Source organism: Catharus ustulatus, chromosome 1, assembly GCF_009819885.2.
Source record: "Catharus ustulatus isolate bCatUst1 chromosome 1, bCatUst1.pri.v2, whole genome shotgun sequence".
In the NCBI taxonomy this organism is placed as follows: Eukaryota; Metazoa; Chordata; class Aves; order Passeriformes; family Turdidae; genus Catharus; species Catharus ustulatus.
The window spans coordinates 143492016-143625872 of NC_046221.1; the positions used below are offsets into that span (position 1 = coordinate 143492016).

Genomic DNA, 133857 nt, shown 5'->3' on the forward strand with positions numbered 1-133857 from the left:
ATAAACCCTATAACTGCTGCCAAACATTTAAGGACACAAAGGGAAGAAGTTAACGTGGGTTAATGAAGTGAAAATCATGCTTGACCAACCTGACACCTTTCCACAATGAGTGGTTCTATAGGCAGGAGGATAGCAATGGATGCTGTTTTTCTTGACTTCATTAGGGTGGTAAACTTGTTGGACACAAGTCAGTAATGTGCCTTTGCACCAAAAGATGTCAGCAGCATCATGTTCTACCTCAGGAAAAGAACCAACAACAGACTGCCAGAGGTGGCTGTGCTGCTCTACCCAGCCCTCATGAGGCACATCGTGAGCACCGGCCTTCCCTGCTAAGGGGAAAATGAACTTATAGGTGTGAGTTCAGTGAAAGGACACTTACAGAAACATAAATATGTGATTTTGGGGGTTGTCTTGTGTAGGCCAGGGTTGGACTTGATATCTTTTTGTGTCCCTTCCAGCTCAGGATATTCTATGATCCTATGACTAAGGGACCAAAGCATCTGTCGTACAAGGAGAGGCTGAGAGAGCTTGTGCTGTTTAGGCTGTAGAAGAGAAGGCTCTGAAGGATCTTGTAAATATAATTTAATATCCTATGAGGGGGAATAAAATGGGATAGCCAGAATCTTGAGTGGTGTGTAGCGAAAGGACAAGAAGCAGCAGGAACAAACAGAAATAAAGAAATTCTATTGAAACTTAGAAAAAAGTATAGGGTTGTTGCTACGTTATTGGTTGGTTGGTTCCTTTTTTTACTGTAAATGTGGTTCAACATTTTTAAGAAACCTGTTCTGATAGGGATATTTTAGATTCTTAATGTTTGGAAACTATCAAAACCTGTCTGGACACAGTCTTGGGCACTCTGGTCTAGCTGACCATAGCTTTAAACAGACATTAGAGGATCTCCAGAGATCCATTCCAACCTTCAACTACTCCTTGGTTCTGTGGTTCTTGTTTATAAGTCTATGTCCCTGTTTTTGCAAATGAAAATTTTAAATCCTTCAGCCCATCTTAATCTTGGAAATGTAAAGGATTTCTAATACTCTCACAAAATTAAAATTCATGGTCATCTGAGAGTAACTAGTGAAAAAAACGTAAAGTAAATGTTCTCATCAGCACTTCTAACTGGGATATTATACTTCTCTTCTTTAAATACATATCTGGAAATGTGAGATCCTGGATACCCTGGAAGCAGTATAAGCAGTATTTCTTTAAGAACATATGATGGCAACTTATGTTAAACCCTCATAGCTGAACTAAAAGCAGTTAAAGAAAGGAAATTCTCCTGTATATAATTTATATTTGATTTTTTAAAACATATTGCTTTTAGCTGTAGGGCTTTCTTTCCCACAGTGTGGACCAGGCATATATCTGTGCTACAGGGAGATGTGCACAACAGGATAGCTCGGTGGGAATGTGCCTGCAGTGGGGTGGCGGGACCAGGAGCAGCGGTAGGAACAGCAGCAGGGCCAGGAGCAGCAGGAGCAGCTTTAGAACCAGGAGCAGAAGCAGAACCCGGAGCAGGTGCAGAACAGCAGCAAGGCCAGGAGCAGGTGCAGGTGCAGAACCAGGAGCAGGAGTGGAGCAGAAGCAGGAGCAGCTTTAGAACCAGGAGCAGGTGCAGAAGCAGGGCCAGGAGCAACAGCAGGCACAGCAGCAGCAGCAAACACAGCATCAGCAGCAAACACAGCAGCAGCAGCAGGAGTCGCAACAGCAGCAGCAACACAGCAGCAGGAGCAGCAGCAGCAGCAAACACAGTAGCAGCAGAAGAAGGCACAGGCACAGTAGCAGCAGAAGGCACAGTCACAGCAGCAGGCACAGGCACAGCAGCAGCAGCAGGAGTCTCAGCAGCAGCAGAAGGCACAGACACAGCAGCAGCAGCAGGAGTCTCAGCAGCAGCAGAAGGCACAGTCACAGCAGCAGGCACAGGCAGAGTCACAGCAGGAGCAGAAGGCACAGGCACAGCAGCAGGCACAGGCACAGGCACAGTCACAGCAGGAGCAGAAGGCACAGTCACAGCAGCAGGCACAGGCACAGTCACAGCAGCAGGCCAGGCAACAGTCACAGCAGCAGAAGGCACAGTCACAGCAGGAGCAGAAGGCACAGGCACAGCAGCAGCGCAGGATGCTCGGGCTCTCCCGTGGCCTCGGGGCGGCACTCGCGCTCCGCCGCCGGGCGCTCCCGGGATTTGCGCCTCTGCTGTTCCCACCCTCAGGGCCATTTCCCATCAGAAAGTAATCCTGTTATCAAATCTGCCTGTTTCTTAGAACTATCCCCGGAAAACGAATGGAAAACAAAAGAGCTGAGCAATATCTATGCAGCAACTCTTATGGCTTGGCTCTGGCCGAGATGTGAAGTGCCAAGAGAACAGCTTCCATAGTAACTCAGGAATTCTAATTCTGCATAAGAATATTAAAATAAACACACATGCACCACACAAATATTACTGTTAGTGATTTTGTTCAGAGATAATAGGAAGATTCAGTCTTCTTTTTATTAAAAATGCTATTACTCTAATCCACAGGGAATGGGGCGGGGAGGGGGGAATTGTCACATTATTATGTGTTTTAGTTTCCTGTAAAAAATTCCTTAGATAAGGTTTCTTAGATTTTCTTTTTTACCTTTTATATTTGTATATGTATGTATCTTTGTATGTGCGTATGTATTCTATTCATATAAAATCCCAATCTGGTAAAATTTCTTTGAGAATTTTTCTGGATTTAATGGATCTGACTCTTCTGTGTCAGAGTGGTTTTGTAAATGAGACACTGTTTTTTTACTAAAAGGTATGGCAGCAAAACCACTCATGTCTATTTAAGATGTAGATATGTTTTCTTCAATCAAATAATCCTTTATTTTCCAGGTAATGTTCAACATGAGGGAAGTAGAAATTATGCTTTATTTGTGCATGAACTGAATCTGAATCCACAAAAATTCTGAATTCCAAACCCCTTTGACATGTGCAACTGCTGTCTTTATCATACGTTCATAATGTGATGAACAAGGAAAAACGTGTTCTTTCCTCATTATTACTTGCACAGGAAGGGCTTTTTAACATGAATTTAGGCAAAATGAAGTACTTCAAATTCTTTATCAATAGATAGATTTTAATTTAAAATATCGAAAATCTTTCTGCCTGCAGAGGATGCCTTTTATCCACAAATTTGATTACTCTCAAAGAAGCAGTGGTCGAATTTTGATCAAGTGCCTTATTTTCAAAAAGTGTTTATTTTGATTATTTGATCTTGTTCCTTTGAGCAGATGTTTTTGAAGGTTTGTGTGGGTTCTTAGTGAAAATTAATTTGTTAAACTTCTAATGCAAAACTGTTAAGCTGTTAGCAAGAAGTCATACCTGAACACAGTACCTGTTAGATAATAATGTTCTATTATACCCCACTGAACCCCACAGGCTGTTAGAGTTTGCAGATGGGATGAAGATGAAGACTCCTTTGAGTAAGCATGAAAGACTAGCAGTAATCTTCCTCCAGAGTGCTGAGAGTCCTGATGTCTTCCTGTGGAAAATAACAGCAAATCAGTGTAGTGAACCTGGATGGCAGCTGATCCAGAAAAGTGTATGATGATGTATTTAGAAAAGCAGGTCTGGTAACTGAAAACTAACTGGACAGGACTATATCTAATAGTGGGGCATCTCAAGAGCAAATCAGAGCTATTTAGAGCCCAAGGCTTCAAAAACCACAAACCAGAAGCTTTAGGTAACCTTGATGATATTCCACGATAAGAAAGGTTGGTAAATTATGTTTCCTCAGCAAGCTCCCATAAGTGCATGAATCACTGTATGCAGAAGAGTTAATCATTGTATCTTCATTAATGTAGATGATAACATTATTAAAATTTAATACATTTCTAATTAAGAGCCTTGTATGGCAGATGAATGCAGCACTATTTTTTCATAAGACTTGAGGCTAAGGAAGAAGAAATCCCAGGCAAGCAGGACAAATTCTAAAGATTTTTTATTCCTACCTGAATAAAAAATGGCTGTAAGGAGCATACTGAATGGGAATCTGCTTGTTCAAACTGAAAAAAATAATAGTAAAATATTGATCTTTTCAAACAACTCTTTCAGACATAGAATTCTATTGCATTAATAAAAAACTGGCTTATTACTCTTGAAACAAAAGAGTAGCAATTAAACAAATGATAAAAATTAAAATCAGGAGAACAGAGGCATGGTCAGACAAAGGGATATTCGGGAAATCCTAGGAGGTGATGTGCTCAAAATAGTCACCATCTCTTGAAGGCCATAAGAGAGAATGCTGTGGAAAAGACATTTATTCAAAAGGAATAATTTCCACACCTCTTGAAGGCAATATTTGACACCTGTGACAGGAGGGGCTCCAACACAGCTCTTTGCTGCTGCTCTACCTGCATCATTCCCCTCTCACATATTATGCTCCACAGAAGTCCCTAAACAGTTTGTGGCCTTCTGCAGGGATGGAGATGAAGCCTGTTTTCCTGTCTCAGTTTTCTTTAGGACTTGCCAGGCTTTCTTCGGGTAAGAGCTCTCCTCCTCACATGGACTGTAGCTCCGTAGTTTCTAAGGGAAGTGATGATAATAAGCTGAAGAACGTGCTGGGCATAGTTTTCATGTTAACAAGGATGAAAATGTTCTGCTCAGAGTTTTGGAATGTTTCTGCCCTCCTTCTTCTCTGGGGTGGCTTTTTTTTCGAAGTGTCCTTATCCAGAAGGGTCTGGACAGACCAGAAAGAAATGAAGTGCTGCTATTCTCTTGGCAGCACTTGTTACAGGCAGGAGGGCAAACAAGAGTTAGTCAAAGCACTCTGAGTGCTGTGTTGGCCTCCAGTTTACATAACAAAGCAAAACATCTCCTTTTCTATTTCTAATCAGTTTTATGATACAGAGAAATCTGCATAAAGTTTAATGCAAATTTCACCATTCACATTGCAGAGCTCTGTTCAACAAAATACTCCATACTTCCTCAAATCTTTATACAATTTGAGCCATCTCTGGCTTGATTTAAATATTTACCTCTTGATGGTTCAGCTTTATTTATATTATTAATACATCTTTGAGCTAATATATCTTTTCTATTGTTTTAGTTAAAGTCTTGGTATCTTCCAAAATTATAAACATTTTTGTTGTGCAATGTCTGAATATTTCCACTTATTTTGTACAGAGAGCCTGAAATAAAGGACAGGGTAAGAGAACTTTATGACCAGATAGCAAGTCACAGAAAATGCAGGCGAGCAAACACCATGAGTCATAGCTGAAGATTTCATGAAGAAACTGAAGATTTTGAAAGTGTTAAATTCTTCAAATTTCACAGCCTCTTGAACATGTAGCATTAATCTTAAGTAAAGATCACAGCTTTTCTAAATATTGCAGCAGACTAGCTGATATCCAGAAGAGCACAATTTTGTGTGTTGTGCGAAGAGAAGAGAACAGAGCACTTTCAGGGTGGCCAAAATCCTCCTTCACAGCGTGCCCAGCAGTGATGCTCAAACTGCAGTCTGCTTAAGCTGGCCTGGTTGCTTTGGTAAGTCCTGACCTTCCCAGATCCCCAGATCTCATGGATGAGAGGGTTAGAGGTTCAGTTATGGAAAGTATTCTGTCTGTGACACTTCAATGACACTTCAATGTTCTCTTCACAGACATGGATGGATGAACTCCCAGTTTATTGCTGTCTGCGGCAGATGGCAGCATGACCACAGCTTTTGGCTTTTTCTCATTGAGGTATTTCTGCCATTGACCTTTTAATTCGTTTTTGCCTTGGGGAAAAATTCCTTTCTCTTTTTAAGTTCATGACAAAAAAGTGTTATGTAGATATGGCATTCTCTGACAATTCTCCAGCTGGAGCTGAACATGTGTCTCTCCCTCAAAGGCTCAGGATCTCCAAAGGGCTCCCAAAAGAAGTAGCAGAAAGCAGCAGAATGGCTGCACCACTAGTTATGTGATGTTGCTATTTCTTAACATCAAGAAGAGATTTTCTTCTCTTGTCACTATTTTTTTATCAGAATAATCTCATCTCATCAAAGTGATCTATACACAGATGTCTAGTGAGCAAGAAGAGCTAAAGAACAGTGCTTGGGAAGAAAGCCAAACATTAAAATCTTCTTGATGGGAAAGCCACTTTCCCTCATACATCTCCCTCTACCAACAGAGCTCTCTCTGGCTGCTTTCCAGCACAGACTGGTGGGTAGAACACTGTGGACTCAACACTCACCTTAGTGTCTGGTTCTTGAGAGGAGGATCAACACTGCAATGCCACACAGCTGTGACAAGTTATACTAATTCCTACTTGTTGAGCCAGCAAACCTGCAGCATCACCTCATGTCTTCAAGCACAGTGCTGCAGGCTGAGGGAGCCATGGTTTGCACTGGCTCTGCTAAGGCATGTGCTCAAGAACAGCATGTTCAGCCAAGGCACCCTTAAAAACAGGCTTATAGTTTAAATGGATTTGAATTGAATCTTACCAAAGAGGCAGAAGGGTATCATCAGAGTCCTGTAACACGGGAGCATTTAAAAACTACAGTTTTTGTGAAATGAAGCATCTGTTTCTGTTCTAGGCTGCCATTAAACTCTGCAAAAAATATTACTAGCTATCAGTTGACACAAATTTTGAGATAGAAAAAGGGAAACACTAAATGAGTTCCTTATTAAAAGTAGTTTCATTATTTTCTTTTTATATGCTGTTTTTGCATTTCTAATCAAAGATTGGAAGTCGCTGGTTTCTTCAACACTCTTGCCAAATACATCCTTTTAGACAGTCAATGACCTGGAAATATTTGCACATAACCTCAGATAAAATTTCAAGAAAGCAAAGAAACAAACTAAATGTTAAGCTGCCAACAAAACCAGCACAGATAATTTCCTTTACTACCTCCTTATGAAGGTAGGTTTATGGTTTTTTCCAGGGCGGGAGAAAAAAATTTTGTCTTGTCTAAAGTCTTAATCTGTTCAGGACCTTTTCATTACTTCTCTAATCTGAGTGTTAGCAGTTCCTTCAGCTTGGCACTATTTGTCATGTCAAGCATCTGACAGTATGGAGATTTTTGAAATTAAAACTTCAGCTGTGCTCATTTGAAATATGACTAAAATAATCTGACACTATTCTCTATAGCATCATATGTTAGCTCAACATGCCTTTTTTTTCTAATTCTACAAACTTTTTGATATATATTTCTGTTTCTTTGATCCTAAGTAAGAGACCATGCACATCAGGACCAATCCTGAAAACTCTCCCAGGCTGGCACAACTCCACCAGCCAGAAGTTTATGAATCACTTTTCATCTGATGGGTGCCAATTTTTTTTTGTAGGCTGCCTTCAGCATTTCCCACGAGAACTCAACAAATTGAAAAATAGTTTTCAGGCATATTGCAAAATAAACACATACAGAAAGAAGAATTTTGCTTGCAAAATTGGGACCTCAGGTCTATCAACTTTGCCAGCCTATTTCGACCTGCATGGTTATGGGCAAAGTACAGATTTGGGGACTTTTGCTGGAGTGCCAATGAATGCAAATCTCTGCTTACCAAATCTGGTGCTGAGAAAAGAGCACACACACACACACACACACAAAAAAAAATAAATTCTTCATAAAACCCCACTATGTTCCCAGTCTGTATTTTCCTTCCTTCTGCTCTTAACTTATGTTAAGTCCATGAAGATCCATCCAGTGAGATGATGAGCCACTGTCCCTCACAGGTACCTGCATCAGTCTGAGCTGCTCACAGGAGCCACAGTGTCCATACCCCCTTCAGCACAGAATATCTCCTGCTCCAAGAGTGCATCTCTGATCCCCAGGAGTTGCACTTGTCCTTCTAGAATATTTTTGAATAGCAGGACCTGAGGGCTTCTGGGTTGTGCTAAAGTTTTGATCATGGGTGGGTTTTACCGCTGTTGACGACACTTCTTTCAGAGCCAGCTGGAAGAAGCTGTGAACATCACAGTGCAGTTCATGGTCTCCTCACACGTCACTACATCCCTCAAAACCTGCAACTTATGTTCACTAGCATGCCAACAGTAAATTCAGATTAAATTAGTATGTCCTGAAAAATAAAATGGTAACTTTGGACAAAATGTTGTGAAAACAGCACTGAATTGTTACCAGCTCTGTTATTTATGTCATACTCTTGTGCTGCTTCACACTGCCAAATATTTCTCATCAAAAGAATCCTTTTAAATTTTTATTTATATAAACTAGCCATTTACGTTTGGAGGGTTTACATTTGCCAATTAACAGACATCAATCTTACCTCAATTCTGGTTAGCAATTTACAATCATGTATCTTTGAATCATTAAATGAAATAAAAAACTCAGGGTAGAAATAGTGTTTTCTTCCTTTTTTGTTTTTTTCAAAACAAAAAACAGGCACAAAAATGAAAAACCTGGCAATTTCTTTAAAAAGCTAAGAAACAATTATGAAGCTCTCAGCCTTCTAAGCTGCAATTTGCATAATTGGCATAGAAATGGCTTTGAATATGTAAGGCATTGAGTCCAAGCTGATAAATTCTAATGCTGTTGAGAAGTTCATGTTTGCACACATGCTTTCTATCTCTCCCATGATCCTGAGATCCAGGATTGGTTAAAACAATACTCTTGGAAAAATGTGGAGATTTTCAGAAAGTCAAGGGCTTATTAAGCTTATGCTAGGTTTTGAGTTGTTATTGTCCACCCACTAATGAAAAACCACCCTTACAATTACTCTTTTTCATGAAGTCAGGAAAAACTACTTATTCCCCAATAAGGCAACAGGTTTACCTAAAAGCTCCAAATAGGAGAAGTAAAGGAGAGTTCATCTGTAAGCCAACTTTTAAAAACAAAATAGTATCTTTGTGTTCACATTTACAAAGAAAATGCTGCCGTATTTATCCAGGTGTCTAATCTTATGCTAATTGTCTATATACATCATATGCTTGCCTGTATGGCACCTAAGCTGGAACAACTCTACACATACAGTTGAGCATAGCCTTTGAGATCTCCTCCTATCCTCTTAGGATCTGTGTCCTGTGCAACTGCCATTTCTTAGTTCAATGCATACACCATATCATGTCTTATTGCTGCTGTTAAACAGTTGCAAAAATATAAGTGAAGCACATATTTTAGATGTGCTTTGCTCTGAAGGTCTAAAGTTAAATAGCATCTACCCATGGAGAGACTTCACTAACAGTGACTGTGAGCCTGTGCTATCAGATTACATCTGTTAGCTTCCAAGAGGGTAAAGTATAGGATTCTTGCTGCTTTAAGACCATACTGTTCTTCAATTTGGGATGAACATTTTGGAATTTGTCTGGTTTTACCTTTATCTGCATCTGACTAAGTGCCAGTCTGTCTTGGGTTACAGTACAGGGTGTGATAAAAGGTATCTGTTCTATCACCATCTGTTGAGGGTGGGGGCCGTGATGCTTATCTCCATGGGAGATGTTCTGCCAATGGGCCATCCACTGAAACCAGGTAGGGCATTGTTCTTTATCTTTTCACACCCCATCCTTCCTCCAGCCAGTCATTTTCTGCTAATGGCCCATTGAGTCCCACTGGGTGACTGATAAAATTACTGCATCCCATTGGAAGTTGCTCCAGCCAGGGGGAAGAGCCCAACATTTCACACCAAGATAAAACAGAGGTTTTGGGACACTAAGGCAGCCCCTTTCTCCACTGGACTCCAGAGGGAAGCTGGATTTTCTCCACATCACCACTGGACCTCTGGAAGGAAACTGCATCTTCTGCAGGAGCACTGCTCCAACTGAATCACATCTGTCACTGCAAGAGGATGCAACCACCATTTAATGGGACTGCTACCAACACCCTGCCTGACGGGGTGTCAGGTTGTACTCTGACTTTGTCAGGGCTTGGGGCCTGTTTCTTTGTAGTATTGTATTTCTATTTTAATTTCTCTAGTAAAGAACTGTTATTCCTAATTCCTATATCTTTGCCTGAGAGCCGTTTGATTTCAAAATTATAGTAATTTGGAGGGAGGGGGTTTACATTCACCATTTCAAAGAAAGTCTCCTGCCTTTCTTAGCAGACACCTGTCCTCCAAACTAGGACACAGTCTCCAAAAAATGGGCTAATATTTTAAGACACCAGAGGAGTCTGTATCTTTACAGATTTGTGTCTGGTCAAACCCATGGTAACTCTACTAAAGTTTCTACGTGCCTTCTGGGAGCTCCCCAACAAGATGAACACAGTGGTGTCGGATAGCTTCACCTCAGCAAGATCTACAAATTCAGCTTCAAGATCTAACAAAGCACCTGCACTTAGATGTCAGCCTCCAGTTCCACTCAGTTCCTCCTCAGTTCCAGTCTGAAGATTAATGCAACATAGCAGTACACTACAGGGTATGCATTTATTTCTGAGGTGCTGTCATTTATAAACCGCTAAACACAGATGCATTTCCATCCATTTCAGTTTCAGTGAATGCACATGGATCTCAAGGAGCATGGCTGAGGACAAGGGTGGTGACAATTGTTGAGGAGCATGCACGGTGCCCACTGCTCTGTGTGCAGTCAGTGCCAGCTGCAGGCTGAGCTCTGTGACAGCCCCAGGCAAGAGGCCATGAATTGCTGACCCTTTACACAGCAAATGTCATGAGCATTTCAGGGACCAGACACTCAGAAACAGTAGGAGCCAATGACAACCCAGCCTTTTGTGGAGGTGAGGGTTTGAAAACTCAGGGATGCCTTTGTTCAAGGTCCCTTCTGAGAGGCACCCACTCAAGCTGTTAGTTTGTTATTTACAGTAATTTCACGACTATAAGGGTGCACCTTTTTGACTAAAATTTTCTCCCGAACCCAGAAGTGCGCCTTATAGTCCGGTGCGCCTTATCTGATGAACAAAGTTCGGAAATTTGTGAACCTGGAAGTGAGAGCTGCGAGCCACAGGGGAGCCAGCAGGGCCATGGCTGCCAGGTGGAGGCGGGGCTGTGCCCTGGCAGGCATAGCCGGCCCCGTGCAGGCGGGGAGGAGCCCTGGCAGGCATAGCCCAGCTGCATGGAAGTGGGGAGGAGCCCCAGCAGCCTTGCCCCGGCCCCGGGGAGGGGGCAAGGAGGGGCGGGCGGCAGAGCCTGGCCCCGGGGAGGGGGCACGCAGGGACAGCAGGCAGAGTCCAAACTCGTGCAGGCGGGGAGGAGCCCTGGCAGGCTTGTCCCGGCCTCGTTGAGGGGACATGGAGGGGTGGCAGGCATAGCCTGGCCCCAGTGAGGCGGCACAGAGCAGCAGCAGGCATGCCCCGGCCCGGCCGGGTACAGGTGGGCCCGGGGCCCGTGGCTACCAGGTTGAGGCGGGGCCTCAGCCAGCAACCGCGCGGGGGGAGCTGGGGGCGGAACCTCGCTGCAAAAAAAAAATGTACATCTTATAGTCTGGTGCACCTTATATGATCTACAAAGTTGGGAATTTTGCCGACTCCCGGGGGGTGCGCCTTATAGTCCGGTGCGCCTTATCGTCGTGAAATTACTGTACCTTCTTTCTGACCATTTGCACACCTAGTCCTTCAGGATGTTACAGAACAAGCTGTATTTCTTAAAAAGACATCTATGCATCAGTGGGGAAGGACATTGGAAAATTCTTTTAACCTTAAAAAAATAGTGTTTCATCCCTTGCCATGATTAATGCTTAGTTTCATACCATACAGTGCACGCTAAATGATATAACTTTCCTAATAACTTTTATAATTAATTGTTTTGATAAATTTTCTAATTATTTGCTTTAAATAATCATAAGTAGTGCAAATATCCACTCTGTCACATCCCATTGTAGCCAGCATTTAGCAAGGTTTGTGATAAACTGCTATTGTGGTAACATAGTTTAGGAAAATTTAATGAAACTCCAAGTTTTACTAAAGCAACCTTGTAATCAATCTTGATATGCTTCAATGATCTCAGACCTAGAAGGACATTAACAAAGCATTGGGAGAGAGTTATATTGCTGAAATTGGGCACAAGAAATGCAGAATTTATGGACCACAAAGACATTTTCAGAGCCCTGAGATAAAAAACATTTTAGCAATTGTCCTGAAACCCAAACTGCATGGACTAATTAGTATGAGAAGTGAGAAATCAATAACCAATAGAAGACAGAATACTACTTACTGAAGCAAATTAGGTAATTTATAGGAAATGAACATTAATTTTTTTGCTAATAAATAATTAAAAGTTTTGAAAGTGTATGTGTATGTTAGGTAGAGCTATCCCCATGCACCCAAAGTGTTCAATAAAATAATGCTGACTTTCTAACCTATTAAACTGGTTGGAGAGGTTATTCTAATGATCTAGATATCTTTAAGGTTCCTTCCAACCCAAACCATTTTATGATACCATGATATTGCAATAAAGAAATTAAAATGGGCATGAAGTTCTCCATCTCCTCTGTCTACCCAGCACAACAATAGCAGCATTCAGGTTAAAACCACACTAATATTTTTCAATTCTAGTATGGTAAAAAATCTCTACTTTTCTAAGACGTGGATTTGGAGGCTTTACAGAGAATATATCTGCTCTTTCTTCTTGCATCACACCTAAAAGAATGAAGCTGACAAGCGAAATAATAAGAATTAATATACTTATCTAGAATGCGTGTGCTACCTACTTTCTGTCTCAGAATAACATCTGGATTTTCTTCAGAGTTCCTGGCTGTGTAACTTGGAAATACATGCCAAAACATATCCAAGTCAGCTGCATATTGCAAAACATCTGCAGCTTAGGGCTTGTGGGAATCCCTTGAATTATGGCAGACAGAGCATCAGGGAGCAGGAAGGGAGAGGAAGAAAGAGTAGGCTAAACCCCCAAATCCTTGTGCTGCACTGTTAGCATGAAAGAAAAAAATAAAACCAAAATTAGAGTAAAAATTAAGATATATTGCCTCATTCAATTAATCATCATTGCAGAATAGCAGTCACATACAGAAGAAACACAATTTTGTTCATCTCATTACAGGTCTTTAAAATGATGTCATTCTGCATTCACACAGATTTGTCATTGCTACTTATAAAATTAAGACTGAAAAATATTTCTTCCACATCTTTCTTCCTGTTGCCAAGTTTCTTCAAGCTACCACCTTGTCATTAACTGTCATGGCTTTAGTACAAAATCAAATATACCTTTAGGGGATAAAGACCTTTTACCTTCCCTGCTAAGATCACTGACTGCCTTTATCAACAGTCCCAAGAGAACTGATCGAAGACTTTGATTTTAAACAATCTCATTGAACTGGATTTAAACGGATTTGAATTTATAAATTCATTATGAGCCAAAAAAAATGGGCAGAAAACCCATTATCTAAAGTATCTTAGCAGAGCAACAAACACAACATCCTTTTCCATAAAAGCCTTAAAGAGAAGCTCTAACAAGCCAAACCAATAGTTTCATATTCTGTCTCCAACAGTGGCAATGGGCAGTACTGTGTAATTCCTGAGCCACTATCTGGTGTCCATTAATATCATATTCCCTCAGCATCTGCAATCACTGCATCAGGGATGGTCATTACATTTACCTATACACTTACCTACTCCTGTATTAGATTATAGCTGTGAGAGGTTACATACTTGGTTATTCCTCTGATCATCTGTTTATAGACCTTTAGTCCTTGAGTTTCTCTTTAACTCTCTCTAGAGACAGAATATCTGACCACAAAATAAATTACTAGGATCAGCCTTAGAGTTAAAAATCACAGGCCTAGCCAAGAGAATATGCAGATTAGAAGACGTTTATGGTGGAAAAACTGTGCTGCAGGATAACAAGGAATGTGAGGCCAAAAGGAGAGCACCAAACCGTGACAGAGAAATCCTGTGGCTGCACTCTATGTCCCTGAGACTTTTCATGTACCTACCACAAGACAATTAAATAAAAGACTGAAACAATTCTGGAGTAAATATCAGGAGCCACCTTGCAGTTGTGGCCTTTAGATTTTGTAGATGGCAACCAAGTCCACTCAGAAATAGAAAGCAAACATGAAGTCTCAATGCAGTTTCTGACCAAAAAAAATAAAAACGAAAGAGAATTTCAGGGAAGAAAATTAAAACCAAACAACTCTAAATAAACCCCCAAGACTTATCATTCTCATAAAGCCCCCTAAAGTCTGAAGGGAAGCTAAGAAACAGTTGCAAGCCAAGACATCTTCTAACTGTTTCTGTTTGCTTTCATCAGCTGAATTTCTATTTTGAAATGTCATAGGGGTAGAACAAACCAGCCTCATTTTCAGTGTTTATTCATTTGTGGTCTACGAACTGTTAGTTAGTTTCATCAGTATTGCCCAATTAAAATCAAGTGTTACATGAGTGTCACTGAAACTCAATTTGAAAGCAAGGAGGCTGGGAGCATTTTTGCAGCTGGCACGACCACAGATACATTACTGGCCCTTTAAGTTAGTATACAGCTTCACTGGGGTTGAAGACATATGTTTATTAGACATAAACAGAACTAGTTTGCATAAAAGAAAAAAAATCACTTGAAGTCTGGAAGGGTTTGGCAATGGACTAAAGGCTGGGCTCACTTTGGACTCTCTCTCTAGTTACACTTTTCTTAAAGTTTTTCACTTCTGAGAGGAACTGCACTTCAAATACTGGACTGCTTTTCTCCCAGATGTCCTGCAGATCAGGCTGCTCTAATACTTCCTAAAGTTAATGTCCTTTCCTCAGGCCTGGACAGAGGCTTCCCATAAAAGAAACCATGCCAGGTTCAGCACAGAGCTTTCGGTAAAGAACTAAACAAAAAGATGACAGTGGTTTCTGGGTTACACTTTCAGAAGGGTACATTTTGTTCTTCTTGGTGTCAGTCCAAAATAACTTCAGTCTAGAGCTTACTGGAATTCATGCTGGCTTACACCATTGGACATGAAAGTGTGGTGTCAAAAGACAAATACATTTTGTTGGTGAAGAGAGGGAGTTTGAATTGAAAAAACTCTCATACTCTCTGATAAGTGGTAGCATCAGCCTTCAGTAACATCACCCACTTAAAAATGTATGGCACTCGTGCCAGAAATATCTGGTTATTTTTGTTCTATATTCTATTTCATCTGCACTGAAATTTGATTTTAATCTGTCTGGGAATGATCTGTCTTCTCATTTTATAAGGTTCAGGATTTTAGCAATATTTTCGTTTGAAAAAGTTAACATGGCATTTAATTAATTTTTGGTTTGTATTTAGCTAATATCAATGAAAATCCACTTTTTTCTGCTCTGCAGTGTTCTGTAACTCATACTGATAAATGGAGACATCATGTAATCCCTATAACTATTCACTATTCTTTTGCTGATATCTTTATATTGAGTATACAGGTGTAAGAGAACAATTTCCTTATACTGACATTTGTATTATGGAAGGCTTACATTGCCATGATGTAAAATGCAACATTGCTTTTTTTTTCCTCCTGGAATAAACAAAGAGACATATAACAATTATTTCTCACTAACAAGAGCAGCTGAGATGCAATAAAGACCACTTAGCCACAAAATAATTTCTTTAAAGATGCACCTGGGGTTGGTTTTATTTTTTACATTTCTTTTCTTTTTCTGTTTGGTTTGGTTTGGTTTTAATTTGGAGACAGATATTAGGAGGCCAGGATAAGGTAAATCACACTGAGAACAGAGAGATCCTAAGTACACAGTGCAATAGGTAATTGTATTTTCTGGGAGACATGAATAAGATACAAAATAGTGTATGCTTCTGAAAAAGCAAATTCTACTCCTCATAGCAACATAACAGCTTTTTATAACTAATGACTACAGCATATAAAGTTCTGTGTCCTCCTAATTTGAATCTTTTGTGATTTAAAATAAATTTCCAAAAGTGAATCATTAAACTAGGGCATAAAAGCCATGTGAACACAAAAGTTCCACTGCTCTGAAGCTTTCTGCTGTTTGAGAGAAACAGATTCAAAAACCTGTAACACCTATGAAAGGGAGGGGGGGAAAGTGGTAACTTAGTTGCTTACCAGAAAAGAACTAAGATCTTTGTAAATCTGATCAAATTTAAAGAAATTAGAGGCACAGTGAGCACAGGCTGTTTTTACACTATCCAGCTTTGAAAACCTCATCTTCTTCACTTTATCGAGAAAGTGTCTGAAGATAACTCCAAGTCAGCACTGTTTCAAGAAAGTATTTGGAGTAGCTGATCTCCCAAGATCATAGGTTCATCAAATCATGGAAAAGACCCATAAGGATCACTGAGTCCAATCCCTGCTCTTCACAAGAGTACCTAGAACTAGACCATATTACTAAGAGCATTGTCCAGACACTCCTTGAAGTCCTGACAGGCTTGGTGCCATGGCCTCTTCCCTGAGGAGCCTGTGACCAAACACTCTTTTGGTGCAGAGCCTTTTCCTCGTGCCCAAGGAACCATCCTTTTCAACCTCCAGAGTATGATCCTGCAAAACACATAACCCCAGTGCTATGAACACACTGACAGTATCCACCGTGCAAAGGCAGCATGTCTAGGACAAAGGAGGAACTACAGAGGGCTACCCAGGGACAACTTTTTCCATTCAACACTCGCAAGAAACTCTAAATGCTAAGGTGACTGGGACAGGAGAAATCACCTAATAGTCTTTTCAAACACAACAGTTGTATGGAAAACTCTCATATTTTTTTACTCCAGTGCAGGAAAATCTGCATCCCCCACCTTCTGCAATTTTTCTATGCGCATGAAATTCAAAAAGAGTATGCTACTTGAATTAAAAAGGACCAAAAATATTTTACTCAGGAGCTTGTGACACCATTTTATTGTATTTTGTAGCATTCTTTTCATGACATGCCTAATACAATATTTGTAACCGCTACTGAAAGGCTTGTACAAGGGCATTAACTGCACTTACAGCCAAATTTGATAACCAATAAGCAAACAGCTACAGTTCTTATTGTCTTTTTATTTTTTTTTTCAAGTGAGCATTTTATGTCCAAAATAGCATCCAAGGATTAGAACAATCTTACTGTCTGTAACATTATTATGTTCTAGGTAAATATGAACATACAGTGAAAACCTCACAGTTGAGTGGAAGTCCACAAGCAGTTTGATGAAACATTCATATGTGTCTAACTACTGCACATTTCGGTAGTAACATTTGTCATAGCTAAATACAGATATATTTGTGCTTACAGATGCTTTATTTCCCTAGTTTATTTGAAAAGCATATAACCCATAAAACTAAAACTGGTATTTGTGGGATTTTTCTCAAGTATATGTCGAAAAGAGGTCTGTGAAGGTCTGGGGTCTGTTTTGCTGTTTTATTTTTTTGCGTAGGTCGTATGCAAGTTTTAGGCTTAAAAATGAAATAATTTCTCTTAAGTGACAGGTTAAAAAACAGGCATTTTAGTGTAGGCTTTCCCTAGCAGGTATCCAAAAATCACCTTGAATGCTAGATTACCAAATTACATATCCTGTGCCATTTTAATGTCCTACACAGAAAATTGTCTTCACCTCCCCCCTCAAAAAACATCCCAAAGCAAACAACAGCTGCAGAATAAATTTGTTAAGCTTCCTCAAATAATCAGAAATACTGGAGAATTGGTGTTTTCTATACTTTTAAATGGTTGACTTCACATGACTTTTATTTTGTTTCTCCCTTATTCACGAAGAAAAATTATTTTTCTTATCTGACTGCATCAGGACTAATTGAAAGAAAACACTGCATTACATTGGGAAAAAAAAATAAAACCAAAAAAACCCAGCGAAATCCAAACTACACATACTGTCTTAGATACCAAGAACTTTACAGGCAATTTCTCTCCTGACACTCAAAACTTCTATCATCATCATGCCTCTTCTTAAAAAAAAACATTAAACTTCTTTTTCTGAGACAAAATACATGGGGGCTGAGACAGAAGTACTGAATAGCAGAAAGAATTCATGGATTACTAGTCTGGCAAGTATACTTCAGAGCTGACACTCCATTGTGAGGGTCAGTGCAAGGTAGCTCTTGCAAATGAGTGTGTTTTGCAAATGAGGAAAAAAAAATCCAGTTGGTAACTATTGAGGAACATGAGAAGATAGTTAAAACATAGAAAAAGTAAACATTTACTGGATTATTTAAAGTATATTACTAGAAGCAACGGGACATATCTTTAAACATGTATAAAGTATTTTTATACATAAAAATGCATAAATGTACAGTAAATATGTTCATTTATATGAAGACAGAGTAATATGTACACATGGAGTCTGTTGTGCTTTGGGGAGTCTAAGCAGTGAATCCTGCAGCACGTTGTCTTTGAGCAGTTTCATTGGACAACTGTGTCGACGTAGCAGGTGTGAGAACAATGCACATTAACACTAAGTAGGTAATTCATATCCATTTACTCTTGAAATGTACAAATATAGGAAACAAAGGCCATAAATGCAATTGTACCTACACCTCCAAGACTTCCTTTTTTTCTTACTTATTTAAATATGCACAAGTCCACCTACTGGTGTTGCGTAGGTTTCTTTCCTGGTCAACATGTTGACCAGGCACCCAGAACAATATCTCTGATGCACTTCAGGACCCCTTCCACTGATCCAACTGAGTGCACTCCTGACCTTGAAGTCTTCAGGTCAAAAATAAGAGGGAAAAAATAAAATAAAGAAAAATATATAAATAAAACAAACAAGCTTGTGGGCTTTATTTTCACAAGTTATTTGCCACCAATACTGTCAAAGCAGCTGAACTGTAGTGCATCCATGGGCAGGAGCATATAGCAGCTTTTGTGCACTTCGCAAAAAAATACATTAAGGAAAATCAAGTCTTTACTGGCTTGTTTTATCTGTTGCTAAAAAGATGCTGTGCTGCTTCTGAGCCCTTTCCATCAAATTCTTTTTCTTCTTCTTTTTGTCCTTCGTTTTTGCTGGCCTTCTCCCTAAAAAAAAAAAAAAAGAAAAACAAATAATAGCAATGAGTCAAGTAAAGAATCCAGAAGTGATAAAAAAACCCCAACAAAAACAACTCAGTGGTACAGAAATTATCAATAGGGACTGCAATGGTAATGCCGGCTAGAGACCTTCAAACATCAGTGAAAACAGAAGTTTTCAGTGTGTTACAGAAGGAAGCAGGATCCCCGACTTTCATCACTTGTCCACAGGCACAATTTTTCTGGTATGAGTAACCATGTTGATGCAGGTTTCATTTTTGGCAGGGTGAGTTACACGAGCAACATTATGCAAGGACCCAAGGCCCAGAGCCAAATGAGTATTCAGGCTCCTTACCCACTGGAAGCTGGATATCAGCCTTAGACCCTTGTGTAAATTTGCTTGAGTGAGTAATCCTATTTAGGTCACGTCCAATACATCTGTGATTTCAATGAGAAATTTGGCATTACAGCCCAAGAACTTGGTTGGATGCCATCCTACATGCTTTGGCAGAAACAGTCCCACCTCTGCAAAGAACTGTTGATATTGCTTATTGGTAAATTGTGCCTAATTCTCACAGTATATAGTTGTGTACAAACAAAAATTTTATGACATGTTTCTGCTATTGAAAGTTTACTGAAAAATAAGCAAAATTGGGAAATTAGGATCAATTCAGAAAAATTGTTTACAAGTTTTTTGAATGAGAATGTTTTTCTTGTTTAGCTCTAATAATAAATCAGTGCCCTTTGGTTATCTCTTCAAAGACAGCATGGACAGAAAGTGTCAGATACAAAGGCCCTCATTGAGCAGTGCATTACCTTTTAAGTATATGCTTAAATCCTATCAAGTCTAGTAGGATTTAAGGAGACGACCAAATGTTGTCGGATGTGAGAATGGTCTGGATTTTCTTGGCAGTATCATATACTAAATATGTGATCAACGGTAAAAAAATAAGGTTATTAAATTCTAGAAGCACCAACTTTATAAAGTTTCAGGAGCACTTAAGGAACTTAAGAACACAGTGAAAAGAAATTTGATGAGCAGATTACATAAAAATGTGAAAATGCATTTTTCATCTACATTGTCAGTACATTATTAATTGGGAAAAATATTTGTCAGTCTGGTTTTGTCTTATTTCCATATTGTTTATTAATTTAAAAGGCCCAAACCAGTGCAAAGAGTTTTTCTCTATTTGATAATAGTACTGAATAAATCTGATTACAAAATTATTAAAATTTATGATTCGCTAAAAATATATACATACGTCAGGTTACACATTTATAATACACTGCCTAGGCTTCCATTCTCTAGGAACTGTTGGAGTGCTTGTATCTAAAATAGGACATGAAGGTAATGAGCACATGAGTTTAGTCCATATTAAAAATCATAAGGGTCCTTGGAGTTTACTTCTGCTTCTCATTAAAGTCTGGCATTAAAGTTACTATGGCATTTTGCCATTTTTAAATCTAGTTAATCCTACACAATAAATCCTCAGTCCTAGCAAGCATTAATCAAAGCAGCTTTTAAGTTAAAACTCTTTAGTAACAGTAATGATGAGGCACGCCTAATGAGGTCACAGGGAAGGAAAACTTGACACAAAGTGGCATTACAATAAGGTGGTTTGAATTATAGAAATTTCAATATAATTTTTTTATTAAATGCTACTGGTTGGTATATTTTAATGCATCGGAACTTGCATAAATGTATTGTTCAACACTGTATTCTAACTTGCACTTTCAATATTCTATTCTATTTTTTTTTACCCAAATCTTTGAAATGTATTTTAAGGAGGAGTAGATGAGGGGAAATAATATGAGAAAAGTAACCAATTCTGCTGGTCAACTGATTCTCACAAGACCAGAAGAATCAACAGGAGCTTTAGTGGAAATTGATACCCAGTTTTCTCAGTGATCTTATATTCTGGGGTTTTTAACTAAACAGACCAAGCAGTAAAAGAAACATAAACTTCAGTCGGTGTCTCATCTAGTTTCTCTATGACCTCCTCCAGAGAACTAGATTAATTCCTTGCTACAAGTTTAAGGTAATGAAAGATGCTATGATTTTTCTTCTAAAAAACTGTGAGTTGCACTGATAAAATGACACACAACACAGTTGGTATTTCTAAGCCTTAGAAAGTAGCTCCTGCAACACAAACATCAAATCATATTGCCAGCACACTCCCCACATGGCATCCTTGAAATAGAAATTAATGGGGCTGGAGTTCAATGATTTGATGTCACTGTGTAATAAGCACATTTCAAAGATTCTGCTGCTCTGCAGCCAGCAATTGTCTCCATACCTGCTTTTTTTACTCCAAGAGACACCAAAGGCAAATTGCCTTCTTCCAAATGTGCTGTGGACTACCAACCCATGCAGAGGCAGCATACCTGAGCCACTGATAAATGATAGTTTGTCTTTCTGTTAGGAGCACTTTGGCTGCTCACTATATCTCAAATTGCCCTGTTGTACAGATTACATTTCATTATTTTCAGGACAATATTAAACCACAGAGAGAAAATCCAGATGATTTGGTAATGCTGAGTCCCAAATCCCAAATGTGTCATTTTAACCAGAAAACTGAATATAAAAGGGATTTCTTGGGTAGCCATCAGTTCCCATATTGTTAATAGAACACAACAGAGATTAGAGATTAGCAAGAAAAAATTGATTATGAAGACCAGAGTTCAAACAAAGTATGCTGCTGAAGTCCCCATGCATAAGAACTTTTATTAAATGCAGATTTCAATTGCAGTGCTTATTTTACCACCAGAAGCACAGTGAACAGAAGTATCTTCTGAATATCTTGCTACAGACATCTTTTGAAAAACGTGATTTTTGTGATATGCAGAGTAGGTCCTCTGAGAGGATCTGAGAGCCAAGCTATCCCCTTTCCCTTACTGGAGGGCAGTGGGATGAGGACAGCCGACAGAGGAGCCTGTTCCCTGGGGCCAGGATAGCAGCAGCTCCCTCTGCTCTGTGTCATGGTCAGGGGTGGAGAACCCCCTGTGCAGGTTGTGTGCCCAATCCTCTCCACACCTTGCCGTGCTCACTTCTTGCTCCTTAGAGCAAGAGCCCTGACCCCAAGTTCATCTCTCCATAGGAAGCAGCAGGGCTCTGTCATGCTTGGCTCTGTTGTGCAGTTGAAAAGGAGTGGATTTATTTTAGTAGCACTGTATTACCTGTGGCACAAAAAAGGTACAATAATTTCACGACTATAAGGCACACCGGATTATAAGGCACATTTCTGGGTGTCGGCAAATTTCTGAACTTTGTCCATATATAAGGCGCACCGAAGTATAAGGCGCACTTTTTTTTTGCAGCGAGGAACTGCTCCGCGCTCAACAAAGTAACGAATCACGCGATTGCAGGGTTCACTGGCAGGTGCTCAATTTGCAAGCATTTTTTATGGATCAGCGTAGATTTTAAACACATACCCAGGTGCCCTCTCCGTGCCGCAGGCCTTGGCGCTCCTGCCCACCCCCGGCGCCAGCTGGCATGGCTCGGCTCGCAGCTCGGCTCGCGGCGCGGCTCATGGCTCGTCTCCCACGGCCAGCACAGCTCGCGGCTCAGCTCCTGCGGCTCGACTCGCGGCTCACACTTCTGGGTTGGCAAATTTCCGAACTTTGTCCATATATAAGGCACACCAGATTATAAGGCATGCTTCCGGGTTTCGATTAAAATTTTAGTCAAAAGGGTGCACCTTATAGTCGTGAAATTACTGTAATTCATGACTGAAGCAATTGAGGAGGGTGAGTGAAAGGACTCTGTCTCTTTAGAGGGGTTTTATCACCATCAAAACCTGGTTATAACATTATCGTACAGAACAGAAAGTGACAACACAAGAGAACTGGAGAGGGATTTCTTACCAAGAAGGGCATGTAGTGATAGGGCAAGAAGAAATAGCTTTAAACTGAAGGAGGGTTGGTTAGGATTAGATATCTGGAAGAAATTCTTTACAGTGAGGGTGGTGAGGCACTGGAACAGGTTGCCCAGAGAAGTTGTGCCTGCCACACCCCTGGAAGTGTTCAAGGCCAAGGATGGATGAGGCTTTCAGCAACCCTGTCTAGTGGAAGGTGTCCCTGCCCATGGCAGGAGGTTTGGAAGTAGATGATCTTTAAGGTCCCTTCCAACCCAAACCATTCTGTGGTTATATGAATATCTGAGATATTAAGTCTGATCCAACTGCCTAAAAAACCTCCTGACCAGAAGCAGTATCCAAGCAAGCAAACAAATCATTGCAACTGCCTAGGATCCACAGCCAGCACTGACTTTTTAAAGTGGTATTACATCCCTCCTTATGGAAGGATGCTCATCTGCTTGTCATCTGGCAGATAGCAATGCACCTTGTTTCTGCTTTCCAGGTTATAGGTCTCCAGATCAGGCTTCATCTTCAATCTTTGTTTTATGATTGCTGTCTTTATTTTTTTTAAGATTTTCATGTTATCAGCAAGCGGAGCAAATACAAATAATTCATGCAAAGAGTAGGACATCTGAGCACTGTTCAGGTTACCGTATTCTTATATTTATTTTGACTGTGTTTTCCCTTGCATATTAACTAGCTAACTAGCTTTTCTTTGGAAAGTATTTCTTATCTCTGACTGTCTAGAAACAGGCTCCTCAATTTCTGTTATCAAAGTCAACTCTGAATATGATTTACATAAATTGTTTAATTCGCTGTAGTGTTTATGTATACACTGAAATGTATAGGGCCAAGAAAGATGTGAAGTGTAGCTGAATTCAGTGTTGAATTACCTACCAAAAAAAGCCTTGAAAGCCCAATCTATCATTGTGTATCTCACATTTCTGCACAGGTAATTTTTGCAGAAGCAATATTGGTAAAGCCATTAATTTAAACTCTTTAAACCAATTTTTAAAAATTCAGTTTTGCAGTCTCATTTATAAATTACCAATGAGTTAAGTCTTTATTTTCTAAGTAACTTATCCCAATGGGTGGTGTCTTTACAGTATTATTCATCAAACTTTTGTTTGGACCACTTAGTTCTGGTAGGTAGCTGGACAACTAATATGCTATGCAATGAAATATTATCCTTAGCTAACCATGTACCACATCTTTTAATGGCAAAATATAGTTAATGGCCCAATAACATATAGGTTATAATGAAATTATAACACGAATTCCTGAAAAAACATTATTTATGCTAATATACCCAGCAATTGTCTGTACACCAAAGAGTAGCAGCTAGCAAAAAAACCCCGAAAACAACTTTAAGTTGGATCTTACTTGGTTATTTCTCTTCATTTTATGTTGCTTTTGTACCATTTTATCAATGTTCCGCTACAACTTAGGCACTTGTGCTCAGTTTTCTGGTTTGTCTCATACCCCAAGCTGAAAGATGCTTGGAAATATTGCATATTGCTTCTGGATGGACCCACCTGGTCAGTTGGGCATACACATTACCTGGTTCAGAAGGAGACTTTATCAGCTTCCGACAGCTGCAAAGGCAGCTTTCTCCAGACAGCATTTGGGCAGCAGATTCCTAACACCCAGGGCAGTCCTGAGTTAAAAGACAGCAAATGCATTCACAAGGACTCCCACCCACATTTCTTAAGATTCTTGACTCAGCCAGACAGCAGCAGTTCAGTGTCTGCATTGTCCTTCATCTGATGTATAAACACTGCTGGACTTACTGCTGTCCTACCAAATCCTGCCCATTGGGAGTTCCAGCAAATTACAGTATACAGCCACACGAGGGCAGCAGATTTACAACATTTAATAAAAGGGAAAAACAAAAAACAACCATCTGCAGTTTTATTTCACTGTGTCATTTCAGCTGTCTTGCACATAAATCATCATATTAGAGCTATCAGAATGCTTAATACTCCCTTATTTAAAACATTTATCTCTTCTATTGGTGATTACTGAGTAATGGGATTTACATGTGTGCCTGTTTCCCTTTGTGAATTTTCATACACAGAACTTTCACTGGTAGCAGCAAAGGCACAGGGGAGTCCTAAGATAACAGCAGACCCTGCTAAACACACTTTTCAGTATTTTCTTCCCTTTCACCTGTCCTTTTAGGAACTAAATGCTGCACATTCATACATCACGCTCCTACAGCCACAGTTCTACCACAGACCTCGTGTGGCAGCATTTCATCCATCTGGGAAGCTAGAGAAGTTATCAAGTCATATCACTGAAGGATGGCAACCTCAGGGAACTAATGACAGCAGTGGAAAGATGATAGATACTCGATGATTAACCAGTCAATGAGATCAGCTCAAGAGAAAGATGGCAAGTCACAGAATCATAGAATAGACTCATTAAGGTTGGAAACATCATCTAAGATCACCCAATGTTTGCCACTAAACCCTGTCACAATCATAGAATCATAGAAAACCATTTAGGTTGGAAAAGACCTCTAAGATTGAGTCCAATCAATCACCAGCTTATCAACCAGACCATGACATTAAGTGCCATGTCCAGTCTTTTATTGCACTCTTCCAGGAATGGTGACTCCAACTCCCTCCCTGGTTTAAAAATCCCTTCTGTGAATAAATTCTTTCTGATGTCCAGCCTGAACCTTCCCTGGCATAGCTTGAGGTGATGTCTTCTCATCCCATCATCTCCCTTTGCTGCCTGGGAGAAGGGCCCAACCCCTACCTGGCTACAGCCTCCTTTCTGGTGATTGCAGAGAGCAATAAGATCTGCCCTGATCCTCCCCTTCTCCAGGGGAAACATCCCCAGCTGCCTCAGCCATTCCTCAGGTCAGCTTCTGGAGGAGCCCCCTCTGGCAGCACACTGGTCATGCACAGACCCACAAATGCCTCATCACTTACTTTGCTTTTGCACCACACATCAAGCTACAGATAAACACCGACTGCAAAAATCCAAAAATCAAGCAAAGAATTCAGCCCAGAAATTTTTCCCAGAAATAATTTATTGCCCAGGGCTTTCAGTTAAACATTCTGGATACTGAAACTGCCAGAGAAATGCATAAATTGCTAAGAAATCTTATAAACACACACTCAGTGGAAAAAATAATTCCTCACTGCTACAGAGTCATCCTCCTCCTAAAGCATGTTTTACAAACCAACACTGACAAGTGGCCCACAAGAAGGGGACACACAGCACTTTAATAACTTTGCAAACCACAATACATGGGACATGTCTACCAATGTCACCCACTACTGAATTCATGACAGTTTTTCTAAACTATTTTGCAGTTGTTGATTTTTTTAATGTCATAACCTTTAGGCTGAAATTGGCTGTGATCAATATTTGCTTTAGGAGGAATATGATTTGTAGGACATCAGTCAAAGTTAAATATCTTTTTGGACAGGGTGTGAAAGACATTTGGTCTTGGATGGTGACACTGGAAAATAAAAAAGGAGGAGATGCAACAGAAAGGGTCAAGTGTCAGAAACCACTTCCTCATTTTCCTGGGTGAATTTTTGGTGTCATTTGACAAAGTCTTGAGAACACATATTTGCCTCCAAGACACCAGAAGGGGTGAAATGATCACACAGAGTCCATCAGCTGCCCGCAATAGCATTTCAAATCCCCAAAGACCAGATTGTGTAAAGGTGGGTTAATAAACATTAGCAAAGCACTGAAACATGGCAACAATGGATATCACAAAAAGTAAGGAATTCTTTAATCATTCTTTCTTCATTTGCAAGGGTTAAATAATGTTCAACAAATTACATCTTAGAACAATTACTGAGTAAGAATAGAGAAAAATCCATACCAAAATTATAGTCATCATCAAAACAGAAAAATAAAAAGCAAATGAAGGCACTTCTTTCTACAGTTTTGAAATGCCTGAGTTTGTAAGCTTATTGGTCTTCTTTTATTCTTTTTGGTGTAATACCGGTAGCTAATGGTGTAAATATATATTCCCAGCCCAATAAAATAATAGACTAAAAAGTCTGCAAACACAGAGTTTGTTTCATGCGCATTCTTGTCTATTTGATGTTAACTTTCCTAATGAAATCAGAAAAAATTCTGTCTTCAGTAAATCTTGCAATTACTACACAAAACATTACAAAAGCACTCAGTGCAAAGCTGATCTGAGTGACATCTTACTCAGTTCCTGACATCCAGAATCCTGAAAGTCTATTTTCAACTTAATAATGTCACAACTTCAGGTAAATTATTATATCTATCCCAACCACCACTTAGTGTTGTAGACTTGATGTTTGCATACACTAGACATAAGCTACTGAGATGAAAGCTGGTTTAAAAGATTCAAAGACTAATTCTTCAAGTAAAAGAAGTATCCAAATATCTCAAGTTTCTGAATCTAAATCCTGCTAGGTTTTTGTTTTGACACATCCATTAAGAAATAAAAAGTATTAGTACTTAGGACAAGAATAAGCAAAGTGAGGTATTTTTTTCCTCCCAAAATGCCCGTCTATTTTTCATCTGGCCTGAATACAAACTAACTAAGCAATACTATAATCTGATGTTCTTTCCTTCTGGACAATATAGTGTCATCAGACATTGTCACCTGTTTAAGAAATACTGATTCCTACACAAAGAATGGAACTTACATGTCACAGCCTATTGAAAGTTCAGTAGTTTTCCCCTCAATTTTAGGGCAAATTAACTGGGAAAAGAGTCATCTTTCACAGCTGAAATGCAATGAATTTCCCACAGCGCAGTTTTTCACCATATACAGCAGGTGGCAGTGAGATACGAACTGAAAACTGCCTTGCACTTCCAACATTTCCAGGAATATTATTTCTTATTTGTAGAAGTACATATTCATGAAAGAATATGGAAAGTGAAAGACTGAAAATTCACAAACATACTTAGAAAAGAAATCGAGGGTAAGCACTCTCGGGGAAGAGGAAAAGAAGTAAACTCAAGAGGACATGGAAACTCAATAAACGAGAGCCCTACATTTAACTGAATATACAGATGTTCAAAGGTTGGGTCCCACTGTCCTCTCAGTCACAGTTGTGGGAAAACAGGTGAGTCTCCACTGCAGCCAAAATGTTTCTCTAATGTAAATTTAGCTCAGAATTCAAACAATATGAATATCAGTTGCCTGCAGGTTACTCACTATCCTTACAGTCATCAACAACATGTCAGATCAGATACTTTGCAAGCAGAGCCAAGCACAATATTTACAATGAAAGGTTTGGAACTTGTTTCTTTTCCTTCCTTTTGCAGAGAAATATAAAGCAAATTTGAAAATAATAAAAAAATGATACACTGTCAAGAGTAAGGAAACATGTGTAAATGTATTCTAACTCTACAGGCAACAGTTTCACTAAAACTAATTGGCTTGACCTTCTCTGGGTTTGACTGGATTCTAATCTGACTTTAAACTCCCTCTGCTCTGTATTTCAAAATCGATTATTTATTTTTCTTTTTCCTGTTTCCAAGTGAATTTAATTAATTTTACTTTTATGACATCATAATGGGGGGAAAAAATAATTCTGTTGAAACAACATTTATTTGTGGCATGCCTAAGGTTTAATTTCATACTAGAAATTGCATTTTATTCAATTAAGGGTTTTTTTACAGAGAGGAAGATTATACTGAGAAGCTAATTTTGTTATAGATATATTTTCTTCTGTGGAACACTATTTAGTCATGAAGAGTGGGTCCTTTTTTAATTCCCTTCAAGGATTCAGGTCAAGAACTGAGGAATAAATTTGTTCCAGGATATTTTTCTTTTATTTTAATTTCTTTCATTTTATATAACTGAACAGCACAAAAAATTATTTTTATTATCCTTCACACCTCTCTTTAAGTATTGCATAGTGAATCCTATGGATGTTCAGGAAGAAAAGAGGCTAAATTAAACACCTGACAACAAAGTACACTCCAGCAGGAAGACTCCTAAATAATAACTGAAAGTGAACATGAATGTATCATTTCTAATACGACATAAAGTTATTGCCTCCTTCTTCTGCTGTAGTGAAGAGTACACCAGGTGAGCTGCTGCCCCTGCACTGCTCACTGACACTCACTGGATTTTGGGGTCAAGAGAACATTTAGTGAGATCTCTTACACAAACACGAGAAATAAAACAGTAGTTTCACATGCTGTTGAGAAGAAATTTGTCCAATCTAAATCAGAGGACAAGAGGAGATGGAGGTCCAACACTTTGGTAATTGTTCCACCAGTTAATTGTTCCACCACCAGAATTTCTGTCCAATTCCTAACTTGAATTTTATTATGCAGGTATTTTTTCTCATTATTCCTTTCTGTCCTAGATCAGACTGTAAATAAGTATTTGTTCATCGTCTGAGAAGCTAAATATATATGTATGATTTTGTGTATCTTTCTTTAAAGTTTATTTTGTAGTCCTTGTATAATTCTTTTTCACTTGCACCTGCAGTTTCCAACTGAACTCTTTGGTTTTCCAAAATCTTCTGTAAAGTACAGGTCTCAGTCTGGATGTCAGAATTCTGAAATTGATTTGTTTTGCTTCTTCCTTATTACCAAAGTTATACAGAAAGGAATTGCATTTGGAATTTTTCTGTATATATTGTAATGGACTCAAATTATTTCTTTTGAGAAACAATGTTTTTTGGATGCCATTCTTCATCCTGCAGGTGTGTTTTCCTAGCTCTTAACACTTTGATCCTCCAGAATAACTTCACATTTAACTACATGAAAAGTAACTGTGATTGCTCTACAAAATACATTTTTCTTTGGGTCTACTGTACAGTGTATGATAGGGTGTACTCTACTATAGTATAGTTTACCATTATCCTCAGATTATTTCTTTTTCTAAAAGATGTTTACATAACTGACTAAAACAATAAGTAATGCTTACGAATACGTCTAGAGGCCATCACCACTTTTTCCTAGACATCCAGCCCCCAAATGCTTTAATTTTATTTTGTGATAAAGGAAATTCAATAGGTCTATTAATGTCCCAATTCTGAACACATTCAGGTATGGTAGGTAGACCTGGATATGACTCCTGTGATGCTTCTGTTAGCTTAATTTCTATGGCTGCAAATATTAATCCAAAAGGAACAAACTTTGCAGAAGCTTTCCATACATCACTGTACAGGTTTAGTCTCACAAAAAGAAATTCTACTTTTAAATTAATCATGTTTTGTTAAACTCTTCTCATGGTATGACAAAACCAGACAAAGAAAACCAAAACAACCCAGGCTGGACTTAACCATATACCTGTAACATCTTTCACATCAGAAGCTGCAATAAACTGTTGTGGGTTGGCGAGGTTTAGAAATTTTTCCCATTATTATGTTAAACTAGCCGGGATGGTTCTCCTATTAGCCGTTAAGAGCTGGAGACAAAGGACTAGCTGAAGCAATGATGGCCCATTAGGGAAAGGTGGAGTCCTGCTTTTGTTTTCGGCAAGTAAGAGGACACTGGGGGTAGGAGAACTGGTACAGCTCGCCGGCCGAACTGGAGGAGAGAGGTTCCGTTTCTCCTGTTGGGATCAGGCTTCTTGGATTTGGACTGCTAAAGCTTCCTGCCTTCCTCTGAACAACTGGGAACTGGGACGCCCACGGTGAGCAGAATTTCCTTCCTCACCCTTTTTCTTCCACCTGGGGCGGTGAGGCCACCTGGCCCCCTCCCCTGCCCCTGCAGCAGCCGCGACTGAGAAGCCACCCGCCCTGGTCCATCGGAGAGCCATCGGTGACTGAAAAAGGGACTGGGACTGAATTCCATTCTGTTCTGTCACTGTTTTTTTCTTTCGTATAGCTGATGCTGTTTTTGTTTGTCTTATAAATATTTCAGTAAAGAACTGTTATTCCCAACCTATACCTTTTTTGTGCCTGCGAGTTCCTGAATTCCCCTTTCCTGGTAATACTGTCCCTTTAAACCTGGACATAAACAAAATGGGATCTCTCGGGGTGGTGCCACAAAGCCCAAGTCTGTTATTTATCTTCACTTTTGAAATGTGTGTCTAGAAAAAGCCATTAGAAACATAACTTGAGTGTATTTTCAGAATGAAACCATATTACCATAGTTACAGGGAATGTCCCTTTTCTGAATCCAGCTGCAGATGCTGGGGAAACTTTTGTCTGAGCTCTTCCTCAGTGCCCACCAACCCAGCAACTACTACTCACAGCTTTGCAAGCAGAAGAGGCTGTAATAAAATTGTCAGCCCATGGAAGCAAAGTGTAGTGCCTGCAGGAAGGCTCAGTTTCACCCGTGTTGCTGGAGGCTGGATGGATGTACATGTGTGTGTCCCTTTTCTGGACAGCTGTGCATTCCTATGTCCCTTCTCTGGACAGATGTGCACTCCCATGTCCCTTCCTTTGGCACAGCTGCAGGAACACCTACAGCAGGGCAGTGCTGGCCTCATGTACAGCAAGCACCCAGAACTGATCAAAGGCTTATCTGAACATTTTGTCACTAAACTGAAATAAGCCTGTGACAACAAATTTATCCACAGGACCTATTCACATGCTTAAATATGCTAAATAACAAATATGCATTTCAATCCTAAGTGCATCAGTGTTTAAACACATGCATGGATTTTTTACATTCAGCACTGACCTGAAGAACACAACTAAAACAATGTTTTTTTTTTCCCTTCCAGAGATAAGCAACTGATTTGCTAAGGGAATCAATGAATGATCTGCAGCATCTGTTACAGCAGCCTAGCACTGTAGATGCTCTCAGCACCACAGCAGGCTGTCTTTCCCATCAGATTTCCCTCATATACACAGCAGCTGGAGACACACTTGGCATCACATGGTATAAGAAACAATATAACATCGTGTCCAATAACACATGTGGAGTGGACAAATAGCTTCTCTTAATCTGAGATGTATCTGCAAGAAAGACAGTACTATAACCTCTACCATCAGTTTAAACAACTGAATCAAAACTGAATTTAAAAAGTGAAGTTTTCCTTGCATAAAATATTTTAAAGTATATATTCAGTGAAAATTCAATTGAAAGTTGAAGGAAAATGTGTGGATACTTCCTCAAGAAGAAAAGGAAAAAGAATACGTGAAATAAACACAGCATGTAGCTTAAAGGCTACTTGCCATAAAAGGCTTTTCCTGACTGGAAGTTACAGTACAGATGTGCTTAAAAAACAGATGTACATCAAAGACTGTTGATTAGAAGCACAGAGAGAAGTAATTATCAGTTTCATTTTTTTAAAAAAAGAAATTCTTTATTCTAATACCAATAAAACCCTAGTATGTACAGAATGATTCTGTGGGTTTAATTAACCATATGAAAAATATAAATGCATTTGCTATTCCAGCTCCACATCATCAGATTCTTATGGCTACTTTGGGTGAGCTTATAATGTCTGTGAGATCTTGCTTTTATTATATTGTGACAGTACTAAAGCTTCTTCAGCTTAAAGACCGAAACTGTTCAAGATCTCTTTTTTTCCTTAGAAATGCCTGATGCTAATAATTCTTTGTGCACCAGAGGTACTGGGCTGGCAGTCAGAGACTGGAATACAGTACAGCAGCACAAACTACAATCCTTGCTAAACTGGTGGCCAGGTGCAAGAGCTACACCTTCAAAAAAATCAGTAACCTGGTGTGGTGGGTAGCATCCCTGCCCATTGCAGGAGGGCTGGAACTAGAGCATCATTAAGGTCCCTCCCAATCCAAACCTTTTATATGTAAATATACAGAGCCAGAGCACAGGTTTGAACACTGTCCTGAAACACTAGCAGGTTTCCTGGCATGTTTCTTGTGCCAACTGTCTTCCAAGAATGTTACCTTCCTGCTTGTCTGTTCTTTGCAAACATTAAGAGATGATGAAACATTTACCTGAACTCTTGAGACTTCACTAACTTCAAATTTACAGATGTTTTTCAAGCTGAACAATTTTTACAGATTAGATGCATGAGTGATAAACACCTGGACTGGAATACATGGTCCTAAAAACCAGACATGCAAGTTGTGGTTTAACCCAACAGGCAGCTAAACACTGCACAGCCGTTTGCTCACTCCTCCTCAGTGGGATGGGGGAGGAGAACTGGAAAAGAGATAACGTTCATGGGTTGTGATAAAAACTATTTCATAGGACAGAAAAAGAAGGGGAAATAACAGTAACAACAACAGCACCCGTGATGATGATAGAATACAGAAAACAAGTGATGCACAGTGCAATTGCCCACCAGTCCCTGAGAAGTAGCTGCTAGCCTCCAGCCAATTCCTCCCAGTTTTCTTGTTCAGCACAATGCCATTTGGTCTGGAATATCCCTTTGTTCAGATAGGGTGAGCTGTCCTGGCTGTGTCCCCTTCCAGCTTTTGTGCCCCCTCCAACTCCTTGCTGGCAGGGCAGCATGAGAAGCTGAGAAGTCCTCGCCTTAGTGTAAGCACTGTTCAGTAACAACCAACACATAAGTGTGCTATCAGCATTATTCTCATCCTAAATCTGAGCACTCTACCAGCGACTAGGAAGAAAATTAATACAAATATGTGACTTTGGCTACATATTTGGACTGGCTGATATAGTTTTAAGTGCTGGAAGGAACTATTAATTTGGACCAAACTCAGCTAAGTGATTATCAGCTTCTCACATTGAGGTATGACTGATCTCTACCAAATGCTAATTATTTCATCATGTCAGCAAATACTCATTTCTTGGTCAGCACATTCATCACAATCTATTCCATATGTTGACTTAAACTGTCCTGTAAGATTAATAGTAGATGACAACTGGATCATTTTGGGTGTGACATACTTATCAAATCTCAGTTGTTTATTTTCTCTACTGAGACAATTAAACCACTATTACAGCCAGTTTCCTTCTCCTGAACTCAGACTGGAAGCATTTTCTTCTTCTCATTTACCAACTTCACAAAAATCCTTTCAAAATCCTGTCTAAATTTATTCTCCTTCCAGTTATGTATAATATCTCCTAATTTCCTTCTGTGTAGCCAAATAATTACTGCCCAAATCCAACTAGTTATTCTTCTTTAAACTTCTTTCCACACATACAGGCTTTGAACATGTGATTTCTGGTGTTGCTCATTTCTGTGTAAATAAACTTTGGGTAATAGCTCTTTCCTTGAACCTAATTTCAACAGGAAATGTAAAGCACTAATACACAGTTGAAAAGTAATGTTTGAACTACAGAATAAGCATTTCTCACTGGTTTGTCTGTCAATTACAAGCAATTTAAATCTGCACAATTATCTGGATTGTTAGTTAGAAATCGTCAGTGTTAAAGTTTTTGTTTTTACCAGAACTAAGGCAACATCCTAGGTAAAAGTGTAGATTAAATCTCTTATCTCTATGAGGAACATTCATAAATTGCATTAATCATTATTCATATGTAATTAACTAAACCAAAAAATCCGCCACCCGCAATATGAGAATGACATCTAGGAAAAAAAAGTTTTAAAATGTACATTAGAATGAAATATAAACATCATACCTCAGTTACAGATTTTCATTAATACACAGTTAATTTTTCAGAGGAAAATATCTTAGATGTTTGAACATTTCTAGAATACTGAAAAAATGTGACCATTTTAAACTACAGATCTGCCCAACAGACAAAACACACAGTAACATTTAAGAGTGATTAGTAAGGTAATAGCAACAAATCAATTATTCATTGTCAGGAAATGTGTCTATTTAGATTAAGTGATCATAATATTATTTGTTTCCAACAAATACAATTCTCTGATCTTTAAACAATACATTATTTTGAAATACCTCTGATTTTATAAATTAGATCTGATTCTATAAATTAGATGACTGATTTATTTTTGAATATCTGGATAAACATACAAGTGAAATTTTTGTGAATCAAGACTTTCCAAGCCAAGTCTCAACTGTGAGGGATTTTTTATGATTAAGTATGAATTCCTGGAAAACATGGTTTATCATAGAAAAATTGGCAAAACTTTCACAGTATTTGCCCTAACAGGCGCCACTGTAATGGGCTGCAGATCTATGAATAGGCCAAGTACAGAAGCTAAAACTAACACTGAACAATACAATATGTTACTAAGTGGGAAGACAGGGTTTTCTTTTTTTAAATTATAATAGATGGGATTGATTTCATCCATAATTTACATAATGAACAACTTAACTAGCCTCATCTCATCATTTCTCAAAAACATTGTTTTGATAAATGATTCTCTTCTGAAATTTCATCTGGCAATGAAATTTTGGTCATCTTTGAAGAACTGATTTATTCTCTTCTTATGCTCAAGAATTACTACTTGGAAACATAATTGAGCTTTCAAACAACACACCAGATATAAGTTACTATCGCTAGCAGAATTTTGCTCATTCCATGCTGGCCATAAGTCTTGAACAATCACTGAAACTCAAATTTCACAAATCCTTAAAAGCCTATGTGCGTAATGTTATGGGCAGCAAGAGTCAGCTGGTGGCATCAGAATACAAAAACACGAAAGTGGCTGCTCTGGGTCAACCAAGGACCCACCAAAACCACTACTGCAGCAGTAGCCCAAAACTAACATGTCAGTAATAGCATAAAAGTAGGACAAAGACATGTACTCCCTTTCACAAGAAGCTTCCCTAACACACATGAGGCTTGGCATGTCCATGGCCATATGGAGGCACTCACTGCAGAAGGGATTGGAAACAGGAGAACATTTGCTGTTCTGCTGGAGAACATTTGTCCTGGTCAAAGCCTTGCAAGTGAAAGCCTCAGCCTGACCTTCCACCACTCAGGAACTTCTTTGCCACTTCATGATACTAACCCTGCAAGTCAGGCTTGGACCATGTAACTGGGACATCTGACTTAAAATTTTTCGACTGATAATAAATCAGGACAAACTCTTTTGCACAAAAGGGACAGCTGACTTTATATGAAACTCAAAAGTGTGAAATCTAGGCTTATTTCAAAAGCACAAGACATGGATTGAACATGTAAGTCTCACATGTATTTCCTGAGACATGAGAGATCCTAAACAACAAGGGAAAATGTGAACAGCTGTATGAGATTACACTGTAGGGAGTAAAAGAAAGAATGGAGGCACAGTTCACCATAACAGAGTTTTCAAGCTTATTATCTTATGCCCTGTATGCCAGGTCAATTCCTGACATGATAAGTCATTAATCTACTTCTTTTGTAATGCCAACTCATAGCATCATGTGGCCATCAAGATGATGCCACTTAAAACTGGTAGTTTCATAGTGTCTCATGAAAATGTGTGCATCACTCCATCCCTAATTTAAATGCATTACAAATCAGGCACATAGTGCCTGCATTTCAGTTATCTGAAGTTTATTATTATAAAAAATACTTCCATTTTTTGCATATGGTTTTCAAGCACCACAGTTCAGAAAGACTGGCCTGGGATAGTAGTTACAAAGCATAAAAGCATGTGAGGACATTAATTTCTGATAAAATGAATGGTTAAGACTCCTGTTATGACTACATCAGACAACACACTAGACTTCTATCACCTTCGGGAAAGAAAACAGAAAATTATTTTCACTTTGATTAAATGGAGTCAGAAAAGAAAAAGGCATCTGTTAATATTCTGTTCTGAGGCAAGCTTATTTAGAGAACTATTGTGTTAATGCAAATGGTAACAGCTTGTTGCAGATGTGCAGTAGAATATAATGCAGCCAAATCCTCTGGGCTTTTTGAAGTAAGAAACCATACACAGAAGACGTTGGTGTGCTTAATAACCATCATAAAAGAGAACGTTCAGAAGAGTGCCCCTTGCCTCAACACTGCAAATGTTCAGTTGTAAATGATATTTTGAGGAGGTTAAGGCATAGATTGACTCAGAAATCAAAGTCCAAGTGGTTAAGGGATTTCAGGATTCTGTATTGATATTTCAAGGCAGACCGAATCTTTTTACATTCTAGTCACTTATTATATTGATTTTAATTATTATAGTAGCAGAGAGACAAAGTCACTATAAAATGGGGAAATATTTTAGGATAGTAAGAAAGAGACACAAATGGTGCTAATGTCTCAGTTTTAAGAAAAGAGCATCCACAGTATAGCAAAGAACTACATTTTACTTTCAGTTACATCAAGTAAACTGCAGATATTTTCCTGACATTATATGTCTCACATAAGTTCTCACTGATTTTTTCCATAGTGCTTAGAAATTTTCTCTACAATCACCCTCAATGTTCCAGTGAGGTGTACAGCTCCCCATCAGTCATCTAGTCATATAAATTACCTTTCCCTGGTAAAGCAACAAACTAAAAATCTCAGGTGGACTAAAATATCAGGTTCTCTAAATTACATAGCACAAAAGCACATGTTATATCACTTTTTTTTAATAATGGAGAACCATGTAATTAAGAATAAAGCCATAAACTTTTAGCCCTGGTAATATGCTTGCTTTTTAAGACAATTAGTATAACAATTTGGATTAATTTACCACCACTTCAAATTTGAAATCAAATTATGCATAGCAGAGAATGGTTGAAGTTGAAAAGGACTTCGAGTTTAGAAAGAGAGGTCATCTGGTCCAACCTGCTCAAGCAGGAACCTTGCAGAGCCATTTGCCCCAGACTATGTTTAACTGACTTTGGAACATCTCCAAGGTGGAAGGCTCCACAAATTCTTTGAGCAACCAGTGCCAGCACTTGGTTGCCTCGCAGTGAAAAATGTTTCCTGATATTCAGAAGGAACCTCCTGTATTCATTTCATGCCCATTGCCTTGTTTCCACTCTGTTTTCAGGCATTTAAACACATTAGTAAGAGCCCCCTGAGTCCTCTCTCTATGCTGAACAGCTTTGCCTCTCTCTCAGCTCACCCTCACTTACAGCAGAAACACTCCAGTCCCTTCAATCATCTTCACTCAACCCTGCCTTGAGCTCTCTCCACTATGTCCATGTCTCTTGTGCTGGGGAGCCCAGAGGTGGACACACTACTCCAGCTGTGGCCTCACCACAGCTGGGTAGAGGGGAAGGATCTCCCTCATCCCATTGGCAACACTTCCAATACAGCAAAGGACACCATTAACCTTCTAGGCTGTAAAGGCTGTAAAGCCAGCACTTTGTTGGCTCAAATACATAAATATATTGAGATTTCTTATTTAAAGGTTAGATAAAAATATCCCATTCACTTGGAGTACCTGTTATACAAAATATAATATATACTCAGATTACCTAAATACAAAGAGGTATCATCACCAAACATCAAAATTATTGGGCAGACTGATAAAAATTATCACTCTAGATTAATTACATCAATTAATTTATTTTACACAGATTGAAAGGGCTTGCAAAATTGAAAGAGTGAATTATAGCATTAATGAGTAAAAAGACATACATAGTAGAAACCCCTGTTCATTGGAGGAAAATAAAGTACAAGCATAGGAAGCAGAATAAACCAGAAGAGTGAGGAGGAATAAAGCTAAACAGAGAGAAATGCATCAAAAATGAAGGAAGAAGAAAGCATGCAAGGGTTCAGAAATAGTTTTGGAAAGTGCCAGAAGTCTGGTCGTCACTAGACACAAGCAATACCATGACAGAAGAAATTTTGACATGTTGATATTTTGGTGAATTTATATTTAGTGATGTTTCTTGTAATCATTCAGTAAATAAAGTAATTAATAATTTAATATAATGCTTTTAAAATTAAATATTGTAATTATTTTTTGGAGGGCAGAAAACTCACACCATTATGCATGTCTGCTAAGCTCAGCAACTTCAAAAAGGGAGGTTTTGGTGAAGCTACAACAACTTCATGAATACTTGAAATTGTGATTTTCTATATGCACTGTGGTGGCACCTGTGTAAGAGTACATGTGTCTTTGAACAAGCATCCTGAGTGGAGAGTCACTCCATCAAACAAGAATATCAAATCTTGTCTCAGTACAGGATTGAAAAAATGCACATGATTTGAATGGAATATTATGAAATACTACGAATATTCTTTTTCCTCAAGGATCTTAAGAAAACATATCAAATTTTTTGTGGTTATGTTAGAGAGCTAAATTTTTTTAAAAATACCCAGAAGTAGAAATGCCCCAACAAAAATGCACAGTGTGAGCAATAGCTATGTCTCCTCTCCAACTGTATTATTCCATTGAAAATCATTTATTTTAGTAACCAAGAATTGGAGTTCTAGGGTTATTTAGTAGCCACATCTTGACATTTAGAAAAATAGCTGTATATCAAGTATCACAATTTTACACAGTGCAATAACAGCATAATCACACAAAACAAAACACAATCCATTAACCACAATCTGAATATTTTCATATATTTCTGCAATTCCTACTTTTAGCCAGTACTGGAAGCTCCAAAATCCTGGAAGAAAATTTGTTCTTATGGCATGATTTTGGAAGATTTTACATTCCTTTTTAATGGTAAGATAAATTAAATAATGATCAAGAACTTTTTGCAATGATATGGAAAGCTAAATATTCTTGAGGTCATGGCTAGGATTCTAGGACTGCATTCAAAGACATACTGTGCTACCATTATTCCAAACTAATATGTAATTCACAGGTAGCTACAACACAAAAATCTCTATCCTTCCATTCCATCCCTTGATTTAAGCCTTGAAAAAATAGGGCATTAAATACTCAAAAATAAATAGTGTATATTTTCACTGATATCAAGAAATTCCAAGAATAGTGCAACAACATTTTTAGTGCCAAACTCTTTCAAACTCCCATTTCTAAACCAGTAAGGGAGAGCTCCTTGCGGGGTGTTCAGCACATCTGACCACTAAGTTATTTGTCTCGTTTGGGCTGATATGGACAACTGTAACATAGTCAGAAGTATTTCATAAATTAGGACACTGCTTCTGAGGAAAACAAGAAAACATGATTTTATGGGGCTATTTTATAATCTAGCATTTTATAATCTTGAAGTTTAGTGTGGAGAAGTATAAGACTACAAAACGCTCCCAGCACGCCCTGCAGGACTGTTTCTCTGGGCAGAAAACACTAACTTTATGATGAACACTTTCCCAAGGCCCTGAGGGACTTAGAACAGTGAGTCCATCAAGAAGTCAGTAAGGCATTTTTATAAAAGCTGAAGGAAACTTTGAACACACTCATCCCTCTGAAAGAATACTCTGCAGCAGCCAAAGCTCAAAAGTGCTCAGCACTCCGTAGGGCATGATAATAACAAAACTGTTATGGAACAAGTTTTTGAAAGCCTGAACAACAGTAGTTGTGTATTAAAAGAAACACCAATAGTGAAAGATTAAAATTATTCTAGCTGCAAGCATCTTCTGGAGTTAGGAAATACCAGCAAGCCTGGAAGAACACAAACACTTTTAGTTCTGTGCATGTACAACCCACACGTTTTATTATTAATATTATATCAAAACAGATGCAATTGTCCCAATCTTTCTAATATGGGGGTGTTAGCTTTTTGGGATAACACAGCAAGCTTGAAGCATAAATGAAAACATGATATATACCAAACTTAATCAGTAAAAATCTAAGCACACACAAAATCTAAGTGCCTATATCTTAGCTAAATGTGTTGAGTGGCAGAAAAATAAAAGCAGAATGATAAATGTTGGCTCTTGAGGTACAGTCACTCAGACAAAAATGTTTTTACATTTTAACATTATATACACAGTTAGATACTCCATTTCCTGGTATTTTTCCATCAAAATAAAGCTAGACTGTAATAAACACCATATGAAACAAGCAATATTTAGATTTGATTTTTATCATCATTATTTTTATAAATTTGGCACAAAAACACTCCAAAACTTTCAAACTAGGCAAATTACCTCTTGCATTTATCATCAGAAGTGTAAGATCACCATAAGTACTATTTAGCTCCTTTTTAACAGAAAAATGTGTTTGCTAGCAAAGATGAGATTATGGAGCTGGTCTAGTATTAACTTCTGCCAAGCATAAACAATGCTTCTCTGAGTTACTACTGACTCATATGGTTAATGGCAGTAACTATTATCACTTCATTTTCTGTAAAATGGCTGAGGTTTGACCCTTGTGACAACTCATGCCTGTTAAACAATCAGCAAGTGCTTGCTTTCCAGATCTCATACCTGAGGTAGCAGGGTGACATCACTACCCTTCAAGAGCCCTTTAAAATGAGTTTGTCTCATTTTAACTTGTGCTTAGCTGAGCACCATATTCATGGGAACACTGCTGTAATAGGACAACTTCAATCAACTCAGCTTTGAAGAGCACAAGCAGCACATTTTAGAAGAAAGCTATGTTTTACTAGCAGAGTGTAAATATAACTGAAGTATTTTTATCTGAAGCAGGAAATTGCTGTGCTTAATACAGGATTTGGAAAGTCTGACTATATCACAACTGGGTTTAGTGCAATCTCTTTTTGGACACACAATTATACCTATTCAAGACAAATGAAACTGCTGACAGGAACCAAGGAAGTGAATTACCAGCTATTATTTTGCTCAGTCACAATGCATTGCATTAGCTCATTTTTTAGAGCTTAATAGAGAATATGAATTTCTAATCTTCTCAAATTAGCATGCCAGATAGTGCATTGAAGTGTTCCTTCACTAATAACACTTGATGTTTTGCTGCTGACTAGGTTTTACGTAAATATCATGAAAACCAAATGTTTTCACAAAGAAATACATCAGAGTTTTCACATGAATACCTAAGTGAGACAGTGTTTCAGCAAAAACTGAAACTCTAAACCAGCACTTCTAAACATGTTTCTTTTAGGGCTGGATGTCAGGTAAAATTTTGACAACTACATTGAGTCAAAAATCATAAGCCGGTCAAAAGTAAAATTTAAAACCACTGGATTTTAATGGAATAATTAATTTCCAGTGCTTTTCATTTAATTTCTGGTGTTGAAACATTCAAAGTGTCCATTTTCTCTAACTTTTGCCTGCAGCTATAAAGACTGGAAAAACAGCTAAAACATTAGAAGTGTTATTATGTGGTGGTTCCAGCAGCTGAGCTTTAAGAAATCAGGAAACTGCTGACAAAAATTACTCAAGAAAGCAATACAGGGAACTATCATTAATCTCCTCATTACTACTTTATTCTCTAAATCATTTTAGGAAGTAATAAGGTAAAACCTTTTTATAACAATTCCTGCAAGTGATACATGGTAACTTTCACAGTTCAAAGAGTTCTGCTGAAGGAAGCACCTGAGCTTCCTCACAGGGTCCACAAGGAACAAATATTTTACAGATTTCAGGGTATTTGCACCTTTTCTTTGGCAGCTGAAGTATTGCCACACTGACAGAATTGGAGTTTCAATCTCAAAAAAACCCCTGTCTTTCCAAAATCAGGAGTTTTTGGTTGAGGAAGAAGAAAAAAGTTTGCACATGACACTCTTCTCAGAAGGCTTCTGCTACTCTTTTGTCTGTTATTGTATTAGAACAAGACAATTTTAAAAATCACTGTAAGTGGTACAAAAGGTAAACACACCAATTCAATTGCTATTGAGCTGACAGGAAGCCTCTACCAATTCTAGAGAATTTAAACAATAACTGTGCAAATTTTTGGTTCACATAGAAAAATAAAACTCCTGTCAATAGATCCATGCCCTTCTTTAATAACCATAAATGATGATGCAGAGATGCTGACTTGAGAAACTGTCTAAAAAAGAATAATAATTTTTAAGTGGTTGTTTTGAAGCATGTTGCTCCCAGTTTTGAAGTGCACGCACTGGTGCAGTTATAACTCAAGTCCAGTAATACATTTAAGCTTTTATTCTATACTCAGTTGAGGAAAGTGAATCACTTTTTGTGGGTTTTTTATTATTTCTTCTAGGACAACCTTCGCTGAATTGCTCAATGAAGAAGGACATAAGTTATATTTTGGCTCCAGTCACTTTTAAATTCTGAGATCCCATTACTTCATGGAACAAGCAACAATTACAAAACAGATAGATTTGCTTCTCATTTAATCCAACCAAGCAATTAAACTTTTCTGGCTTTCATGGGAATTCTGATTTTTGGCAATAACCCTCAAGAAGTTCACACTCATCAATGCTATAAGAGATTAATAGCAACTCATCTATAAAACACCACCAACCTATTCCAGATCAGCATCTCACCCAAAGAACTAGGAGGTGAATGCTTTATAAACTCGAGTCACAGTTTGAGATATTGTAAATCTATGACACTGTAATAAAAGGGGGAGAAAGTTCCCCTCCAAAGAAATTTAATTACTTTTATCTCTCTGAAAAAAAAAAAATTCAGATGATTGGAAGAAAACGAAAAGTAAAATATTATTATTTCACAACATACTCCACCCAAAAAAACATTATTCTGGAAAAGACGTATGAATCAACTTTTTTTTTAGGACTTGAAATTTGAAGAACAATTACTTATTTAATTAAAAAAAACTCCAGTTGAAAGAACTATTCAGCATGTTATAAGACCTCTCAAAACACTATGCTGTTTTTTGGGTCATCTCTGTTTCTGAGTTCTGCAGAAATAATAAATCCTCTTCTCTTTTTTCCTTGCCACAGCTGCAAGAAAAAAATGAACTTTATCTCCCAGGATTTTTCCATTTATATGTCATGGACTCATGATCCACTGGCGTCCCCTGTTCTCAAAAGAGGAATTATTACAGCCTACGTTCAAGCTGGCACTGGATTGCAGACACGATTAACAGAGTCTGGGGGCAGAATAATCATGTACTGAGTGCTGGGAATTACAGCTGATGGCATCTATTCATCCCACAAAGAACATATACAGAATCATTTCCAGTGACTATTAAAAATTGATTCTGACCTTACATCAAATGTCAGTAATTTGTATTATCACACTGACACAATCTGCAATGATCTTGAAACAACTTCCTTTTTCTTCACACTCACCTCCCTTTATTTTACCACAGTACTTTCTTTTAGCTGGAAACCTCCCACCAGTTGTTCCAGTTGCCTAACAAGAGCAATGACCTGAAGCCTGACACAGGACTTGCTCAGTAGGTTTTTTTTCATCTGTCAAGTTTTTATGGCCCAGAAATTTTTTCAGCCATCAGTTATCAAATACAAAGTCTTTTTTCCTGTTGTAAATACACTCTAAGAGTCCTCCTCATATATCACTCTTAGTGCAATATGGCAGAGTTGCAAACTGATTTTTAGTGCCTCTCCCCTGCACAACGTTTTGCAATGCTTAACATTATCTCCCATATTTGACCAAATTGTGATTTTTCTTTGCAAACCCTAACAGAAGTTTTTCCTCTTGTTCAGATGTTATAAGGAACAGATGGTAAATGAGGAGGTAACAAAATAATCTGGTCCATAAATTCAGAGCAAAAATAAAAGCCGGAATTTAACCATCTTTTCGGTAGTTTATAACTAACTTTGTTTTAGAAACCCTTTAAACATTTGTCATGTCAAGTAGTAGATAAATGTAGCAACTTTGTCAGTATTGAAGAAACTATAGTAGTATAGATGCAATCTAGCTTCAGGGCAGCCATGTTAGATGTGATCAAAGCTGCTTGGCACTTGCCTGTAGTCAACAGCTAAGGTTTCATTGTGCAACTTTAAAAGCAATGAATTAAAAGAGTTTGACATTTTTTATGGTATTCTTTCTACAGTGCTGAACTTTTTGTATAAGTACAGTTGGCAACGCACCCAAAATGTCTACATTTGTATCTGAGAGAGAAGTAGAATAATTTAAGAGTTGGCTGCCATTTTCATCAGGAGTTACTCTAACAAGTGCCATGGTGTTAACATGGGATATTGATGTCATTGGAAATCCCTGTGCTCTTTATGTTCCATGACAGCTCAAGCAGCTATGTTGGAGTTGCAAGTCATGCCCCTTGTTTAAACTAAAGTTTGTAATACATCTGACATGAGGTAAAGCACCTGCTTTGGTGTCCTACTTCTGCTGCTCTTTGCAACTAAATACCACTGACTTGGTACCAGGTTTGCAGAAGTGATCACACTTATGTTCATGATCAGCTATGAATGCCAAGGAATGCTCACAGGAAACCAATAAAAGGCTTAAAATAGATAAATATATCAACAGCCAAGATAATACAGTTGTGTAAGTAGAATAGTCTTAAAACATCATCGAAAAGCTTGTTATTGTGTCTGCAATATTTCTACACAGTAAAAGATGTGCACAACATAAGACTGAAGTGTCAGACTTGAAGGTACTGTGCAAGACTGTATAAACTCAGCCCCATTTGAACCCAACAGCCTTCTGCCTGGTTCACACCTCATAAAGAAACACAAACTGATAGATTCTCATATTAAATGGCAAAGATGATGTAAGACACTAACTCAGTGGACGACACTTTAAAACAGACTTTTGGGACCCCTTCAAAACCTAAACAATGCTAGTTTAGACCACAAAATAAATATGTCTAAGATAGAGGATTTCTTTCTCAAAAGCGCCCTGTATTGTGTTCATAATAATTAGTACTACTTCTGTGTTTGGTGCAGAATGTTTATACTGACAAAGGGAAAATATTGAGATATCTCCCTGGTATTGCATTGCTCTTTACATGTTACTACTCATTTTAGGCTAATTTATTCTTAAGACTGTGCTCAGAAAATTATTTACACCTACTTATTTTTAATGGGTGCAATACCATGTAATATCAATGCAGAATGGGGATGTTCTGTCCATCATGAGAAATTCTTGCTTTCTCTCACTCTTCTCCTATGCTCAGGTTCCCACTCCTTTACCAAACACTATCTGCAGAATCTGAATCCAAACACTATCTGAAGAATTTTTTTTTAGTTCTTCAGAATGAACCAGGAATTCAAAGTGTTCAAGAGGAAGATAATCTCTGAGGTATAAAGCAAAATGTACTACAGGACTCAGTTGTGCCCAAACTTTCCAATCTGAAATAAAATTATCTTACATTATTTCAGAAAGCTCTAAAAGACAACAACAACAAAAAGACAAAACCAAGCAACAATTAAAAAAAAAAATAGTAGATCTGTTCTTCCATTCCCCTTCTACTACTGCCTTTCTTCTGCTGTGCAGGAGAGGTAAAGATGCAGGCATATCTAGGAGCTTTCTGTGAAGGACTTTCACTGTACAGCCCTAAAAATCAGGGCAGTTGACTCCAGCTTAGTTCTAGCACTCGTGGTCACCCAAGTGAGAGCAGCTGGGGAGATTGTTCCTTCACATATTCCCTCTTGGTACTCCCCCTTCACTCCTCTAGCTGTCTGCTGCAAGTTAATTAAATTAAATCTGGCCTGCAGCAAAGTACTGGAAGCTGCTGCATTTATGCATCAAGCAGTGTGCCCTTCCAGTTATTGTGAGCCTCTCTGTAATAATTAGACAGGAATAAATCCCACAAGAGAATGAGTCCCCCAAGTTAGCATTCTTGATCTATGCACCCGCAGAGCAAATCAGAGTTCTCCACCCCAAACACAGTACCTCACGACCTGAAAACATTATATCTGCACAGCACCATGCCAGATCTAATAAATCGTGTGTCTCAGCAGGGACCATTAGCTCCTGCACAACATTATGCTGACACTTTTAAACTCTCCATTTTTTAAGCTACTTTATGCAGCATTGGCTTAGGAGTCTCTGAACTACACATCACTGTAGAATTGCACACTCTTTGTCTGATTATAAAAGGCAAGGGAAACCATTCAGTGAATCAGCATGTGTGAACAGGCTTTACCTTCTCCCATTGGCTACAAAGCCATTAATTATGAACCATATGTCTGTACCTCCATGATGTTTTCTGCCTAAAGAACCAAAGCTGAAGAAGCATTCCCTCTATTTCTGGGATGTTTTCCTCTCTCCTTCTCTTTCCTGAATTCTTTACCCTCCACATTGGTGTTCTCTGGCTGTAGGATATGAAGTGAACAACTTCTACTGAATTCACCTGAAGCTGGGAGGCTCCTGTCTTAGGCTGCCTCAGGTTGCTACAAACTGTCAAGCAAGCAGGACACAGAGCATTCAAAATGATTCTCCAGAATAACAAAGCTTTTATCAAGGGTAGAGATGAGACATCACAATTACAGCAATGTAATGAGTTTCTACCCTGACAGTCAAGCAGCTGCCATTAGCTTGTGCACACTGCTGGTACTGCAAGTGGGAGGGTGATCTATACTTAGATAATTTGCATTGGTACTGGACAAGGAGTACTGCTCCTGATGGGCACAAATGATCATTGATAGCAGTGACACCAAGACTGGAGGAAACCTGGGATGCTGTGATCACACACTGGTGGAGTTTGTAGTCCTGAGCAATGTGGGTCAGGCAAAGAGAGAAGCTGGGACCCTGAATTTTAGGAAAGCAGAATTCCAGCTGGTCAAGGAATTGGTCAATAGGATCCCCCAGTCCTATTTCTATTAGTCAATAGAAACCCTTGATTTCCCCCCAGGAAACTACCCTCTGGGACAAGGGGGTAGAAAAGAACTGGTAGAACTTTAAGGACACTTTCCGTAGAGCACAAGAGCTCACAATTCCCAGGTGTAAGAAATCAGAAAAGGAAGGCAAGAGAGCAGCATGGCTGAGTCAAGACCTACTGGTAAGAGTAAAGGGCAAGAAGGAAATGCAGAGGCAATGGAAGCAGGGCCAGGTGTTCTGGGAGGAATTTAGGCACTCTGCCTGGTTTTGTGGAGATGCAGTCAGGATGGCCAAGGTACAGCTGGACTTAAACTTGGCATGGGACGCAAAGAATAACAGGAAGAGCTTCTACAGGTGCATCAGCCAGAAAAGGAAGGTCAAAGAAAGTGTAACCCCTGATGAGCAAAACTGATGAAACTGGTAACAACAGATGAGGCAACAGCTTTTTTGCCTCAGCCTTTACCAGCAACCTCTCTTCCTACACCACTTGAGCAAATGGACTGGAAGACAAGGAGAATGAAATTCATCCAACTGTAACAGAAGATCAGGTTCATGACTGCTCAAAGATGTAGCTGATATAGTTGCTAAGTCCCTCTCCATGATGCCTGAAAAATCATGGCAGTCAGGTGAAATACCAGGTGACTGAAAAAAGGGACTTACTATACCCACTTTTAAAAAGCGCAGGAGGCAGAACTCGGGGAAATACAGACCTGTCAGCTTTACCTTTGTGCCTGAAGATACCATGGAACAGTCAGGATGTGGCCCTTGTACCAATGCTGTGTATACAAATATTATCTGTACAACCTAATTGGTTTATTACTTAAGGAGAGACTTCTGTGCAAAGAAAGCCTTATTGAACCTTTAAAAACAGAGAAAGGCTGATTGCTCTCTAGTCATGCCACACCTGAGGCAGGTGGCTCTCCATATCTACCATACCCAGGCTTGTGGTTTGGCAGAGGGTATGCAGAGAACTGTGCCTAACTGATTGATCCTGAGGGAGGAACATACAATCTCAGGCAGGTGAACTTTTTCTGGTTTCTCTACTGTGACTGAAATGGCTGACAACATAATGTACAAAAACAGCTCTTTGGTCAAGAATTACAAATGAGTATGTATATGGCTTTCCCTCCTACAAGTGGATTGTGGTTTCAGAATGAGCAAGAGACAAAAGCCAACAGGAGTTACTTCACAAGGGTATGCACAATAAAATCCATCAAGTACCTTTCATGGACAAATTCAATCTGTGCACTTGGATCAGGCACAGCTCTTTTCAGTATTTGTATTTCCTTGTGGATTAGCAGCTGGCTCTTCTTCAGTACTTTTAAACAACCCTGAATTGTATAATTACCATGGGACCATCCTAACTCGTACTCTGGTAATTTACGAGGATTTACACTCTGGTACACTCAGTTATTCATTAAAAACAGATAACTCCCATAGGAGACACTGCATCACTCAATACTCATGCTACTTCTGAAATATGGTGTACTTAAAGAAACACACATGTTAAAAGTATTTATCTGGTGTAAGATATAATAATGGCAATAGATGAATAAATTGTGCATATAACCTTTTAATGATTGGGAAAACTTTGTTAATGTTGTCCAAGAAATAGTTCCTATTACTTTAATTAGAAAGGAGGATTGAAGGAGTATTTTCATAAGGAAGGGAAAAATTCACTTGAGTTGGCTTTTCTGCACTGCTAGTAATTCCCTTGAAAGCCTTTAAAAATAAGTTGAAAATGAATCCTGTCAATATGATAAAACAATACATAAATTTCCAAAGGCTGAATCATCCTGATAAAGTAGGTACAGTTAAAACCTTTTGCTCAGTATATGTAGCCCATTACAAGATATGCTTTGGTCAGTGGTACTGAAGAGGAAAACTAAAACAGAAATCAAATTACCACAATGCTTTTCTACAAAAGTGTTTTGCTAATGTCATTAAAGCTACCGTCTACAGGTCACTTTAGACAGATTTAATTTCTATTTTATGCATTTTTAAATTCTGCTCCATTCAAAGAGACTGAAGTCCCTTAAAAGCTTTAAAATGTAATCCATCAGTTAGAAAAGCAAACCAAAACCACACTTCACTACAACAGCTCTCTGAGGAAGTTTAGGTTAGTTATGTCTATCTAAGCTAAGCTACAGGTTTCAATATAAATAATGCATTATTGCACCACATTCACACAAACTCACAAATTTTAATAATTACAGTTGTAACCCATAGTAACATTTATCCAGACAAAAATGGCAAAAAAGTTTTGTAGGAACACAGTGAAATAGTAGCAAGCTGCCTCAACTACCTCCAAGAACAACCATCCTATTTTCAAGGAAAATACAAACCAAACACTGAACAATTACCTAAATTGCCTGAATCTCAGAAGGGTTATTTTCAATAAGTGTTGATATTTTTTCAGAGCACCTAATTTTTTAACTGCTTATGTTAACTGACCTGATTCCAAACACGCAGAAAAAGGAGAAAAAGGACGAAAATCAGTCAGCAGCTATATCTTGTTCACAGAGCTTTAAGAGCCACCTCAACCCCTCCAAGGAATGTGATGCAATCTAGCAGCAGGAAAGAGGAGGCATTCCTGCAAAATCTGCAGGAATGGATATTATTTGGTTTCAGAATTGAACATGACTGCTACTCAAACTGATGTTCAAGTTTACGTGGCTTATAAAAACTATTTCTAACTACTTTTCAAATATGAGTCCAATTGGATTGCATTTTCTCTTTAGAAAATAACTAAGGAATGGATTGCTACCAACAATAAAAAGAAAAATAACAGCAATGGTTTAAAAGTCAGAGTAAGTTTATACTTAAACTCATTTTAATGAATATGAATCAAATGCATGTGTAATACAGCTATTTGCTCTCTTAACCCAAAAAAATGCAAAGAAATATCCATGTAATTTTTTGTTTCTAAGAAGGAAGATTATAGAAAACATGATACTTTAATGCAGAAAAGAAAAATCCGTTTCTTGCTTGATTTGAGTTACTTTATAGTATGCAGTCACCTGAGAGGTACACTGCCTAACTTTTACCTGCAAATCTAAAAAGCATCAGGTATGGAAGTGCTCCAGTACAAACGCATGCATGCGTGTACATCTAACTGTCAAGGAATACAAATGTCATGAAAACATTACGACAAATTTATTTCTGTATTTTCCCCTTTGAAGCAAATACAGACAACAATTTGTAAATCATCATCTCTGAAATAAGCATATAAAGAGGAACAGAACTAAGACCAAAAAAGGGAGACTCTTTAATGTCTGAGGATTGTGAGAGTGATGGCTAATCCTGGTTTTCTCACAATTGACCTGATTTAAGCAGGAGGTTGGATTAAATGACCTTCTGTGTTCCTTTCCAACCTGAAAATACTTGTGATTTCATTTTCACTTTTTTTATTGTTACCAAACAGAGATGAAAACATTTCTGCTCTTCTTAGAAGCTGGTACAAACTTAATTGACTATTGATGATAACTACAGCTCCTGCCTATGAGCCTTAATTAAAATACATAGTCTAGTTGCAGGCACTCACACTGAAATGAGAAATGAGCACCATTATGTGTTTCATTTTCTTCAGGGTCTAGATTACCTTTACAATTAGTTTTCACTCTCTGCAGTCCCTTCTGAATGTGATCAGCTGAAGGGTAGAACAAGACCCATATTTTAATACTTGCAGCACAACCTTCTCTGTACAAAGTAGATGTTGACAATCCAGACAAGCAGAATCTGCAGCTGACAAAGGCCTGTTTCCTGAACAAATGTACTAACAAGCATGCCAGGCTCTGATGGTTCAGCCACACTGTAAAACAGTTCTTGTTTCCTGGAAAGCCTCCAAAATACATCAGACTACTGTTTTGTGCTTTCTTGCTCCCACTTATTAGGTCCTTCACAAAATACGCAGAACGGCCATCAACTAAAATACTCACAAAAAAATTTCTCATTACCATTGCTTTCCCACCTGGCACTGTGCAATTAAGTGTTTTGGTGGAGTTTATTTTTTGTAAACTGATGCTGAAACAGGTCAAAATGCTCAAAAGACTGTGATCAACTGCCTGATCACAGAGATCATTCATTGAGTTCTGGTATTATACTTATTTTGACTGTTTTTTATTTCACACTTAGGAAGAAAAGATTCATTGTAGCTGAAAGGAACCCCATGAAATTCAACAATGTGCAAAGTCCTCCATCTGGGAAGGAAATACTCCATTAAAAATTTGGGCTGGATATGGACTGTCGGGGGAACAGCTCTCCTGGGAAGGTCCTGACGAAACTTGAGCTAAATGTGTGCCAACTTTGTACCACAGCAGCAGTGATCACTGCCTTCAATCTGCTGACCTGTTAAAACAACGTGACAGCAGATTAAGGGAAGTGATCATCTCCCTTTGTATGACATCCATCACACCACATCTAGAATACCATGTGCAGCTTTGGGTCCCCCAGTTCAAGAAAAGAAAAATACTGATAGACTTTGGCCCAGCATCACCAGCATGGTCAGGAGCTGAAGTGTTTACCCTGTGAAGAGAAACTGAAGGAACTGGGTTTGTTGAGCCTGGAAAAAAGAAGGCTCTGGTGACCTAGAAGGATTTGGGGGTGCTGCTGTATGAGAGGCTGGACATGGGCCAGCAGTGTGCATTTGCAGAAGTATTAGTTTGGCATAGAGTAATAATCAAGTTTCAGACAGCTTGAAGAACTGCAGTCTGAGGGACACTAAAATAGCAGAGGGCTGCTTTGCCTGCTTATGTAACACTTAACATGAAAAATTAAATCTACCTGCAGGTTCCTGGAGTGTACAAGCAAAGAGGAGCAATTACTGAGGGAAATATGAGAAATGTACAAATAAGATGTACAAATAAATATTTATAGTAAATATACGGGAAAACATGAAGAGAGCAAGATTTATCAGTCTGTTGTACATTTCTGACTGCTGATTTCCCCACTGGTTTTCTGAATTCTGTTTTCTCTCTTCTTGAAGGAGGAGAAAACTCATTATCAGGAAGAGACCAGCATGGGTAGAAGGTGACCTGAACAATCCAAACCTCTTTTGTCTCCTCTCCAAGCCTCCTAAGACTAACCTCTCAAAGTAGAATTCACATTACTGTCAAGCCACAGGGTAACTTACATAACATTAACAGATATACAAGTATGACATTTCCATACAGTAATAACAGTTAAATCAATAACCACTGAAACTAAGAAAATATCTCTAAGTAACAAATATGAAATCAATGTTATTCTTTTGTTGCTGGCTTCAGTAGGAAAGAAGTTAAATCATCTTTCACTAGTATTCCAGCTTATATCTCTACAACTCTGCAGATACTGAGAAAGTGATAAAGAAACAGGAGCTGGGTAACACCTCAAAAATATGAAACTGAAATAGTAGGAAAACAGAAAGTAACTCCCCTTCTACTGCAAATGCACAAAAATCTGTTTTGGATGTTTCCCTGTAGTGTGGACCATGAATAGCAACTTTAAAATATACAGAAGTAGAAAGCACATGACAAAAGCACTTTATTTGACCTTATTCTACCAAAAATATCCTTACTTCCTGTGCTCAGCTTAATCCATCACAATCTTCAATCATCTTAGCTGTATAATCCAATACTTATTCTCCACATTTGTGTGAGTTCATGTACTGAGAATATTAGGATGAAAGGATTTTTTAACAGCTTCTCAACTAATATTTACAGGGGATTATGGTTTTTCAGTCTCCCAGAAGTGCTAACCTTACAATTTTTTTCTCTTATTTCCTCAGTTTAAAAGTTCAGTTACAAAATTCCTAACATTAGGAAAACACCATATTTTTAAAGACACAGAATCTCTTCCTTTGCAGCCAGAACCTGTAACCTGTGTCTGTGCCTCCCACTATGTCACAGAGATCAAACAGGCAATAAAACATTTTGAGTGTCTAATGGGGCAACCTGCTAACTAAAAGATGATAAAGAAACAGGGTCATAGACCAGCCCTGTATGTAGTATAAATTAAAACATATTACAAAGCAGGAGCTGTGTAAAGGGCAGCCTCTGTGGTTTCCTCACCTGCAGAGATTACCAGGTCTGGGGAAGACTTACCCCAGGCACTTAAAATACCACTAACACTTTCTCAGGAGCTTCTTAGGAGAGAGAAAGGAGTTTATCCTCTGGGAGGTGTTTTCCATGATGGCCCAGAAACAGTATTAAACACTGTATTCAGTGTGGAGAATTCAAACCCGCAGTTTTGTACACATTTATTTTTATCTCTGAAAAGAGATGCAGGGAATTCCACACCATGGGAGGACAGGACTGTAATCTTTAGGATTTACTAGAGCCCATGAAAGAGTACTGCATTAAAGTACTACACTAAATTCATATTTGCAGCAACAACTTTCCTGATATGTGGTGGAAAAAAAAGCAAAGATTTGATCAGGGATCTTAATATAGAGACAATATGGACACTAGGCAATAAATATACTCACTCTCAGAAAAGCAACTGTGTCTTTGAAAAGACAAATTTGAGATGCAAATCTTTAAGCAGTGACCTGAATTGCTGGACAAGAAAATTTGAAACAACCTAAGCAAATATGACATAAAAAGATATGAATGTTTGATAGCTCCAAACTAACATAGTTACATGAGTATGATACAGTATTCTTGAATAATATGGCTCACTTAGACACACTTCTCAAATTATTTACAACAATTTGAATAATTTGTATCATAACTAAATTACAGTAAATTCACGAATACAAGCCGCACTGAGTATAAGCCGCATGGCCGGGTGTTGGTAAGCATTTCGTTTTTTGTCCATAAATAAGCCACACCTGAGTATAAGCCGCTCTGTGTTCGCAGCGAGGACCCGCGTGCAACAAAGTTGCCAAATAGTAACAGAACCGCGGCAGGGCAGGGTTTACTGGCTCGGCTCGGGCCATGAGGGCTCGGGGCTGCAGACAGGGCTGGGTGGGCCAGCTCGGCGCTGCCGCTCGGCGGGGATGCTCGGGGCCGGCCGCCGCCACCGCTGGGCTCGGTCACCCCGGCCCGGCACTGCCCCACGGCAGCAGGGGGGGGCACAGAGCCCGCCGGCACCTGCGGCGGCCATGGGAGCCGGGGATGAAGCCTGCCTGCTCCTGCGGCGGCAGCACGCGGGGACGGGAGCACCCCAAGCCACGGGGCCAAGCGGAGAGAGCTGTCCCTGCTTTCCCCGAGCCGCGGGGCCAAGCGGAGAGAGCTGTCCCTGCTTTCCCCGAGCCATGGGGCCAAGCAGAGAGAGCTGCCCCTGCTTTCCTCAAGCCTTGGGGCCAAGTGGAGAGAGCTGCCCCTGCTTTCCCTGAGCCGCGGGGCCAAGCGGAGAGAGCTGTCCCTGCTTCCCCCGAGCTGCGGGGCCAAGCAGGAGGGAGCTGCCCCGCCTTCCCCACCCCCTGTGCTGCCTGCACCGAGCAGCTCCACCTGCCGTGCAACAGAGTATCAATTTGTAACAACTGCGTAAATGCAGGGTTTTACTGGCAGGAGCTCGACTTTGCAGTTTGCACCGACTTGGTTTGCACTCCCAGGGTTGAAAATGTCAGAAAATTATTCACATATTGGCCGCACCTGAATATTAGCCACTTTCACGGTATGAGAGCAAAATTTTGGTCAAAACAGTGCGGCTTGTATTCGTGAAATTACTGTATCATGACTAAACCCACATTTCTCCTTGCTAGGAGTTTGGATAGAAGCTGGATGCTGCATCCACAAAATAGCTCCCTTTATACACACTGAGTACCTAAATGACTAAGTTTGTACCACATGAAGCTGAATTGCAAAAATCCTGCAATTTTCTCAAATTTTCCACTATAAGCTAAACTGCCTGCATTTGAAGGCAAATGAGAACAAAGAAAGAAAAAAAAACACTGATTGGAGATTTAGTAGAACTTGACACAGGCCCCTTTTACTTCCTTTCATTTTAGCAGTAAAATACTTCCTCAGTTGATCTGATTACTAACCCCATTTGGGCTTCAGAGTCTATTAGGAGTAACTGGATCACTCAGCAGGCTGCAAGCACTAAGTGTAACTGCCTTGATGTAGAGGCAGCTGACTAACAAAGATACCATGACACACATACCATGGCAGCCCAAATCCGCCTTCATTTTTGCCTTTTCCTCTTGTTTCCTATAGAGATTCATTTTGTATGCTCCATTCCTGAGTGCCTTTGAGAAGTTTATTAGGTTGCAGATCGAGTGTGCTGTACAGGGCACCCCCCTACCACTGTGACTATGCCCTAGGTGTGCATCCATGTGTGCATGAATACAGGGACTGGGACAGGGAAGGCAAAGTACATCATGGACTGTCAACCTGGATAACAGAGAATCAACTTCATATACTCATCCAGAATGTCTTGCAACCCTAGAGACAAAAATGGTGCTTACAGAGATTTAACCCATATCCATAAGATAAAACTGTGTATAACATACATACACACTGGTAGGAAGAATGATCAAGCCAAGACAGACTTCTTCAACAATCCAAGAATACAAAGCAACTTAAATAAGTACCTTTTCTAAGGCTTTACCTTTTCTAAGTTGTTTCAGGTTTATCTTATTCATCATGTTAAAGTTTTCTTCAGGATTCTTTTCCCTGTATTCTTTTTTATTTGTCTGATTTCACAGTTGACCTAGCCAGCAGTAGGAGGTTGGACTAGAGATCTCTCAAAGTCCATTCTTTATTTAACACTGTGATTCCAGAAGGAATGGCATCTTTATCACCTGCTGATCACCCACCTCTCCTACAAATTTTGAAACCTGTTTAAGTGGTCAGGATACATACCTGAGAGGTTAAACTTTTCAACTTAAAAGATAACAGAAACTCTCTACCAGTGGAGTGTCAGTTTGGGGCCTAAAAACCAGCATTAGCATCGCTGCTTCAGTCTTGCAACACCATGATAAAGAAATTTGATTTTGTTTACTTGAGGGAATTACAATAGGCATTTTCATGCTGAAAATCTTGATATCTATCACTGTTCTATTTGTATCGTATCTATCATAGTCTGGTCTCACTCTACAATATTCAAAAGAAATAACATGTTCCAGCTAATAGTTCCAGCCAACAATGTGTAATTAACTTCTTTTAGTTTAAATACCCATCACACAAACACTGTGTGTGCCACCTGCATTATCTTTGCTGCCATGTGCAGAACAAGTTGTTCTTCCACCATCAGCATCAATTCCATGCTGAAGCCCAAACTGCAACCTGTTACAGTTCTTCCAAGAGGCTCCTCTTGGAAAAACCCTCAGTACCACACCAGGAAAAACCCAATTTCACAGACTGATCACTGCCATGCTGGGTGTTTCCCTGGAGTGTCACTATACAGACTAGAACTGATGTAGTATTGCTGCTTTTCAGTCTTGGCTGATGGAACAGAGACAAAATTTGGCCTTCAGCTCATAAAGATTATGCAGGCATGGGCTACACTCACCTCCTGGACAATGCCTCATGGCCATTTTACACCGTCTGGACTCTGCAATGGTTGGACATGGTATTGTGTCTTTTGCTGGCTTCTTCACTATTTGTCTTGTTCTCGTTTCCAGGCCCCACTTAAATCCACATGTTTTGTTATTTCTGCTGCAAGTTCCCCACTCACTCCATTGACCCACTTCACAGCCTTCTGATAAAGCAAAATAAAACACAAGTGAGCAATTCTTCTGGTTTTAGTTTTTTTTTTTTCTTTTTTCTTTTTCTTTTAATTGGAACACACTGTACACTGTTAGAAAGCAACACTCGACATTTTTACTATTAGCAGGTAAAAGCTAGAAACAAAATTAAAATCTCTTACAGAACCTGAATCTTTTTAGCCAGCATCAAACCAACCGAAAAGAAATCAGAATATCTAATGGTATGTTTGATATGTTATGACAGTCCCAAATATCGAAAAATTCTCCTAAAATAATTACTTCTTAAATAAATGACTTCTCCTAAAATAAATGACTTCTATTGTCTATCTAATATATAGATCCTATTTAGTTGTTACCTGGGTTTGAAAACTTCAGAAGTTCATATTTCTGTCATGAAAGGCAAACAATACTCTTGAAAGAAAGAGTATTTTCTGACATAAGTCTTGAAATCGTATGTATTTTGAGTTGTAAATCTTCAAACAATTCTGAGTTGCAAATCCTCATACAAGAAGATTTTACAGTTAAGAGAACAGAACTTCTTGATGCACAACAGAGTGGCATTACCAATGAAGCAGCATTTTAAAGTTTTGAAAAATTTAGTGGCATTGTCTGTAAAGAAATCAATAATAATTCATTGCTGAATATTTCCTGATAAGAAACACTGAACATCATCATGAATTAGTGCCATATTTGAATATGGCCATCTGGCAAAAGAGCTACCTCAGCAGCCCTGCTGTGCTAGAAGACTCACCCACACATTCCATAAGTTCTTCCAAGGCTGCAAATCCAGCGGGACATCCTCGGAAGCAGCGGCCTCGGTGCAAGTAAAAGCCAGTTTTGCACTTGGTACAAAAGTCTCTGCTAAAGCAGGAGTCGCAGTTTTCTATTCTGCATCCTAAATCAAAAGGGTCATAAGGAACAATGAGACAGCAAAGTTAGGGTAAGACTGAAAATGAAGGGACTTATGAAGCAATAAAATAGCAAAGCCAGAAATGCTATAATAGTGTGTCATCCTGAAATCCATCTCGAAATTAGAGGTAACGGTGTTTACCACATTTTCCTCTATGTCCTTCTAATCCTATTTTTTAAAATCAAACTGTAGATAAAACAAACCCCTAGTTTAATATATTTGAGTTAACAACATCCTTTTGGAGGAAGAATGTTCAGTATAAATTATTTTCATGTGTAAGTAATTTCAATGCAACAAACTATTTTGGGAAGTGTGCATGTATTATACGTACTGTCTTCAGTTTATAATTTATCACTGAAAGAAGGATACATTTTTTTTCTATGAGTTGACCCTATAAATAGCTGAGTGGATGCTTTCATGTAGCTTATCTGATGTCCATGTCTACATATATGCATGTGGAAAGCCTCAATGTTTCTGAATTTTACTCCTCTCTATTATTGAGAAACTTAAACCACAAAAAATAACCATTCTTAAACAACTAGGAGACATCCACCATAACCAATAGATAGGAAAAAAAAAAAGGCAAAACCTCAAAAAAAAACCAAACCAAACAACTATTGCCTTTCTGAAATACTGTATTTATCTGAAAATTTAAGAGGAATATCACCAGCAATAGATTACAGAGTCAGGTGTAGGCTCAACAGAAATATCCTATTCTATACTAAAACATGTCAACTTGGAAATTAACATTAATCAATGATCATATGTGTACCATATACACCCACAAAAAATACTAGGAAAAAATATATCAAAGATTAAAAAGAATAAGCCATTATATTTGGAAGAGGACATAATGATCATTTTATAATTAATTTTTTAAAAATCTAATTCTTCAGCTAACAAAATTAAATAAGCTACATTAACTGTATCCTCTCTTCAGCCATCTGAAGCTACAGCAAGAAGGATTTTTTATTCATTTCATCAACAATATAATAATAATTTTGGTCATTCTGTCACTCATTTATTCTTAATTCTTTTATAACGGGAAAAAAAAGCACAAACCATAGGGTCACTATTCTGAAATAGCAATTAGTATCTCCAATCAACACTTCAAATTTAGCCAATCTTTATGAAACAGATTTTAATATTAATTGTTGAACTTCAGCAGGCCAAAACGGGGCATCCCACAATATTTAAACAGTGTGTGTATGATTGTGCAAAATTCTTGGTTAGCAATTAAGAAAATATGAGGCTTTTTAGATCACATTTCTCATGGCATTGGACAACAAATAAGGTAGATGGAATGGAAAGAAAAATGTATATTTCATGTGGTGGTGACTTTTGCTTGGTGAAAAGGAATGTGAGCATCAGTTTGAAGCCTTGCCCTGACAAAGAGAACATCTGCTGGCTCTGCTTGGACACAACCACACATAACCTGAATGCTACCAGCTCCTGAGTCTCGCATTTTTCAAAGGGGCTTTTAAAAGTTCATACAAACAGCACAAATTTGGTTTCTTGCTCACACTTCAATTTATAGCAACTTCCTTAGAATAATGATTTCCACAAGGGTTGAACCAGTCCCTACAGAACAGGATCCTGGTCAATGTCTACAGAGTGACCCTACAAAGTCTCTTTCTGAGATTGATGAATTGCAAGACAAAACTAGGTGAGCTGCTCTGGAGATACTTAATTGCTAATCTGGTTTTTCACATTCAAGGAGTACTGCAAGTATTTTATTAAAAGCAATGTTTGAGTCAAACAGCCTATGTGTTTAAATATGTAGAAAAAACATTTGCCTCTTGCCCACCCACCTGAGACACTGGAAAAGACATCAAGGTTTTTACAAATCATGTAGTCCCAATGATAAGATGCAGAACAGAACATTAAAAGAAAAATCAGCATCTTGCAATCCTCCCTCACATCCAAGTGACACAACATTTTAAAACAACATTTTAACTATTGCTTTCAAAAAACATGTTGGGAGTAACATGCTAAAAGCTTTTCTGTTTGTGTGGAAGAGGGTCTAAAGGAAAACTTTCAACAGAAATTCCCCTCTGATATGATACAGACACTCTTGGCAGATGGAAGCCAGCCTCACTTTACATTGGGGATCCCCTCCATAGAACTATCACTATTTAATGTAAGTACCTATGTGAATAACCCATATTTAAACATTAAATGAACTAATAAATCCTATTTCAGTTCTGATCATATTTCAAAATTCCCATCTAGTTCATATTTTCTGCTTTACCTGCAATGCTAGTTTCCTTGTGTGTCACAGCAGAGTCCTTGAGATAATTATCTTTTAGAAGCTTTAGTAGGTGAAGGTTGGGTGGAGTGAAGGTTGAATGAAGGCTGGGTGGAGATTTCCACCAAGACAGTTTATTTTCATTTTTTCCTATGAAAATAAACTACTCCAAACATGTTATTTAATCTATAATCTAAGATAAACTAGGAGACACAACAGTCTGACTCTTCTATAATTTCTCCAATGCCCAGGCTGTCCCCATGACCATGAGACTCACTCCTTCCAACTCCTGCTCTCATCCCTCTGCTGCTCAGTAGAACAGCATTGGTGCTACAGATTTAACTTCACACTGCCATCCCACAGTGCCCAATGGCTCTGCACTGATCTGTCATTGACCAGCAACACCTTCTGTGCTATTTCCCTCCAGAATTTTTCGGTAATTGAACCCACTGACTGCTACAATTGCAATTACAACAGTCTCCAAGAGTCATATGCTCTACTATACTACATAAGTATAGTTCATGCAATCATATCAATGAAGTCTTGCTATTTTGTAACACTGTTAAAAATTCATTAACTTTCTTAATGCATTGAACTAACTACATGTGTTTAATAAATGCTCAATTTGTTTAAAAGTTTCTCCTTATCTTGTTTTTACTGTAGGTGAATAGAAGGGGAAATTACTGTGTTGGGCCCAACTAGGAGAAAGAGGAAGAACCTAAACAAATAAGTAGTCAACCAAAGCTGAAGGGAGCTGTATTTTCTAATATCAGAGTGGTTTCTCCTCCTAAAATTATAAACGTTGCTTTGGCCATGGACTAAGTTGAAAGGTTCAAGGTAGGCTTGATCCATTAATCAGTCCAATCACCAAACTGGCAGGTTTCATCTTACTCTTTAAATTCAGTTCTGTTTTTCCTCATGAAATTATCAGTTCAGTTCAAAGTCATTAATTATTAAAAATTTATTGGAAAATTTACAAACCATAGCTTGGGCATTCTTCTGCAGAAGAGATTCAACACCTTCCAAGTTCATGTCCAAAAGGACTGCATTCTCATCTGCAGTGTTCGAGGTGGAAATCATATCCAGCAGGAAACACTAAATGATTTCTAGAGACAAGCAGTCTCGAATTTCATGATTCACTGTAACTAGAAAAACAGTCTAGAACCATTTGGCAAATTCTAGGCACACATACTGCTTACATGTAGAAAAGAAAATTTGTCTTGAAATCCAAAATTTCCATCATTTTAGAGCTGCTGCACTTGGCTGTGGTATTTATTGTGTTACATTTGGCACTGACCATGTTTGGATTTTAAAATCAAGACATTTTCCACAAAAATATGTTATATAGCCTCTCTAACAAAAATGGGAATGTGTTCTAGTAAAAAAATGTGAAAAAGTTTTTGTGCCTATGAAGATATTATTAGGGCAGAAATTATTTCAGTTTATGTAATTCAAGCCCTATAACTCCCATAAGGATTTTAATATTGCCAAAATTTTTATTATTTTAGCTGAGATATTACTCTCTGAGCAATGGAATCTATAAGCATACCTAAGAAGAACAAGTAGGAAGAACCCTATTCAATTTTTAAGGATATTTATTTCAACTCAGCTTCAATCATCAAAATATCTGCTTGTCCACAATGCTTCATATGTGCAAACCAAGATCACCAAACCAAGAAAAAAACGAGAAGTGATGTATAAATGCACCAGTTAGCAGTTATACTAACATAAAAATATACAATACAAAAATCATCAGACGGGAACCAGGACACATAAATGCATCACTATTCTCACAGGAGGAGACTGTCAAAAGGCATGAGGCTGAGATAAACATCAAGTGCTCAACACATCCAGCGTGGGTTAGACACAACTTGCATTTATGCTTTCCAAAATCAATCCTGTAATTCAGGGGAAAAGGCCACTTTCATATGTGATGAAACAAAATAAACAAACAAAAACATTAAATTAACCCTCCACCTTCTTCATTTAAGTTTTCCATTTTTTTCTCTTCAAGAAAGTAAAGAATACTGCCAATACAGGCTGCTTTGCCTTTTTCACAAGCACAGTACAGTCTAACACAAATAAATTACAGTAATTTCACGAATACAAGCCGCACCATTTTGACTAAAATTTTGCTCCCACACTGGAAATGCAGCTTACACTCAGGAGCGGCAAATATGTGAATAATTTTCTGACATTTACAACCCCGGAAGTGCCAGCCAGGGTGTCGAGCCGAGCACTTGCCAGTAAAACCCAGGATTTCGCGATTGTTACAAATTGGTTACTGTGTTGCATGGCCGGTGGGGCCAGCTCAGCGCCGGCAGCGCGGGGCGAGGGAGGGAGGCAGGGGAGTTCCCTACTTCAGGCGGGGGAGAGGCAGGGAGCTCTGTACTGACATCCCCATGGCTCGGGGAAGAGGCGGGGGCTCTGTGCTGCCATCCCCGCGGCCCGTGGGGTACGCGGGGATGCTCCTTCCCCTCCTGCCTTCGCCGCTGTGGGAGTGGGGGAGCTCCGTCCCTGCCCGCCGTGCCGGCGGGCTCCGTCCCTGCCTGCCACCATGGGGCAGCGCCGGGCCGGGGTGAGCGAGCCCGGTGCCAGCGGCAGCCAGCCCCAAGCAGCCCCACCGAGTTGGGCCCCCTGGCCCCGTCGGCAGCCCTGAGTGGGCCGAGCCTGTACAGCCCAAGCTGAGCCGGTAAACCCCGCCATGCCGCGGTTCTGTTACTATTTGGCAACTTTGTTGCATGCGGGTCCTCGCTGCGAACGACAGAGTGGCTTATACTCGGGTGCGGCTTATTTATGGACAAAGAACGAAATGTTTGCCAACACCCGGAGATGCAGTTTATAGTCCGTGCGGCTTGTGATCGTGAAATTACTGTAATCTATTTCCTAAACCTACAAATATATTCAAAAACATTTTTACATGGAGAAGTATTTACAGCCCAGTTTTGAAAGATTTCAAGTAGGGAAGTTGTTGAATTCACAAATATGTTATAAAACTTCAGGCCAAGATTCTAAATTACTTTACAGAATGGATGCATAAACCATATAATGTCTCATTTAATTTTTTATCAAAACTTAACCACCTGGTAGAGATTAGGCGGCACTCTGCAACATTACACAGCAGTTGGGAATATTATATCCATGGAGCCCACGCAGGGAATGGGGAGAAAGAGGTGGGATAGCTTGGGACAGGTCCAAGCATGGCTATAAGTGCTCCTCATCCAGCCCAGACTGCCACTGAGCGACCTCATGTGAGTCTGGAGATTATGTGTGATATGAAAAGCAGCACAGCTTTCTCCCAGCTCGGTGCTCCCAATGACATGGCACAGCATTAGGGGAAAGGTGCCACACATTTAACAGACACTTGATTATTGCAGGAAACAAAGAAAAGCTATTTCTCACCTCAGGTTCTTATGTCAGGTGACCTGATTCTGGTTACACTATGACAAAAACACTCTCCCCATAAATAGGAATTAGAAGTAACAGCAATGATTAAAAATCCATATGGGTAATACTCCACGTATGAGCATATGGAAAAATCGATCCAAATCAGCACAACTGCCAGACTGAGGTGAAATAATGTGAGATACCAGAGCACTCGTGGATTTTAACAGTTGTGCTTCTAGGCACAAACATGCAAACAGGGAATCTTGTTGCACATTAGCAGGTTGTAAATTTCCAAATAAAATGTTTCACTAAAAGTGAAAGGTTGTTTGTTTGTTTTTAATAGTACATCTGTTTTATTAAATTAGCAACACTTACATATTAATGCGTGTCTGGTGTGAGGTGTCTGGTCACCTGAAATTTGTGTGGGAACAAAAAATATGACAAGAAGCCCACCCATATATTAGTGTTTCTACTGACTGGTACCTACATGTTAAATTCATTCTGGAGCCTTTTTATTTTTATAGTATGGGAATTTGTTTCTTAAAACTGTGAGTATCTGCATGAAGCATATATTTTTCCCTAAATTACCCTTCTAATTAAACTAAAAATAATAACAACAATAAAAAATAGGTCAATTAATCAATTAGTTAATCTGCCAAATATTGTATATCTCAGAATGAACTGGGACCTTCTTTAGCAAAGAAGTTTAAAAATTATCTTGAGACATCTGTGAAAATACAACTCTGTTTCACAACATATCATCTTAAAAACTGAGCATGAATGATGGCCTTCTGACAAAAATGAGTGTAGGGTTCAAACAATAACTCACTTGAGCAACTGTTCATGTCTGGTGTTCGCAGCCCGTAGTACCCCGACGGGCAGGAGTGCAAGCACTCCCCGTACTGCCGCATCCCCTCTCTCCGCAGGAAGAAAAACAGCTTGTGTTGGCATCTGATGCACCCATTATCCTTTGAACAAGATAAGCAACCTTTGCAAATTGGATTTGGTCCATAGTTAGCTGCAAAATAAGAAGATAAATTACACTTTAAGATCACTTGAGAGGTATTTTGGCTAGAGGTGCTCTATCCTCTAAAGCATTACTCATCGTTTGCATGACTACAAAAAGTTTCGAAAGGAGGGTTCTGAAAGTGCACTCACTTTCAGACATCTGTGCTGGCACTGAATAAAAAGAAACACAATCTCTACATTTTTAATTGTATGTAGGGCAGTTTAATGATTTTATCCACATTTAAAATACAGGCACGGGCAAGCAGAGACCAAGTTTTATAAAGCTCACAATATAAAGTTAAATAAAAATGCAGTGTTGGATTCTAGTTTGAAGCTGAGGACATAAGCACACAACAGCAACAACATATAAGAACTTCGGCATCCTGATATATGCACATGGAATTATATGCCCATGGAAATTGAACAGCACCACTAACACAATTTTTGATTTGTGAAGCAAGCAATGTCAAGTACAGAAATCTCTGCAGAACAGGTACAGCACTAGCAATGGGCGCTGTCCTCTCACTCTCAGGGTCCTAGAACAGCTGTCTTCTTGCAGACTCTTCTTGATCTGAGTATCAAGACAAATTTTTCCAAAAAAAAGAGAAGCAGTTTTAAGAGCCTTCTTCCACAAATTTTTGCCCCAAATGGGCTGAAAACCATATGCCATTACCAAAGGAGCACATTTAGTGCAGGTTACCATTTTAGGTCACCAGCTGCTGTGCATTCAAGTCTATGCTCTGATTTTGCTGGATTATTTTCTTTTTTTCTTTTAAATTACTTGGCTGATAACTGCAACACAAACTTCAGCCACATCACTCTTTGTTCTTATGAGCTTTTGTTATTCTTCCTTTCTGTAAAGTTGCAGAACTCTCCTTTGTCCCCATGGGTTGTCCAGTCCTTCTCAGGTGCTGGGTCAGCACAGTAGGTTAGCAGAGAGAGGATGACTCAAGACATTCCTGAAACCAGCATAACTTTGTAGGTCTGTTTTAAATATTAAATTGGCTACAGGACATACAGAAATTTGCCAGTTCAAACCTGGTTTACTGAGCACAAAAGAAAAATATTACACAACAAAGGAAAATGTCTTTGGGGTCTCAAGAGGTTTTTAACAGAGGCCACCCAGGGAGCAACTCACCAAAAGAGCCTACATTTAATTGTTATATTTTTAAATATTTAAAATTATTCATACCCTTATGTAGTGATCTAGTACTTTTACCTTGTATGGCTGGATAATTGAGGTTGTTCAACTGACGACTTCACCAGCAGAGTCAGCAACAAAAACAAGGAAAAGCCCACCACCCTCTGGAACCAGTAGCTGATAAGCTTTACTCTCACCTTCACACATCTGCACACCACATTCCAATTCTCTCTCTGCTCCCATCCCCCACACAGGACTCACTAAGTTCAGCATGACAGCATTCAACTCCGAACTTGCACAAATAATCCTAGTGGGTGGCAGGCAGGACAACAAGCAAAGCAATCTGGTGTGAAACAGCTCAGTCAGTGGGACACTTTCTAAGTGTTGGAGTCCTCTGGTACCAGTCTCACTAGGTGAGATCCTCTTGATGGGAAAAGAATCCTTACCCTTCACGGTATATGAAAGATTCTTCAGCACTCTGTTAACCCCTCTGTAATGAGACATGCTGACAGACCAACAGCCTTACACTCCTAGAACAGCTCCCATCTCCTGTTGCCTAAAAGACTTGAGATATAACTTTTCCTACACTTCAGCTTGTAACTATTCTCATTCCCAACTCACTTCTTCAAAGACATACAAGAAGACAAACAAACAAATGATGAACTAGGCATGGATGCATCCCTCCTCTCACTGTCGGCAGGGATTGCCTTACTGTAACCACATCAAATAATATGTGACCATGTATGCCAAAGCAATTGTTGCTTAACACATGGTGGGCAACCCTGTAGACTTCTGACTTCTCTTTTAGTCTCTTTGGATGTCACTCTCAGTAAATCTTTACCTCCAGCTTATTCAAGGTTCCTCAGAGAGACCTGTATTATAACAAAAGAGTTTAAAGGAACAAATCAAAAGCAAGGATGCAAAATGCCTGAACTTCTTCACTACTCAGAGTGTTTTTTGGAGTTCAAAACAGTTGAAATCATGTATATGATTTTTGACTTAGGCCAGGCCAATTGCGGAACAGCATCAATATTGCTACAGGCTACTATATGCATGTACAGATATATATATACATATACATGGACCTATATATATGGGTACAGATAAATGCTATACATATGGATATAGCTAAAGGGAGCAAAACAGCAGGTCTGCTGGCAACAGACAGGGAAAATTATCTCAAATGAACAAAAAAGATCTTTCCACAGGGCTCACTGAAACAGGTTTAAAGAGATTTGAAGGGAGAAAAGAACTGAATAAGGTTCACTGAAGTGTGAGAGCAGCATGTCAATGCCTGAGGGACAGGGTACTAGCAAGGTCTGTTAGTCTGCTGTCTCAGTGGAGCTAGGGGTGTTTTGGTTCTCTAGAGTTTAGTGATGGTGAGAATAGGGTTGAATTTTTGTGAGTAAGAATTGGGGGAAGGACAACAAGGCAGGTATCATGGTAGGAGTCTGTGACAGACCACCACCCCACCAGGAGAAAGAGGTAGATAAAATATTATAAAACATTCTCTAAGCAGTTGGGAGAAGTCTAGCAATTATCCACCCTTGTTTTTGTGGGGAGCTTCAACTTACCAGATGTCTGTTCAAAACACAGCACAGCAAAGACAAAATAGTCTAGGAGATTCCTGGAAGGTGGGAGCACATTACTTCATGACAGGGGTGGTGAGGGAGAAAACTAGGGAAGGTAACTGCTGGACCTGTTGTTTGGGAATGGAGAAAGACTTGTGGGGATGTGATGGTTGGAGGTCACTATTGCCATCTTACTTTTTTGGTTCTTGGGGAAGTAAGGAAGGAGGTCACCAAAACCACTACCTTGGGGCAATAGAATCCAAGAAGGCTAGAAAGTCTTCAAGAGGGAAATCCTAAAGACATGGGAGCAGGCTGGTGCAACATGCCGAAAGATGATCCAGGAGGAAAGATTAGCTGAACAGAGAGTTTTGGCAGGAACTCAGGAAATAAAGTAGAGTTTATAACCTTTGGAAGAAGGGGCAGACAATTCAGAAGGACTATGAGGATATCATAAAGTTATGCAGGGAAATAATTACAAGGGTCAAAGCCTGATAAGAACTTTATCTGCTATTTCCATAAGTAACAGTAATAATATTTCTATAAATACATTAGCAACAGCGCTAGAGCTAAGGAGAATCTCCATTCCTTATTGAATGTGGGGGAAAACACAGTGACAAAGGATAAGGAAAAGGCTGAGGTACATAATGTCTTCTTTTCTTCAGTCCAGTCTTTTTCTGGTACCCAGACCCCTGAGTTGAAAGACAGAGCAGAAGGAAGCCTTCATGAGCCATGGGGAAATGATCAGCAGCCATTAGACCCATGCAATTTTATGTGGATGAAATCCATACAAGGATACTGGGGGAGCTGGAGGGTCATTCACTGGTCATAAGGAGGTTCCAGCTGACTGGAGGCTGGCCAATGTGACACCCATCCAGAAGATGAGTCCGAAAGAGGATAAGGGAGCTAGAGGCCCATCAGTCTGACCTCAGTGCTGGAGAAGGTCATGGAGCAAATCACCTTACATGCCACCATGCAGCATACACTGGACAAGCATGTTATTAGGCCCAGTCAGTGTGATATGAAAGGCAAGTCCTGTCTGAATGACTTCATCTTCCTCTATGACAAGACAATCCATATAATAGATGAAGGAAAGGCTGAAGATATTTCTACATGGACTTTAGTAATGCCTTAGACACCATTTCCCACAGCATTGTCCTGGAGAAATTGGCTGCTCATGGCTTGGATGGGTGTACCCTTCATTCAGTAAAACACCAGGCTGGATGAGTGGGCTTAGAGAACGGTGGCAAACAGAGCTGGCAACTGGTCACCAGTGGTGCTCTGAGGGCTGAGTACTGGGGCCAGTCCTGTTTAATGTCTTTATCAATGATCTGGACATAGGTATCAAGGGTACCCTCTGTCAGTTCACAGATGACGTAAGTTGGGCAGGAGTGTTGATCTGTTGGAGAGTAGGAAGGCTCTGCAGAGGGATCTGGACAGGCTGGATCTATGGACCAAGGCTGAGAGTATAAGTTTCAGTCAGGTCAGATTCTGGGTCCTGCACCTGGGTCACAGGTGCAACCCCATGCAATGCTAAAGGCTGGGGAAAGAGTGGTTGGAAAGTTGCTCAGTGACTGAACATGAGCCAGGGTGTGCCCAGGTAGCCAAGAAGGCCAATGGCATCCTGGCCTGTATCAGCAATAGGTGGCCAGCAGGAGCAGGGCAGGGATTGTCCCTCTGTGCTGGGCACTGGTGAGGTCACACCCCACAACCTGTGTTGGTTCTGTTGGTTCCTTATTACAAGAAAGACACCGAGGTGCTGGGGCGTGTCCAGAGAAGGGCTGTGCTGCTGGTGAAGAGTCTGGAGCACGAGTCCTGTGAGAAGCTGCTGAGGGAGCTGGGGTCATTTATGGTGGAGAAAAGGAGGGTCAGGGAGAACATCATTCTCTACAAATACCTGAAAGAAAGTTGTAGCAAGGTGTAGTTCAGTCTTTTCTCCCAAGTAACAAGCCATATGATGAGAGAACACAGACTCAAGTTGTGCCAGGGAGGTTTAGATTGGATATTAGGAAATCTTTTTCCATGGAAAGGGTTGCAAAGCTTTGGAAAGGGCTGCTCAGGGAAGTGGTTGAATCACCATCCCTGGAGTTATTAAAAAAATGTGTAGATGTGGTGATTAGGAACATGGTTTAGTGGTGGACTTGGCAGTGCTGGGTTAACGGCTGTATTCAAAGATCCTAAAGGTCTTTTCCAACTTAAACAATTCTGTGATCTCGTGGAGCAAGGCTCTGGAGCAGTTACATCTCAAGCCTCCATGTAGGTCTCTTTGCCATCTTCTCCTATGGATTTCCGTGAAAACTCTGACTTCTTGGCCCCAAAATGTGTCTGAGTTTGACTCCACCGTCCAACTTTCCTTTATTACTGCCACATGTTCCTCTTCCCAAGAACCTTTTCTGTCTATTTCTGGTAAGAGTTCTTTATTGATAACCTTTTCTCTCTGGGTTTCAGTTCCATGGAAAAGGAGCTAACAGGATAAAATGATCTTCCATTATCCTATGTTATTATTTGTTCAGGCACATCTTTCACAGCTTAAGGCCAACTTGAGATATATTAAAGAGTTCAGTAATATATTAATTCTGTAAATTGTATAGGTTTCCCAAACCATGACATCTGGACACTCCTCCTTCTTCATCTCCTGAGCAGCTTTAAAAAATTGTTTTTTTATTTCCATAGTTGTAGTTTTTACCTTCTTATAAGAATGCTGTGAGATTAAAAACTTGTAAATTGCTCTGAAATCCTCAGATATATTGTATTTATTGTTACTTAAATGAACAATTGTTTAACTCACACATTGAATTTGGACAGTGTTCAAAATCATCACTTAATTAATGGTCACATATTGATGAATTTCCCTGTTGGTCTCCTAGCTCTTTCTTTCTTTAGCACATTAAGAAATTAAAAATCACTGAAGAATTATAATGGTAAGGGGAAGATAATATGATTTCTATGTTGCATTACAAAGAGCAAATTTTGGAAAAAATCTGAAAAGTTCCCACTGTGCTGCTTTGGCATTAAACTGAATAATTTCAGGTAATTTGCATATAGTAAGTTTCTGTAAAGTGCATACCACTGAATCGATCTTCTTCCACGTTGTTGTTCCTTGTTTTCTTTTCAGATCTTCATGGGAAGCTCTTTCCGTTATTTCAATTTCTCCCAGAGCCAGGGAAAACTGAGATATGATCTACCAACAACTTGGACAATGAACATATACATTAACAAATCAAATACCATAAGATTGGTTTTGGGGTCACATAAGGATGCCATCTTGAAGATACCCACTTAAATGTGCCTATATGCATAGGCCATAATTAAATCCTACAAAATCCTCCCTGCCTCAAATTCTTCCCATCCCATCTCAGTTTCTTAAGACAGCAAATTGGATTTATTGTTATCACATACAGCTTTTCCAGTTTGCATATAATTAATCTTTGGAGAGGAAGCCAACGCCTCCACATTCAACAGAAACATCTGTACATTTCCTTTTTAATTTCTTCATAACTTACTTTTTCCCCTCTATATTTGTTTGCAAGAAAAAATAATAAGCTTATAAAACATGGTCTATCACATTTCAGATTGCTAACAGCATCACATGTAAAATACAATGCTACTCATACTTATTTCAACTCTGCCTGCACACTCTCCTCATCTCTGTGTGCCAGGCAGGCAGGTCTGCTCCAGCCAAATCCCTCATGGAGACTTGCCTCTTCCACAAGGGCCACAAATGTTAATCAGTGTCAGAGTGCTGCTGTCATCACATCACAAAACTGAAAATGCACACATGCTGTAAGTTAGCACCATCCTCTGGCTCTCAGAGCACATGATTGCCCTGGTTCTCTGCTAAGACTGTAAGGTCCTTGCAGCAGGAGTGATGTTTTGTACAACCACATAAGAATGTACACAGGTGTGAACACTGCATATAAACACAAGCACACGCCTTAACACAGGTAATGCATTTTCTATTCCTTCTGCTTCTACAACTATAGTCCAGAGCACCTCTGTAGTTAAAGAAAAAGCATTTACAGACTTGATTCCCCATATAGTGCCTTTATTTTAAATCTAGTATTAAATCTGCCAAGTTTCAAAAGGTTACTTGAGAGCACAGATTAGGACCCAAACACTGAATGAAACACTTCTGAACCCTAAGGGTGTTCAAAGTTTCATGGTTTGGATCCATATCAAGTAAAATCAAATGTCAGCTAATTACTTTAACTCTTGTCTAGATCAAATGTATTTAAGCCACATTGCTGAAGCAGTTTTAAGCGAGTTGTTATGACTATTTGAAATCCCAAGAGAATCAAAATGAGTCTAGCCTGTTCCCCACAAGAATACAAGTTGTTCTGTAGGCCAGAAAACTTAGAGCATTTGATTTTCTGTGATCTTATTGTCCTGCAGCCCATATTCCAACTGCTCCTGATTTGTGTCTTTCTTGTATACCCATTTGTTGGGTGTCACAAAGCTCTTTTGGACCTGGTGCTTCAGCTCACCACAAGAACCTGGTATTTTTACACTTCTGTAAAAACCAGGCTGAAATAGACAAATTAATCCAAAACCAGTTGGAGAAAGAGAAGATCCTGGCAGAGAAACAGGCAATAAAGTCATTCCCCAAACAACATTTCTTTAGAGATCCAGACTATCATACTCACTATGTCCCTAATATCCCTTGCTATCTGGTTGCTGTGTCTCTCTTTGGCAGTCTTTGGTCTTTTGAGCTCTCTGAAGTCAGAAACTGAGCTTGCTGATACAATGGCCAGCTTAATGACACTCACCCTAACTGGGATTGCAGCCACAGGAATGCTGGTAACGGGATTTTAGTACAGATCTAGCAGAAATGTCTCCAAGACACTTACCACTGTAAACATGAGATGTACAGATGGGACTCAGAGGAGGTGAGGAACTAAAAGACCACTACATGCTGCACTTATTGCAAAATAGTACATTTCATAATCCTGAATTAAATTAATGCTTTGAAGATATCCCACGCATATCTCAATAAAATACACTTGTGCATGTTTTCAGGGGTACCAAGGAATTGAACAAAAAATACAGCTTTACAGATAAACCACTACTACACAGTATACCCAGGCACTACAACTGCAACACTGCAAGTTCACTTCAGTTGAAAAACATCTGTTCTGGCTATGAACAGAAGCTCGCCAAGAAAAATACCTATTTTTCATTAGAACTTTGTAAAAGCAAAAGTTTTAGGCAGAAAACTAGAAAACTTCAAGTAAAAAAAAAAAAAAAAAAAAAAAGATTAGCTTGTTTCTAGCAATTATCTTTAAGAGAACTTTAAAATTCAAGGTCAAAGGGGGATTTTTATGAACAATTAGGCCAATGCCCTGTACAAAGAAGCCACAGAACTTTTGCTTTACTGAAACATATCATTTAAGAAACCATTCAATCTTAATTTTTAAATTGTGAGTGGGAAGGAAACCACCACAACCTTTGTTAAGATATCGTAGGGGCTAATCACTCACACTTGCAAATGCGCAGTGGAATTTTGAACTTCAAGGACCAACCACTGGACCTTTTTAAATCTTTGCCTGCTGGTTTTTTAAACAGTTTTTCAGCTTCTTTTTTCCCCAATGCAGACCCTCTGATCAGGTCAAGTCCTAGCTTTCCCATGGGTAAGATAAACAGAGAAGGATTCCAGAATGTCTCACCACAAGGCAAAGTATCCAGTCCTTTGATCAATCCTTTACAATTTTATCAACAGGCTTATGGATACTCAAAAAAAACCCTCAGCATTGGCAAAGCAGCTGTACTGATGCTAAATAAAGAAGTGATGTAACTTCTCTACTTTTCCTAGATTTTACTCTGCTGAAATATTCAGGTGTCATATAAATTTTTTTGGTTGCAAAGATACCATTTCCCATGTACCATGTTGCTCTGGGTAGGATGCAGCCATATGTTTGCTGTTTTCTTTTTTTTATACAGGAGTTCACCCAGTGTTCCTTCTCAGGGCACCAGCCTTCACCATTCAGGATAATTTTTTCTAAAATTTTCCACAACTGAGAAAACACACATTCCCCACTCTTCCTCTGAAGACAGATTAATTGTAGGGTGGCATTTCACTTCAACAAGTTTGGTATAAATCTCATCAAATTTTGCTTGTAAGTGAGCAATTTTGGAGGGTTAATTATTATTCCTTCACTTCCTTCGGAAGTCTTAATTATATTTTCAATATCACAATTATATGCTTGAACTACTCTCACTTATTAGCTCATTTCATCACCTGGTTATTGATATAATGTCTTTCTTGTTATTGTAGTCTAAGCTTCTAAGAGACTTGTCTTCATTACATCTATAGTCAAAAGACACAGTAATTTTATTCCAATTCCAAATAAAAACATTTTACTGTTGCTACACATCTATCCAGATGAATACTTCCTGAATTTTCTGTATGGTCCTCCACACTTCCATGACATGGAGAATCACTATGAGGATCAGTTTGATATTATTCTCTTTCAGCACCCTGGCGAGTCTCAAGAAATCACCTACACATTGATATTTTGCAATATTAATGATCAGGTATTAGCACCATGGCATACTGACTACCAAGTTCAGAAGTCTACCAATAAAATTACATGTGTGTTGGTTTCAGGATGCTTGGTTACACCTAGATGTTTTGAGGGGATTACTGATTTTCTTTCCAGCTGGGAGAACTGCTACTAACAGAAGTATCTGAGGCATCTTTCTTCACTTGACCATCTGGAGCTTTTAAACTTATCTCTCATAGTTCACTTTCTGGATACCTATTGTCATCTGGAAACATTTAACTCTTCTTGTCCTCTTCTGTTCATTGTTCAGACTACTAACCCACACCTGCCTTAACTCTACTGAATGCTACATCCTCCTTCTACTTAGGATGTGAATTCTCCTCCACAATTTCTCTCTGTTTAGTTCCTAGACATTTCCTCTGCCCCTGAAAATGGAGCAGTCTGGTTGCTCAGACCTCTTGCATTTCCCCAGTGTTTCCCCACTGGTGGTACTTGTCTTTCCAGTATGGAAATCCAGAGCTGTCACCATTTAATCCATGGGAAGTTCATTCTGTCTACAGGATGGAAAAAAAAATACAGAACATCTGTTGCAGGTCACAGATACCACCCCACCACCTGCCTTCCTGAAAAACAACTACAGAAATAGAGAGAGGAAAGTGTCATACTCCCTGTTGCAATGTCCTAAGAAATGTTAGCTTTTATTGATATTTTCTGTTCACAGATTCACCAGTTTTATTCTAGGCCTTCCTGTTGTAACTGAGAGTAATTAAACACACATACTTGAAACACTGGTGATAAAAGGTCCAAGTATCAAAATCATAGAGCATACTCAGAGACCAAAACAAAAGATAAAATAAGCTAAAAAAAACCCTGTTCCATTGTGTTCAAGCAAACAGGACAGCTAAAGAACCTGCCCAGAAAAAGACAACAACAACCAAGCCTTACCAACCAATTGGTTCACAAATACCTCTCACAGGTAATTCCTTTTAAAGTCTAGTTCCCCACCCATTTCCCACCAAGTACTCAAAAGTCTTACATGATGCACATTCATGTGTATGCTGACAATTCCATTTCTGAGTTTTAATTTATAGGCCAATCCATTTCAGATACAGTAAAAAATTGCACTACAACAAATGAACCAGCCACTTCTTTTAATCAACTGAAGTTGCTGATTTGTAAAGTGGCTGCTTCAGTTTTCATCACACTGAGAAGAGTCCTTCCAAGATGACCTCTGTTTCATATCCTTGTAAGTTAATAGACTGATGCTTTTCTAGAAATTCTATAGCACTGAAACATGGACTATACCTGCCAATTGCATACCATTTGCACAGCTCTGGGCAGTTTTGTCTATTCCAAATCTCAAAAGTCTTTTTCTTACCTAGCATCTTCAGTTTCTGTAAAAATATTCATGATACAAGCTTTGCATAAACTCCCATGGGGTTTTAGGATACTTTATAAGCCCCAGATAATGTGATGAAACGTCAGTAGCTTCATGTATAGTAATCTAAAGAAATTCTAATTATAAAACTCATGAGGGCTTTTAATACACAGTACTTTTGAAGGACAATTTGTCTCTCAAATGCTGTTATTTAGATTTTACATTAATTACACTTCCTCCTTTTTACATGTCTATAGAGTAAAATGTAGAAATCTCTCTTAAAAAGAAGCTGCTGCTTTTCCTCAAACCCCAGAAATTCAGACAGGGAGGAAGAGCACCACAGCCACTGACTTTGGCCACAGCACAGATTATTTATATCTGATGAAGACTGCACAAATCAAGTGATGGGACAGAGGCCAAACAGCCAGTCTGCTCCACCCCTTAGATCTACCCCAATGTTCAGCTCCCTCTGAAATGCCCTTCATGAAATAATGGGGCTCTTTTGTCTTAAAAGAGAGCAGGAAATATGTGGAAACTGAGAAGTTACATTCACACCCTAACATAAGTTGTAACGCTATGGAAATTACAGGGCACAATACAGCTGCTGCTCCCTGGTTGGAATGCTCCACAATGACTCCCCAGACACACGATCTGCAACCGAGAGGGATGGAAGGGAGGGTGGAGCAGAGGGGACACACCACAGCCAGGCTCTGTAGAAATTCTTGCAGGGAGGGGAACCAAGGTACTTGCAGCTGATGAACTACACAGACCTGTCAGCCAGGGGAGACAGGAGGTGTCCAGCTCCTGAGTCAGCAAGCCTGGTGAAATTGCTCTCCTCGGATGAACTCGGTTCATTGTAATTTTAATATTAATCTCCATCCAAAGTTACCAGACTCCAAGATATGACAACCTCTCACTAAACAAGTGCTCTATATTTTTTTGTACTCTATTTTTAAGAGCAAAGCAAGATAATTTTACACCACTCAGTAACAAAGGTATATAGAGCCACTCAGGCTCCACCTAAACATAAAGAAATAGTAAGTTGAGAACGGGGAAGCATTAGGGAAGACTCTGTTGTAACTGCTGGGACCAGTCAACAGGATGAACCTGTTTTCCCCCCCGGGACACTTGTTGGGTAAGAGCCATACTCTATGCACACTGAACTTTTACTGGGCATTAGCAATATTGCTTTGAATACATTTTTACAGTCAGATCACTGGCAATCCTCAAACTTCAACCTGTCACAATTCTATATTAATGAAGAGTGCTATTCTGTAAACTGTTAGTGTGAATCTTTCATGGGCACAAGCAGCCACTGGCAGCAGGTAACACACAAAGTGGGAACACCACTGAGGGGTGTCCTCTATGCTGTTGGGTTGTCTCCCTGCCTAAGTCAGCCAAACCACCCTCTGACCCAGGACTGTTCACTGAAGGGTCCCTGTAATGGGATACAGACTGGTTGGGTACAAGGGTCTCAGCTTTCCTGGGACACTGACAGACAAAGGAAATGCTGAGGGTTGAGGAAATCTCCCCATGCTCAGGGCTGAGGAAATCTCTTTCCACAGACAGTGGCCCAGCAGGCTGGTTTCAATGAAGGACAGTACAGCTCCCTTCCATCGGGCCACCACGCAGTAACTCAGCAGCCTCAGTTCTGCTGCAGACAGTATGTGCCTCACCAGGAGTGTGTCTACTGAAGAATCTGGCTCAGAAAGGGAGCCTGCTTGCAGCTGACTTTAAACCATCTACAGCCAAAATTGTGGGTTTTCAAAAACAATTGCTGTGTCCTCCTAAACAGGTTTTTGAAAAATCACGTTCCTCAGCTGAGGCTTTATCTCTTTTTCACTTACAACTACTATGTCTTACCCATATCTGAGGCACAGGAGCTCCTTCTAGGCTTTGTATGTGGGAAGAGATATGCAGGCAAGACACTACATGACAACCACCATGTTCCTCAGCTTATTTCAAATGGGTGTTTTATTTGCCTTCCATTGAAAATAAATTTCACTGGGAAGCATGAGCAGATGCTCCAACCGAGGTTAGTAGTTGTATTTCAAATACAGAAAAGTAGTCATGCCTCTTCTGGAAGCTAGAAGAAGTCTAGAAGCTAGACTTACTATACCTCAGACCAACTCTATATATACAGTGCTAGTGTGAAAGCTGCAAAGAAACAAAACTTAAAACAACAACTCCTTTACTCTTTCCTCATAATACCGTGCCAGTGGGGAGGCCTGGCCAGTGGAGTTCCCAAGGCAGAGTTTTTTCACCTCTCAGACGGTTACAAGTCACTTGGACACCACTCTCAAGACTTTTCCATTTCAGATTCCCATGCTATAGCCATTCAGAAAGGCAGAGGTTGCCACAGCCTATTCCTTAATTACAAAATTGCACAGATATGCACTTTCCCCATGCACGTATTCTGTTCCACTACCTGATAGCATATTCAACACAAATTTTATCCAGCACATTGCTGGTGTAAATCAACATCTGGGACACAAATCCTATTGGAACAAAGTTCCAGACATTTTAAAAAATTCACTTTTTTCCAAGTCTTTTAATATCTAGAATATTTCAGCTAGCTGCTGTGAATAAGATTCATCTTAGCATGCAGGTGAATAAACAGAGATTTAATTTTTCCCCTTTGATGGTGGGTTTACTTTGTCTTCCATTGTAAGTTATAACTTTTCCAAGCACTGAAAACTGCAGGGATGCAATGCAGAGGCATTCCAACAAAAACACAGCTCCAAATCCAGATCCACCCAAACCACAGAAGACAAAACATTATTGGCAGCACTGAAGCTATAGATGTGAAGATCCAGAACACTCTGATTAAGACACAAAGTACAATTATATATTTCACTTTATCTTTTCATACTTTTACTGAAAAATTCCAAAAACAGGTAGAAAAGACTGAGGAATAGGAAAATTATGTAGTTAGAGAAGGAGTTTAAGCAAAGTCTTTCTTTTCATTTCCCAGAAGATGAAATGAAATGTATTTTTAAAGTCATAGATATCAAATCTGTACTCATACAGAAATTCCAGCAGAAATAAACAGAAGCAAAGACTAAGTAGTTATTTGCATTGTTATATTAGATACCAGAAAACTAATGATCATACCTTAACTATTGATAAAGCCCCATTTTATTGTTTAACAGAACTGGCACATAGAGGAAATGACAGAGGAAACAAATAAATGCTGGATCGCAATTGTAAATCTGTAACAATGAAGAACATGCCTCAGTTCCCCAGAATATACAGCAGTGACCACATCACTTAGTGTTTCATGAATACCAAATTATCTGAAATAGTGAACAGCATGTAAATGGAGGGTTTGCTTTTTTTCATTTTTAAGAACACTATTTAATGGAAAGGTACAGAAAGTTATAGCCTCTAGGAATGAAAAAATTCAAGGTTTAGATAGCTGCGAAAAGTCTAGAAGATTTAATGTCCTTAGGTATGAGTAGCTAAGTAGGGAACTTTAAATGTATGTTAGGTTATATTCACAGTATCAAAAGTTTTGCAGAAGGAATGTTGCCCAGCTCTTTACATGGAGCAAAGCTGGCTCTGACCTAAGCTTCAGTGAGGGCCTGTAGAAGTAGATTTGCCAGATGTGCAAGCCTGATGGTTTCATGCTAGGCATCATAGGTTGAGAATGATGTTTTGACCACACAGAAGGAAATTGCTCCTCAGAGTACTGTGGAGGACTAAGCCAGTAGTAAATATGATTTGTCTGAAGAGAAACTGAGTTGGGTACTGTGTAGATGCAGCACTCAGCACTGCATTTCCCCAGTAAAGCAGCTGGCAGAGAGTAGATAATGATTGTGTTTGCTCTAGAAAACCAACAGCACTTAAGATTCCATGTTGTATTCTTGGGCTGAATCCATTACAACCTAAGTGGATTTTTTGTCAAAATTTTCCTGAAGACTAGGGAGGGAGGGTATACTGTCTTATCCTTGCCCAGGAAGGAAATTCAAAGCTACATGTGTGCTGAGGTTACTCCAAGAGTTACTCAGTTTGAATAAGTCCAACGTGGTATCACTCCTGAACAGTTCAACGAAGGCACAGCCATTTCAAGCCCCAAACAGATAAACCCCAGTTAAGCTGGTCTGGCATCACACCTCACCCTGCTTCAAGGAGGATATTGCTAAGGGAAGTCCAAAATCCTGCCAGAGAGGTCACTTCCACAGGACTCACACAACCTGTATGTGAAGTACCAGATTCCAATTCTTGCCTGAAGAAGGAGGCAGCTTGAGCTACATGGTGGGAAACACACTTTGATGGAGAAGGAATAGATAACAAAGTAAATGAGGATATGCAAAATTTTCTGGATAGCCAGGTATGTTCCTTTACACAGGAGTTCCCATGGAGAGAGACAAGTATCAATAAATGAAATAGAAACAAAGCATTTTAGAAATGTGTTGTAACTGCAAATAAAGTACCAAAAAGGGTATCTTCACAGCTGGAAGTACCCTTTCCCACACAAAGTGAGTCATCTTAAGAGACAAAAATTGCTTACCAGACGAAAAAACCTATAGGTACCAATGCAGCTCAGCTCAAATGACATGAAATGTAGGAAAGAACAAGACAATATCCATTACTGGCCAATAACCTGCTAGCAATTCCCCACAGAAAATTATCCCTTGAAAGAGGCACATTAGTTTATAAATTACACATAGTCTCATAGTTCAGGGCCCAGCCAATAACCTTGAAAGGTTACCAACTCTAACATGCAATCAGCAGATACACGCTCCCCAAGAAAGAAGCAAAATTATTTTCCTTCCTCTGAAAGATCAGAGACTGACCATGGAGGGGGAAACAATATGCTAGATCAAAATGCATGTCTAATTCATATATGTCTCCAACATACTCAGGATCAAGCTAGCTACCAGATTACACACAGAAAGGCATTTTCTTCCATCAAATCAGCTCAGATTTGCAGCGTGTGGCATGGTTTGCTAGTTGGGATTATCTGGGACTATCTCTTCATTTAGTTAATTCTCACTTTTCCAAGGACCAGAAGGGGCTGCTTGGTCACTAGTCTGTGACACACAGTTTAGTAACCTTTGAATTTGAGTGCTTTGTGACAGCTTGAATCTTTAGTCTGCATACATCTGAGTAAAAGGTAATAACACTTGTCAATGTATTTTAGTAACAGTCTTTCTTGGTCGTAACAAAACAGGTTAAGATATGCTAAATAAATCAATTTATGTTTTATTCCCTTGTATTACAAAGTCTGTACCTCTGAGAGGAGGAATCAACTAGCTCAGTGAGCTCTCAGTTTAGGATAAGACATACCTATGTTCAAGCAATAATTTGGTCATAGCTGTTATTATGACTTGAGTGAATAACTTTAGCCTTTCTTACTCTTTCCTCTTTCTTGAAAGTGAGATAATAGAACTTCACTATCTCTGAATGGAAAGAGAGTCAGTGGTTTCAAGTAAGAAGTTACATGGGCTTATATTTCATTTTAAAAAGAGAGAGAGAGGAGTTCAATCTATTAAAAATGGAACAATTTCATTTCTGGAGCATTTAATAAAAGAGACATTAATCCTCCAAAGTTCTCCTATCAGTTCTCAAAACATTTCATTCTAGAGACCACCAGACAAAAATTACATAAGCCACTGAAAAAAACCCAGCTATTGAAAAATGCAGAAAATTTTTCCAATGAGGTAGCTAAATAGATATTCAAACAGGTTTTGTTTTTTTTTTTCAAGATTGCTGTATCTGAACAGATTCCAATCATTTCAAGACAGTAGCAGTCAGGAGTGCTCCAGTTGTAAGTCTCCTGGTACAGTTTACAGAATGATAAATGTTTATTGGTAGTTTTCCAGAAAGAAAGGATGGTGTAGTACAGCCTTGGTGCAACTATTGTCTTTAACTCAATGTGTCCATGATTTCAACTCCCATTACAAGATATTTTGGAAAGAAAAATTCTCTTCACAGTGAAAGAAGATGATATGCAGTTTCTGTAAAGAAAGGTAAGAACTCTTCTCAAGAAAGCCTGTGGAAAGCCCAAATAACAACACCTGAGTAAAGAAAATCCTAGCCACACTGTTATTTAACAAAAGAAACCTAAAAATTTATAGTACTAAACATACTGTCCTATTTATTTGTCCAAAATCCCATATTAAAACCTAAAAAAATAAAAATAGAAATTTATGTTTTTCATTCACAAAACTATGTGTATTAAAAAAAGCCTTTGTGTGGGTATGTCTGGGTGAAAAAGTCTAAATGACTGAGAAAAAATTTATTTCATTGCATATGAAATGAAAGCTCGTGTCCTGTGAAGGAGAGTGCACTCAAAGGACCCTTAATAAACCTGTTTTTTTTACAGTTATTTCATAGGAAGAAAGCAATATATTTAAATTAATTTCTTATCTTGTTGCTCAGACTTAGTTGAGTTTTTAGTTTCTAAGATTTTTAGGAGGTATTTGCAACACATAAAGCTGCAGCTGAGAATCATAAGGACGTTTTCATCTCTACCACCAGAGGCATATTTTTAGGAAGTCATAACACAATTTTTGCCTCTGCGAAAATATCATTAAACACATTTATATTCAATGTCTCTTTGAACACTTTACTTAAAATGAAACCTCAAGATACATAATTTCTATGGTACTGGGGGTTTGGTTGCTTGCTTTTATTATTTTTCTGACACTGTGAAGCATACAGAAAACAAGCTATCCTAACCTCAAGTATATTTTTAAAAAATGGAATAAATGATGCGGTTCGAATATTCTTCAAAGTACAGCTCCTCTCCAAAACATGACTGCTAAACCAACAACGTGGTGTTCCACAGCTGAGTCTCAAGGAGTTGCCAGAATAGTTTGCTCGAGTTATGAGCATGTGTGTGCATCTCTGTACGTGCACACACATACACATGCATTTATACTCCCTGCCAAAACCAGCCCTACAAAACAACTAATTAAACAATGTCATAAAAAGGGTTTGTATTTCCCTCAAAGGTTTTGTACGCCCTACGCTTTCTTTCAAACTACTTTAAAAACATGGCCTTCATAATTAAAAGATGTAAGTAAAAGCAGAATATAGGCTGCATTTTTATTTCATACAGGAATTTTTTGTCACAATATTGACTTTGCAAAGCCAATGAGACAAACAACCACCTTTTAACACTGTGGAGCCAGAATGACAGAGAATGAATGCAATACAGTCCTATAGAAGATCTCTTATAAAAGATTTTTTTTATATTTACAAGGTTATTTTATCTGTTTTTGTAATCATCATGCCTCAACATAGCACTACTCACGATTATCTGGACAGTCATTTTCCACAGATTACAATCATTAGGACAGATACAGCATAACCCTAAACATGAGGCAACTCCTAATCTTCACATCTTCTTATGCCTAATAAGTAACATCACTATCTCCTTGTAGCCAGGGTCATGGGACAAGACTGGATGGTCCAGCTCACTCAGATCAAGCATCTGGCACCTGCTCCACAAAGGGACAAGGATGGAAGCATCCAGCCCTGTACAAACAGCAGCTGCCACTGCCTCCACACTGGGCATTACAGGCAGCCACTCATGAGAAGTTTGTGGTCACAGCCAACCCTTCACCTGCCTCCAGCTGCTACCTCTTTCCACCTGAGCAGGAGTATTGGCCCATGTGATTCTGACCCAGAATTTGGGGCAAACCAAACTCTAAGTTAACTTTGGGGCTGTTTCCCTTTTAAAAAAACTTACCTTACATTAGCCTGAACAAAAAATGAAACATAAGTATCTGATAATGATAAAAGATAAAATAGACTATTTAGAATTACCATGGCAAATGCAGGAGAAATAATCATGTGTGATTATCAGAGTCAAATATTTCATTGCAGCCAGAGGAGAAAACTGGATCTTGAAAACAGCTTCCCCTCTCTGCAAGCTTTCTGTAGGGATTGTTTGATGATGCAGTGCAGTCAGGTCAAACTAGGATTCTGGCCAAAACATATCAAATCTCCTGAAAAGAGGGAATGAAAGGGGAGAGGGAAGAGGGAGATATATACACACACACACATTAATATATATAAATAATGGCACCTTACTATGTCCATTCTCTCCTTCTCCAATCCTCATATACACACATCACCATTCCCCATGGAGCTATTAAACTCAGTGTACAGCCCCTTAAAATTACTGTAACCATCTGATTTTTATTACTTCCCACTCCAGGCTTTCATTAACCCCAGACTCACTTGATGCCAAGTCTTCCTTCCTGGAGCACCAAGGCTATGTGTGGAGTCCAGCTGGCGAGTCAGGGAGACGTTGTAAATTGGAAGAATGTGCTGGAGCTACTTAAAGTTGTGGTGAACCAAAGGAAAAGGACCAATTGCACAAAAGATTTAGGAAATGGATAGAAGGTGTTAAAATATCTATCAAGAACTTTATTTGTAAAATGACATCCAGAGCATAAGAAAACTTAACACAAACACAAACCAAAAATCATCCACCCAAGCATGCTTTTGCACAGTGACCCATAAAAGCAGACCATGAACAGCCACCATACACCTATCATCATACATTTCCTGACTTCTAGAGATGCAGCACCAACAGAAAACAGCAGATTTCCCAATCTTGTTGATGTGCCTCTTATTTCAAAAGCTGCCAGACTTTAATTGCTTTTCAGCAACAACCTCATATGGTATGCCTTGGCTGGGAACGTATTTTTATAGCCAGTTATAGCTCCCTATCTCCAAATGGAAACACTGACAGGTTTCTAATTCCAAAAATATTATCAGGAACCATAACAACATGAGTCTGCTTTAAAACATAACCTGTGACCTGGAAAGTCATTCTTAACACTTTGTGTTTCAACATTTTGTGTGCTTTTTCAGGGTTGGTTAAAAGTGAAAAGTAGAAACTGAAAAAGAATCCCAGGCGCCAAAAGAACAGTTTTCCATCACTCTCCACTATGGTCCTCATTGAACAGCTGCCTCTTTCATCCCCAAAGCTGGAGAGAAAAACAGAATTGTGGCATATACCTGTACAAAAACACAGTGCTATGCTTAGCTCTGTTTTGCCACAAGCACTGTAAAACATATTCATTTTACTTTAGCTTTTAAAATTTATTCATATATGAAAAAGAAGGATGCATAAACAATTTCACAGAACCATTTGTGTTTGAAGGGACATTCAAAGGTCACGTAATTCCAACCCCCTGCAATAAGCAAGGACATCTTCGACTAGAGCAAGTTCCTCAGAGCCTTGTTCAACCTGAATGTTTCCAGGAATGGGGCATCCAGAACCTCTCTGGGCAACCTGTTCCAGTATTTCACCCCATTGTAAAAAACTTCTCCTTGTATCTACTCTGAATCTACCCTCTTTTAGTTTAAAACCATTATCCCTTGTCCTATCACAAACACCATTTTTATGTTGGGGCATGTAGCACTCTAGGTGAGATCTCAGCAGAGCAGAGTAGAGGGGCAGAAACCCCTTCCTTGCTGAACACCCTGCTTTTGATGCAGCCCAGGACACATTTTGCATGCTGCTGGGTCATGACCAGCCTCTCATTCAGCAGCACCCCAAGTCCTTCTGGGCAGGGCTGCTCTGATCTGTTCATCCCCAGCCTGGATTGATACTGGGGGTTGCCCCCAGCACCAGCACTTGGCCTTGCTGAACCTCATGAGGCTCCATGGGTCCTTGTCTCAAGCTTGTCCAGGTCCATATGGATGGCATCCTTCCCTCATTCCCACTGCTCAGCTTGGTGTCTTCCACAAACTTGTGAAAGTGCACGTGATCCCACTGTGTCAATACTGAAGATACTGAGCAGTGCTGGGCCCAGTGTGGCCCCTGGGGGACATCTCTTGCCACCACTCTCCACCAGGATATTAAGTTGTGGACCACACATCCTCATCACAGCACTGCATCAGTTTATCTATGGACAGTTCTAACTAGATTCTGAAGAAGTTGCCTTAAAACCAAACTATCTCACATGCAAAATTATCTGTTTACACAAACTCACACAAAATGTTCTAGTTACTCTCACTCACAAAATAAACTTTAATGCTAGAGACTTGATCTCTACCCCATTAAAATTCAAATAAAATCACCACAAATGCTTGACTCTGCAAACAACAATTAATCTGCCAATTCAACAATTATTAAGCAGAGAATTGATTAGAAAAACAATATAAAGTAGGAGAGAATTTTATATATCACACTATCCTACACCACTAGTGTGATGACTTTCTAAACCAAGTTTTCTAAGGTATTCTGTTTCCTAACTGCATAACTTTTTAGCTGAATCTACCTAATACTTCAAAATCCTGTGATACAAAACCAGTCATTCTCATTTGCAGGAATGTTGAGAAAACATTATTCCACTTTACAGATCTTTCTGTTTCAAAATCAGTCTCCATTCCAGTGTAGGATAACACGGGAATAAATAATTCGAAGATAAGCCAGGTTCTGGTGCTGCCCATCTGACAAGAGCAGGAACACAGGCACTCAGGAGCTGGCATCACAGGAATTCCCAGGCACTCATACCCTTCCAGCATATTTTAGGCTAAGGGGAAGCCCACATATCTCACCACCAGAACACAGCAGTCTGCTCTCCCCACAGTGCCTGGGAAGCCAGTGGAGAAAGCAGCCAAAATCCTGACAGCCCTGGAACGCGGTGGTAAAGTGAGAGCTCCAGCGCACAGGAGCTGCCGCAATCACCACTCCAAGCTCCAGCCTCCACAGCATCTTTCCCGACTAAAAAATATTGCCCCAGGGAAGCCCATCAGACTAAAAGGGATTTATGTGCCAGTGGTTTCTGCAGTGGTTCCAAGATGGTCTAGACTGAGTTGCATGTAATGACCTGCTGACTGACAATACTTAAGTACACCCACATTTATTTGTCGACTAACAGTCCCCCAGCTATTGTGTTCAGTAGCAGCAGTGTCTCCCTGACTCTCTGGAAGCAGACAGGCTACAAAAGAGTGCAAACACATACACAGTGCATATTTTAGAACCAGCTTATTTCTTAATCATATCCATTAAATTTTACTTTGTTCTACGCCTTTCTCAGTCGGCAATAAAAGATCTAGAATTAAGGAATTCTGAATTACAATCAGAGGAAATTAAAGCTGTCACTAGATAAATCACCTTAGAGCTGAAACAGCACACTGGGAGACACAAATTAAGGTACTTAGGATACACTTTGCTGCTGAACTCACTGGAGTAAGACTGGAGAACATGTGTTTATCAATACATGGTCTACATAGAATTTCACCATCTCCTTTGAAAAGCTGCCTGAACTCTCTGTTTTCCTTAAGAAAACAGAGTCTTAATTATAGCTTCCTCCAACTGTAACACTCCCAGCTGTTAAATCCTTAGTTTTACTGCCAGTAATTAAAAAGTGTATGGTTGCTGTCCATAGGATTGTGATAAAATATAAGAATTTTGTCAAGAAAATTAAATACTTTGGTATTGCCAAATTATCATTTCCCTCTTCCCTTCACCTCCCCCCACTCTATGTTGCTGAATTTTGGAATATAACACCTATCGTGCTTGGCTTTGTCACAGACAAATGAACTTGAAATCATAATTTAGCATTTACGATCACTTTTCAAAAAATATTTGGCTACTTAATCCCAGTCAGATTCCTTTTCACACGAGTTTCCTTGAGCAAACATGGCTTTAGACACCAGGAAAACAATTTATACCAAGAATCACAGTAATATACCAAAATCTTCTGCAAAAGTAAATGCACTTTAATTATATAAGTGATAAAATACATGACTAAAACTTGTGGGCAGTTTTTTGTTTGCAGGCTAGAAGCACTATATGGTTAAAAAACCTTGTTAAGTAGAGGAGTGGGCACACATATCACAGAAAACATACCTTAGCAATCTTCTGTTGACGTTAGTCAACTAAATGACATATGCTTTGCATCCAGAAATGGTTAAAAAAGACACGAACAGTGCACAGCAAAGCAATATTGGATGAAGACTGCAATGGTATATCACTTATAAAACAAAATCCTTGAACTAGAAATTGCATTACAGCCACTGATACCTCAGGAAGCTGCGGTTTGCTGCTTGGAACACTTCATTCATGTATTATTTTTAGGAATGTAGACATCTAAATAAAATTTTGTAGGCACACAAGGTTATCTAAGGGTGAAACTTAGCTTATCATTTTCAAAGACATGGGAGAAAAGGAACAGAGAACAATAAGTGAAATTGGGACAATCTTTTTGGAGAATCTGGTGATTAGGATCGAAAGAAAAGTTTGTCGTAACTCTCTCAGTCCAAGTGGTGCTTTTAGAAATCTGCACCACCACGAGATTTAGAAAAAGTTTCAGATAAAGAGATGATCTTTTCAACACCACTTGTTTTCAAGAATAGATTTCTTCCCCATAAATAGCTGGTTAAGAACCAAGAAATGCCTTGGCTGGTAATGAGCAAGCTGAAGAGTTTTTCTGGGTTTATTCAGCTGATTGCTTTTCATTTCTACTTTAAAATGAGCATGATCTTTCTCACAGTGTTGTTCCTGCTGATGGCACAGATATTGCTAGAGTCTGCTGCAGAGACAAACACCTCTAAAGCTTTCAACTGGCCCATCAGAAACCTCTTGGTTGTACCAACAGCCGCTTATACTTTTCTTCTCCTTATAAAGGAAAGTTCCAGACAATGCTGTCTGAGCAGGTCCTTCTGCAGCCCCTGTACAACCACCTAGCAAAGCATGGATCTCTGTGGGACAATCTGTATTCTCTAATTCAGTGCACAGAGAATTAGGAATATCTCAGGATGCAAGACACTCAGGCATTTACATGTCCAAGTACCCAGTTACATGGGTTCTGTGGCAGAGAAACAGGTTACATTAACTTTTTACCCCACAGGACCATAAGCTTGGCTGGTCTGAGGCACATGGGAAAACAAAGGGCATTCAGAAGGAGTTTCAGCAAGTTTGTAGGGAGACAGACATGCAACAATTTTACAGGAGAACACATATGAGGAAGTATAGACAAATAAATATCAAAAATGAAAATTACTCCATCACAGTCACACCATTTTCCTGCAATTCCACCTTGAATATCTTGCAACCTTACTCCAGGCCAGGATGGATTTGACTTGAGATCTTTAGTCTTTACTGCATGAGATGTATAGTAACCAAGGAGAAGCAGAAATTCAGTAACATGGAAGCCCAGGTTACAGTTCAACAAAGAAGTTTTGTATGCTGCAGACAGGTTCCCTATCTTTAGTTCTACTTGACAATATAATGGCAATTAAGTTTGTGTAGTAAGATGCTTAAAACCATTCCTACTACCTTCTTTCATAATCCACCCCATGGCGTTTATGCTTAGCTCCACAGTCCAGCTTTGGTTGGTGGAAAGGCTGTAGGTAATGCATTTAAACTCTGTACTGAACCAGTAGAACATTTACCAGAATTCAACTGATTTAGTCATTTAAATCATAGTAATTTTATATACTTTGGGGATTGCCTTTCCACTGTTTTCATTTTAGAAACTGTGCCATTCCCACCCCCATCAACCCTGCTGTGTACAGGAAGTCACACTCCTTTTCTATCAGTGGGATTTTATGCCTGTGTGTGCCTGTGTGCCTGTGTCTGTATCCAATGTTAAACCACTTCCTCAGGCTTCAAGGAAAGGTTCTTGAAGAAAGTGGTGTGCAGAGGAGTGGATGTAGACCAAAATTCTCATGCAAAAAGGAAGATAAAATACATGCTAAGGTAAAGCCAGTAAAGGAGTTTGTTAACAAATACAAACTTTGTGTTTGTTTCACAGTGCTGGTTGACTTCAGGGCCAGCCTATCCCAGTTCAGATGCACAATTGATGATGGATTATTGGATGAATACTTTGTACTATGAAAGCTCTCTCAGTGCTTTCAGAGGTGCTTCAAATTTTGTCAGCTATGTTCTCTGACAGTCTTATGCTTACCTCCTAAATGTCAGCTGCCATTTCTGCATGATGTTGGGACAGACAAGCTAGTAAGATCCATCTGGAAGTTAACAAGTTGAATCTGGCTCATTGCCTTTTCCCTGGAGGAGGCAAACCAGCCAGCTGCCTCGCACACAGCTGGGCTGGGAGCATCTGCCACCCCTCAACATCACAGCCTTGGAGAAACCTGAGCATTGCAGTTTTCTCAAGTGGAAGAAGGGAGTCAGCAGAACTACACGTTGCTGTTTATCAGATGAGCAATGAGGAGAGAAGCAGCAGAGCTTGGCCTACAACACAACTCAAGCTTGTTGCTGTCTCCCAAGAAGAAATCCAAACCTAGTTCGTATTCCAGTGGTTAAGACCGGACCACCTTAGACCAAATAAAAGCTTGACTGTGAGATCTCCCATGGTACTATGTTATCTGTAAAGTCCTCAAAACAGAAGAGCAAGGAAAAAGCTCATTGGAATCAGATCAAAAAGGCTTAAATGATTAACTGCTAATGCAAATCCTCAAACCTTCCCTGTTGCTTTGCAGTAGCCAAAGGATAGATGACACTTCACACAGCTCAGAGATACCTTGAATCTTTTTCATCCCTTTGGAGATGAGTCTCGCAGCGGCACTCAGCTGGAAAGGTAGGGAGCTGCCAGGCTCTCTGAGGCACAGAAAGTGTTACTGGAGTTCTCCTGGGCAGCTGCAATATTTCTACCCATTCATCAGCTTTTCCTCAAAGGCTTCTGCAGCTCAGGAGATCTCACCCTTTCGGCATTAAACTTCCACCAGCAGAAATTAAAAGGTTATGGTGAAGTGGGATTTAGAACAGGAAAAAAGAAGTTAGATGTCCTGAACACATCTGAAAACAACACTTTCAACAAAGAGGATTGATCAACCAATTGATTTCTTTTGCTAACTAATCTCCACTTGCTGGTAACAGACAATATGTTTTGACACTGCAGTACAAGAGAATGCAAGGAAAATACCTGACCTTAGAAATAGGAATTAATACAAATTTCAGAAAACACTGCTCAGAAAGGAAAGCTATACATAGACACACACTCAATCTCTGTGGCTGAACAGGTCCACTATTGGTAGCAGAGACATGCCCTTCTAGGAAAAGGGGAGACCATGACTCAGTGTGACTAAACAGAAAAAAAGGCAGAATACAACCCAGACTGACACAGACTCCTACTGCAATATTCCAAATCACTTCATTCTCAAATAGAGAAGATAATTCAATAAAACTGCAATTAGTAAAACAAAGAGAGAGTTAAATATATTGTTTTTGTTACAAAGTAGTTTGGAGAGTCTAAAAGCAGTTACTATATCAGTTTATTCTTTGAACTGTTTAAACAAAGGATTAGTCTCATCTCCTTTTGGCTGCTGCTCCTGCAGAGCAGCAATCTCGAAATACCATGTATCAAAATAAACAAATAAAAATATATCCAAAAGTGAAAAAGCTCATCCAAATGTATCTGAGTGGTTTTGGCAGTATCAGGCACAAATACAAGAGAACAGACTGGTTTTTGATAAACTGATACATAAACTTCTGACTGTATCCAGAAAGTGCACAAATGGAAGATCCTGGTATACAGCTGGAGAAAAAAAAAAAAAAAAGAAGTTAATGTTTCTAAACCACAAAATAACATCTGCTTACATATGTGGTGCAGTTCTAAGTATGTTCCTGTGAGAGCTCCCATCTTTACATAATTACTTTGCAGAGCTTTTGCACAGATTGAGAACAGTAACTTTCTGAAGAAAGCACTATGATGGAGAAACATGGTTAAATTCTGCTCAGCTCCACTGGTAGTTGGAGGAATTCACTACCAACTTAATCCACCTCACGAAGCAATTTCATGAAAACAGTTCCAACATGGTCAAAATGGGAAGTGTACTGACACTCCTTACTTCCAGTGGGCTTGAAACCAGCCTAGCCTGACGGGATATTTAAAATCAGTTATGTCTGTCCACATTTGAATTTGTTTGGAAACATGAGCATGGAAAGTAACTTTATAAAGTAAAGGAAAGTAACTATATAGAAAGTTATAGCAGAGTTTAGGCAATAAATAAATAAATCAATTAAGCCACATCCCAGAGATCTGTTCTTTCACTTGACATCAAGCAGCAGGTACCTGTTCCCTCCTCAGCAATAGAAGTGGCACAGCTGAATACCCTAACCCTTCCCTAGCTGCACTGAGTAATATTTTTAAAAAATGCTAACAGGAGTAATAGGTGTTTGAAGAACTAATTAACCTAATGATGTGTAAGAAGTGGCCACACATGCTGCTCTAAAAATCTCACCTTAATGTACAGGTGCACACAAGTCTAATATGTTCACTTGCATGTGACCAGTAACTTTACCATGAGCAAAATTACACACTTAGTTGAATGAAATCATATCAGAAAATGGGAATGCTCAATTTTCCACTCAAATACCATTGGAAATCCCTATTTTTTGTAGTAGAGAGGGGAAAAACACTCCTAACACTCAAGAAACTGAATTTAAATTCCCCATAGAAATAAAAGTTAATTTGCTGAACATATTTTCAATAATGTTTCAAACCCATGAAACACGAGTCACATCAGCTCTCAAAGAACTTTTAAAAAGCAGTTTACAAACTCCCTTTGATCAACACTGGAGACATAAAACCCACCTACAAGGTCAGCTGTAGAGAACACCAAGAAATACAGGGGCCACACAGAAGCACTTTCCTACACAGACAAAACAAATACAACACATATAAGTTTTCAACACATTTTCAACTCCTTTTAGAGTTGGCAGAAAAATACATGTTCCCTTGAGTCTCATTGAAACTATAAGCTTTACCCAGGTCTCAGCTTTGAGTCTGTTGAAATAACTGTGTTTTCCATTGTGTATTTTGTGTTGACTACAAAAGTCGGAAAAAAACACATATGCTCTTTCCTTTTTTTTTTTTCTTTTTCCTCTCTGCTGTCCAAGTCATCAGTAGGTGAACATATGGGACTATGCAAAGAACAAACTAGAACAAACTATCACACACTGTGGAAACTCTAAAACAAACACACCACAATGTAAGTATTAGAGATAAAGAACAGTGACTACAATCAAAATAAAAAAAAAATAGGAGTTAAACAGAAGGCAGAAACCAATCAGGCACAACTGCCAAAAGCAAAACAATTTAAGAGCCAATCCATTGCACCAGCCATCCACCAAAATATAGTCCATGGTGGTTACTATGCAGACCCAGGAAGGGAAATAGGCAAAAGAGAAAAAAAAATAACATATTTACACATATAGAATGCAATGGAGAGGTTAATACTGCTGTGTAAATGAACATACTAAGATTAGAAGCTTAGCAAAACATCTTTCTAGGCAATCCAGAAATCTAACATACTTTGGCAAGATGCTCCACAAAAAATACTGCTGAATATTTTGAAATTTTAAGTTGCTTTAACAGAATTGGAGACAAACAGTTTTCTTTATTTGTGTAGGTATTTTCATCAGCTCATTAGTTGAGCAGATTAAATAGTTGTAAGAAAAAGGATGTCACTCACAGAAGTGTGTTAGCTTTGTGCACTTGAAGGCTTGCAGGATATATTGATTCCAACTTTTGTGAAGGTAAGGATTAGGAAATGCAGGAATGAAGAACAGGACAGGACCTGTGCATGTTGCACAATGTAAAATACATGCTTAGATTTAATATTGAAAGTGCTTTTCTACCATAATCCTTTATCATAATGGAATGATACTTCCAAAAAATCACTGAAATTTCAGTCTTTAGACTCCATCAAAACTTTCCAGACAAGAGCCCACCCACGGAGATCTCAAGCTTTAACAAACGTATTCATTTTCAGAAATTCACAATTCAAAATTTTGTGTTGCTCTACGATATTAAAACAAATGTTCTGCCTCACTGAAGTTTGTAGAGTGATTTAATTTCCAGCACAGAGATCCCAGATCATTCTCAAGTCATAAAAAAGTACACTCTAGTAACAATATTTAGTGAGCTGAGGATGGAATTCACCTCACCCAACTTCAGCAGCTAAGACCTTAAGGATTCTTTCTTAGGTTAGCCCTTTGGGATAAGACAAGCTACCCTTGGAGACACTCATCATGTTCCACTGACTAGAGGGGAACCTAAAAGCTAAGGGGGATGAGCATCCCTGCTGAGCTGCCCATTTTGTCTCACTGACTAATGGTTAAGTCAGACAGAGTCTAACCTTCAGATGGCTACAGTTAAATTAAATTGGTCCCTCTCTAAACTTTAATCAAACCCAGTATTGTACTTTGCTGTAATGCAAGGGTGCTACACTTCAGGGGTAGGTGGAGACACTTGCCAAAGTCCGTTTAAAAGGCAGCAGTTCCAAAAACACCTATTTACATAAATATTTAACAGAAGAAATTGAGACGTTGCAGTGGATTATTATTATTATTATTATTATTACTATTACTATTATTATTATTACTACTACTATTATTATTTCCCAAGAGGTTTTAAAATATCTTTTTGCAGTGCATTTGGCTGGGAACTATGATCACTGATCAGCACATGAGTTCATAACATCTCCCTGAAGTTGCCTCTAAACACCCCCTTTATTGCAGCTTATTAATCACATTTAAAACTCCTTAACCATGTAAGAAAATTACTTTGGGCTTAAATTTCAGTACAATTACCTTTCAGTGGTTGAATTTCCAGCTTTGAGATTTAAGGGGATTTTCTGGAGTTTAATGCTTTTTTGTACATATGTGCCCTTAGCATTACTGTACTGTTACGCTATAGGAAATGAGGGACTTGTACTTAGAGAACACCAGCTTCTTGTTAAATTCAATCAGCAGACAAACAACTGTGCCTTTGTCACAGAAGCCCAAGTTCAAATGCATAAGGATCAGATAATGAAGAAAAAAATAATCTTGTATGACACAATATGCTTTCACTTTATTTACGAAGTGAATGCACAAGTATCTAAATCAGATGCTCTGGAACCAAAGCAGTTTAAATGAGTGTATTTGATAGCTTAAAATATGCTTAAGCAGTTGTATGTTATAACAGCATATACCACATTAAAATTAAGTTAAAATCAGATTCTTTCTGTAGTCTTAAATACAAAAGAGAAGAAAACAAAACTAAACACAAATAAATGGCCTTAAGCTCAAGAAATAGTTTTAAAATTTAAGGAAGAGGGGTTAAAATAATCAGAATTCATTTTCAGGAACAAATTACCATCTCAACATCCTTGTCTTTTATGTTCAGAATACATAACAGGAAGTAGGAATTGTCAGAGGTATGTTCAACTATGCCTAAATTATAGCTATAAAGCCAGCTAGCCTAGTTGTTAGAGAACTTCTAGTTAGAACCTACTCAGATTACATGCAGATAATAAAAAGAATTAAGCTAGGAAGCTGAAGGGGTTTTTTGCCCAAGTTATTTAAACATGAATCCAATTACTGAAGTTTCATGGAGCAGCTGTCTCACTCCATTCAGTTTTCCTTAAAACAAAGATGATATGGCTCTATTGAATGCTGAACAATCCTGAATTAATGTGGGCAAAAGAAATCTCTCCTACAACATTCTGCTGTGGGAGGGGGTGTGGAAGAATCCCTTTTAACATAATAAAAATGATGATGATATAATGAATAATTATTATGGGATTTTATAGCTGGAAGGCATGGTAGTTATTTCAAAGCCATTTGTAACCAACAGCCTTATAAAAAGCTAGAATGTATTACATATGTGCAGAAGGTAATTGCGAGCATGTATTCAATCCAAACATCTGAAATAACGAATGTATTATGTTTGTTACTACAGTAACTACTGCTTGATGAAAAATGTGAACTTGAGTAACTACATTAATTAATAATCAGCCCTTTTTGAAGGGACAAATGATGAATTATATATAAACTTCCATGACAGGAGACTTCTCCTGTTCTTCTCTGATAGCTATATCATTCCCTTCCAGCAGCAAACTATATTTTTGGTGAAATGCAGAACCTCCAAAGGTACTGCCAACACTTAAGATATGGGAGAATGGGATCCTAAACATACAGGTCCTGGATTCTTGTGGTAAGTAAAAGAGAGAAAAATGGCATTTCATTCCTCTCAAAAAATAAAAAATAAAAAATGAAGTAATGCCTAAGTTTGCAGTCAGTTTGTGTTACAGAAATCAGAAATGCATGGAAACTACTTCACAGACCAAGAAGAACTGTTCCATTTTTTTGCTTTCTTTTCCTTGCTCTATAGAAATATCAGCAATCCCAGTAAGTTTTGAGGAAACTCTTTTACTTCATTATCACAAGGCGACACTGTGATATCTTAAGAAGTGGCCCATATGCCTTTTCTGTCTCTCCAGGAGTTAGAAATGGATCCCCACTGCTCTTACTCCCATGTAGCAAAAGAACATCTAGTTTGGTGAGTGATCTCCCTGTCTTGAGCTCTGTCTGTGAGCTTTATCATCTCATTTCCCCCAAGCTGTTTTGCTGAAGAGGAACACGAGAGTGGCTGGGCACACATCTGACCTCCAGCCAAGGCCAGACACACGCAGCCATCCTGACATGAAGTGTGAATATCCATGTGGACTATGGAAGAGGGAGATGCACCTGAACATGAGGTAGTTGCTTTGAAAAGAAGAATGAAATGCTCTGAATATGACTTTGAGGGGTCAACTACATGTAGTAAAACAATTCCTTTCAAAGTCTGTCTTTTTTTTAAAGCCTAACATTTAATTGAATTAAAAACCCAATATGCAAGAGATTGAATGAAATTATTTTGATATTTACTAGTTTTTCAAAAGAATCTTTGAAAAGTAATTTCACGAATACAAGCTGCAGTAATTTGACAAAAACTTTGGTGGAAACCCGGAAGTGCGGCTAATAGTCGGGGGCGGCCAATATGTGAATAATTTTCTGACATTTACAACCCCAGACATGCCAGCCAGGGCGCCGAGCCAAGCACCTGCCAGTAAAAGCCGGCATTCCGCGATTGTTACAGTGTTACTGTGTTGCCCTGGCTCCCTGCAGGCAGCATGGGGGGCGGGGAGAGAGGCGGGAGAGCTCTCTTCTTCCCTCCTCTGCCGCAGCCGAGGGGAGGACGGGGGGAGGGGGCCCGCCCAGCCATTGCCACGGTTCGGGGAGGGGGGGGGGGTGCTTTGTCCGCACCCGCCGCCGGTGCCACGGGCGCGGGAAAGCTCCGTCCCCGCCTGCCGCCGCTGCCATAGGAGCGGGGGAAGCTCCGTCCCTGCCTGCCACCGCGGGGCAGCGCCGACCCGGGGTGACCGAGCCCAGTGGCAGCGGCGGCTGGCCCCGAGCGGCAGCACCGGGCTGGGCCACCTGGCCCCGTCAGCGGCCCCTAGCGGGCCGAGCCTGCACAGCCTTAGCTCAGCCAGTAAACCCCGCCCTCCCGCGGTTCTGTTACTAATTGCATGCGGGTCCTCGCTGCGAACGACAGAGCGGCTTATATTCGGGTGCGGCTTATCTATGGACAAAAACTGAAATATTTGCCAACACCCACAGATGCGGCTTATACTCAGTGCGGCTTGTATTCGTGAATTTACTGTACTTTTTTTGTAAAATTTTTAATTTTGACTCCTCAACCAAACATAGTAAGAACTTCGACAGTATGCAATAACTCCCTTGTATGTGCTCAAATACTTACATACACATTTACATACAGTATTCTGAAAAGCAAAAATTTCAATTTAAAAATGGATTATTAGTTTTCTGTCTCCAACCTTTTTAATAGAGCTATGGCCTTTGTTTTCTAGCAAAGCACACTCGTCTCATTAGTGTACACCTATATGAATGTCCAGAATTCCTGCAATCAACTTCCATGGATAGTTCTTGCCAGTCCCCCAAAAGATGTGTTGGTACCACTGGGCAGTTTTGATCCACAGAGCAGCAGACGCAGATAGGTGAGAATGATGTGACGTGGGTGTTCATATTTCTTACCAGGGGGCAAATGAAGGAGGGCAAATTGTTACAGTTTTTAACCTGCTCCCCATGGGACCATTGACCAAGAACTCAGTGATCTGATTTTCAATATGAAAGTAGTGGCTAGGTCAGGCAGCACATATGTACAGTCACTGGGTTTGGAAATGCTCCCAAGTATTTCAGGCCATCAAACCATCTAAATAATGTGGCCCTAGGCTAGCTACCCATTAGTACCTTAGCTATTTATAACTTCCAAGTTATAAATAGAGCTGTTTTATTAAAATGTTTAACCATGAAACACCTTTTAAGAAATAATTACTATCATTTCCATATCACAAATTATCACTGATACAGGAAGATTGCATTCTGTATTCCTAGATACCTCTACTATTCTAGTCTTTATTCTGAAAGAGTATAAACTAAAGTATGCGTTGAAACTATTGTTTTAAAATGCAAGTGACATACTTGAAGTGCTGCTGCTTGTTGAAAACCAGCTCTTCCTCATGAGCAAGGATATTGAGTTTCCAGGAATTTAAAGGGACAATGCAACCAACTCTGATGCCTGTTCATTGTAGCCATATAAACTATATTCCTGGTAGTTAGAATCCATTAATGAATTAATCTTTGTCAGAAGAGTGTCTATAAAGGAGGTTCTTAAAAGACCCCAAGGACATTATAGCACTGATGGTTTACCATTATGTGGTATAACAAAGTTTTACTTAACCAGTTCTAAGAGCAGACATATGGAGTCCATTAAACCCCTCTCTTTTTTGTGGTGTAATTCTGAATGGTTGTATTATACTACTTATTTAAAATATGGATTGTAACTTCCACCACCAATTAATAAGAGTTCTACACAGTGCATGCAATTTATAAGATGCACAAACTTTGTCCATCAGCACCTAAAACTTAAACACTCTGGAGAACTGTATTTCAGTTAACTGTTAGAAATAGAAGATTAATATGATGAGATACAAGTAACTTTGACACTAATTAAGTCAGGGACACACAATTTAGGTGCTGTTAAAGTCAATAAATAGGTGTTTCTTCTCTAAATCCCCTGATATTTTGAGTAGTTTTGGGTTTGTTTGTTTGTTTGTTTTAATGTATACATTGTTATCCTCTGTCACGCATGCATAATCATTCTCCACCACAATATTCCCAAGTAAGGAATTTCCATTTTGCTCTTAAACAAATATTTTTTAAAAAAAGAATCTCACATATGAAACAAATCAACTCAACTGATTTCCCTTCCACAATAAAAACTCCCTTCTTGACTATTCCTTCCACTTGTGCCACATTCTGCTCCCTTAAACTAGCATTATCTTTTACCACTTTCATTTCCTTATTTATACTCTTTAGGACTTCTTGATTAAAGTATTTAGGCCTTGATCTTGCATGTGGTTCCTGAATTCAGTAGAGTTCATCACAGACCTACAAAATACCTTGCATTATACCTTACCTCAAGATAAGGGCTACAATAAAAAACCCAAGAGGTAAGGAACAAAGTGCATGCTCAAGATTCAAGGGATCGTGTTCCTGTAATGCATCCTACACAAATAATGAACAGTATGGAAGGAGAGTTTAAGAAATATTTAGAAAAACATAGTTGCAAACATATATATATATGGACTGTCAATCAAAATGTATGTCAGTCAAAATCACAGCAGAGAGCAACTAAAAAAGATAAGCACAGGAAAACTTCTTTATCTTTATTCACCCCTTTATAGCTGGGAAATGTAGTTAAAATGCTAAGATTTAGTAAATTGCTCAAGTAGTTAAGAAGGAATGTTTTCAGAGTCATAAATGGAAGTAAAGGGACCTACTCCCCTCTGTTACTGACAACTGCAAATTTTCAAGCCCATATGACCACCAAATTCAACTTAACATGTGCTAAATACCAAGAAGTTTGAGCTTTTGCTACAAGTTCTAAGAGAATCTGAAAGTCCACAAACAAAAATCTCACACAGATGCTTGGCTATTAGGAATAGATACATTGAAGAAAATGGGAGGGAAGAGAAGACCACACATTCCTGGCACTGGAACAGGTTGCCCAGAGAACTTATGGATGGCCCATCACTGGAAACAGTCAAGGCCAGGGTGGATGGAGCTCTGAGCATCTTGATCTGCTGAAAGGTGTCCCTGCCCATGGCAGGGGGGGTAAAACAGATTGTCTTTGAGGCCCCTTCCAACCCCAGCCATTCTATGATTCTATGATTTAAGACTGTTCTGCTCATGTGCCATCCTGCAGCCTGTGAAGTTACAAGGCCACAAAGATGAGAATGTGCAAGGCTCTTTACTGGGCAGATCCACATCCCACTGAGCCCATCCATCATCTGCTCGGTTCAGATCAGGAGGAGACCAAGAGTGGTCATATCCTGGAAGATGTTGGTGCTTAATACACATCAGCTCCTGTAAAACACTGCAAACACAGCTAGACTCAGATGAATGTAAGATTCCCAATTAAATGTTTAAACCTTACTATCACCTGCAACTTCACAGTGACACTTTTGCGGCTTTTTTGTTCCTGTTTTGGCCTCATTGGCTTATCCTGAATGGGAAAGAGAAAGAGCTTCTCCACATGAACTCAGGAAAACACTTTCCTTTGAAAACCAGCTCTTACACTTAATCTCCTTTCTCCAGTTATGAAACCGTGGATACTTCATACAGCAATCATATAACCAAGAATTAACAATCAAATATAACACACAGCAAATATTCTCAGATGAGTCACTGGACTCTACATTTTTGATTTGTTGGTTTCTTTGCTGAGCAATCATCAGCTAATTACTGGGCTAACTATAGAACACCAAAATAGTTACATCTGCTCAGACACAGCCACGAAGGAAAGAGAAGATTTCTCATTTCATACTTGAGTTAAAATGAAAATGTACATAATGATAGTTTTCAAGAGATCTCATTACAACTTTGCTTCAGCTATTCCCAATTTTTGACACAAGTATGTCCTTTATGTTTTTGAGAGGACTGCACAGCTCTGTTAACTAATGCCATAACCCTACCTTCAGGGTACTCTCCCAGGTCTTGTAATACATTTGAGTGGATTTGGGTTCCTCAGTTCAGTATCTGGAAAATTCCAATAGATCAGGTAACATTGCAAAAACAGAAACAATCCTTCTACGGAACACTGGGCATGACTTTTTTCATTGCTTTTGCATCCCGCACACATAAAGTGAGCAAGGAATAACATCAAATGCTACCATGGATGTTTATGAGTCTTTTAGACATGAAAGTCCACCTGATGGGCAGGACAGAGCTGCCCACCATACAGCACCCTGGCATCCAAGCAAAGATCTCTACATCCAGGAAACTTTCTGGAGTGTCCTCCACTGCATCAGCAAGCTGTTAAAATCATCATTGTATCAACAGAGAAATGTATCTCTCCCCACTGACAGTTGTTCAAATGGCGAACTTGGCAGGAGTACTTGCCAAAAATGCAACATGGACAACAGGCAGGCAAGTCATGCTGCACAGCAGCTTATAAAAGTAGCAGGGAGAAAAAAAACAACTAAACTTTTTCTGAGTGTTCTCATCTTTTTTTGAAGGAACCCTAAGAGGAATATCTGCTACTGTTACAGCTACAGGTAGGGCTGCTGGTGGATATTAAGTTTCCAATTATTTGTTACAACACAGCTGAGAGCAATTAGACAGTTTACACATGACTGGTGGGAGCCCAGTGCACATTATGGGGACCATCGGGTCCTGCAGCCTAAACACAATTCTTGGTTTAATGGATAAACGAATTTTGCTAAACCACTTCAAATACAGGAATGTTTTCTGAATCTGTGTGCAGGCTGTTAATATAGTTCTATGAAGTCTCATTCCAAACAGATCACAGCACGCTTTGTCAGACCCAATAAAAGCTGCACCCCAAAATCCCACACCAATGAATTTGGTACTGTTTGCTGGGGCTGCTTGTATGCTCCTACGCTGACATCTTGTTTGGCAATTATTTTTCTTTTCACTGAATGATACTTTCTATGATAGTTGTCTGCTTTTCATGAAAAAGGGTTATTTTCCTATTCCTCTGCCAAATCTTGACCACCAATAGAAAGACACATTTTGCTTTTCTCCACCAAGCACTGTTTTTCTACATTCTGTGCTGTGGAAGTGTGGTATTTCTGGTCCTAAAGGAGAGGTCTGAGGATTAAGAGAGGGACAAAGTGAGACTATGGATTCACTGTCTCTTTTCTTGCTCAATTGCAAGTGCCATGGAACTTGTCTGATTCTTACAAAAACCAGTAATTTCTGCTATGCTGTCTTGTAAATGAAAGGAAATAATATAGCAGCACACTAATGCAATACACTAATTTTGCTGCATTATTAAATCAGTAAGTAATTAACTTATCATTAATTTGGTGATTTCAAAAGAATGTCTCCTCCATTTATAAAAGGACTGTTCTTTCACTTATGCAAATGTACTAAAAGTCTGTCTGGCTTGGAAGCCAAAACACAGAAATATCTTCAGCACAAACTCCATGGAGCGTAAAGGGAAACTTGACCAAAAAAAACCATGATGGCTTTCAGTATAAACAATACAAATCTCTACAGTGCACAGTGGGTTTGATGTACTCTGGGTGGAAGAACCTATTTCAGGACAACAGGTCCATTTATGGACTTCAAAAACTTTTGGAACATCACAAATCACCACTGTAATTAGTTGTGTGAGCAGTCCTGGGGCACCCAGTAGAGAGATGCAAACGGGCCCAGCAAGGAGCTCAAGGCTTCTGCAGTGTTGGAGTGGAGGTAGTGGCTGAGCTGAGCCCTTTCTGCATCCTGTCCTATGTCAGAGAAAGCCTGCCCAGGTGCACAGCAGAACCAGTGCTGAGGGACAGCCTGTCCCCTGGGCCAAGCTTAATAGAGTGGGATGTCTGGAGGAGTGAACATCTCCTGAAAGCAGCTGTGAGGTGTGAGTCCAGCCCACACATTTTGTGCACCATGTGGGAGCTTGAATTGATTTAATCTGGCAAAGAGGATCTAAAAAGGGGTCCAAGCTGTCCTTGGCACCAAGTGAAAAGTTTGTTAAGGTTGGGCCATGTTGGCCATGTTTCCAAGCTCTCCATTGTGAGGGTGTACCAGAGGAGAAGATAAAAGGCTGGGGAGCTGCTGGACAAGCTCACACAGGAAAATCCAAGCAAGTGAAGAAATGTATTTCTGAGTTTAGCAACACAAATGGAAGAACCACTAATACCAATGATAACTTGCATATTTCTTGTAGCCATGACAAGGAAGAATTGGTACTGGCTGCTCAGTGAAGCATTGGAGTCCCCATCCTGCTGCTATTTAGAAAACATGTGGATGGGCTGTTTAGGAGCATAGTTTAATAGTGGACATAGCAATGCTGAGTTAACAGTTTGACTCACTGATCTTAGAGGTCTTTTCCAAGGTGAATGACTTCATGATTCAATTACATAATGAGGACTCTTGATCAATATTCTTTCACATTTTTCAAGCAGAAGTCTAATATCTTGACAATCCAAGAGGAAAACAGTGCATGGGAAAATTAAAACTGTATTCAAAAGGTTTTCAAGCTTCCTTTCCATGTGTGTGCTCCCCACAGGTAAGATACACACATTCCAGTGTGGAGACCAGTGTTTGGAAGCTGATTTTCCCCACTGAGCAAATCATTTATTGGCAACTGAGACCATTACCATCACTTCCAAACTCCTCATAGCAGATGCTATGGTATCACTAGGAATTCCTTCTTTCTCACCTTTTAAGCGATCTGTGCAACTCTCAGATTAAATTTGGGAAGGAAAACCCGTCCCATACTGAAAGATCATGGTAGAAGAGAACAGCTTGGATTTACTGCTTCATAGACTAGAACTACTTATTATTATTATTCCCAATGTAAAAAAGAAGCCACTCTCATAACTGAGGAGTCTTCTTCTTCTGTAAGATTTACTGATGAATTCTTCACATATTCTTTAGTTGGTCCTGTTTCTTGCTTCAATGAAGAATACTTAGCTGAAGGTAATAAAGGTACTGGCCCTGTCTATTTAAGCTGTGTCCAGCCAGATGCAACAGGCATCAGCAAGTAATGTCAAACAGTTGAAATTTCTTCAGGTCTTTTGCTCTAAACCCCAACACAAACTAATAGCAGATGAGCCTTGTCAACAATTTGCTAGTTGCTTAGCACACTCCAACTATCATGTTCTAGACTGCATACTACATATCTGGTTGGCATTAAAGTGCATAATGAAGAACATATTTGCATCCTGTATTTTTCCAATTTTAATCACTATATTACAGGCTTAACAGGCTTACAGTTCATGTCAGGACCCAAATTGTTCTAATAAAATATGAAGCATTTATCTACTGAGAGGCTGAAAAGAGCAAAGTTTGTTTATTGCCAAGTCTGAAACAATGCTAACTAGACTGTGTGTTACTTAATCTCATTCATGCCCATAAGATTTTACATGCTAAGATTAAGCTGAGTAAATAAAATTCAGAAACTTGAAGGAAATCCCATTCTCCTGTTTTTTATTGAGCATTAGTAACAAGCTTGGCTCTGTACTGGAAATAGCCTGTTTTCCAGCTCACTTCAGCTACATCTAAGGCGCCCAAGGCTTCATTATAATCTTCACATAAGGCATAAAAACTACCGGGCAAATAAGCAAATGAGAACAGTCCTACCAGAATCCAGGAAAAGCATTGGATAAGCAAAGCTGCTTTACAAAAACATTCAAACTGTTACAACATTTTGTCTGACATTTGTTAACCAATGGTGATATTCTTATTCCACTCAGGTCAGCATAAAATGAATAATTCATCTCTCAGGGCCGGAATTCTCCCTAATATCTTTGCCTTATGGAACTTACAGAGCAGTTTAAGAAAATTGAATTATGAATACTATGCTCCAGAGTCCAAGCATGAGATTCTGACCATTGTGTTGCTTCTAGGAAGAAAGCTTCCAAAAGACATGCCAGATAAAGACACTAAAAGAAGAAAATGTGTATTCCTAAGGAAAAGATCTTCCAATTTACAGATATGTGACCAAAAAAGCATGTAGCAGAATGCAAGCAAAACCAAAATACTAGACAACATAATTGAATTTATTTCTCAGATATGCAGCATCTTGTAGAACTACACAAAGAGTAAATGTACCATTTTCCAAAAAAAGAAAGGTGGATACAGGACATTTTATGAACAACTTCACCAAGGTCACATATGCTGAAAATCAGGCAATGAAAATATACCTTCTGTGCACATGAGGGAGTTCCTTATCACTGCAGTTATTCTGCTCTAAATATTTAGCAAAATTGATCACTATCATTGCAAAACCATAATTCATAGAACTCTTAAAAAAACTGAAATTACTAGATTTTAAAAACTTCAAGAATCCCTAAAAAGTTGTCTTCCAAGGCAAAAATGAACCAATGAAACCACTTTCAACAAGGACTTTTTGATTTTTGGGTGTTGGGAGACAATAAGTTGGTATTTCAAATAAATATGGAATTTTCAGTAATATGCTTTGAGAAAATGCAGTATTTGCAGGCATATAGAAGAGTTTGTAGACACTTAAGCAAACAGTGAAGGAAGAATAAATGCTATTTATGCTACCATAGCCACACATGGCTAAGAAGAGGAGCAGCAAAACAATTTGACTAGAAAGGGGAAGGTAGAAGAGCAGAATAGGTGTCTTTAGACATAGTGGAGAAACACTGAACTGAAAAATTAGAACTTTGAAAGTATGAAAGTATCTGATTTAGGAAAAGATCTGTTAAAAAGACAATTCAAACTGAATGCCTCCCCACTAAACAAACCTACACTTAGCTGCAAGACATCACTCTAATTCAATCCAACACCACTGAGCTTTACATCCTGCTTGTACTTGCCATATTCAAAACATCCACCAAATATTCTGTCATCCTCCCTTGTTGTCAACCCCAGTCATCAGAGTCTGAGACTTCAAAGATGATGGACCAGACTTAGAAATATTGAACTAGAACAGATGGAGCATATTTGCTTTTCAGATACACGCAGCTATCTCCACATTTTGCTGGAATACTATTAAAACTGAAATTAAATGTACTAGCTTCTGTATTTTAGATCCACTTAAATCACAGCAGACTGAGTGTCATCCTGAAAAATGACACTTAATGACTACAGGGCTTTTTTTTAAATTCAAATGAGAATTCCCTCATAAAGAAGATAAAAATGTATTAAATGTATTTACCTGTGTAGTCCGAGTGCTGACCATTCAGTACATTTCAAGCAGAAATTAGAATTAGTATTTGGCAAGGGCCTATTGAATTTTTTTTCATAATTCCATGGAAATGCAAATAGAGTCTTAAAAACAGACAGGTCATATGTTCCTAAAAAACTAAAAGGCACTTGGCTGACATTACACAGATTATGTTTGCAATGTGAATAATGAGAGACTGGAGAATTAAAGAAAAGATAGTGGAAGCTCTGAAGAGGTAAAGACAAAAATGGTATCTCCTTTTCTTATATTCTTAGTACAATAAATATACATTTCTTAATTTTGAGAATACCTTAAATTTTAAAGCTGTTTCCACTTTCAGATAAGGTAAACTTAGTAAGGTGTTCAGCTTCATATCTGTAGCTGTGGGCCTCTTTAAGACATCTTAATTTCACAGCCCAGCTCAGTTTGGAAGGAAATAAAACATAATTTGGGTTTGTTTTGGGTTTTTTTAGGGGTTTTTTTTGGGTTTTTTTTGCAAATACGTAAATTCTTCATATAACAATTAAGTTAGACTACTAGAAATACCTACCTGCAATTGAAGAGCTCCATCCTCTGTATCTGAAAGTTTAAACGTCAGGATAGAACCCCATTTAAATACTTCCAGACAGTTACCTAGTAATGAAAACAAGCAGTCAAGCAGTAGTTGTTTCTGCACCCTGCAGAGCACTGATGTAGAGTCATACAGATTTTGTTGTCTCAGTTCTGATAGACATGACAGCACAGAAAACTTCACATCAGATAGAGCCAGCACTTTCTCAAGCTCTTAAATCATTGTCATGAATGCAATGTTCTCATGCTGGTGTTTGCTCAGTCAATAAACTTGGAGGCAGGAAACTTATTTATGTGCTTATTATCCTTCATAATAACCATATAAATGCCTAGAGATTAGCACTCTAGGACCTGTTAGCCATGCATATCACTGATACAATTTAAACTGCGCTGTGATAAAACACTACCCTCTACTCCAGAGGTACTGGGGCACAGAAGGGAAAGAGAACTGCAGTGCCTGCTTAAGCTGTTCAATATTTATTTCAGAAAAACAGAGAAAGAAAAAAAAAAAACCAAAACCTTGTAGACACACATGCAAAAATCTCTTAGGGGGTTGTGAGATAGAAGAATCTAGTTTTAAACATACTGACCAGCTCTGTTGGTAAGAGAACCAGGCACCTTGGATTCAAATTTCATGCTCTCACCACTAAACCACAATCCCTGCAGAGCATTTAAGTAAAGCTGTAAAATGGAACATCAAACAGCAAAAGCAAAGTTCTAGGAAGTACTTGAATATTATCAAGAGCATTCAACTAATCAGATTTCTTCTTAGCTAAACATACATAAACAAGAGAAAAATTATTGCACACAGTAGAATATCATGGGGATCTCCCCATGATCACTACCGAGACAGTTTCTGTTACAAACTAGGAATGTATGACAAAAACAAGAAACAAACACAATAACAAGCAGTGATAACTATGTTTGTGGCTAAACAAAATGGTTCAATCTTAGTCAGAGTTTCATAATTTAGTGGTATGAGGTGTAAATGCAAAAGAAGGTTAACTCTAAATAGTTCTGACATTAAATCATTGCAATATAAGTCTCTTGAGAGACATGCTATTCCTCCACAGCACTGCATTTCATAGTGTGTTTTTTCTCATTACATATTCACCAAACTTAACTGTGACTTAAGGTATTTTTAAGATCGAGCCCAGAATGTCACATGCTATGCTAAATCTCAAAAATATAGACTCAATTACCATTCTGTTTACAACAAAAATTTTACTTGGAAATTTTTATACTGAGTAGAAGCATGGCTCACTCCAGCAGTACCCAGTGCTTTAGAGGAAGGTATCAGAAACCTCTGGTTGGTAATGGCAAATTCATGTCCCAGTTAAGAGTATCCCCAAGTCTATATCTAGAAGCACAAGACTAAGTAACTCCTCTAAAAAACCTTAAATACAAATTTTCATATTAAGATTGTATGTAAAAGGATTAGTTACTTTACCATTCAATAGTCAAGCCTCAGATTTAGCAGGAATGGCTATAGGGGCCTGCTGTGGTAAGCATCTGTTCTAATTAAATGATGTTGGCAAAATCAGTCATTTAATTTTCTTCAAACCCTATCCCAGTTCTGCAGCAGACTTGAGCAAAAAGAGAACATCATTTGTGACTTGATTTCTCAGAGGGATTAAGCCTTCCCAACTATCATTCTCTTGTTTCATTTTGTAACCCCAGGACTCCATTTCCACGCCTATGAGACACCCATCACTTCAGAGAAGTGCATGGAAAGTATCCTGAGCATTCTAAAACACCATCATGAAACAGAAGAACACATGATTTTCAAAGACAATCACAGTAATCATGTTATTAAGAATAAGGTCACTGGGTTTGCTAACACCATATAAGCACAAAGCAAACACCGTGGTGGATGAAGTACCATTGCTACTAACTACTCCACTGGGTCTTCTCTAGGAATTTGAAGTGTCAGTGCATGCACTTTTTTTTAAGCTGTCCACTTCTATGGATATGAACTACACGTGTAGCTGCTTATCAGCTAAAGTGTATACACTGAGCTCCCAGCAAAGATAAAAGCAACAGAATGTAGATGAAAAAAATATTGACTTTAGTAATTAGAAAAAGCCAGCTGCAGCTAATAAGGAGAAGGAATGTTAAACTGAGATTTTTTTTTTTAAACTTACTACAGCTGAGACACAGAAGTTAAGTAAATCACTGGACTCTTTCACACTATGAATGCTGGTAGAGAACTGTGCACAGAAAAACTACTGTAGTTAGTTGATCTGGTAGGAACACAAGCCCTAAATGGAGGTCTTCGTTCAGGTCAAGCTTTGGCAAATTCTAATCCTTCTCAGGTGACTTTACATGTATTCAACCACATCAAGTTGATCTCTTCAAATATTTTCCTTCCTCTCCTCCTTAAGCCTTCCAGAGTTGTTTTAAGTAGCACAGACTACTGTTATTTTACCCAATGAGCCTCATGCTACATCAGGCTCAATACGCAGTAGTTTCACCTAGCACCTGCTTGGAAAGCTATTAGAGAAAAGCCCTCCTCCAAAGCTGAAATAAAGCCCTACATATTGATGCCACTGATAATTACAGTAACTGAAAGAAAAGTTGAAGGCAGCAAGACTTTTTTCAGGAGTCTGATGAAAGAGCTAAAGTAATTAAAGAGTTCTCAAATATATCAGCAGATTGACAGCGCTATCCCAGAGCAAGCACCATCGCAGGGATATCCACTATGCCTGACACAGACCGACATCACCCCCAGATTTACAACAAAATGAGGGAGCCCAGAGTTAGGTCTATTATCTTAATTATTACATCCACAGTGCACTCTTTGGCATCCATAAATATTTGAGAGAAAAAAACGGAGGCGTAAGGAACTTGTGGGATGTAAAATTAGCATGACAGAGAATCTTCATTTTATGACAACCTGTGCTACTGCTAAATACCAAGAAGATTCCCTGGGTTGATTTTAGTACTCCATCAACATCAATGGGATTGCAACTGTGCATGATTCTGTCACTTATGCTAAGGATTCCTAAAGGGAATAGAGTATCTGTTTTCTCTCCACAGTTGGCGATTACTGCAAAGAAAAGAGCAGGCTCAAGCCAGGTTCCCAGTATATTTCCAAACCATCTTTCACAGAATGGCTGAAGTTGGAAGGAGGGTTCTGGAGGTGAAAAGAACCATTTGGTCCAATTATCCTGTTCAAGTAGGGCCAGACAAATGCAGCTGCCCAGGGCCACATGGGGATGACTTCCAAGTATGTCCAAGGACGGAGATTCCACAACCTCTCCAGACAACACATGCCAGTCCTCAGCCACCTGCACTGCAAAGAAGTCTTTTCTGATGTTCAGAGGGTACCTCCCACATTTCAGCTTGTGCTCATTGCTTCTTGTTCTATCACTGAGCACCAGGCAAGAGCCTGGTCCTGACCTAATTGCACCGTCCCTTTCAGCTACATTGACGAGAACCCCTTTGTGCCTTCTCTGGGCTGAACAGCCTCAGCTCTCTCAACCATTCCTCACAGGAGAGTCCCTTAATCGTCTTTGTGGGTCTTTGTTGAACTCTCTCTAGCACTGAGGAGCCCAGAGAAGGACACAGGATCCAGCTGTGCTTCACCATTGCTGACTAAAAGGGAATGAGCACTTGCTGGTAACCCAGACCACTGTGAGCCATCCTTGCAGCATGGGAAGGTTGCTGGCTCACGTTCAGCACAGCATCCACCACGTCCCCAGGGCCCTTTCTGCCAGGCTCCTTTCCTGCTGACTGCCCCCCAATTCATAGTGGTGTGTGGGGTTGTTCTTTCCCAGCTGCAGGGCTTTGAACTTATTGTTGGATTTTATGGGGTTCTTTTAATTTCTCCAGCTTGTTGAGGTCACCTGGATTGAGGGTATTTTCCAGAATATTACTGGCACAAGATGCAAATAACAAGGACTTTTTATTAAAAAAACCCCAAACATTCAGTATTATCCTCTTTTTGTACTCAAAGTTGAGCAAAACTAGATTCCCTTTAATGAAACACACAAGTCTCTGTATTGGGTTGCAGAGACTATGCAAAAGAGATGGATGGAGCACTTAGAGCATGAATGCAAAACAATTACAGAAAAATTATCTTTATTGTTCAAAGAGATAGAGATGAAGCTGAACACTAATTTGAAATGGAGGAAATAATTTTTTTCTACAAGTACATGCACTCAAAAGAGAGGAGCTACATAATCCAGTGAATATGGAGAATCAAAACTAGAGATCAGATACCCAACTTTGTCCCAAACCACTAATAAAAAGGATATTCTATGTCTCTTCTTCCTCTCCATGTGTCAGTTTTGTTCACTGAACCCTTCAAAAGGAGTATATATATATTTTTACTACTCCACATCTGTAGAGCACTAGAGATAGATGCCCTGCAGAACTACAGGTTCTGTTCAGTTAAATATAAGATTTCACAGATTTGCTCCTCAGTTTCACACCGCACATTTTACAACAAAGCAGGTAAGCTTTCTATTTCTATAAGAATCTATATTAAAAAATCTAACCCCCACCCCAAAAAACAGAGTAAACTGGAACCCAAGTAAGCTTTATAGCAAAAAACCAAAAGTTACTTTAAACACTACCAAGAAAAAAGAAATTGGTGATTTCTTTCATTTTAATTCCTAATTACAGCCACAAGCATTTCCTAAAACTGAATTCCAAAACAACTTGGAAGGCCACAGATTAAATTCAGCAAACTCTGAGACTAATAAAGAAATTATGATAAGCACTTGTAATTATGCAGTTTCATTATAGCTGAAAAGAGAAGCCATGACCCAGTGTCATCTCAGCATCAGAAAAGATGATGCACTCCGGCATATTGCAGTAAGAAATAGAGTTGTAAGCCAAAGCACCCTTCTAGAAGCACTACTTCAATTAGATGATGACATTATTTACATCCCTGCCATAATATTAACATTTCACACTGAAAAGCTACTTGGTATCTACAGAAAACAGGGATTTATTTTCTGTTATCATTTGCATTGATGTGTATATATATGAATCACAGGCTTTACAGGTAGGAAGACTAAGAATGAAAGCAATCCATCTGACATCCTGAAGGTAACCTCTTACCAGGGAGGCAGAATTCCCGACACTGAACCACGTCAGTAAAACCAAACATATAATGTATAATAATGATTGTAGCCATGTACAATCAATATTTGCTGAACAACTTTAAAGAGAACAAGACAGATGCATACAGGTCATGCATATTTGGCATGGCCCAGGCAAGAAACTTAAGTTGAAGAACTGTCCTGCTGCCACACACACAGCTCCCCTACTCCAAAAGCTGCCTTGCCTCAGATGTTCCTCAGAGTGTCAGTTTTCCTTGCACTCAACAAAGTAAGGGAGAGAATACTGACCATTTTTGAGAAGATGGGAAACCAAATTTAGAGGCAAAACCACCTCCTGAGAATGTTCCTGGTGAAAGTGAACCACGTAACCTGATGCCAACAGATAAATAAGCCAACTCTCAGTGAAATGCTCTTTAGGTTTAGGTTTCTTGCAAGAATAAAGCACCTCAGATCAGAGGTTAGTTGTATTTCACAATAATTGCTAAAAGCTTTAAGCAAACTAAAACCAGCAGCTGCTGCGCTGTGAACACAACCTGAAGCACCTTGTGTGCATCACAGTGATAGTGCCAATACTCTTGCTGAGTCAAAACTGAATCCATGCCCATTCCATTAGGAGTGTGCACCGTGTCAAATGAGATGTAAACCAGGTCTGAACTAGCTCACATGAAGGGCCAAACAACATGTCTGCTATAAGAAGGCAATCCTGGACAGATTTCTGCTCTGGTGACCTAAGTTCAGAGGCTGTCATCTAAGCAGGGCCAATACTACAGGGCCTCACCCTCAGCACATCCATCTCAATACAGATAAAGCAAAAGATAATGGAACCTCAGTGCCCATTCAAAAGAGTGTCAGCCACATGCTTGGCAGTGGAAACACTGTGTAAACTGGAAGGTTTATAATAAAAACACATGGTATCTACCACAATTTTTGAGTGAAAGAAAAAAGAGTGAATCAGTGACATCTATCTTTACCAAGCACAATCGCTGTTTCAGTTGTCTCCATCTTGCCCAAAAAGTTTTAGTATGGACATGATGGGTTTTGTCAGGGCTGCTCTACACGTGCAGATTAATCTGTGCATGCACAACAGCCATTTGTCTGATGTGGCTAGTTTGGGGTTTTCTTGGTATTCCAAAGGTGGCAACCATACGGCTGAGAAGACCATACATTACTGCAGAGTATACGTTGTGTGCAACATGTTTCAGCCAGCATTTCAACTCAAAAAAGAAAATAATGTGCTTGGATCAGGAAGTTTATATTTGATGGCAGCACTGCAATTCTCTAACACAAATACACTTGTCCCTTTGCAGTGTAAAAGCAGTACAAGTGTCTTCCAAGATAAAAAGGCACAAAGACTCTCTTCATTGCTGCACACAGACTACTACACAGAGTTAGCGCTCATGCAACTACCCAGTGATTAAAAAAACCACCAACCTAAAAGTCAACATCACAAACATTACTTATCTTCCATGTTCCTTCCTCCATCTCACTACATCTATGTTTGGGTCTAGTTTTCAGCAAGATGGAGAAAATCTTAATAATTCTCACAAAAAATATAGACAAAAGTTTCTGTGAGGTAAATTTGAGACTCAGTCCCTAAACCATATGCTTTTGATTATTTTTAGATTTAAATCCGAGAGAGAAAAAAGTATTTTTACAAACAGAATCACAGTAGAATTACGTTAATGATATTTTGGATGTGTTAACTATACATGAGATTTGCCATTATCCTCATCAAATAACACACATAATTCCACTGAAAGTGTGTGTGGGGGGGAGTGGTGTTTGAAGAAAAATTACAGAACTGCACACCTCTTCTAAATTTTCTGGGCATAACCTGTAACTGCTTACATTTCCCAAGTTACAGTCTTATGACCATCCCATAAAATCAACAAAAGAGGAATGAAAGGACAAAAATCTTAGAGATACATCAAGTACTTGGCGCTCTTGAAATTTGTATTTCAAACATAAATACATAACAGATTAATTACTGAAACAAAGAACCTGAAGGTTTTTGTACTTCTCACCAAATCTTAACAGATGGGATCTTAAAAACCACCCACTGATCACACAATGAAGGTAGCTGAAATACTAACTGCTTCTCTGCTTTCCCATAAAAATTAATCTCTTCCCCACATTATAGTTCTATTCTTTTTTTATAGTCTTTTGCATTTCACAGTTTGCACATTCAAGTCCACAAATAAGAGGAAATTTCAGAAAATTTCACTGCCAATCTTTCATATGCTGTCTCCTAAAAAGAAATTTTAGGCTAAAATTTGAAATTAAGTAACAAGCACTTGCATCAAAATAGGATAAGATTAAAGTAGAGCTATGAGTTCACTGGAGTGTTTCATTCAAGGGTATTTAGGTAGAAACACAAGGATGAGACTGATCTCTACAAATCCAGAAGATGCTAGCAGCTGCTCCATAGACCATAGTTTGACAGACAAAGGTCAGATGTGCGTAGTTGTTTGAAATTAAAGAGCTAAGACATAGAAATCCCAAAGTAAGGACATACAACTAAAGTCTAAAATCCTTTTAGGCTCCTAAGAAAGATCTACAGAGGAAAATATCATTATATTCCATCACTTCACAGGAGCTACACTTACCATCTCCATTTCATGTTCAGAACATGGGTTTCACACCAATTAAGTATTTTGAAATAGTATTATGTATAAATACCAATTTCTTGTAATTCCCCCATCCCACCCACCCGCTCCACTGGGTGAAACTTCATGGGAAAGGTGACATTAGAGTGTTGGCAAACTTAGGCTTTCACTCTTGCCTCTCCAGTGCTTGACACTGTGTTGCATCATCATCTGCCTTTTTGGGGCACAGACCACCACCCTGATCCCTTTCAACCTCATTTCTCCTCAGAGTTTGAAAAGTATTAGCAAAAATGGACAGGAGCCAAATACAGAGACAATAAAGTGACAGAGAATTCAAGTCAGCCTTACAAGTGACCTTACTGCTCACAGATATGCAAAGCTCAACAAGTGCAACACTAAAGTCTGATCAGTAAGTGGTCTGCATGGATGGAGCTGCCTGGACAAAGCCATAAAGAGAGCTCTGCATCTGCCTTTTGGTGCTCACAAGGAAGAGCTAATTGACACTTTGACACCTCATTTCCTAAAAAGTGTTAGAATCCAAGTATCAAAAAGTGGTGCAAAGTCTATCCCATCCTCTACACCAAAAATTACTTGGGAACAGGTTTAAACCCATCGTTACTGTCCCAAAAAAGTGATAGATTTGCTCATCTTGCACAAAATTACTTTGCAGCACCACAATGGCACCAAAGCATTACATCTGCTAAACACGTACTACAAACACAATGAGTATACAAACCATGGCAGCACCTAATTTCAGTGTCTAAAGCAGGCCATGATGAAAGGATCAAGCTGTTACATTTGTGCATTATCAACAGCCAACACATATGAAGTCATGCTTTCACTTAGAAAAGGATTAGCAAATACTTGGAGCCTAGACAAATACAGAGGGTTCTCCAAATGTGCCTGAACAAAACTCTGAGGTGAAAAGAAAGGGCATGCTTGAAGAATTGAATTTATTAAGAAATACCTGAAACTCAATCTCTAATACAGGACAGATTAGAACTTTCAGGGACAGTATCTGTTGAAGTTGAAAGCTGCACCAATATTTAAATATAGGTGGTAGATCCTTTCTCATTGGGGGCTGATTTCAGTTAAGTTCAGGGGCTAACACTGAAGACATGTACAGCAGAAATACACTTCAATTTTACATAGAGGTAATTAAGTAATCTTATATTTATTTAGTTAGAGGTATGCTTTTTCTGATCAAAGGCAGGCACCTACCACAGGACGAGTTAAATTATACCAACAGTTTGATAGACTGCACCGATTATCCCTACAATCATTATAAAAGAAAATGTAGACCATGTTCCATATAGTTACCTGTAATCACAAGAATCCCACCTCAGAATTCAAAATCAAGGATGCATTTTTGGAAAGGATGTTATGGTAAACCATATGCTTTCAAGTTAGAGGTACGGTAAGCTGTGTAATGTTTTCAGCCTGTGATGATCTGCAGGTTTGACTAGACATTCCCTATAGTTAGCTAAAGTTTTTTGTATTAAAAAACAGCTAGATTATCAGAAATGAAATGCAGATCTCCATGGAATAGTTAGAGTCTTGGCAGAAAGAGCAAGAGAAAGGAAAAAACCCAACAAAGAAACAGCCCATTTTTTATTTTGTTATTCTTTGAATTTTGATAGTAAGCACCTCTTCCACTTTCTACCTTTTAAATAATTTCGTATTTTCTATATTTTTAAAGGCAACTTATGTAAACACCATGCCGACATAGTTTAACAGTAATAATGTTGGCCTGTATATTGCAAATGACAGGTTGAATTGAGAAACTGCATTCTTGCTGTTACCACCATCATGTCCCTATGTTAGTGTAAAATCTTACTTTCAGTATCTGTCAGGCATTTTGAGCTGTTTCAGTGAGTCTTCAACCAAGTCTTAGAGAATGTGTATCCCCTCCATCCCCCAAAAGCTGAAAATATACAGTTAGGACAAGTTTATCAAGCATACAAATCAAAGTTCTTCATCACAGTGTAACTCTCACTGCAGGTTTTAGCACAAAAGCATGTACACAGACTTCAAGGTCTGATCAGGCACATCCATCTAGCCCAGCATCCTAACCCCATGTGACCCATAATGGAACCTAAAAGGATGGATACAGGCAAGGAAAAGCATACCCACACCCCAGAACATGCTCCCCATTTCCAGCTTCCCCAATAACAGGTCTTGGGACACCCCCAAAGGTGTCAAATGCACAGGACCTGTCCCAAGGTATCCTGCCCAGCATCCAGTTGCTAAAGAGAGTCATGTACATACCAAGCCCAGAAGCATATCTTTTAAACATTATAAGCAGCACTAAAAACCGACTTTGGGAAGCTGAATCAATCACCTAAACTTAGATGTCCATTTTGACAGTGAATTCTGCTCTTGGTGTTTTGAGCATTCACCTGCAAATCTTCACAATCTCTTTGAGCATTGCTTGTCCTCAGTAACACTGCATCATTAGCTAGTTCAGTATTCAGTCATTCACACAGAAATGTTGATTTCTAGCTGTTAAAGAAACTTCCTCAGATGTACCCAATAAGTGCAAATAGCTAAAGGTTTAAAAGTTTTAACTTATCAGTGTTATGCTGTTCTAGCTGCTGCTATAACGAAGTATGTATAAAGAATGAATAGTAACTATCCTAAGTACAGGTCTGAGGAGCAGAAACTACACTCCAAGCATTTCTCCTGATCATGAATGCCTGGAAAATGACCACTTGTGTAAACACATCTCAGTTTTCTTTTACAGGTTCTGTTACAACTGCTTAATGTCACACCTGAGGGAAAAAAAATTATCTCAAAGTACAGCTTCCACATAAGATTTTAAGTCTTAACCCACAGATAAAAAGTTAACGGTCCTTCAAACATGTTTCAGCCTCAAAGAGAGGAGGATAGATTAGCTAATAATAGGTAAAATATTTGGATAATGCTAGACAAAAGTCATATGGCATGATTTTTTTTTTTAGTTATATTACTCTTTAGGGGCTAGTACAGTCCTTGTAAAAGTAGATGTGGTATTTATTTCAGTCAAGTATTTCCAGCATAGTTTCTTTTTTCCTAATGCTCAAATCATCTATCTTTCCCAAAGTCTGACCATACAATCCAGCTGAGACAGGTTCCAAGATTATCCCAGGTAAACACCTTGTTAGGAAAGCTAAATCACAATCCTCAATATCCAAGCAGGTTCTTCTTCTAGTTGAAAATCCATGTAACAGCATAACAGCTTCCTATAATAACGGCTTTGTGGTCGAGATTTCCATCTTACATTAAGATGATAAAGATTCAATTGACATGATTTTGAACCCAGTGACTGTACCCCTCCATATATGAATATTCTTCAATAAACACTGTGCACAAAGCTATATTGAGGTCTGACAAACCCTTGGGAAATTTCCTGCCCCAGGTATTCCTCCTGTTTCCACCTGCGGACATTTTGCCATCACCACTGTCACTCATTGCCACAGGTATTCCACTTTATGTACCTCTAACACAGTGTAAGCATCCAGCAGATAAGTAATCACCTTAGCCCTTATGACACTTCATGAATAGGAACTAAATGGAAAGGCAAGTATTTTACAGCCACAGGTTTTGAGTTCTTGGATATAAACAACTTATGGTTTAACTATGTGAACGCATCCCATTCACATTTTTTTTATTATGCCAGTGCTGGTCTTACCAACTGTAGAGAGCCTCTCTTCAGACTCATGAGTCTTCCCATCATATTGACTTTTTACCCTTGGGGAATCCTGTTAGCATGTGTTTATTGATGGCTGTTTATAATGATCCCTATACTCCCTTCTGTCAAAACTTTTGCAGAATACCATCACGCCTCCCAGTAAGCCAGTCTGAGATTCTTCATTTCTACGTAACCCCATTTGACTTCGGGTACTCTATGGAAAAGTTGTTTTCATTACATATATCAAAGGGAAAACCACTGGTCTTTCATGCACCTTGTGAAGTTCAGTGAAATGTTAAGACATGAAGCTGTCCATCTTACATTGACTGCTAAAGAGAAATCTGAAAAAGAAATATAAAAATTTTCATTGAAGAAGGCTTACAAGAGGAACAAAAAAAATCAAGTTATACAACTCAACAAGGAAAGATTAGGTTAAACCAGCTGTGATATTACACCACTGAGCTTTAAGCCAAATAACCCTTATATAGGTTTTCAAACTTCTGTGGGAAAGGCAAAAACACCACAATGACCTGCTCAGGGCAGTGACTTCCAGAGGGAGAATTTGGTGGGGTGTTTTAAGGAAAGTAAGGTTCTGCTCTGAGCAACTGTGCAAAGCAACATTCTAATAAGTTGGAAAAATAACTAAGAGCAGCAGTGGAATAAGCAGAGCCTGTTGATTATTACATATTTATAAAAAAAAAAAACTTTAGTGAAATGACATTGACTAACAAAACACAAATCAATGCAAGGTAGGAACCACTTTGTAAACCCTATTTTATCATTCTGCTTCTACTGCAATTTGGCAAGCCTTGATTTGGGAAAGGGTTGCAAGCAGATGGTGAATGAGGAATTCTGGGAAGATCTCCTCAAATTTACTGAAGTCTTCTTTACTAGAGTATTCCACATCAGCAACAAATCCACGCAAGCACCAATACAGGCACATACACTTAGAGTTTATTGTACATTTAGCTGCTTTTAAAAAATCAGCTACACATTATATTTGCCCATAATTCCAGACTGCATGCAACTGATTCCTACCACACAGGAGATTTCATCTATGCCAAAAATTGTATTTCATTAAGAAAACGATATTATGGAGCATCTGAGATCATGTAACAGACAAAACAGAATGCCAGAGAAATTTTAACTGCCAGTACCCCACAGTGACTGCCTGATTATTTGCAGATGGGATATGGAAAAATTGTGAAATTATTGGAATTTTGGGTCCTGTACGCATTACTTCAGACTGGATGTGTCATGGCAAATATCTATTATAATTTGAATACATTCTTAGGTTGTCCTTTCTATGCTTAGAAATGGCTATGCTTACTTCTTTAGACTTATTAACTGAAAAAGACTGCATTCTTCAAAGTCCAAAACAAAACCCTTAGGTGATAGCACAAAACAGTGCCAGTAAGTCAACTGTCAATACTGATCGTATTTATCCAATAATTAAACTAAAAACTAATTTAAATCAATCTCTTTTGGAAAAGCCAACTGTTCAACAAGCACAACAATTGGTCTAGGATCAATCAGTGAACATGAGATCAATTAAAACCAGCTTAAGTTTTTGTAGGAGGACAATTCACACTACTTGAGTTAGATGTCTATTCATTTCAGTACTCCCACAATGCAGCCCTTAAGCTCTGTTGTAAAGCAGAAATACCACTATCACCCTCCGCTGTCTAGCCAGCACTCTAAGTAGTTCCACATTTAATTAAAGACACAGTATACCCTTTGTTAGCACAGATAGTCTGGTCACTTTAAAGGACTGCTATCGTTTTAGCCACACACACATAAATTAAACTCTGGAAACCATCTGTTGAAAAACCATCTAAACCAAACCGCCTCACAATTTTATTTGTTAACTACTCTGAAGGTGATACATGCATGAAAGTGCAAACTATTTTCTTCTCACCGTTTTATTACCGTTTGTAGCAGTTTATCACTGGAGATGTCCAGTCCTTCTCCTTCCAAATAACATCACTAAAAGTGCAATTCTATCAGAAAAACGGATTTCTCAACAGCTTGAGCCACCTGATTTTCAGTTAACTTTAGAAATGCAAGGATTCGTGGCCAAGAAGATAACAGGAAAAGGGATAGAAAAATAATTCAGGATATGTGGATAATAAAACCATTTTATAATAACGTGAACCTCTCCGCCACTCAAAAAAAAAAAAAAAAAAAAAAAAAAGTAGAAAAGAAACAGCCGAAGCCTCGGCCAGGCTGCCAGGCGGAAAGCGCTGCAGTAACCTCTCCGTCCACACGGGAGCTGTACTGGCACATTGCACAGCTCCGGCATCCCGACACCAGCGTTGAGGGAATCCAATGAAGCCCCAACGCACCGTTTGTCTTTTCCTCACAGGGACCTGCATGTTTGCAGCAACGTTGACGGCACAGAAATCCGCTGGGCGCTGAGCGAGGCGCAGTGCGCTCCGCCGCCCCGGCTGTCCCGGCCCCCAGCCCCGCGGGAGCGGCACGGCGGTGCCGGGGGATGGAAGGGGAGAAGCCGCCTTGCTCCTCGGAAACGTCCACGGAAAGCAGCCTCAAAGTCCGTCCCGCGGACACGCGACTCTGAACTGCGCGGGCTAACAGCGATCCCCGCAGCCGTGAGCCACTGGACGAGCAGCGACAGCGACATCAGCGACGTCCCCTGCCCGCCACGGCCCCTCCCGCGGGGGCAGCGCCCAGCGAGACCCCGGCCCCGCCGGGAGGACACACCGCGGGGGCCGTGCCTCCAACGCTGGGCACTCGCGTCCCCGCCAGCCCCGGGCTCCGGCCGGTCCCTTCCCATCGCAGCTCACGTCCACGCCGCTCCTCCTGCTCCCGGCTCGACCTCCGCAGCAGGACGGCGGCGGGCAGCCCCGCGGAGCGGTCGCCACGCCGGCACGGCCCCGCGCCCCGGGCTGGCCGCCGCTGCCGCCCCACGTGCCGGCCCGGTGCCCGCGGAGCGCAGCCGGCTCACCTGCCGAGAGCGGCCCCGGCTCCCCGCGGGCTCCCGCGGCTGCCCCGGCCGAGCAGCGGCACTCACCTCTCTTGCTGCGTCTCCAGCGGCCGGGCTGGCAGTGGCCGTAATCCATGCAGTTCAGGACGATCAAGGCAAAGGAGAAGAGGCGAAACTGCATCCTGGGCCGCTGGGGTGGGCAGCCTCCTCCGGCGGCAGCGAGGGGCGGCGAGGCCGGCGGCGTGCGGGGCGAGGAGGGGCCGGCGGAGGGTCGCGGGGCAGCGGCTGCGCTGGGGACCGCCGCAGTTTACACGCCTCTTGCCGCCCTTCTCGGGCGCTGCGAACTCACCGCCGCTTCCAGCATCTCCCCTGGGCTGCAGGGAGAGAGAGGTGGAAAGCTCGGACCCGGGCTCTCCTGGTCCTGCTCTGGCTCTCCCCAAAAGGAACCAGACAGGGAAAAATCACAACCCGGGCGGGGGCAGGAGCGGGGCGGTGGAGCGGAGTCACCGAGAGCCCCAAGCCCGTCCCAGAGCAGCGGGCGAGCGCTGAGCCGGCCCCCGCACGCCCCGGGACGGGCTGTCAGCCGGGGGACAGCGCTATTTATCGCGGCGCGGGGCGCTCCCCGCCCACACGCGCTCAGGTCGCGGCTCGGCGGGGCCAAGCCGTCCCCCCGTACCTCCCGCGGCGCGGCCCCGCGGCCGCCCCGTCCCGCCGGGTCCCGAGCGCGGCTCCGCGCCGCGGGGCAGCCCCACGCGGGCTCGGCGGGGCGGGCGGCAGCTCCCGGGCACATGCAGGCGGTGTCCGCGCCGGGCCCCCGCCGCCGGGCGCCGCTTTTATGCGGCGGGGCCGTGCGGGCTCCGCGGGGATGCGCGGGGCCGCGGCCCGTGGGTGGTGCCGGGCCCCGGCCCTCCCGCCGCCCAGCCCTGGCGCCGCCCGCCTCTGCCGGGCCCTAACGCCAGCCGGCCCCTGAGCCGCTGATGCTTTTGCCTGGAGGCGCTTCCTCGGCGGGCTTCTCCCTCTCTCCGCAAAGCCTCCTCGTCCTTTCTCTTTCTCTGCCCTGCTTACAGCCCGGGGAAACCCAGCCCTCCCCACTTCTCGCCCTGTTCTTTCTCTATGTTTTTTTCCTTTCCCTTTTCGTTTCTTCTTGATAATTATGTTTTTCAACCTTTATTTAAGACCTTGATTGATTTCTTCCTCTCACCCCTCCCCCCTTTTCCTTCTGGCTTCCTAAAGTCTGAACTCATTCAAAGTCTCTTCCTTGAAACACCACTTTCATTGTCTTGGCGAGATGTCTCTAGAAGTCCTAAAGTGTGACTTCAGTAAGTGATTTGTACTGGTTTCTAGATACATCTCTACTTGGCAAAGGTATTGTAAAGCTGATAAAATGGGAATCCCAGTGGTACAGATAATCAAGGCTGAAACAAGGGGGATGCCAAGAGTTACCAAGTGAATTTAGTTTTGGTACAGGGAGTTCTGTTAATTCCTCATAACATCCACTACACTGACTCCACAGTGCCATTTCTCTCTCTGCTCCTCACTCACAGCCTGTTCCCAGCACTACAGGTCTCGCCAGACCGTGACTCTGCTTGTGGTACTCGTCCCGTTGTGCCTCACCTGATGAGCCCCATAGGACTGGGACTCCATGGAGCAGGTGCAAAAGCTGGGAGGCAGCGTGGATCTGGTACAGCTGGTGAAAAGCCAAGTCTAATAAACCCAGCTGGATCCAGGATCGAGGCTGGGTCTGTGCTGGGTGGTTTTGCTCCTCCTTCTTGCCCCCTCCCCCCAAACTCCTCGCCAATAATTCTGGTGCTGAAATACCTGAGCTGCCTCGGGATGGAGCCAGCTAGGTTCTCACAAAAGCAGATGTACTCTTTCCACAGCAGAGCTGGCCTTAGAAAGCATAAGTGCACTCATGTGGCACTGTGCCTGAGCTAATATATCGTGTTAGACCCAAGCTGGCTTTTCATCCATGGTCTGAACAATCTAACCACAGATAAGTGAAGTCTGACTGTATAGTGTTTGTCATACCATCCTGAGACCTCAGAATTTTTGACTGTGTTTACTGTATAATATTACTCTGGAGCAGAGAAGGATCAGTATCATCAGTTTCCATATTGAAGAGTGACTTACAAAGAGGGTAAATAATTTGCCTGAAATTAAAAGGGGGGTATGAGACTGTGTCCTGAGCTTCCTAAACTCTCAGATATTTCTGTAATCCCTGTGCTGCCCTTCTTTACATTTTTTAGTGTATAGTAGTAGCACTACACTAGTTTAATCACTAGTATAAAATACAAGATTTTTTTTTTAAGTCACAGTACAATAGGGTTTGAGCGCATCCTCAGCATCCTCAGCAAATTTGCAGAAGACACCAAGCTGAGTGATGCTGCTGACACATCTGAAGGATGGGATCCATCCAGAGGGACCTGGACAAGCTCGAAAAGTGGGCACATGGGAATCTCATGAGGTTTAACAGGACAAAGTGCAAGGTGCTGCACCTGATTTGGGGCAACTCCCAGTATCAATACAAGAGCAGCTCTGCCAAGAAGGACTTGGGGGTGCTGGTGGGTGAGAGGCTGGACATCACCCAATGTGCACTCACAGCCCAGAAAGCCAAAGTGTCCTGGGCTGCATCAAAAGCAGGGTGGCCATCAGGTGGACAGGGGCAATTCTGTCCCTCTACTCTGCTCTCGTGAGAACATATCTTGAATGCTGTGGGGTCCCCAGCACAGGGAACACATTGATCTGTTGGAGTGGCTCCAGAGGAGGGACACCAAGATGATTAGAGGGATGGAGCACTTTTTCAGAAAAACCGAGAGAATTGGAATTATTCAGTCTGGAAGACAGAAGGCTTTGGAGTGACTTAATTGCAGCCTTCCAGTACATGAGGGGAGCCTACAAGAAAATAGAAGAGAGAATTTTTACAAGGGGCTGTAGTGACACAAGGGGGGATATCTCCAAACCGAAAGAGAGTAGCTATTAGGAAGAAATTTTTTACTGTGAGGATGGTGAGACATTGGCACAGATTATCCAGAGAAGCTGTGGCTGCCCCATCCCTGGAAGTGCTCAAGGCCAGGTTGGATAGAACTCTGAGCAACCTGGTGTAGTGGAAGGTGTCTCTGCTCATGGCAGGAAGATTGGAACTAAATGTTCTTTAAGGTCCCTTCCAATCCAAGCCATTTTATGATTCTCTGATATGAGTATTTTCTGATGCAAAATATTTATTTATTGTAACTGTCCTTTGTTACAGTGTGTGAGATTACATTGTGCTATGCAGAGCACCAGTACCTTTCTGTATTGCCATAATCTAAGAATTACAGAGATGTGACCTGTCAACTAATTAACACAGATCTAAGAACTCAGTCAGTCAAGGTCAGTCTAGCTCAGTGTCAGTGGTATCCAAGTGGGTTTGGAGTGGATGCTAAGGGAAAGAGTGCCAAAAAAAGGCATGTATATATGTGGTTAATGGTCTTTATTTTCTCCAATCTATTTACACAGTGAAACTTTTCTGTAAAACTTGTTGCAACTGAGGCCATAATTTATTTCAGCCAAGTGTGTTTACTGTCAACTGGAGCTCTCCAAGATGTGTAATCCCTGTATCCATTCTAATTTCATGTGACATGTTGTATACCCTAGACAGCTAAAGTGAGACTTTTTGCACTAGCACTATCTTTAGTGTATGTGTTTGTGATTTTCCGATGCAGAAATAAGTGTACCAGCACCCTAGAGATCCTTCCAAACTTTAATACCAGGGAGAGAGATCAAACTAGAAGAAGGGGAAATCAAACAAAGGTGTTGACTGCACTTGTGTGAGGACTCCAGGAACTAATCTCCTTTGCTGTTTCACATCTACAAGCCCATAATTATGCAGCTTTGACTTTACAACAGTTATCTAGAGTCCTTTTTTCAGACAGTGATACCAGAATCTCCCCACTAACACTGCTCCCTTTCTGGAAATCTGAAATAAAAGCATGAAAGGACTTCCTGACAGGTGTCCTGCTGGCACTGATGATGACTGACACCTCTTGAAGTGTGGTGACAGTAGCCTGGAAGCCAAACCAGAGTCTGCAGAACCCAGAACAGTTTTACAGTCAAAGGGGGAAAAGGTGGGGGCTCCAAGAGATTAAAAAGCAGAGGAAGGAGAAGTACTGGGATCAGTTCAGTAGGACATGGTAGACCTTTGTCTCTGCAGCTTGAGGAAGAGAGGAACTGACTGTAGCTATGGCTCCTTGTGTGTGCTGTGGCTCTAATGAACGCTGCTCCCATTCTCAGGCGGGCTTTGTCACAGTGAGGAACTGGGAAAATTATCTGAGCATGTTCAATTAACACAGTCAAGAAGGAATGCTGTAGTCAAGGCCCAAGCAGATGATGTGGCAATGATTGAAATACCAGATGATGACAGTCTGGGCAACAGCTTTAGCAATGGGGATAGCTAAGAACGGGTGTATTCTACATAGATTATACAAAACTCGCAGCAGCCAAATTAATGTACTGGAATACTGCTGAGATGATTCATTACACACTGTTCAGAAATCATATTATTTTCTAGAACTAAATTTCAGTTCATAGAAAATTAATTTTTATGTGTTGTGCTCCACAGAGGTTTCACTGACTGTAAAAGATCTTACCTTCTACATTTCAGCTGTATTAAAGCCAAAGCACTGCTGCTTTTGCAATATAAAGTAATTGTAATTGAATCTTTCCATTCTTTATTGGGCTCCATAGGGTTTGATCTGTAAGTATCCTAACTTCATCATCTTAAAATGAACAACACCAAGGTTTACTTTAAAAGAAATTTCTCTATAGTCTTGTAACTGGGCAACTTATTGCTACATGAAAGTCATGATCTTTCCTAAGACAGAATCACAGCAATAACACAAAAGTCTTAGCAGCATTACATTGCTTGCAAAGATATATCTTACCAAAGCTGTATGTTTTAATTAAGGGCTCAGAGAAGAAAATATAGGGGAAAAGGGATAACATCTCTAAAATAACTTCTGTAGCTCTCAAATTTAATTTTCAGTTCTTTCTGGAAAAACAAAAAAACCAAAAAAAAAAGAGAGAGAAAAAACAATAAAGAAACACAGAACACAGTAAGAAAAATATGTTCTAAATGGTGTGCATCCTCCTTTCCCAGTTTGGACTGGCACCAGACTACCAGTTCCTGCCTACCAGCTTTGGACACCATGTTTCCCTTGGAGTGTGCAAGAGCCAGTGTCCTCCTGCAGTGTGGATACTGCATTATGAATGTGAGGGTTCAAATTCCAGCCTGGCAGCTGCCGAAAATCCACTTCTTTTACAGAATGGTGATTTGAGTTTGCCAGCATATAGATCAGAAAATTCCTGAAAAATTAATGTATACCAAAGTTCAGGCTTTCTGTTTTGCAATGCTTTTCATGGCACTATAGCTATAGAGGAGGTTTGCTACGCATATATATGGGTTTAAATTTGCTCTAATATGGCCTCAACAAAATAGCTTCACAAGGACCTGGAATGCAAAGATGAAATGGTGAGCTGGTATTTGAATAGTTTTTTTACCAAGATTTTACATCATGTGCCCTAAGCTTTATGCAATCACTGCTTTATCTCTCATGAGCATAGAAACCCATACCTCACCCCACAAAAAATCATAGAGTTACTGAGTTTGGAAGTATCATCTCATGCTCAAAGCAGAGCCAGCTTCAAAGTAAGGTCAGATTACTGAGAACCTTATCAAATTGTCAAATTGAGGTTTGAAAAATTCAAGGTGGAAGATTCCACAGGTTCTCTGGGTTATTTCTTCCAGTGCTCGTCCATTCTCATGGACAATTTTTGCCATATCTCTGGAGAAAACTTTCCTCACTGCAAGTTGTAAACATTGCCCTTTTACTTTTCTCTGCAAATACCATCATCTTATAAGCTCCCTTTTTACCTAAATATATATATATAATAAATATGTATAAAAAATATGTAAATTTATAATTATTCTGTTTTAAATGTATGTTTACTTTTTATTTCAACTTTGCTTTTCTGCTGTTTCTTTATCATCTATGCATCAAATGAAGAAAATAATTAGGCTATTTCTTAAAAATGACAACATCCTTGAGACTAACCCTATCATCTTGAAATGTCTAATTGGTTTTCCTGCTTTTTCTGTTGGTTGCAGAAGGAAAGAGAGGAAGATGATTGTGTACCTGTAAACACAGAACTGTTACCACAATGAGGAATGACAATCAAAAGTGGCTCTCAAAATGAGAAAAGTGATGTGATATGATGGAAACTTTTTTATTGAAATGTCAGAATTTGTGTATTATTTTCTTGTAACAGAAGCATTGTTCAGCATAGACACATGTTGTATTCAACATCTTTTCTCAATAGCCTTCTAATTTAGTAACTGGCTTTGGAGATGTCTTCCAAGTACAATGTAGAGATATATACTATTTAATGTTAATAAAGGCTAAGTGTTAAATGTTGTGATGTTAAGTGCATGGCTTCTCCAGCATATCTATTTAGCAATAAAGTGATTGCAATATTTGTTGGAATATACAAGAAGTATCTCTGCCAAATGATAATAAAGAAGGGAGTTTTAAAAGAATTTTGGACAGTTGAGAATTCTTAGATAAAATCCTGAATTTGTGTAGTTAATCTACATAAAGTTTCAAAAGTAAAATTGTCTCCAATAATAAAAAAACATATGTTCAAGACAGTTTTATAATCTGCAGAATATTATACTTTTCCACTGTCACATCATTGCTTACTCCTTGTCTTATATATTGAACAAACAGCTCAGGAAAACAAATATGAAGAGAACTCATGAACATTCTCTCTGAAACATGGTGACCTCCTTTAGCCCAGCTCAGGAGAGAGCCTGGAGCAGTAGGTGATCCTACACTGGAGGAGTAAATAGTGACAGGAATAGGAAAGGGGAGCATGATCTCAGTGCACTTGGGATGCCAGCCCCCGACACGACCTTGTACAAAAACCTAAATAGAGAAAAGAAGGGTCTTGGTGAAAGGACAACTAAAGAGCTTACATTCCGTTTTGTCAGAGGAATTGTACAGATGTAACTGAAGACATATTTTTAAAATGTGAGAGTCACAAAAATGCAGCTCTTAATTTTAAAAAGTGCAATAAACTACAGTAGAATATTGTTTTGAGCTTTATACCCTGCCAGTCATGGTGGAAGTTGAATGTCAGCTTTCACTTCATTGTGAGTTTTGGAGAAGTACCATATCTATCTTCTGGAACTAAAATTAGACTAATTTCTGTCCTTACAGTAGAATAGAGATAAAACATAAGGGGAAAAAAAAAAGTGAAAATTTAAGGCCATCATTCTTCAGAACAATTCTTCAAAATAAAATTAAATTAGAGAATAGGGCAGAGAAACTGTGATGGCTACCATCTCAACAGTACCCCAGGGGCTGAGAAAACTGCTGGAGCCAAAAGCATGAACCACAGTACGTAAGTGGTTGTAGCCTGTAACCATGCCTATCTTCTGATGATCAGCAGAAACCCATAAATCATGCTCCTTAGGGACTGAAAGGCTTAAACAAGTATTAAAGGGCTCAGTCATGCACTGGCAGAATAGTACATATTATAATCTAGAAGATTTAATTTCTACTTTCTTTTGGATATTTTTTTTTCTGTCCACTGAGCCCTTTAAAGCAGAGGAGTATGTGAGGCTATGCCAAATGCAGATATTTCACTTTCCCTTCCCTGAACTCAATACTGAAGTTTTTTATCATCACTTTGAGGGATATTTTCAGATCAGCTGGACCTCTGTGCTGATTTTCATTATTTAATGTCAACTTCTCTCCTTGGATTTTTTTAACCAGCGTGAAAATTAACTAAGGCAATATTACAAATCACATGGTTCAGTCTAAAAACAGCTACTGATCATCTTCAATACCCTCATGACAGTCTCAAACCTTCCTTTACCCCAGTGCTGGTTTGGCACACAGCTGGCAGCTGAATATTTTCTGACTGACAGCTGGCTTGGTGAATACAACTAATAATATCTCTGGGCCCAAGTCCACTCCCTGCTGTTTAGTACTTCTGGGGAACAGCATCTTGCACAGTAAGCAATTGTTGAAGTATCAAAATCCACATTTTATCTGTCCCTCATGAGGGATGCAGAGGGATGTGGCTGGGACAATTTCAGGCAAGGGATTTTTAAAGGGAATTTGTGTTGTGCTACTGCTGGCCCCTTACGAAGTGTCACCTTCAAAACCTGAGATGCTTTTTAAATATTAAGGAAAGGTAAGGTACCTTACCCCTTATATGTATGGGATAGAAACCAGGGGCTAAATCCCGAAGAACATATTTGAATGTCTGCAACTAAATTTTACCTGAATTGCTGCACTTAAATCCAAAATGCAAATAACCATTTTAATAATAATTTTTAAAAACCCAAAACTATTTTGGCTTGCTTCTCAGATGGAGGTTTTACAGTCCATAGCACCATTTAGATTGATTTCAAAGACCTTGAAGGCTTTGCTTCTACCTCAAACTGGCAAATGTGTAAGGCTGAGACCTTCCCCAGCAGAGACATTCTCAAACCTTAATTGCAAAACAAACATGAAATGTGTATCACTATTTGCAGTCTATGCCCCTAGCCCTGCCAGCGTGGTTTATCAGATGCATTCTTAGAAAACCCACTTCTTGAACTCTGTCAGGCTTGGTCCTGTGACCACTTCCTTGGGGAACTTGTTGCAGTGTCCAAACACCTTCTCATATCACCTTTTTCCAATATCCAACCTAAATCTCTCCTGACACAGCTTCAGGCCATTCCTTTGGGTTATGTCACTGCTCACCACTGAGCAGGGATCAGTGCCTGCCCCTCCTCTTCCCCTCATGTGGAAGCTGTAACTGCAGTGATGTCTCTCCTCAATGTCCTTTTCTCCAGGCTGAACAGACCAAGTGACCTCAGCCTCTCCTCACTTTGCTTCCCCTCAAGGCCCTTCAGTAACTTTGTTGCCCTCCCTTGGACACTCTCTAATAGTTTTCTCTGTCTTTTCTTGTGGCACCCCAAGCTGCCCCAGCACTGAAGATGAGTCCACCCCAGCTCAGAGCAGAGCAGGACAATCCCTGCCTTGCCTGACTGTGCCTGATGCCCTCAGGACAGGGCTGGCCCTCCTGGCTGCCAGGGCACTGCTGACTTGTATCCAGCTTTCCATGGACCAGGATCCCCAGGGCCCTTTCCATGGCACTGCTCTCCAGTATCTCATTCCCTAGTCTGTACCTACATCCTGGTTTGTTACATCCCAGGAGCAGAATCCAGCTCTGTCCTTTGTTGAACTGAATGTGGTTGGTGATTGCCCAGTTCTAAAATTTGTCGAGGTGTCTCTGAGGGGACTCTATGTCTTCTTGAGACTCAATATCTCCTCTCAGTTTTGCATTGTCTGAGAACTTGCTCAGTATTCCTTCCAGTCCCAAGCCACTTATGAAGACATTGAAGAGCACAGGGCCAAGGATGGAGCCTGCAGAACCCCAGCAGTGACAGGTCTCCAGTCTGATGTCACCCCATTCACTGTAACCCTTTGTGCCCAACCCGTGAGCTAGCTGTTCACCCATCACATGATGTGTTTATCCAGCTGTGTGAGACAGTATCAAAGACAGACATGACCTTATGAGGTATTTTTTTAAAGAAAATTATGGATTTGTGTCTGTTCTTTGACAAAATGACTGTAGGTAAAGGCACATGGTGACCATATTTTTCAACCCTCCTCACTGGTTAAAGCAGTATCTCCCTTAGGGTGGATCACCTTTGGAGAGAGGCAGGAACACTGCTGCCTCCCAAATATCTTTGATCAGGACATCACTCACAGGCAGGTGTAACCCAGCTCCCTGAACAGTTTCCTTAGTAGATCCATGTGATGCCTTGGACATGTGTCAGCTTTTGAGCATTTGTGATGAGAGCAGAGGTGTCTGCATCACTGGCTTACAGCTACCTATGGTTTCATGACCTTTTAAAAATGCCCTTCACAAGTCAAGGATGAAAGCACAATCAAAAAGTGGCCCAGCACTAGCAGTGTTTGCTGAGCCTCATTCAGGTGCCTCAGACTGAGGTGTCTTCTCATCCAGGTTAAAGGCAACCCATGCCAAGATGCTTTGTATTGCTATCTGCCTCTCTAATGCCATTTGACAGACTGATGCAGCCAAGTACCTGCTTGCTGGGTCAGCCAAGCAGGCTGTGGTTGTGTGAAAGGTAGTGTGAAAAACCTTTGTTGCCTCAGGTATAATTCACAGATAATGCAACAGAATTTTGATGCTTAAATTATGATCATCTGCAGCAAGAGGGTGGAAAAGAAAGGCAGGGAACACCATATAAAACCAGTCTAGCTAGGTAAGTTTTTCCATGCTCTTCTTCTTGTAATAATCACTGCTGTGAGGGTGCATGCATTTGAATTCTCAAATTTCAATTCTCTCTGTGCTTGGATGTGATCTACTTGGAACAAAAAGCAGTGGGCACAGAAGATGTCCAAGACCAGGGTGATAGGATCACAACATATAGTTTTGTGAGGGAACTATCCTGCTGACTTTTTATCCAAAATGACCACTGCCTGCTTGGGGGAGGTCTGCATAAAGGTAAATGGCATTATCCATGGAGGGACAGGAGCAGGAGCTCTTGCCCAGCCAGCAGCAGGGCATCCAGCAGCTGCCAAAACAAAGGAAACCACAGCTCACAACTGTAAAACCAGCCATTATTAAAAGGGAATATAGAAACAGGGGAGAAGTTTTGAAAAGTTTATGTAAGCTTATGGGGAGGGAAGGTAGCAAATCATGCTTACCAGTGGCAGGAGCAGCAATAGAGCAGAAGCACGAAACTCTTGGCAAGACTTAGAGCAGATTTTTCCATTCCACTGATGTTTTTCTCACTCTCTCTAGTCATATATCATTCTTACATTAAAGTTTGCTCCTGAAAAATGCTTTACTCTGAAAAAACCCTTTGCTCCTCTAAAATGCAAAATGCAAACTAAATGAAGATGATTCCTCCAGGACCCCTTCCATTCATGTTTATGCTCAGGATATGACTCAGATGTTCACAATAGAAGCAAGATACTATTTCATCTTCAGAGGACCACCAAACCAAGCTTGCTTTCAGACCTGCATCAGAACTCAGCCCTGTCCTGCCCTGTGCCAGATCCTGGCCACAATCATATTGAAATTACTAGGAGAAATTTATTTTGAACACTTCCAACTATTGTTCTTGTGTGTATGATTTGTGCTTAGGGGACACCTTGGACCCATGTCATGCCAGCGTTGGAGAATACACTCCCAGTGATTTTTGGGGCCTGATGTTAGCTCTGGCACAGCTGCATTGCCATGTTATAGTTTTGTATTAAATCTGGGTAAGTTGAAGTGTTTGGTACTGGCACATTTCCATTCAGTGGTACATGTACAAGGAAATTGTCACAGAGTGGCAGGATGGCTGAGGTTGGAACAGACCTCTGAAAGTCACCTGCTCCAACCTCCTGCTCGTGTAGCAACAGCTGGTTGCCCAGATATGTCCAAGGAACATGTCCAAGAAACACTCTGGGCAACCTTGTTTCATCATTCTCAGAGAAAAATGTTTGATCTGTGCCAATGTTTGATCATACTCAGGGTAAAAAAAGTGGAAGAGGAGTGTGTTCAGAGTGAATTTAGTTTTTTAGCTTTGTGACCGCTGCCTCTCAACTTGTTGCCATACAACACTGGGAAGATTGGTTTGCTCTGTTTCATTCCATCCCACATGCATACATGTGAATAAGATCCCCCTGAGCCTTCTCTTTTCCAGACTGGAAGTCCCAGCTTTCTCAGCCTTTTCTCCCAGGTGTGATGCTCCAGTCCCCATCTCCTGGGCTCACTCCAGCAAGTCCATGCCTCTCTTCAACTGGGAAAATGAGTGGTGGGTCTTCTGAGCTGGCACAGAAAGGCTAAGTGAAATGGACACTTTTTTGAGGGGACAGGTCTGAGCTGCTTAGGAAGCCTTAGGACAAAAGATCTGGACCTGGCTGTGGACAGCCCAATGAGGCTGATAAACTGTCATGACCGTACAATCCCAGATCCAGCAGAACAGAGACCATTAAAAATTATATTACAAATACTATTTTAACATCTAACCTGGTAGTGTTGTTTACACTGGGTGAGAGATTTGGCTGAGGTAGCTGCAGCATGTTTAATTAAATGCCAAATTGTCAACAACTGTTTTTTCCATTTGACTCTGCAACACGCACAACATAATGATTTTCCTTATTTGCTTTTTCTATCTTCCAGCAAAACACTCTGCAAGTAGAGAGTTTTTCCTGAAAGCAAGTAGTACATTAATAGAGAAAACACACCAGAGTAGCTAATGAAAAAAATTTAGTGTTTTTAATAAAAAAATATGTTAAAACCCCAAACTATATATTTCATGCATGTCCAGTGTGAGACCGAGGACAAAAAATCCTGCAATACTTTGTAACTTGTTCAAACTAGCAGTAGAAAGCCACCCTTTGAGCCAACCACCTGAAGTAAGCAATTAGCATAGCTTTGCTAAGAAGGATTGCTTTTGCAGATATCTCTTATCTCTCAGATATCACTAGCTGATACCTCAGGTAAAATAAACCCACTTTGTCACTTTGTTTACACTGGAGAGTTTTCACTATACCAAAACCTTTCCATAAACTGCATCATGCAAGGTATAGAAAGCATTTGTGTTGGGGTTATAAACAAAAACAATATATTGTTTCTTTTTTTAGCTATAGCTGGTTTGCTTTGAAAAAAACACTTAAACATTGATTATAAGGGAGTGATTATCAAACCTGCTGGGGCAGACATGATCCAAAAATCATTTAGGAATTGCAAAACCAGAAAAGTCCCTTAGTGCCCTGTGAAAGGTGAGATGCTGAGGCTCAAATCCTTGTTCTAAAATCAGGAAAAAGTGGGACATAAGCCTGATTCTAAATGTCCTGGTCATGCACTCAGGGTATACAGCTGACAAATCCCTCTCCATCTTCCTTATTTGTTTTCCTCATAGGACAGGTCTCAGAGAATGCCGACCAGGTAGGGTGGACTCCAGGAAAAGGAACACAACTTCAGCCCCTGCAGAGTTCAGCCTGCATGTATGAAATTGGGCATTTAGCCATATGGGGAATTCAGAAGTCTCAAGGGTTAGATTGCAGCTGTAGAAGGCATAGCAGGTTTGAATTTTGGATGTAGGCACCTGAAAATGAGACAATTTTAAATCACTAATTCAGCCTCTGGTGGGATGAAAGATGGGGTAACGGTTTCCAAAGACATTCCCCACTAATTGTATTCCCACTACCTGGCTGAAGGAAGGTGGTTGAATACTGTTTTCTTATGCATTTCTGCCTATTACACTAACATAACCTTTTCTGCAAACTAACACATCTCTTCCTTCTGGTTTCTTTATCAGTAAACATTGTTGAAACAAAAAATTATAGAATGCCATTCTCTCAGTTTTAGAAGATTTGAGTAAAGACTGCAGGAAACCTGTCACAGACTTGATGCCAGACATAAAAGTACAGAAAACTATGCTGTTCACCTGAAAGCAAGACAACTTTGGGAACACACAGTGTGCCTAGGGCAATAGTGCTGCTGCAGGAACACAGCATATCCTCACTTTCTGATATTTACAGGGCAATCCCGAGATTGCTGTAGTTTAGGGGAATTTTAACACACAGATCAAGCCTGTCCTGCAAGTGAAACTCCAAGGGTAAGCCAGCAGACAGGTGCTAGCAGAGCACCAGTGTTTTGGGATTCACCATGGGCTGTGCACGCCTGCTGAGAACACCCAGGTCTTCCTGGCATTCTTCACCAAGTGCTGCAACACAGCATCCTCATTGCTATAATATCCTTATGAGGCAGCCTGAGGTTATTTACTAAAACTTTTAGGGACACATCAGAAGAATGTAAAGAATAGGCTTAAGGCCCTAATTTTTCAGTGAAGTTTATACCTTTTCCATTCATGGGTTTGACAGATGCATCTGGAAGCACCATGTGAAAGGAGTTGGAAGCTCCTGACTAACACAACAGCTACATTTCTAGTTCCATATTCCAGGACATTTGACAGCATCAAGACACACAAGCCACCTATAGTGCTTGGAAAGCTATGCTCTGGAAATTTTTATCCTCATTTTAGATCAGTCTAGCAATAATAAATTGATTCTTAAGGTTCCTGGCAGGCTGCCCCAACATGAGAAGCCTTCTATCCCTTGTTGAAACAAAGGATCGTTCAGCCACACTTCTCCTCTAGCTCAGGGAGGTTTGGACTGCAGTGCCTTCTTGCTCTCAGCCATCCTCACATTATGTTATTTATTTGTGGCATTTTGTATAAGAGCTCCTGTGCAAATTAGAGCTTGGAGGTTTTGTCCAATGGACAGCAAGAGCTGCAGT

The 133857-nt window shown here is 39.7% G+C and overlaps 1 protein-coding gene across 1 annotated transcript; it reads right to left on the reverse strand.

Moving 5' to 3' along the window:
• Positions 1-16768: 16768 nt before the first annotated feature.
• On the reverse strand, positions 16769-120088 carry LOC116998851 (R-spondin-2-like). The gene is made up of 5 exons (XM_033064987.2): positions 119593-120088; positions 63888-64076; positions 57265-57408; positions 56318-56506; positions 16769-18794 (listed from the first exon to the last, which is right to left on the reverse strand). Exons 1-5 carry the CDS (start codon positions 119684-119686, stop codon positions 18685-18687), a joined length of 726 nt encoding a protein of 241 aa, XP_032920878.1. The 5' UTR covers positions 119687-120088; the 3' UTR covers positions 16769-18684.
• Positions 120089-133857: the final 13769 nt, after the last annotated feature.

Coding starts and splice junctions, on each gene's coding strand:
- LOC116998851 (XM_033064987.2), bottom strand. CDS start 119,686: ATGCAGTTTCGCCTCTTCTCCTTTGCCTTGATCGTCCTGAACTGCATG. Junction 64,077..119,592: donor CTGGAGACGCAGCAAGAGAG/GTGAGTGCCGCT, acceptor CTTATTTTGCAG/CTAACTATGGACCAAATCCA. Junction 18,795..56,317: donor CATGAGGCATTGTCCAGGAG/GTGAGTGTAGCC, acceptor TTTTTTTTTTAG/GGAGAAGGCCAGCAAAAACG.